Below are 132,008 nucleotides of genomic sequence, written 5' to 3' on the forward strand. Positions count from 1 at the left end.
CAAAACCAAATGTACCAGAAAAGTTCATTAATCAAAAAAAGACTTTTGAATCGCATATACATGAGATCCCATTATGAAATGAGTCCGCCTGAATGTAAATGAACAGTGAACCCCTCAGAGAGAAAGTCCCATAAAAGTACGCTGGTTGGACAACACAGAAGCCTCCCCCGAACACCCAAATATGTGGCAGCTTACCAGAATGTGTAGATCCCCATAACAGAGATCCACACCAGCTCCAATGATAATAAGCCCCAGGCGTAATAATCAACAGCGTGGATGGTATCCTTTCTCCTTAAACCAGCTTCCTCTCTAGGTATGTCAAATAAATAGATCCTCCTAAGTTTCCACACTTCCCGAGGTGTACCAGTACCGTCCCTCATAAGTTGTCACACTAGGGCAGATACCACTTAGCCAACGGCGGTGTCAACAAAAAAAAAAAGGGAAACCTCTCATGGTGAAGTATGCAAACACTGCTAAATTTATTACAATAGATACTTTCACTCACATGTAAAATGCAGCAATGATAACATGACATGCGTCCTGCAGAGGTGTCCCTTTATAATGATGTACGAGCTGTGGATAGCCAGTATTCCAACCTAAGCCAAAGCAAAAGATGATGGCATCTTGTGAGTCTCCCCAATTTGCTTTGGCTTAGGTTGGAATACTGGCTATCCACAGCCCCACACCATAATCCCCCTCCACCAAATGATTTGGACTAGTGCACAAATAAAGGTTTATGAAGACATGGATTAGCGAGTTTGGGGTGGAGGAACTTGACTGGCCTGAACAGAGTCCTGGCCTCAACTCGACAGAATACCTTTGGGATGAATAAAAGTAAAGACTGCGAGCCACACCTTCTAGTCCACATCAGTGCCTGACTTCATAAATGCACTTCTGGAAAAATGGTCAAACATTCCCATAGACACACTCCTAAACCTTGTGGACAGCTTTCCTAGAAGAGATGAAGCTGTTATAGCTTCAAAGGGTGGGTCAACTCAATACTGAACCCTATGGACTAAGACTGGGATGCCATTAAAGCTCATGTGCGTAAAAAAGCAGGCATCCCAATACTTTTGGTAATATAGTGTGGTTATGGTGATATGTACACAGTTACTAGCACGTTCAAAATTACAAAACTGTGTTCATGCCTTAAAGATTTGTTTTACCTTCATCATGAATGGCTTAACCACTTAAGCCCCGGAAGATTTTACCCCCATTCCGACCAGGGGGTATTTTGCGATTCGGCACTGCGTGACTTTAACGGACAATTGCGCGGTCGTGCGACGCTGTACCTAAACGAATTTGGCGTCCTTTTTTTCCCACAAACAGAGCTTTCTTTTGGTGGTATTTGATCACCTGTGCGATTTTTTGATCACGCGCTATAAACAAAAAAAGAGCGTCAATTTTGCAAAAATAAATGGATTTTTGTAAGAACTTACCGTAAAATCCTTTTCTCTTAAGCTCATTGACAGACGTAGTCTTCTTGATTCTCAAGAGCTGGGTTATGTTGTCTCCGCAGGAGTAGGACTAGGCAGAATGACAAAACGTTCTGGCTCCACCCTAGGGGCAGTCCCTGAGGGTATATCCTCCCTCTCTCTGCTACAGGGAATCAGTTCTGTTTAAAGCAGTACAGAGAATTTAACCCAACCCAACTCAATGATAGAGGGGCGGGTACTACGTCTGTCAATGAGCTTAAGAGAAAAGGATTTTACGGTAAGTTCTTACAAAAATCCATTTTTCTCTATCGCTCATTGACAGACGTAGTCTTCTTGATTCTCAAGAGCTGGGACATCCAGAAGCAGTGCCACAAATGAGGGGTGGGATTGACAAAATCAAATCCAATCTAGAAGGCCCAACCGGTGCCAAACTAGAAGTTTTAAAGGCTCATTATAAACAAAGAATGAGGCTAAAGAAAAATTTTTCCAACGGAAAAAAACCCTCGAGGTAGACCACTGGTCTCCTCAAATTGCGGCCTGCAAAACCTTGCGGCCAAATGAGGCATCAGACGATGCCATTACATCAACTTTATAATGTTTAGAGAAGGTATGCACCGACGACCAGGTAGCCGCCTTGCACACCTGGACCACTGACGCCTGATGGCGAAAGGCCCATGGCGCACTAAGTGCCCGAGTGGAGTGCGCCTTAACAGGGAACGGGGGCTCCCGACCCTTAATAGAATAAGCCTGCACTACCGTCTGTCTGATCCATCTGGAAATGGTCGCGGCAGATGCAGGCAACCCCTTTTTGGGTCCATCTGGGATCACAAAAAGTGAATCCGTCTTGCGAAACGAGTCTGTCGTTTTCAAGTATACCCTAATCGCCCGGACCACATCCAAGGAGTGCAAAGCAAATTCCCGAGGATGACTGGGCTTAGGACACAGGGAAGGTAATACAATTTCTTCATTCAGATGAAATTCTGAAACCACTTTTGGTAGGAAGGATGGATTCGGACGAAGAACCACCTTATCTCTATGAACCACCAGATCTGGTGAACGACAAGATAATGCGGCCAGTTCTGACACCCTGCGTGCAGAAGTAATAGCCACCAAGAAGGCCACCTTCTGGGACAACGTGGGTAGAGGAATCTCCCTAATATCTTCAAAGGGAGGTTTCTGAAGAACCGACAACACTAGATTAAGATCCCAGGGGGGTAACGGCGCGTGCACTGGCGGAGCCAGATGTCGCACCCCCTGGATGAAATTCCGCACCAAGGAATGAGTAGCCAAAGGCTTCTGAAAGAAGATGGCTAATGCTGAGACCTGACCCTTGATAGTACTCAAGGCCAGTTTCTGCTCAACCCCTTGTTGCAGAAAAGCCAATATTCGACTAATCGAATAAGACCGAGGACGGAACCCCAAAGGTTCACACCATGCAATGTAGGACTTCCATGTGCGATGATAAATCTTTCTGGAAGTCGCTTTCCTTGCTTCAACTAGAGTAGGAATAACTGAAGCTGACAAACCTTTGTCCTTCAGCACCTGGGTCTCAATAGCCAGGCCGTTAAAGCCAGCGATCGTAAAGCAGGATGGAAGATCGGTCCCTGAGACAGTAGATCCTCCCTGAGAGGAAGTCTCCATGGGACGTCCGCCACCAGTCTGACCATGTCGGCGTACCAAGCTCGACGAGGCCAGTCCGGAGCTACCAGGATTACTGGGATTCCTTCCTCCTCTACCCTGCGAAGAAGTCTTGGCAGTAACGGAGGAGGGAAGGCATATATTAGCTGGTATTGCCCCCACGGGGCGATCAGTGCGTCTGCGGTTTCTGCTAGAGGATCGCGGGAGCGAGCCACGAATCTCTGAACTTTCCTGTTGAATCGTGATGCCAACAGCTCCACATCCGGGGTGCCCCACCGTAGGCACAACTGGTGGAAAACGTCTGGATGGAGGGACCATTCCCCCTGATCCAGGGTCTGACGGCTGAGATAATCTGCCTGCCAATTCTCCACCCCCGGAATGAACACCGCAGAGATTGTTGGAACAAATCGTTCCGCCCAGCGAAGAATGCAAGCCACTTCTTTGGCCGCTCGGACACTCTTGGTGCCCCCCTGATGATTGACATAAGCCACGGCCGTGGCATTGTCCGACTGGATCCGAACCGGGCTGCCCTGGAGCTGCTCGGTCCAGTGAATCAGACAAAGTCTGATCGCTCTCAGTTCCAATACATTTATCGGTAACCTGGATTCTTCCGGGGACCAAAGTCCCTGGACAGATAACTGACCAAGAATTCCTCCCCATCCGGATAGACTGGCATCCGTGGTCACTATCGTCCAATATATTGGCAGAAATGACTTTCCCTGGCTGAGCATTGGAGACCGAAGCCACCAAACCAGAGACTCTCTGGTCTGTTTGCTCAATCGTATCTGATTTTCCAGGGATTCCGGATTCCGATTCCATCTGAGAAGAATCTCTTGCTGAAGAATTCGGGTATGGGACTGGGCAAATGGGACTGCTTCGAATGAAGCCACCATCAACCCCAGAACCCTCATGCACGTCCGAAGGGAAGACCAGCTGTTGGACAGTAACAACTGGACTGCTGATTGAATCTTTCGAAGTTTCCCTACCGGAAGGAAAACTCTCGTCCTGACTGTGTCTAGAATTAGACCCAGATATTCGAGCCTCTGAGTGGGAACCAGAAATGACTTTTGCTGGTTCACCAGCCACCCGAATTCCTGTAAAGAAATCATAGTAATTTCTATGTTTTGTAGCAAGGTCTGAGGAGACTCTGCATGAAGCAGAAGATCGTCTAGGTAACCTAGAATCGATATACCTCTTTGGCGCAGAAGTGCCAACATTGGGGCCAACACCTTTGTGAAGACCCGCGGAGCCGTGGCGAGACCGAAAGGTAACGCCACAAACTGATAGTGGTTCTCCTCTACGGAAAAGCGTAGAAAACGCTGATGTCCTGCGAAAATGGGAATGTGAAGATAGGCGTCCTTGATGTCTATGGACGCTAGGACATCCCCTGGATGCAGGAAGGCTGCTACCGTGCGAATGGACTCCATTCTGAATCTTCTTATGTTGACGAAAGAATTGAGTGCTCTTAAGTCCAGAATTGGACGCACTTTGCCCTCTTTCCTGGGTATTGTAAACAGGTTTGAATAAAACCCTTGAAACCGTTCTGTCCAAGGAACGTGGACTACCACTCCTTGTTGTAGTAAATCTGTGACTGCTCTCCTCAGATCTTCTAAACGATCTGCGGATAGACGGATATTGGAAGGGAAGAATCGCGCCGGTGGGAGAGATCGAAACTCGATCTTGTACCCTGACCTTATGACTTCGCAAACCCATTTGTCCGGGATTCTGGAAAGCCATGGATCCGGGAACCGGCGAAGACGTCCCCCCACCCCAGTTATGGGTGGGGGCGCACCTTCAGGCTTTGGATGGTTTATCTTCAGGTCTGGAGGGGGTGGGCTTTTGCTTGCCCGACCAACGACCCCTGACGCCTCCTGTAGGAACTTTGGAGGACTTCGTTTTTTCACCCGCTGGACGAAAAAAACCTCTTGTGAGCAGAAAAAGAAGGCCCTCGTCTTTGACGAGTTCCTCTACCTTTAAAATTTTGCGGTAAAAAGGTGCTTTTTCCACCGGTGAGATCCTTAATGATCTCATCTAAGTTGGCTCCAAATAGACGCTCTCCTGAAAAGGGGATATTAGCCAATGCTTTTTTGGAACCTTGGTCGGCTAACCAACCTTTTAGCCACAGTGTACGCCTGAGAACCACTGCTGAGACTGATGCTCGCGCCATTAATGGAGTGGCGTCTAACGCCGCATCACATACAAACTGTAACCCCTGTATCATTTGTTCCAACAAATCTGATACCGCCTGAGGGACTTCTTCTAAGTCCCGGCGTAACCACTTGGTCCATTCAGTTACAGCCTGCGAAACCAGACCAATAGCAATTATTGGTCTGAAAGCTGATCCAATCAAGGAAAACATGGTGCGAGACATAGCTTCTATCTTGCGATCCACTGGATCTTTAAAAGACGGAGCGTCTTCTAAAGGAATAACCGTGGCTTTATTCAATCTAGCAATAGGTGAATCCACCACAGGTGGTTCTGTCCATTTCTTAATAAGGGTTTCCTCAAACGGATAACGCCTGTCAATGCGTTTAGAAATATTAAAAGTGCGTTTTGGCAGACGCCATTCTTCTTCGATTGGATTGCCAAAACATTTGGGCAATGGAAAAACCTTCGCCACTTTGATGCGCTTTTTAGTCCCAAAAGGGATCTCAGTTTCAGCTATTTCCGATGGAGTACCCTGTAACCTTAAAGTCTCTTGAACAGATACAATGAGTGCGTTTACCAACGCTTCCTCTCAGGCTATGGCGGATGCCGAAACATCCTCCTCACTGTCTGAAGAGACAGGACCCGAGACACCAATACCAGATGAAGTACCTGCAACTGCAGAAATAGGCTCAGAGTCTGAATCCGAAGTTTCAGATAATAAGGGGTTAGGCGGGGGTCGCTTTCTTGCGCCCTGTCCCTGACAAGCCACTTCCACCCGGGACACAAAAGTTTCCATAATAGCTGACAAAGATTCAATTGTCAATGGGGTGCTGGAGGATCCCGCAGACCCCTCGAGGGGATCCGGAGGAGATACATGAGTGGCAGGGTCCATGTTAATACAGGACACCTTTGCCAGCAAAAACAAAAAACTTTTTCTTTTTTTTTTTTTTTTGTGTGTCTCCCCCTAGCGCAATAGCGCCCCTCAGAGTACCTGCTTCTCGATCCCAGAGAGAGAGAGAGGGACCCCCAAGGCTCACCAACCGATGCAGTGCAGTTTCCAACAAACTGCAGTCAGCGTCTGTCTTACACAGACTGGAAGGAGCTGTTTGCTTTTTCCCGGGCAGAAGGCGTGGCTCCGCCCCCTGTGTACGCCTTCCGGCGTTCCCAGCCCTCCACGAGGTAGCTGGGCTCACAAAACATGGCCGCCCCCATAGAAGAGACATAAGACTCCAAAAACATGGCGGCCGGCGTGACCTGAGGACATACATGCATTCGGTCTACGGCAAAATGGCGGCGGACCGCCGATATCGTCTTCCCAGCACATCCACCTGCACTCTGCTAAGAGGTGACATATGGATCTACAGAGATACACTGCACATAAGGTAGGATTATACCTCCTATGTCTGCTGTAATGTTACAGTCTGCTGGGTAGAGTGTTAGCTCTTGAACCAAGTCCACTTCCCACAAACACATGCTGTATTACAAGGGGGACTTGTAAGTATCAGATATATACTGACCATATATGGAGGGGCCCATAATATATACTGCCTCATAATGAGGAAAAAAGGGAACGTTTACTCACCATACCGAACCGACAGGCACCCTCTCTTCACAATACCCTCTCCACCGGGGTGGGGGTTTGTGGACGCCTCGACTCTCTGGTACCTGGCGTCCAAGCGAGCTTTTAACTCGCAAAGTCAGTCCCTTTGCTGGGACTCCGTCGCGGCCGACTCAGCGCACTGGTCTGCACGCGCTCTTAGGCAGAAACCGGGGTGACCACTGGATCTCAACATCCAACCCGTCGCCCGGCCCCGCATACTTACTTGAATATGTCGCGGCCGACCAAGCGCAATGCCATGGTCTGCGCGCGCTCGTAGGCCGGCTGGGGTGACCACAAGTGTCGCCCAGTCCGGCATTTTTGCTTGAAGATCTCACAGGAAAAAAACACTGGAGAAAACTACCTAAAAAATGTCTTTTTCTAAAAGAAAAAAAGTCTTGCCAGGACCAAAAGATCCCAGCAAGGAACTTAGGTCCTTACTCCTGACTAGACAGAAAAAAACTGATTCCCTGTAGCAGAGAGAGGGAGGATATACCCTCAGGGACTGCCCCTAGGGTGGAGCCAGAACGTTTTGTCATTCTGCCTAGTCCTACTCCTGCGGAGACAACATAACCCAGCTCTTGAGAATCAAGAAGACTACGTCTGTCAATGAGCGATAGAGAAAGCAATATTTTTCACATTTTTTTATATGAAATTCCCCAAAAAAAAAATTTAAAAATTTAAATTTTTTTACTTTTTCGGCCAATTTGTTTTATGCTACCTATGTTTGGTAAAAAAAATCGCAAAAAGCGTATTTTGATTGGTTTGCGCAAAAGTTATCGCGTTTACTAACAAAGGGAAAGATTTCTGTCATTTTTGTTGTTTTTTTTTTTAACGTGTAATGGCAGCGATCTGCGATTTTTTTTGCGGTACTGCGACATTGGGGCGGACAGATCGGACCCTTGACTGACATTTTTGACACTTTTGGGGTTACCAGTGACATTTCTACAGTAATCAGTGCTATATATATGCACTGTTACTGTAAAAATACACTGGTAGTGAAGGGGTTAACTTTATTTGGGAGGGAGGGGCTGTGTGTATCCCTAGGGGCGTGCTTTCTACTGTGATTGGCTGGGGCTTGAGCTGTATGGACACTGATCAACGGATCTACATACTAGATCCGAGTGATCAGTATCCTAACAGCAAGGAGAATGACAGGTCGCTTGTTTACACAAGCTGCCTGACATTCTCCCTCTCCCCCGCCGATCGCCGAGTGACCGGCGGACATCGGGTCCGCCGGTCACACGCGCGGGGGGGTCCGTGACCACGCAGGAGCGGGAGCGCGCCTCCGGGGGCGCGCGCTCGCTCCCTAGACCCTCACAAGCTAGTGACGTAGCCCTACGTCACTTTGCCTGTGAGGGGCTGACTGCCGACGTAGATCGGCGTTAGGCAGTCGGCAAGTGGTTAAAGTGGTTGTAAAGACACAAGGTTCTTTTACCTATATGTATTCTATGCATGAAGGTAAAAAAAACCTTCTGTTTGCAGCAGCCCTCCCAGCCCCTCTAATACTTACCTGAGCCCCATCTCAATCCAGCAATGTCCAGGAGAGCCTTGCCTCTCCGGGGACTCACACACCTGATTGGCTTTTGACAGCAGTGTGAGCCATTGAGCCAATCAACAGACAGAGGGGGTAGGGCCAAGCCATGGCTTTGTGTGTGAATGGACACACAGAGCAGCGGCTCAGCTCGGGTGCCCCTGTGGTAAGCTGCTTGCTGTGGGGGCGCCCGGGCAGGATGGAGGAGCCAGAAAGGGCCGACGTGGGACCTGAGAAGAAGAGGATCCAGGCTGCTCTGTACAAAACCATTGCACAGAGCAAGTAAGTATAACATGTTTGATTTTTTTTTTTTTTAAATAAGAAACAAGACTTTAATATCACTTTACACATGGCATGCATAAGTCTTAGAATAAGAATTTGTATGTCTATTTAGTAATCCAGCAAAAAGGAGACTGTCAGGAAGTCATATCATGTATACATGGTCAACTACAATTTATTGTGGATAGCCATTCACCAACCCATTGCATTAGTATGTAGATGGATGTGGTCTCAGCCAGCGTTGCTCCACCCACATCCCCCCTGACATGTTTCGCCCCGTTCACTGGGGCTTGGTCACCAGAGCCAATTCATCTACGTACTAATGCACTTGATTGGTAAGTGGCTCCCTTTCTTCTCTTTGATAATGCTTTTACAACTCTTAATGGTGCACTGACACCAGCTCTCTTAAGTGCATCCGACGGGGAGATCTCTGTCTTAGCTTAGAGTGGCACTGCAAGTTTCACTTAGATTAATGTGGATAGCCAGCTATAAAAAAGCAATATAGTCAGGGTAAGAATTATACGGGGTTTATATTGTGCTTGTACAACATTTTGCAAGATAAAGTTGCATACTGTGGAGTTGTATGTTTTTTTTTTTTCATGTAAAAAAGGTTAAAAATTTAAGTGGTTGTAAAACCACCTTTATAACTTGTACCTATAGGTAAGCCTATAATACTGTAAATATCTCCTAAACTTGCACCGTTTAGGAGATATTTACATTGGATGCAGCCGATGACGTCATCGGCGCATGCGCTCTGAAGAAACGGCTGCCTGTGCCGTTTCTTTAGAGCCCTGTGCTGTGACCGGCGGCTCCTGAGTGCATGAAGAAAAAAACCCGGAAGACTTTACTTCCTCTTTAATGTAAGGCCCCTTTCACACATACGGTCCGTTCAGTTCTTCAGTTCAGTCACGTCAAAATGTATCAGTTTTCCATCCGTTTTTCATCCATTTTTCATCCGTTTTTCATCCGTTTTTCATCAGTTGTCATCTGTTTTTCGTCAGTTGTTATCCGTTTTTCATCCGTTTTTCGTCAGTTGTTATCCGTCTTTCATCCGTTTTTCGTCAGTTGTTATCTGTTTTTCATCCGTTGTCATCCGTTTTTCATCCGTTGTCGTCCGTTTTTCATCCGTTGTCATCCGTTTTCATCCGTTGTCATCCGTTTTTCGTCCGATCCGTTTTTTTGATGAAAAATAGGGCATTCATCCGTTCAAAAAAACGGACATTGACGGAAGCGGATGAAAACGGATGTTAACTGATGATCATCCGTTGTCATCAGTTTTTACATAGAGATACATTGATGTCCGTTTTTCATCCGTCAACTGATGGATGAAAAACGGACAAACGGACAGCATATGTGAAAGGGGCCTTAAGGTTATAAAAATGTTTTTCCAGCTCAGCAAATTTTGGAGGATGTGCACTGTATATGGAAGAGTGTAGAAGGTCCCTTCTGGATGGAGTTTAGAAACATAAAATACATAAAAACATAGAATTTCATAGTATTTAAAGGCTATGTTGTCCAGAACACACAAAAGCAGGTTGTATCATTCAAGGCTCGTACACACTGAATGAAAATCAGACGAAATATCGTCTGATTTTTGTAGCTCTTGCTCAGCATAAGGTTGCACGAAATTTCTCATCCGATCTCTTTTTTTAAAAAAATTTTGGGACGTATGATCGTAGAATGTGATGTAAGTATGTATACGTGTGACCCAGAGGCCACGCCTTTGAGCTCCATCACTGTATGTGTGGATAGAGATAGATAGAGAGAGAGAGTGAGAGCTCCATTCATATTAGTGCAACGAATATAGACATGTATTATCCATTTGTGTTTTTTATTGATAAACTTCCAGGTCGTCAGCAACTTCCGATCATGCGCGGTCTTTTGTATCCGATTTTTCATAGAGGTATTGTATACACATTAAACGAAAATTGGTAGTGCTGAGGACGGACGATGAAAATTTTGGAGTTTGTCCCTCATTTTTTTTTTTTTTCGTTAAGAATACTGAATCGGAATCGGCTGCTGAAAGTTGTGTACACACTAGCAGAAAATCGTACGATCTTTCCTCGGACTAAGTTTTTCGGCCGATTTTCTTATAGTGTGTTACCCCACTTAAGCATCATTAAGCAGCCTTTACTTCCTGCTGCAGGCCCAAAACTGCAAAGATGTCTTTCTTCTAGGCAGTGTATCTAAGAAAAAAGCAACAGACACAGGTATATATCTTTCATTTGACATTTTTATTACCAGACTTTATGTTTTGCCTCTTTTAAATAGGAACTAAAAAAATATATAAAAATACACTTTAGTTCACTTACACATAATCATGCCTATTTCCATTCAAACAGTGTTATCTGAATTTACTCTTTAGTGATATGTTACACACCAGCTACTGGCCGAATGAAGCTTGAGATAGGAGGGGCCCCGGCATAGAGAATGTAGAGTTACAGGGTTAGTTGACGAAACAAAAATTGTATATTTTAATCAGCACAATTAAATAAATAAAATAATAAATAATAAAATAAAGTTAAAATTCATAAAATGAATCCTGCCAGTACTCAACAAGTGTTTTCACCTCATTCACAACAATATAAATATAGAATTAGTACAGCGCTATCATCTCTTTCAAAATAGTGATCTAAGTGCAAAAAAATAGCTACACATGTGAAAGCATATGTAAAAACATAGATAAACTGTGTCAAAATATAGCTAAATCACAACACACTCCAAGTGAAATCAAAAGAAAAAAAAAGTTCCACCCCCCACTGAAGAAGTCTATTGAAGACGAAACGTGTCTGGAGGCAGGAACTGACATCTGAATCTCACCCATGTCCATTACTACACTGACGGTTGCAAACTTTTTTTTTTTTATTTCACTTGGAGTGTGTTGTGATTTAGCTATATTTTGACACAGTTTATCTATGTTTATACATATGCTTTCACATGTGTAGCTGAATATCTGAATCTCACCCACGTCCATTACTATACTGACGGCTGCGAGCCGGAGGATTGTATTTCATGCTGTTCACAGCTGGAACGACTCACAGTGCTACTCAATGTGAATGAGTCTATTTATTGTGTGGTATAATAAATTTGTTTTTACAGAGAGCACTAGATACTTTGCTTTTGTTTTATATGGCCGATTATCATGCAAGCACCTGAGTAAAGAAAGAGTGGGATCCTGATAGATCCAGGGACATTCCTCCATCCATCCACACTGAGATCGATTATCCCCAAAGGGGAACAGCGCACTTCGACTCCCTGGTAAAACAGGAGTCAAAGCTGGAGGTGAGCTGCTAGTGAATACTGGTGGTGGATTATTTTGAGCACCTGTTTTTTTGATTATCACACACAGAGGTGGCAAGATTATTCGTTTGTCTGGGACTGATCAATTGTTACTGGAGAATTTATTGTCTTTTTGAACTTTTTTTGTGATGCTCGTTTATTTTTCGATAGACACATTGTATATAAGAGAAACATTTTATATAAGAGAAGCATTTTTTTTTTTCCTGCCTCCAGATGCGTTTCGTCTTCAATAGACTTCTTCAGTGGGGGTGGAACTTTTTTTTCTTTTGATTTCACTTGGGGTGTGTTGTGATTTAACTATATTTTGACACTGTTTATACTGTATATGTTTATACATATGCTTTCACATGTGTAGCTAATTTTGTGCACTTAGATCACTATTTTGAAAGAAAGGATAGCACTGTACTAGTTCTATATTTAAAGGGTTAGTTCACCTTTTGAGTAAAAGTAATGAACTAACACCGTACACCCTCCCAGTCCCCGCTGTACTTACCTCCATGGGTTAGTGTTCACACAACTGATGCAGCGGTCTGGGGATTTGAAATTCCTGCTCTTCTTTCTCTTCTTACAGCAGAGCAGAGAGATGCTCTGTGTCGGGATTGACCAATTAGAGTCATCCTGAGCAAAAAGAAAAGAAAGAAGAGCGGGGATTTTAAATCCCCAGAATGCTGCATTGACACTGAGCTCATCCCCCATTGGGGGGGGGGGGGAGTACAGCAAGGAATAGTGATGCCAACCTCCTGAAGTATTTTTCATTGACAAAATATAGAAAATTTACTGACGGATACTTTTTTTACTGACACCTGAAAAATGACAGAACTCCTAATAAAAAAACTAAGACAACTGATATTTCAACAGTATAAACACGATATGGAAACACTGACAATAATTTTCCTGGTTTTCACTAAATAGTCAACACAGCATGACAAATTATCAGCCCCTGATAGTTACAAACAGTTGTAAAAAACTGTTCGTAAATTTACTAATGGTTGACAACCCTGGTGGGGATCAGAGAAGGTGTGCGGTGTTCGTTATTCATTAGTTCATTATTCAGGAGTTCATTTCAGATTTTATTTTTTTAATGAAGAACCTACCAATTGTTGTGTATTATCGAACATGTTATACAGCCAAACAGCACAGTGGGTGTGTGCGTACCATAAGAATATGTACATGGCTTTACACATCTTTGGGGTCAAATAGAAGAACCCAAATACAGCCCCCCCCCCCGCGCTCTCTACCAAGGGACACAGCGGATCCACCTTAGGGAAATTCCAGGAGACAACCCTTGATGTACTGTTCCAAACAGAGGGACCCCTGAGAGTTGACCCACAGAGACCCCTTACCTACGCTAGACCCCAAGGGGTCATCTGGTAAGTGGGTAGTTCATACGGTGGAGGATATTCACTTTTCAGATACCCACTGAAGTCTACACTTGTTTACAAAGCACGAATTAGCACTTAATTTGGAATATACTTGAAAAGTGCCACTTTTGGAAGCACAATCACTTTATCAAACTTTATATTGAACATTGCTGCTTGCACAAGGACTGTTATTTATATGTATTGCACAAATCAATATTTATTCACTTTGTGCACAGTCACTTTATATATATATATATATATATATATATATATATATTCAGTGTTGGGGTAGTTACTCAAAAAATGTAACTAGTTACTAGTTACTTCTGTAAATTGTAACAAGATTACTTTTACTAGTTACTGCATTTGAAAAGTAACTTCACTACTTATTACTTTACTTTCCTCTTTCTTAATTGACCGTGTAGAAGAAGATACATGACACTCTTTCTGCATAGAGTTTACTGTATAAACACAGGCTTTGGGAAACATGAGAACAAAACCTGAAAAAAACAGAATGAAACATAAAGTGCAACAAAAAGTCATAAACTTCATTCATCTCTATTCTTCGAAATAACGATTGTATCGCACGGCTTGGGTAACGCAGGAAAGCGCATTCCTATAGCCTAGTAAAGTAGTGTAGTTACCTCCTATAGCCTAGTAAAGTAGTGTAGTTACCAATATTAGTATTGTAACTAGTTACATTACGTAGTTATCAGAAAAAGTAATGTAGTTACTGTAATCCGTTACTTTGTAACTAGTTACCCCCAACACTGTATATATTCAATATTATTTATGAGCACTATTGGTGGTGAATATTTATATATTTATTCATCTATTCATGTGAATAGAGCACCATTTGATTTTACTTATACACCAATAATTTATTTATTTATTCTAAAGGGATATTTGATATAAATTTGTGAGCGCTGTTTACCATTTTTTTGTATTGCTTCAACTATCTGTTTTCTAACTAGCAGCTCACTAACATTTACAAAAATTCACGTTTTATTTATTTTAAGTTTTTCCCCCACATTTATTTAAGTGATCTAAGGTAAATCCTGAACGCAACCACCTGAGTATCCATCACTCAATTTATTTCCAAAAAAATCACTGATTTTTACAAATTGTTCGTAAATTTACTAATGGTTGACAACCCTGGCGGGGACCAGAGAAGGTGTACGGTGTTCATTAGTTCATTATTCAGGATTTAATTTCATTTTTTTTTAAAGAAGAACCTACACTTTAAATTGTTGTGTATTATCGAACATGTTATACAACCACATAGCACAGTGGGCGTGCGTGCACCATAAGAATATGTACATGGCTTTACACATCTTTTGGCAGGTAAAGTAATTCCTTTATTTGTTCTTAAAGGGGAAGTCCACCCTAACACTAAAATTGCTACATCTACAGACATCTACGATCTAACCCTGTAAAGAAGAAATCAGTATACATACCTTTTTTGAAGCCGATCCGGTCTCCAGCAGGGAAGCTCTGCAGAGGCCACAGTTGACAATGGCTGTGAAATGGCTGGGGAGTGACGTAATCCATAGACTTACTATGGAGCTTCCTAGAATGTAGAGCAGAATCCTTCCACAAACTCTAAAGTCGAACCCAGTTGGAGTTTACACAGGGTGGATATATTGGATCCCTATACCACTTCTCTTTACTTTTGGCTGCATGTAGGGTGGTGAAGGTGCAAAGAGAAAGTAAGAAAAATATGCTGCAGGGGCCGGGGTTAAAGTGCGTGGCTTGCTTTAAATTGCCTGAAGTAATTCAGACTGCTGAATGGCCCTAATGTCCTTTCCGATATTCATCTTGTGCACCTAACAGCCCAGCAATTCCAGTATCCTTTTTTTCTGAATAGCCATGAATCTAAGCAAATGAAAATGCAGGCCAGTGTGTTCATTGGTTTCAAACACTACCCATTCTCTGAGCCCACTGCTGTCTAACAGGTAAGTTACACTGCAAAAAAAAAAACATCTCGAAAGGGAACTGTAGTGCAACCCAGAAGCACCATGAAAAGCCTGCTGAAATTGACTAAGGTGGAAAAGATAAATCTTCTGACTTTAGCACAACTGAAGTGTTTTTTGGTTTTTTCCTAGTAGCGCACTACTAACTACACTTTTTCCTAGATTTTTTAGTACCTTTGATCCAAAGATAAAATGTTATTTATATGTCTTTCCTGTTACCATTTATAAATTCTCAAAACTATGAGCAGATTAAAAAAAAGTTACTTTCATAGAAAACTCTCAGTAATCTTTGTGCGTCAGTGAACAAAACATTAAAAAAAAATTAAATCTCTATTTCTTGCAGAGATATAGCAGCTTTAGCAAGTGCAATAATAAATAAATGCATTAAAGTGGAACTCCAGCCAGATTTTTTTCTTCTTTTTGGTCAAAGTGGGAAAGGATTGGAAGCTTAGTTAGGTTTTTACACACATATATCAGTCTGTTCTGCAGACTATATAAGGGTGCTTTACAGCCCCACCGCTGTCTTGGTACCTTGATAAAGGAGGCCTGTGTGCCACCAAAACATTGGTTTATATAGTACTTTAGTAAACTTTTTGCTTTCCTGCATTTTGGAGTGCTGGCTATTCTCTGACTTTAGATTTTAATCACTCTCTGGGGTTGATTTACTAAAGGCAAATAGACTGTGCATTTTGCAAAGTGCAGTTGCTCCAGAATGAGCAGAAGCTCTGCTGACTTCCATCATCCAATCATGTGCAAACAAAAATGCTGTTTTTTTTTTTATTTTCCTTGAACATGATTGGGTATTCTTTGCAAAGTTTAGCTTTACCTCATTTACTAAGCTCTGGAGCAATTGCACTTGCAAAGTCGCAATCTAGTTTCCTTTAGTAAATCAAACCTTCTGTGTCTCCATTGGGGAGATTTTCTTAGACTTTTGTGGATATTAGGGCAGAAATAAAGGGAAAATCTCCCCAGTGGGGACACAGCAGTAAATATCTGACAGAGAGAATTTAGTACTGTCTTTGCCCCAATTAGAGAGATTTTCCACATACTTCCTGTCTACCTTACCCTATTTTCCCATACTTCCTGTCTACCTTACCCTATTTTCTCATACTTCCTGTCTACCTTACCCTATTTTCTTATACTTCCTGTCTACCTTACCCTATTTTCTCATACTTCCTGTCTACCTTACCCTATTTCCACATACTTCCTGTCTACCTTACCCTACTAGAAATGAGATGAAATCTCTCTAATGAGGACACAACCCAACAGAAGATCTAATCCTTATCCATTCAATCAAAAAAATGTTTTGGCCAAAATTCCACATAAAATGTGTCTCATTTCTTCAGGACTTTATTATTTCCAAATCTATTCACATGCAAGTTTGCTGTCAAAGCTGGACAAACAGATAGCGAAAGCCTGGAGAGCACAGAGAGGATAGCGGAAATCCATGGTGAAAACATCCTCTGCTACTCGGCCAAACTGCATGACGATGTATTCAGCTGCAAGGGGAAAGAGAAATTCAATGTAGCCACCCCAACATGGACCTGTATTGGTACTAATGAAAACATTGATCCATTAACATTTATTTATAGCTAAAGATCCATTTTTTGGTAGAGTAGGGAATGGAATTGTTATATCTGTGTTCTATTGAGAAGATTTCTTATCACTTCCTGTCCCAAAGACAAACAGAAAGTCCCCAAGTTAAATGCAAATCCTTAAACAGCAACATTTTGTATCTTCCACTACAGCCGCTGGGACCACCCTTATGTGAAAGAGGACCGCTGGCAGTTTAAAAAAATACCGGAGTTATGGCAGCTATTGGCTGCCATAACCCCAGTATTTAACGTCAAAGTACTGACGTAAAACTTCAGAAGTGGTTAAAAAAGGGCTATACAATATAAATACCCTTTAGATAGTTTCAGATTTTAACCCCTTGAAGACTAAGCTTTTTTCTGACACTTGTTGCTTACAAGTTTTGCTGGAAAATTGCTTAGAACCCCCAAACATTATTATATATATTGTTTAGCAGAGACCCTAGAGGTCTGTGCTAGAAATATTGCTCTTGCTCTAACGATCACGACGATACCTCACATGCGTGGTTTGAACACTGTTTACATTTGCGGGCGTGACGTATGCGTTTGCTTCTGGGTTGGGGAGCTTTAACATAATTTTTTTTCATATTTTTTTTATTTTATTTTTTTTTTTTTTTTACACTGTACCTTAATTTTTTTTTTTTTATCACTTTTATTGCTGTCACAAGGAATGTAAACATCCCTTGTGACAGTATTAGTCCCGTGTAAGATATTTGTTTGGAGGGATCTGGCGTCTTTAAGACCCCCAGATCCCTACTTTGCTCTTAAAAGCATTCAAAACTCCAAGTTTGGCTGTTTTGAATACTGACATTTGTTTTTAAAATCTGGCACCTTTAAGGTTCGAGTAAACCGGAAGTGATGTCATGACATCCCTTCTGAGTTACTAGATCTGAGACCCGATTAAAGCCGATTCCAGATTTGTTTGAGTCGGACGTGGCACGGGAGAGCCCGGGCGAGCTGCAGAAGGTGGTGGGAGGGGGGATGTTCCTTCGCGCTGATTGTAATAACAGCCGAGTGACTGATTAGCCACATCGGTTGTTATTACAAGAAAGTCGACCGTCAGCTCTAAAAAATGGTACCGGGGGTAATGCCTGCTGCTGCTGCTGCAGGCATCACCCCAATACAATCACTTGAAACAGATGGCCGCATATACGCATTACGTCAGCGTGAAGGTGTTAAGGAGGGTGAGAGAGTGCTACTGCTGCAGCAGTAGAAGTCAGACCGCAATACAGGAGAAACATTGTTGAGACCATTAGGAAGAAAATAAACTTCAGGAGGCTCTAAGGCACACTTGTCAAACACAAGGCCCACGGACCGAATCCGGCCCTCCAGGCCATTTCATGTGGCCCTCAAACCTCTCCTAGAGGTTCAGTAGAGCTCTAGCCCTTCTTTGGGCCTCCCCCAGACCCTTCACTTTCTGCTTCCTAGCTCTGCTCCCAGCTTCTTCCCAGCAGCAACACAAGGTAAGGGGGTGCACTTTAAAGAAAGGGGTGGGGGTGGTGGGGAACTCTTGACATCTGATGTAAGTGGGTTGAGATACAACCGGCCCTTTGAGGGCAATCATAATGCTGATGTGGCCCTCGATGAAGTTGAGTTTGACACCCCTGCTCTAAGGAATAAAAAAAAGAGGCAAGTCAGTCAGTTATCAAGTATCTACTTACAAACTGAAATATCAGTTTTGACTAGACTGACCATTAATATTGAGGTTTATTTAACCCCTGCCTAGCACTTAAAGTGTTACTAAACTCACAACAGTACAATCAGTCTGTTCATGCAGTAAACCATACTTGTTATACTCACTGTGGAACCTAAAGGGTCATTCTCTGCATTGTGAAAAAAGGCTGTTTGATCCTGTCTTCTCTGATTCCCCCCTCCTTCCAAAGTCCCTAATTCCTCTCCTGATAGCACAGAGCCTTGGGGATACTCTGCACATGCCCAGTTTGGTGTGTATTGCTAGAGAGTATTTTTTTCCGGAAGAGTGCATGTAATCAGCACAGGGCCAATCAGCACTGTCCAGACAGAGGGTCAGGGGTCATGCAGCCTCATTGGACAGTCAGAGGAGAATGAAAACTCCTACAAGCTCTGCTGGACACTGATAAAAGTCACAAGACTGCTATATACTGCTGATGAGAAAAGCTATTTAGCAGTTTAAATTTACTAAAGCTATTGCATTTCCATGTTCTGTGTACTGTGGGGGACCAGATATAGTGACTGCAGGTTCTGGGTTTAGTAACATTTTAACTAAAATTTTGGGTGAAATACACATCCACCTATAGTGCACCATATTCTCCCATGTAATGTAATAACTTACGGTCCTCAGCATTTATGATCTGAAAATTCTTCACAGAGGCCTGAGTTACTCGGCCATGAAAGTTTAAGACGTACGACTGAGTCTCTTCGTTCCACGATGGTGCCTTGTTGTGAAGAGCGAGAATATTCTCCATGTTGCCATTCTGGTAACGAGTCTGGAGTGTCTCATGTTCCTGTAATGATAAAAGAAATAGTAGTGGTACTGAAATAATTAGATAATAGGGCATAGCAAAGCTGTACCAGGCCTGTAACTAAAAGTTTTGTTTCCAGCACAAATTCTAATTAGAGCTATGCTATACATAGCTCCCAACTTTTGAACTTGAGGGACATTTTAGGGAGATAGGAAGGATCACTAGGGCACATGGAAGGCAGAAAGGATCACTATGATACCTGCAAGGCAGAAAGGATCACTATGGCACATTAAAGGCAGTAAGGAAGAAGTACTATGGCACTTGGAAGGTGAGAAGGATCACTATGGCATATGGAAGGCAGGAAGGAAGGATCCTCATAGCACATGAAAGACATGAAGGAAGGATCACTATTGCACATGGAAAGCAGGAAGGAAGGATTGCTATGGCATATGGAAGGCAGGAAGGAAGGATCACTATGGCACATGGATGGCAGGAAGGAAGGATCTCTATGGTACATGGAAGGCAAGAAGGAAGGATCGCTATGGCACATAGAAGGCAGGTACACTATGGCACATGGAAGGAAGAGGAAAGTTCACACACCCGAGGTTTCAGGCAGACAGGAGCACTGCTTTAACATCTCCTGCCCACACAACCCCATCCAAGCCACAGTATTGGCTGCACGCTGGGAGTTGTGGGCAGGCAGAATGGGACACAAGAAGGAGGTGGAGCAGACTTAGCCTCCCTTCTCCTCCCACCTCGTATGGGATGTGCAGTAGGTGGGCAAGCCGGCGGGCGGGTGCGGGTGAGCGGGTGGGAGAGGTGGGCGGACTGAGCTGCTGAGCAGTAAGCAAACCTCAGTCTTACAGCTGAAGAACAGTGTGGCACACAGGTGACAGGTGGATTAGTGGAGTCCAGTGGCAATTAGTGGAGTCCAGTGCCAAAACTTGTTCCACAACTGGGCTCCCAGATTCGTGGGACACTGGGATTTACTTGAAATCTCAGAACGGTCCGGCAAATCCAGGACAGTTGGGAGGTATGCTATATACTCTTTTTAGTAATAAATGTTTCCCTGGGTTCTTACCCTGGCATCAATATGAAGGAACAGTAGGCCAGCACCAGTAAGAGAGTAAAGTCACATTTTTGACATTCCAATGAAATCTTGTACAGTACGTGACACAAGCCCCACACATGCGTGAATCGGCTCCATTGAAAGCAGATCCAATTCACATGTTATGTGAATTGGATGCGGTTAAAATGCATCCAAGTCGCAAATATGTGAACTGAGCCTTAGAGTACACTCCATTGTGAATTGCTGTCAGCTGAAGATGGAGGCATACTGTAAAACCCATGAGCTTGATCAAGAAAACCAATTCCCTGTACTGTACGACTGGGAAAGTCTATAAAGGATACAGAACTCCAGATCTTTAGTCCTTAAAGGCTAAGTTCCCCCCTTCAAAATCAAACAAATGCAGATGTTGTTGCAGGTAAAATAATGTGCATTTATTATTTTTTTCTCTTATGAGCCTGCAAAGCATTGCACCCGTAATCAGCAGATCATGGGTGCAATGTCAGGCTCCAGCAGACAGTGCCTACAGCTTTCTGCCAATACCTCTGTACGGGCTTTCTGTTTGAAAGCTGTAGGAAGTGTCAATGAGCTATGAGAGTGCTCACCAGAACCATAGTAGTTCAACTGCTATCAGCCACTGTGGCAGATGGAACTTTCAAGTCATAAATTCACAGATTCACTGCTTTTAAATTGTGAAAATACTTGCGAGGAGAAAAAACCCCGCCCGCTGTCATTGGGGGGTATCAGGTGGTGCAGGAACTGGTGCACAGTAACATGCTAGATTTTCTATCACTATTGGTGATAACAGTATACAGGGCAAATAGTATCCTCCCTTGGTTGATGCTTTGAGGTATACATGTTCTGCCGAAAATGTTTTCCAGACTTAGAGCTGGAGCCCAGAGAGGGATGAAAGTAACTTTTTCTAGTCTCAGGAGTAGAAGGTCTACCTGCAGGATCAAATGCCTTCTTTTTCTGTGGGAGGAGAATACTCTTACCCCCTGTCATCTCCTTGATGTGTCCAAGGAGGAAGCAAAAAGGGCTCTCTCTCTAAAGGTGGTGGCTTACGTTCTGCAAACCAGCATTTGAGTCACGGGATCCTCTATATAGGTACAGAGAGAAGGCTTTTTCTGGAAACCTGGTGAAAACTATCTGCCAATCTGCTCGGGCAGTAGCGTAAGGACACCAATTGAACTAGGGTCCTGGGCCATGTGTTTAATTCAAACAGCTAAGGTCTTGAAAATGGCAGTGGAGGCAACGGTAGGTTAGTGGGGCCCACCAAAGAGGGAAGGGCCCTAAATAGGTCTTTGAACACAGAATCATTCGCCAAAGGGACCCATAGAATCTTGATAAGATAAGGTTGGGTCCAATACAGGGACTGTTCCTTTCTACAGTAAACCATTCTTAATAGACTATTTCTGAGCAAAGGGTTTAAAAGGAACAAATCATTTTTCAGGATGAGGCCAGTCAGTGAATAAGACTCTAAAAATCGAGTAGACTGGTTAGCAGGTTTGGGCAATTGTATGGAACCCATATTGGATAACCTAGGGTGAGGTCACTCTGGCTGCCCTAAGGCTAAACAATGTAAAGCATTCTCTGACTGGACAAGGTGGAGAGCCTGATGTCACTAAGAAAATGCAAAGAATTCTCTGGATGGCACCAGTGCAGAGCAGCCAACAACTTGTGTTCAATACATCAGGGCAGCCGCTCAGCACTGAACCTGGAAGCTAGATAAAATCACTGGAGTAGCAGTGGTTACTATAGTGATTTCCAGCATCTACAGCAATCCCACAGGTATACTATAGGTACAGTGCCTTAAAAGTCTTCATACCTGTTGAATTTTTTCACATTTTGTCATGTTACAAATAAAAATCTCAATGTATTTTTTGGGATTTTACAGTATGTGATAGACCAATACAAAGTGGCACATAATTGTGAAGTGGAAGGAAAATTATAAATGGTTTTCAAAATAGTTTACAAATAAATATCTGAAAAGTGTAGCGTGCATTTGTATTCAGCGCCCCTGAGTCAATACAGTATTACCTTGGTTTGCGAGTAACGTGGTATACGAGCGTTTTGCAAGACGAGCAACATTTTTTAAAAAAATTCTAACTATATGTGAGTGCTGTCTTGCAAGATGAGCAGTAGAAGGATAACAGTTTTAATGTAAAAACAAAGTAGAATTACACTCACAGTGTATATCCCGCATTTGGGAGTCTGGTGCTCATCCATGTAAAGCCACTGGTGTATATACATGTATGTGGCCAGAGGTCTGTGGGCGCTGGTGGCTCCAAGCGCTTCCTGGAGAACTCGGAGACACACAAAGACACTCCCAGCTGGGTGGGGTGGGCATAACGCGCGTTCGCAGCACACAGAATTGTCAACAGTTCCTAAATGTCTCCGAGTTCTCCAGGAAGAGCTGGGAGCCACCAGCACCCCTGAACCTCTGGACACATACAGTAATGTATACACCAGCAGCTTTACTGTATACACCAGTGGCTTTGCGTGGATGAGCACCAGACTCCTTAACGTGGTATATTGTTTTTAACATTGTGAGTGTAATTCCACTTTTTTTTTTTTACATTAAAACTGTGATCCTTCTACTGCTCGTATTGCCCCTGGACTTCTGGCCATGTATTGTATACACCAGGGGTCTCCAAACTATGGCCCTCCAGTTGTTCAGGAATTACAATTACCATCATGCCTGGTCATATCTGTGAATGTCAGAGATTTACAATGCCTCATAGGAGGTGTAGTTCTGCAACAGCTGGAGGACCGTAGGTTGAAGATCCCTGGTATACACCATACCCTTTATACTGTACTGTATTTTGTAGTGCCGTAATTATTTTTATATGAATAAATGATTGTGGAACGAATCATCTAAGGTTTCCATTATTTCTTATGGGGAATCTTTCTTTGATATACGAGTGTTTTGGATTATAAGCATGTTTCTGGAATGAATGATGCTCGCAATCCAAAGTATTACTGTACTTTGTAGAATCACCTTTCACTGAAATGATAGCTGCAAGTCTTTTTGGGGATGTCTCTACCAGCTTTGCACAACTACGGAGTGAGATTTTTGCCCATTCTTCTTTGCAAAATAGCTCAAGCTCTGTCAGATTGGATGGCGAGCATCTGTGAACAGCAATTTTAAAATCTTGCCACATATTGGATTTATGCCTGGACTTTGACTGGGCCATTCTAACTCATGAATATGCTTTGATCTAAACCATACCATTGTAGCTCTGGCTGTATGTTTAGGGCCGTTGTACTGCTGGAAGAGAGTTTGGAAGAAATTGGAGGTCTAGACAGACTTCTTTCTGGAAGGGCCCCAAGAGCAATCCGTCTGGGGACAGGGACACATCTAAGTCCTTTTGAGATTGGGCCTGCTCAGGCAGGACAGGTGGGAGGTCGTCTCTTCCACTTCCGGCATGTCTGGGCGGCCTCAATCTGGGACTTTTGGGTCATCAGCACAGTCTCTGTAGGACATTCCTGGACCTTCATCAGTGTTCCCGGAAACAGGTTTGTTCCTACCTCCCTTCCTCGGTCAGGAGAAAAAAGAGAGATTCTGCTATCATACGTCAACTCTCTAGTCACTCAAGGGGCAGCTGTTCCAGTACCGGAGTCCGAAAAAAGGCTCGGTGTGTACTCACCTCTTTTCATGGTGCGCAAGAAGAGCAGCGCCTGGAGGCCAGTGATAGACCTGACGCACTTAAATCACTTTATCAAAGGGGAAAAGTTCAAGATGGAAACCTTGTTCTCCATTCAGCAGGCTGTTCAACCGGGGGATTGGATGGTCTCCATAGACCTCAAGGACGCATATTTCCATGTTCCAGTGGCAGCGGAGTTCCAGCAGTTCCTAAGGTTTTCAGTTGGCCAGGTTCATCTGCAGTTTGTTTGTCTCCCCTTCGGGCTTTCCACATCGCCTCGTACATTTTCGAAGGTCTTACTGGCGGTGGTAGCTCTGATGAGGTTGAGAGGAGTCCGTCTTTATCACTATCTAGACGACCTGCTTCTGCTTGGTCAAGACAAGTCTGTGATTTTGGATCACCTGTCTCTGGTAATTTCGTCTCTGGAGGAGTCCGGTTGATTCGTGAACAGGGAAAAGAGTCACCTAATCCCTGCACAGTCCCTGGTCTTTCTGGGTGCTCTGTTCGACACCAAGGACAGTACCATCTCTCTTCCAGAAGAAAAGATCCCGATAATTCGGGACAGGGTGTCTCTGGCCCTGTCGGCCTCCCATCTCACTGCCAAACAATGCCTAAGGATAATTGGCACGATGGTGTCAACAGCCCCTATGGTAAAGTGGGCTCTCTGGAAAATGAGACCTTTTTAGAGGGGTTTTCTTCAACAATGGAAGGGAATCAGCAATTCTCAGCAGATAATCATAACTGCAGCCATGAAGAGCTGGCTTCCTTGGTGGTTACAGCAGAAGAATTTGCGCAATTGTCACTCCATAGCCCCCATATCCTGGGTGATAGTGACATCAGACGCCAGCAGCACTGGTTGGGGCGGTCACTGCAGAACAGAGATTGCCCAGGGAAGATGGGATTTTCAGTCTTGCCAGTTAGTTTACAACATCCTGGAACTTTGGGCGGCTTTTCAGGTGTTACTAGCCTTCAGTCACCTTGTTCAAGGCACATCAGTTATGCTGAGGCTAGACAACACGACCGCAGTAGCCTATGTGAGGAGACAAGGCGGAACCCGCAGTGCATCTCTGCTTCGGGAGGTCGAGCCAATCATGACCTGGGCTCAGAGGAACCTGGTCAATCTGTCAGCAGTATACATACCAGGGGCTCAGAACACACAAGCGGATTTCCTCTCCAGAACACAGCTCAACAACAACGAGTGGTCTCTCCACAAGGATGTGTTCAAATTGATCCTGTCCCTGGGGTTCATCCCAGAGTTGGACCTCTTTGCCTCCTTCCACAACAGGAAACTGGAAAAGTATTACTCAAGGGACAGGGATCCCAGAGCGTTCGGGGTGGATGCGCTTACAGATCATTGGAAATTCCACAAAGCCTATGCCTTTCCCCCAGTTCAAGTCATCTTCCAATTCTTACGAAGAGTCAAGGTGGAATCGGTGAGGGTGGTTGCAGTTATCCCCTTCTGGCCCAACAGGCCGTGGTTTCCTCTGCTGTTTTCGCTCAGCTATCGTGACCCAGTACCTCTTCCTCTCAGACCGGATCTGCTGTCCCAGGGCTCCATACTTCATCCGTGCCCAGCTCGTCTGCACCTTCAGGTCTGGTTTTTGAGAGGGGAAGGCTGGAAGCGTTAGGATGTCCTGAAGTAGCCATGCCAACTCTCTTGAGTGCTAGGAGACAGAGCATGAATAAGACCTATGAGAGAATCTGGTCCAAGTTTACTTCTTTCCTAGAATCCAACGAAAAGTCTTGGTCAACACCTTTTGTGCAGGACATCCTGTCTTTCCTACAGTCAGGATTGGAGTAACCCCTTTCAGTGAGCGCCCTGCGAGTGCAGGTTTCAGCTATCTCCGCTTTCACGGGTGTTTCATGGGATGTCCATCCTCTGATCCGGCAGTTCTTCAAGGAGGCAGTAAGGCTGAGGCAACAGAAGAAGTTGAGGTTCCCCAAGGGGGACCTCCCCTTGATCCTTGACTTCCTTTCTTCAGTTGGCACAAATCCCGGGGAACCCATCTCGGTTAAACATCTCACCCTCAAGGTGGTCTTCCTGGTAGCTGTTACATCTGCGAAAAGAGTTTCAGAGATTCAAAGTCTCGGAAGCAAGGAACCTTCCCTGACCTTTTTCCTAGATAGGGTAGTCCTTATCCCGATGCTCGGGTCAAGACCTAAAGTCACCTTGGTCTTTCACGAAAACCAGGAAATCGTCCTTCCTACCTTCAACTCATCTTCCGAGTCTCTGGAGGTTCATCCGCTGGATGTGGGCAACATGCTCAAACAATATCTGGAAGTTACAGCTCCTTTCCGGAAGACGGATTTACCCTTTTTTCAGGGAAGAACAAGGGTATGCGTGCCTCTTCAAGATCAATTGCCTCCTGGATAGTAGAGGCCATCCAGTGGGCTTATAGAGAGAAGGGCTTGGCTCCTCCTAAAGTGGTGACTGCGCATTCGACTCGTGGTGTCGCTACTTCATGGGCGGTTTCAAGGCATGTCGCTCCGGAAGTGGTCTGCAGAGCAGCGTCTTGGTCGTCAATTCACACGTTTATGTCTCATTATTGTGTTGAGCTAGCGGCTCTATCCTCTGTTAATTTTGGTACTCAAGTTTTGTCGGTTGCAGGTGTTAATTACATTTTTTTTTGTTCAGCATCTGCACACCCTGTTGTGTTTTGCGAGTTATTTCCCAAACGTATGCTGCCATGGAGTCTGTCAGGAAAACGGAAAATTGTTATCAAATACTTACCGTAATTTTCCTTTCCTGATGGACTCCATGGCAGCAGGAGTCCCCTCCCAGTTCCTGAGTAGGCTAGTTACAGAACACTGATGCTGAAAGGGAGCAAGGATTTATGGGAGTGGGGTCCTATGGGGTAGGAGTGGAGGTGGGGCTACCCAAACGTATGCTGCCATGGAGTCCAACAGGAAAGGAAAATTACGGTAAGTATTTGATAACAATTTTCCGTTTTCCAGACTTAGCTTGCAGCTCTCTGTCAAGTGACATGTTCGTCATATTGCCAAAAGCAGGAAGTGGGATTATAAAACCTCCCCAAACTTCTGCACAGGCATTGCACTGATCACAGATCTGGTCTTTTACTGACAATGGGCACTGACATGAGCGTTCGGGCACCTGGTGCCGCGACATAGGCTGGATTGTGATACCCAGAGATTTAGTTCAAAGCCTAAGACAGTCCCAAAGAAACTGGGACAGTAGGGAGGTATGCTTATGTGAACTTGCTAGGCTTCTTGTGTTTAATAATAAAGGACAAAGCAAAAATGCTTAGGAGAAGGGACCTGACCACAGGATGGAAGCAGGTACAGTATCTCACAAAAGTGAGTACACCCCTCACATTTTTATAAACATTTGATTATATCTTTTCATGTGGCAACACTGAAGAAATGATACTTTGCTACAATGTAAAGTAGTGAGTGTACAGCTTGTATAACAATGTAAATTTGCTGTCCCCTCAAAATAACTCAACACACAGCCATTAATGTCTAAACCGCTGGCAACAAAAGCGAGTACACCCCTAATTGGGCCCCAAAGTGTCAATATTTTGTGTAGCCATCATTATTTTCCAGCACTGCCTTAACCCTCTTGGGCATGGAGTTCACCAGAGCTTCACAGGTTGCCAATGGAGTCCTCTTCCACTCCTCCATGAGGATATCACGGAGCTGGTGGATGTTAGAGACCTTGTGCTCCTCCACCTTCTGTTTGAGTATGCCCCACAGATGCCCAGTAGGGTTTAGGCCTGGACACATGCTTGGCAAGTCCATCACCTTTACCCTCAGTTTCTTTAGCAAGGTAGTGGTCATCTTGGAGGTGTGTTTGGGGTCGTTATCATGTTGGAATACTGCCCCGTGGCCCAGTCTCCGAAGGGAGGGGATCATGCTCTGCTTCAGTATGTCACAGCACATGTTGGCATTCATGGTTCCCTCAATGAACTGTAGCTCCCCAATGCCGGCAGCACTCATGCAGCCCCAGACCATGACACTATCACCACCATGCTTGACTGTAGGCAAGACACACTTGTCTTTGTACTTCTCACCTGGTTGCCACCACACACGATTGAAACCATCTGAACCAAATAAGTTTATCTTACTCTGATCAGACCACAAGACATGGTTCCAGTAATCCATGTCCTTAGTCTGCTTGTCTTCAGTAAACTGTTTGTGGGCTTTCTTGTGCATCATCTTTAGAAGAGGCTTCCTTCTGGGATGACGGAAGTGTGCGGAATATGGTTTGAGCACTGACAGGCTGACCCCCCACCCCTGCAACCTCTGCAGCAATGCTGGCAGCACTCATACGTTCTATTTCCCAAAGACAACCTCTGGATATGACGCTGAGCACGTGCACTCAACCTCTTTGGTGGACTATGGCGAAGCCTGTTCTGAGTGGAACCTGTCCTGTTAAACCGCTGTATAGTCTTGGCCCCCATGCTACAGCTCAGTTTCAGGGTCTTGGCAATTTTCTTATAGCCTAGGCCATCTTTATGTGGAGCAACAATTTTTTTTCAGATCCTCAGAGGGTTCTTTGCCATGAGGTGCCATGTTGAACTTCCAGTGACCAGTATAAGAGAGTGGGAGCGATAACATCAAATTTAACACACCTGCTCCCCATTCACACCTGAGATCTTGTAACACTAACGAGTCAAATGACACTGGGGAGGGAAAATGACTAAATGTTGCCAGCAGTTAAGACATCAATGGCTGTGTGTTGAGTTATTTTAAGGGGACAGCAAGTTTACACTGTTATACAAGCTCACTACTTCACATTGTAGCAAAGTGTCATTTTTTCAGTGTTGTTACATGAAAAGATATAATAAAGTATTTACAAAAATGTGAGGTGTGTACTCACTTTTGTGAGATACTGTATGTATTTTGGAGGGGGGTATACTTCAGTTCTGGGGCAGGGGCACTTTGCTTACCTGGATATCCTTAGCTTTGAAAAAGCATGTTGTTAATTTGACTGTTTAGAGAACTCAATAGCTCAAGCTGAAATTTACACACACACATCTAAAAGAGTCAGAGTAGTGACTTGCCCCTCTTCACCTTCCTTTCTTCCTGCCTGCCATGTTCAGAAATAGTCGTATAGAGTAGAGTTTGGGTGTACCCAGCTTTAAATGTGTATCTGTGAAACAAAGATTCTATATACTGTACATAGTAAAAAAAACACCAGTTTAAAAAGTTAACCAAAATAAAATTTACCCAGCACCATTATAGTTTTTATTCAAACCCAACTCTTCTCCATACTGTGAAAGAACAGATATAAACAACCTGTTACACTGGGGTTAATTTACTAAAATGGAAAGTGCAAAATTTGGTGTAGCTCTGCATAGAAACCAATCAGCTTCCAAGTTTTTCTGACAAAGTGATTGTAAATGATCACCTTGTAAAACAACCCTTTCAGTTTAAGACCCGGTCCACACTAGTGCGACTTGTCAGGCGACTTGTCAGCCTGACAAGTCGCGCTCCCTCGCGGTCCATTGACTGCTACAGGACCCGTTCTAATAGGAGCGACACAAGTCGCTCCGACTTAGAAAAAGGATCCTGTACTACTTCGGGGCGACCTTGGAGCGACTTGCATAGACTTCCATTATGTGAAGTCCCTGCAAGTCGCTCCGAAGTCGTGGTGCATGGTAATGCACAAGTCGCCCCCGAAGTAGTAAGGAGTCGTGTTGCCTTAGTGTGAACCGACTCTAAAACTAAAAAGGCAAACATTTGTGTATAGATATACAAAAAAATTATAAATACCCTTTTCCCCCTTTTTTTTTTAATAAGTGATCTCATTCCCTCTGTTCCCTCTATCCCCAGCTGCATACTGAGCTTCCAAGTGAGAGGCTATGCAGAGGGGGCATGTCAGGACAGGTCTGATCATTGGAGGAGAACAGGCTGCAGCAGAGCTAGAGAACTGACCAAGGTGTGCTCTCCTGCTTAGTGTGATACATTTTTAAAGGAAAGCAAGGGGACTGGCAGGAACACCAGGGATTTCACATAAAGTAAGCAAAACAAAGAGAACACAAGACTTACATACAAGTACATTGTACAGCAGGCACATATCAGGAATATATAATGCAGGGGTAACAAAAACTTTAATTTAACAAGCTGAAGTTAGAAGCTAATTGACTACCGTGCACAGCTGCTCCAGATTTTGCACTCTCCAGTTTTAGTAAATCAAACCCACTGTGCCCAGGCATGCCATATTATCTATTATATTGGGTTTTATAAAACACACCTTCATTAAACGTTGCCAAGCCCAAAGACCAATTATTATGATGATTATACAGATAACTTACATTATGCGGCCGTATGGACACTCTCTCACAGTCCTGGTTCATCCCAGGAATAATAACAGTCATTTTTCGGGGACCTCTGAACCCCAGAACATTGGTTTCCTGTTAGATGGTAAAAACAGTAAAAATATAACTGACCCAGTCGGACTTGACAAACTGTATCTATCAATATATGATTACTGAAGTATAATGTTTTACCAGGCTAGTGTGGGATCAGCACTTTTTTAGTATGTTCTGCCTTTTCCTAAATTCAACCTTGGATATTAAACTGCAATCTTTGTTAGGCACAGAGTAAAGGGCAATGTACTGTAGGTTAGTTGAACAATGCTGACTGCTGTGTTAGGAATCTCTTAAAGTAGAACTATAGGCAAAACCTTTTTTTTTTTATTCTTCATTTTGGATAGAGCAAGTCAGGGTTAAAACCCCTGCCAGATTTTTTTTCGTCATCTGTATCTCATTGCGGAGATTTTTTCTTCACTTCCTGTCCTATAGCCAAACAGGAAGTGAGAGGAAATCCCTGCAAATTAGGGGAATTTATTGGGGACCCACAGGTCACAAGAACTAATTTCCCCTCTATTACTTTTCTGGGGACAACCCAAAATATGGGATATTCTTTTACTTTCAATAATAATGGTAAACAGGACAAATAGAGAGGGTGAATCTTCTTAACGGGGACACAGACAGCAATAACAACTGACGACTATTCTAATCCCTCTCTACTCTATCCTAAAGTAAAAAAAAAAGTTTTGCCTTTTGTTACGAACCTCAGCGTAAAAAGGAATGAAACCGCCGTTTAGTGGATGTACCACCTTTGCAGCAGGTACGAATTACCCCTGTAGCACACCAGCATACGAATAATCATCCAAAGAGAGCCCCAAACAACGGCTTTCTGTATAATAAACCCCCCTCCAAAAACGAGACAAAGCTCCGAGTTGAGGGTAAAACAGGAACAACATTTATTGGAAGAACACAGCACACTTTTATACAGAATTTGGAACATCCTTCCCCCAACAACCGCTTTCCCATTGGTCAATTGCACAGTACCTGCAGTTCCCCATAAGGTCCTCTCCAGCCATGCAAATAAGGGCTTGAAAATGAGTCAGCAGTGATTGGTCAGATAGCTTGACCAGAAGGACTGCCATGTGCAAGGAGACAGAAGCCCCCAGGGGGTAATCAATGTACACAATAGCCAGACACAGAACAATGGTTCCCTAACGAGCCCTCAATACACATTACTCTGAGTGTCAATACATCTCTTAGCAGACAGCAGGCAAGTTCATTAGCACACCCGACAATAGGTAAATGGAGAGCCACCTCAGACAGTCCGTCTCCTCATTGAACTTCCTGGAATGACCATATTAGGAGTGCACTTCCTGTGCCTTACAGTTTACAGGAATAAGGTTTAGCTTCCAGGATAGAGGCAAGACTCCATTAGCCACATGCTTAACCACTTAAGCCCCGGAAGATTTTACCCCCATTCCGACCAGGGGGTATTTTGCGATTCGGCACTGCGTGAATTTAACGCACAATTGCGCGGTCGTGCGACGCTGTACCTAAACGAATTTGACGTCCTTTTTTTCCCACAAACAGAGCTTTCTTTTGGTGGTATTTGATCACCTGTGCGATTTTTTGATCACGCGCTATAAACAAAAAAAGAGCGTCAATTTTGCAAAAATAGCAATATTTTTCACATTTTTTTATATGAAATTCCCCCAAAAAAAAATGTAAAAATCAAAATTTTTAAAAATTTTCGGCCAATTTATTTTATGCTACCTATGTTTGGTAAAAAAAATCGCAAAAAGCGTATTTTGATTGGTTTGCGCAAAAGTTATCGCGTTTACTAACAAAGGGAAAGATTTTTGTCATTTTTGTTGTTTTTTTTTTTAACGCGTAATGGCGGCGATCTGCGATTTTTTTTGCGGTACTGCGACATTGCGGCGGACAGATCGGACCCTTGACTGACATTTTTGACACTTTTGGGGTTACCAGTGACATTTCTACAGTAATCAGTGCTATACATATGCACTGTTACTGTAAAAATACACTGGTAGTGAAGGGGTTAACTTTATTTGGAAGGGAGGGGCTGTGTGTGTCCCTAGGGGCGTGGTTTCTACTGTGATTGGCTGTGGCTCTAGCTGTAAGGACACTGATCAACGGATCTACATACCAGATCCGTTTTATCAGTGTCTTTGCAGCGAGGAGAATGACAGGCAGTTTGTTTACACAAGCTGCCTGACATTCTCCCTCTCCCCCGCCGATCGCCGAGTGACCGGCGGACATCGGGTCCGCTGGTCACACGCGCGGGGGGGCCCGTGACCACGCGGGAGCGGGAGCGCGCCCCGGGGGGCGCGCGCTCGCTCCCTAGACCCTCACAAGCAAACAACGTAGCCCTACGTTAGTTTGCCTGTGAGGGGCTGACCGCCGACGTAGATAGTCGTGCGGCGGTCGGCAAGTGGTTAAAGAAACACAAAAAGACACAAAAATGCATAACTCCCAGTCTACTGAACAGAACCCCCACATTCAACCCATCCCCAGATAGCCTGGATCTGAGCGCTCAACATATCCAAACAGCGCTCAGATGCCACAAACACAGTCAAATCGCCATGGGGTTTACGTTTAGCATGGGCTGATGAGAGGGTCCATAGTCACATTGCAGGAGACGAGCAACCAGGCTTCTCCAATGCCCAGTGGCGAGATTGGTCTCGTCACACCTTTAGTTATACTTTAAGTGAGGAATATTGACGATGCTGCTGTCCTGTTATGAAAAATGTCTATTGCTGGTATATACAAGGTAATGTCAGGACAATAGAGGACATTTTGTAGACCACTTATGTTAAAGGAAACCTGCATTGAGATAAATATAATACAGTATATTAGTTGACCAGTATACATGGCTGATCTTTCTTTCTGAAAATGCTGTCTTTATGGCTGTCATCATGATTCAGTGACTTTAATACCTTCCTAGCTCCTGACCTGGAACAAGTAGAAGAAGAAGAAATTCTCTATTCTGAATTTATTGGCTGCATGCTTAGTCAATGATGACGTTTTTAAGCTAGAAACTGCCCTTGAATACGAGGGACTGGCCCTGATTTGGAACAAAGTCCTTCTGTCCTTCTTTCCTCCTAATTTTCCCTCATTTTGGCCTGATCTATATAGTTGTATATAAAATGCAGTATTTATCATTCAAAGTGTTTCGCAGTGCTATACCTCTCATTCAAATTCTAAATTGTTGCATTTATACATTTAAAAAGCCAGCATTAATGAATATTTGTGGTAAAAAAAAAAATACTTGTGAGTTTAACTAATATTTTTTTTGTTATTTAATTCTCCTTTAGGGGGTGTGGTGGTGGAGGTGTGTCCTATGCCTACATACTTTTGCTAATGGGTGTCCCTCGTCCCATCTCAAAAAGTTGGGAGGTGTGAGTAATAGCAGCCTGTATATGTTAGAATTATTTTACAAAAGACTTTACAGTTTACTAGATGTGGGTACATTGATTCACCCACATGCCTACCGTGTCCTTCATAGAAAAAAGATCTATGCACCCAGATTTCCAGGTTCACCTAAATGAGACATTACAAGATGGTCCCATGCTTCCTTTTGGTCTTTTTAATTGTATATTTTAATACAGAGAAGCAGGAGGAATTATTAAAGGAATAATCATTAATTAAGAGGAATACTTATGGCCGTTACCTTCTACATTTGTATAGTATTCCAAAGTCTGATCATCACCTTCTAATATAAGCATACATATTTGTAGCTACAAAGCAGTGGTTGTCAACTTATGACCTTTAGGGTGCCTCAGCTGCATCCCCTGACATCAGGAAAGGGCCACACTTAATGTTCAGTACATGCAGTGCTAGAAGGAATGTAGACATCCTGGAAGATACGAAGGTCAGGTCAGAGACTGTGGATATGTTATAGGTTTGGTGGTAGACTGGGGACATATTGCAGAAGATGGTAAGAGATTGAGGATATACTATACAGTATGTAGCTAGTAGCTAGTAGAGATCACTGCTGTTGCCCCTGACATGTTAATGCTCCGACACCAAGTACAGACTGCTGGGGTCCAAGTGCTGCTTCACAAGGATCAAAGGGTCAAAAGGGGTCCTTGGGGCTCAGGTTTGGCACCAGGGATATAAAGACAAGAGGGGAGAGAGCAGGAAAATATCACAAGTAGTGTTGGGTGAACAGTTTGAGACAAATAAAAGATCAGTTCGAACATTAGCTGTTTGCCACGAGGCAAACACCCAAATTGCAAGGCTGTTCGACCCTTTGTACAGCCCACCGAACGCCCCATAATGCACTGCATGTCGCTCAGTGCATTCTAAGCCCTGATTGGCTGAAGCAATGAAGGCTTTATGCAATCAGGGCACAGAGCACCGTCAGAGCCCTGATTAGAGAAAGTCATGATGACTGTGCCCAGTCGTGGCTCATTGCTCATAGACCGACCCCACACTATAAAATGTTCTTTCCCAGAAGAGCCATTTGCAGTGTGATGTTGGAGAGGAGATAGATAGAACAGAGCTCTGTTCATTGCTACAAACGAGTAAGTGTGCTATAGTGCTTTTGTGATTCTTTTGTGTAGAGTGTTAGTGTAGTGTATATATAGTGATAGTGCAGCGTCAGTGTAGTGCGACCTTCCTTTTTTACATTAGAACCCACATTAGTAGAGTGAGTCTGGGCAGTTTATATACATTATATTGTTGTGCATCATTGCACTTTTACTGAATTATATTGTAGTACCTCAGTGCGCTTTCACTGCGGTATATAAAGTGCGTCAGTGCAGTTTTACTGTAGTAGTTTGTAGTGTGTCAATGGGGTGTGTCCAAGTAGTGCAGTGTTTTGCACTGCATTTCATACCTTTTATTGCTGTATTCAGTGCTGTACACCCCCCTTTTTTTTTTTTCTTTGGTTGCTGCGTTAAAGTGCACCAAACACCACTTTCCATTGAAGTGCATCCAATTACACATTTCCCTGTCTCTATTCAATTTTGGTAATAAGCCCTCCCTCCCCATCATGTCTGGGAGGCCAACTAGGAGAGGCAGACATTCCCATGCCACTGTAAGGGGGCCAGCAGCGTCTGTGTCTACAGGCAAAGGTGGACGTGGTCTGTCCTCAGGCAGGGTTGTAAGCCCAATACCTGGCATATAAGCGTTCAAAATGGGCACTTTTGATTTTTCAAGTTTCAAGTTTCAGATTGCAGTTACCCATGAATATGAAAGGCCTGTTGTTTAAACAGTCCATGTCTAGGACAAACTTTGATGGATGTCTCTTTGGCACTATTTATAGGGGTGAACAGATCAATGCACTGTAAACGGTCCATTTGTTTAACTAATAAAACTGCCCACATTTAGAATCTCCAGCCTGTCTACATCCTTCTTGTAGATAAGGACCCAATGCTGTATTAAGCCTTCTAGATGTCGCCTTGCTAGGGAGTTATACAATGGCATAGCTCCTAACTGTCCCTGATTTCAAACGGACTGTCCCCAAAGAACAATGTCCCTCTGTCCCTCTTTCCTCCTAATTTGTCCCTCATTTTGGTCTGATCTATAAAGTTGTATATAAAATGCACTTTTTTTTATCTTTCAGAAAGTGTTTCCCCGGTGCTTTCATCCAATTTCTTGGATGCTGGATTGCTGCATTTGTAACTTTCAAAAAACAATAAAAAGAAATAGTAGTGGTAACAAAAAAAAAAAAAAAAAAAAACTTGTGCGTTTAACCAATCTTTTTTTTTTTTTTTATGATTCTCCTTTAGTCCCGGATCACATTTCTGCGATGTGGGAACGATGTGAATATACTGCGTGTTCCCGCATCGCATCTGTACCCCTGGCAGTTCACACTGCCATATGCGATACGCTGGGGGTGTCAAATAAAAGTTAACGACACCCCCAGATCAGATTGCATATCGCAGTGCGATCTGAAAGTTCGCACAGAATCGGATCGTACTTATGTGAACCACCATGTGATCTGATTCTGCTGCGGACCAAAAAAGGGTCCTGTGCATGTTGGGTGCGATTGCGGTGCAAATTCAGCCATACAAACTGTATGGCTGAATCTGCACCGCACAGAGATCACATTTAATTTTAGGAGCAGACAAATGTGAACCGGCACTTACACCCTTCCCGTCCAGGCCAATTTTCAGCTTTTAGCGCTGTCGCACTTTGAATGACAATTGCGCTGTCTTGCTACACTGTACCCATTTGAAATTTTTATCATTTCTTTCACACAAATAGAGCTTTCTTTTGGTGGCATTTAATCTCCACTGGGTTTTAGATTTTTTACTAAAGAAACAAAAAATACCGAAAAATTTGAAAAAAAATAAAAATATCATAGTCTGTTAAAAATTTTTACAGACAGGTAATCTTTCTCCTTCAATGACGTGCGCTGATGAGACTGCACTGATAGGCACTGATGAGGCAGCACTGATGAGGCTGCACTGATAGGTGGCACTGATGGGCACTGATAGGCAGCACTGATGGGCTCTAATAGGCAGCACTGATAGCGGCACTGATGGGTACTGATAGGCAGCACTGGCGGGCACTGATTGGCAGGATTAGTGGGCACTAATTAACAGCACTGAGGGGCACTGAATACAAGCACTGATGGGCACTGTTTAGCAGCACTGGTGGGCACTGATAGGTAGCACTGGTTGGCACTGATTAGCAGCACTGGTGGGCACTGTTGGGACCAATGTCCCTGTAACACAAGTCGGATACTGGCTTCTTTTCTCCTCACGCTGTCAGTGTGAGGAGAAAAAAAGCTGATAACCGGCTTTAGTTTACTTCCGTGATCAGCTGTCATTGGCTGACATCTGATCACGTAGTAAAGGACCGCTGTGATTTGCCCTTACCCTGTTTGGTGATCAGCAAAATACGAAGGACTCAACGATCACAGAGTGCACTGAGCAGTGTGATCACGGGAGGAGGTCTATTGACGCCCTCCCAACACTGGAAGCCCAAGGTGTAGCCATCTTTCGGCTAAAGCATGGGCGGAAGTGGTTAAGGAGGCGTGTCAGGGTGTGTGTTCTGTGCCTACATACTTTTGCCAATAGGTGTCGCTAATTCCCATCACAAAAAGTTGGAAGGTATGCAATGGTAAGACACTAAACCCTGGGTTGGATTTATGCATACCCAACGGCAACACAGACAGTGGCAACAAGGGGTGACACGAAACCTTTCACACATCATGTTGCAGACTGAGTTACACACTCCCATGTAAAATAAAAGGCTCAGACTACCACCCTGTCTACCAGAATGATGTGGCTGGGTCCTCCTGTTTCTGTCCCTGGAAAGATTCGTTTTTGGTGGAATAGCGTACTGTGTGCTCACCGTTTATGTACTGGACCTATACACCTAAAATCAAGCTGCTAGCAGAGTAGGGAGACAGCTTACTATACTCTTCTAATCATGGATTGACAGAGCCAGCATACTGTGTCTCCAATCCATCATGGTCAGACACAGCTTGCTAGTACTAAGTCTAGGCAGTTTACTTTGGCAGGAACCGGAAACACAAGAAAGTTGGAGTAGCATATCAGAAAGTATAAATTCAGCCTTGGTAAACCTATATTCATCATTATTCCTATAATTGGACATTTCTTTTCGACAGAATATAAAGGGGTAGTCACTTAGCACATTTATATACATTGACTTTATACTGACGCCTACAACTAAATAATTCACCAGGTTTATAACTTACATAACATATTGATGCCAGTTCTTGTCTGAGCGACTCCTTCTCCTGCACAAACGGCTTTGTCTCAGGGTTAAATCCATTGTCAAAAACTGTGAATCTGGTTCCCAGCATGTTTGATCTGGAATGACAGTGATTTATATATTTTTTTGCTGATTCTATATTCTGAAATCTTGTTTTACTCTTCTAATGAGACTGTTAGGCAGCGTTTCACATTATTCAACCAATGTACCTTTACACTATTAAGACTAAACATTTGTATGCGATTGGTCACTGCTCTTAAAGGTTTTTGCTATATTCTTAAAAATCAGAAGATGAATATGAAAGTGAACAAATAATTTCTAATACAGATTTAATTATGCGCGTACCATCACTGCTTTTGCTTTCTGTCATGTGATCGTGCATCTTTTTTTCCCGATAGTGGGGGGTGGGGTTACAGGACCCCGTGCAGACATACAGTGTGCAATACAGGCAGGTCTGCTTAGTCTGAGGAAAGATGCAGCCTGGGCTTGAGCAGGGGGTGTGTTCAAGAGGCAGGCTGTGATTGGTCAGGGAGTGTGGCGGCTGAACACACTACCCAATACAGGCATGCTGTGTGTCTGTACAGTGTCCTGTACCTCTGAAAGGCCAGCCAAACGATGTAAACTGTTCACACAAGAACAAAACAGCTTCTGTGCTTTGTGTGATCAGTTTAGAACAAGGAAGAACGGTGACAGGCAGGATCAACCAATAGGGTTGCCACCTGTCCAGAATTCACCCAGGCAGTCTGGGTTTTGAATCATGTATCCGGGTTTCAGTCTGCCTGATACCCGGACACATCATTCAGACAGGCCTGTGGCTTCCCAAGTAACGAAGATAGTCACATAGAAATCTGTTGCCATCCGGGAGTTGTGGGCGGCTGTCTGGGGGCAGGTTCAGCATCACTGGGGGGGGCGGAGTGATGATGTCAGCAAGAAAATTTGGCCACACGCAATGTTCACTTTAACGCACTACACGCGCAGCATTAATACTATCTATGGGCCACCCAAAGGTGTCCCAGGTCTTTTATAAAACTATAGTTTATACTACGAGAAAAAAAAAACTGCCCTGCACCGCTAAAGTGTTTCGGGTTTGGCTTGAAGAAAAAGTGGCAATGTAGTGGTGTGTCCCTTTATCCAGATGCAGCTGCAAGTCCCTTTAACTCAATTCCCCACAATCCTCTGGGCTCCCAGCATCCCCTGAGTTCCAGGACATGCCCAGGGAGTATAAATGCCAGCTCCGCCCAGCTTCCTGTGCTCAGAGAGATCCTGCCTGATGGGACAGCAGTGACTGGGCAAGTGAGCTGTCCCCAGGTGCTGGGTCATCAATCGATCAGTCTGGTGTGTGGGCCACCAGCAGTGAGCACAAGAGCACGCAGTATCTATCCAAGCCCCAGTCACTGGAGAGGACTCTGTTACAGTCCATGTGGAGAAGTTGTCCAAGCAGTGGGTTGGTCCTATCTATGGCCCCCAGAGCCTCCTGACCAAAGTCAGCATCAGCAGTGCCTGTGTGAAGTCTGTGCCAGCAGGAAATACCCTCAACTCCCAGTCTGCTGAATGAACGATCAATCTCTGGGAACACGTGAGAAATCTTCAGATCTTTATCCTATCTGTAAACTGAACTCAGAACACTCTGCTGCCATCTAGTGGCCATTACTAGAACTGCAATAGAATTGTTTTCACATGTTTTAGGAATGTTTCTCTCTTCCTCATATTGCTGTTTTGTACTGCAAACCCCTGTTCACATGATCTCCTGTGTAATCTACGTTCCACATTGTTAACCACTTAAGCCCCGGAGGATTTGACTGCTAAACGACCAGGGGGTATTTTGCGATTCGGCACTGTGTGACTTTAACGGACAATTGCGCGTTCGTGCGACGCTGTACCTAAACGAATTTGACGTCCTTTTTTTCCCACAAACAGAGCTTTCTTTTGGTGGTATTTGATCACCTATGCGCTTTTTACTTTTTGCGCTATAAACAAAAAAAGAGCGTAAATTTTGCAAAAATAACAATATTTTTCACATTTTTTTTATGAAATTCCCCCAAAAAAATGTAAAAATCAAAATTTTTTAACATTTTCGGCCAATATGTTTTATGCTACATATGTTTGGTAAAAAAAAATCGCAAAAAGCGTATTTTTATTGGTTTGCGCAAAAGTTATCGCGTTAACTAACAAAGGGAAAGATTTTTGTCATTTTTGTTGTTTTTTTTTTAACGCGTAATGGCGGCGATCTGCAATTTTTTTTGCGGTACTGCGACATTGTGGCGGACAGATCGGACCCTTGACTGACATTTTTGACACTTTTGGGGTTACCAGTGACATTTCTACAGTAATCAGTGCTATACATATGCACTGTTACTGTAAAAATACATTGGTAGTGAAGGGGTTAACTTTATTTGAGAGGGAGGGGCTGTGTGTGTCCCTAGGGGCGTGATTCTTACTGTGATTGGCTGTGGCTTGAGGTGTAAGGACACTGATCAGTGTTTTTACACCGAGGAGAATGACAGGTGGCTTTTTTACACAAGCCGCCTGACTTTCTCCCTCTCCCCCGATCGGCGGACATCGGGTCCGCCGGTCACACGCGCGGGGGGGTCCGTGACCGCGCGGGAGCGCGCCTCCGCGGGCGCGCGCTCGCTCCCCAGACCCTCCCAGGCTAGTGACGTTAATTAACGTCACTCTGCCTGGCCGGGCTGACCGCCGCAGTAAATTTACTTGCGGCGGTCGGCAAGCGGTTAAGTAAAGTAGAAATTGCACATCACCACTGGTCTGATCATTTGGCTGATACCGTTACATAACAGCAACTCTGTCAACCAGGTACTTCAGATGGAACATGTACATGAAAATGATAGAGACTATGGAGTTGATTTACTAAAACTGGAGAATGCAAAATCTTGTGTAGCTCTGCATAGAAATCAATCAGTTTCCAAGTTTTGTTGGTGAAAGCTTAATTGAACAAGCTAAAGTTGGAAGCTGATTGGCTACCATGCACAGCTGCACCAGATTTTGCACTCTACAATTTTGGTAAATATACCCTTATGATTTATAAAATACACATATGTAAACAAACCTAAAATATATATATATATTTAGGGTAACATACAAGTCATGTGCTATGGGTGCACACCTGCAGGCTTTCTCTGAAGAAAGACTGTGTACATCCACAGACACACACAGCGCAACTCAGCTCTGAGTCCGTCCCCCCCCCCCCACCCCCCACCACCACCACCACTCCCTTCTTGCAGGATTTGATTGAGCACTAGGAGCCAATGGCTCTTGCTGATGCTCTGTGTCCTGTAAAGAGAGGAACAGGCACCAGCGCCATTGCAGATGGGCGCAGCGATGGATCAAAGTGGTTACATATAGTTACATTGATAGTTACATAGTTAGTCTGGTTGAAAAAAAGACATAAGTCTATCTAGTTAAAACAATAAAAAGGGGGAAAAATATGCAATCCTATATACACAATGCCATACCCACAGTTGATCCAGAGGAAGGCAAAAAACCCCAGCAAAGCATGATCCAACTTACTCCAGCAGGGGAAAGAAATTCCTTCCTGATCCCCCGAGAGGCAATCAGATGTTCCCTGGATCAATTTTACCTCTAAATATTCATATCCAGTTCTATTATGTACATTTAGGAAAACATCCAGTCCTTTTTTAAATCAATCTTCTGAGCTGGCGAGAACCACCTCTTGAAGGAGTCTATTCCACATTTTCACAGCATTACTGTAAAGAAGCCTTTCCATATTTGGAGATTAAATCTCCCTTCCTCTAGACATGAAGAGTGCCCCCTTGTCCTCTGTGATGACCTTAAAGTGAATAACTCAACACCAGGTTCACTATATGGTTCGCTTATGACGTATTTACATGTTGATCATATCCTCCTTTAATCTCCTCTTCTGAAGAGAGAATAAATTCAGTTCCTCTAATCTTTTCTCATAGCTGAGCTCCTCCATGACTCTTATCAGTTTAGTTACCCTTCTCTGCACTTTCTCCAGTTCCCTGATATCCTTTTTGAGAACTGGTGCCCAAAACTGAACTGCAATTTCCAGATGAGGTCTTACTAATGATTTGTACAGGGGCAAAATGATATCTCTCTCTCTGGAGTCCATGCCTCTCAATACAAGAAAAGACTTTGCTTGCTTTGGAAACCACAGCTTGGCATTGCATGCTATTATTAGGCTTATGATCTACCAGACCACCCAGATCCTTCTCCATCATTGACTACCGCAGCTGTCTTCCCCCTAGTCTGTATGATGCACTCAGTGTCTATAGGAAGGGGAGGGAGCAATGCAACTACGGAAGCATGTTTTACTTTAATGCAGGGAATGTATTAAAGTATACCTAAAGGAAAAAACTTTTTTTTTTTGTTTTGGACAGAGTGGAGAGGATTAGATCATCTGTCAGGTTATTACTGCTGTCTGTATCCCCATTAGGGAGATTTACCCTCGCTATTTTTTGGTGTATACCATTTTCACTGAAAGTGAAATCCCAAATTTTGGGTTGTCCCCAGAAAAGTAATAGAGGGAAAATCTTCCAATGGGCACACTAGTTCTGGTGGCCTGGGGATCACCAAGGGATTCCCTTAATTTGCACGGTTTTGCCTATAGGACAGGAAGTGAAGGTAAAGCTCCCCAATGGGACACAGATGGCAAAAAAAAAAAAAACCCTGAGAAAGGGAGGGTTATAACCCTCCCTTACTCTATCCAGAACGAAACCAAAGTTTTGCTTACAGTTCTACTTTAAGGTAAAAAATGTCTAGCCTTTTGAACCACATTAACTTACCTGACTTTACCAATAAAGCTTTCTCCACCACGTGACAGGTCTGTGGGATCCACTGAGATCAGGTAATTAGAGGTCTTGCTTTTCTTTCTCTTTCGTCCAGCCATAAGGAAAAGCTGTTAAATATAAAAAGAAGATTTTTCTGTCAGCTGTCACATAGTGTACTAAAATAATAGGAAATATAGCAGTCATAATAATAATGAGTAGTATGTAGGGCTGAGCTGTGTAACATAAAGATGTCACCTTTTGAAGAACATGTCATGGCACACCACATAAGGGTCTCATTAAGGTTCAGGATTCTTTTCTCAAGGCAGAGTGGGAAAGAGATCCTGCTAGCTCCCGAAATATGGTGATGCCTGTAGCTACACTCACTGGTCACTTTATTAGGTACACCTGTTCAATTGCTTGGTAAGACAAATTGCAAATCAGCCAATCACATGGCAGCAACTGAATGCATTTAGGTGTGGTGAAGACGACTTGCTGAAGTTCAAACTGAGCATCAGAATGGGGAAGAAAGGGGATTTAAGTGACGTTGAATGTGGCATGGTTGTTGGTGCCAGACGGGCTGGTCTGAGTGTTTCAAAAACTGCTGATCTGCTGCGATTCTCACACACAACCATCTCTAGGGTTTACAGTGAATGATCCGAAAAAGAGAAAATGTACAGTGAGCAGTAGTTGTGTGGATGAAAATGCCTTGTTGATGTCAGAGGAGAATAGGCAGACTTGTTTAGGATGATTAAAGATAACAGTAACTCAAATAACCAGTACAATCAAGGTATGCAGAATACCATCTCTGAATGCACAACACATTGAACCTTGAAGCAGATGGGCTATAGCAGCAGAAGACTACACCGGGTGCCACTCCTGTCACCTAATAATAGGAAACTGAGGCTCCAATTCACACAGGCTCACCCATTAGACAATAGAAAATTGGAAAAACGTTGCCTGGTCTGAGGAGCCTCAATTTCACCTGTGACATTCAGATGGAAGGGTCAGAAATTGGCATAAACAATCTGAAAGCATGGACCCATCCTGCCTTGTATCAATGGTTTAGGCTGGTGGTGTAATGGTGTGGGGGTTATTTTCTTGGCACACTTTGGGCACCTTAGTACCAATTTAGCATTGTTTAAATGCCACAGCCTATCTGAGTATTGTTGCTGACAATGTCCATCCCTTTATGACTACAGTGTACCCATCTTCTGATGGCTCCTTTCAGCAAAATAAAGCACCATGTCACAAAGCTCAAATCATCTCTCCACTGGTTTCTTGAACATGACAATGAGGTTACTGTACTCCAATGGCCTCCACAGTCACCAGATCTCAATCCAATAGAGCACCTTTGGGAAATGGTGGAACGGGAGATTCCCATCATGGATGTGCAGCCGACAAATCTGCAGCAACTGTGTGATGCTATCATGTAATTATGGACCAAAATCTCTGAGGAATGTTTCCAACAGCTTGTTGTATATATGCCATTAAGAATGAAGGCAGTTCTGAAGGCAAAAGGGGTCCAACCCGGGAATAGCAAGGTGTACCTAATAAAGTGGCTGGTAAGTGTATGTAAATAAAGGACAAGATTACCACTATACCAAAGTGTGCCAATGAAGATTTATTTTTCCTTATGATTGTATAGTGGTGCCATTCACTACAGAAGCCTCCATGAACTATCTATGAGTCTGTGTATGTCAGATACCACAAAGCCTTCTGCAAATAAAAACAGACATATTGTCCAACCTTGTTATCAGATCTGTTGCTTATTGGGCTGCTAGCTGTCATGATGTAAAACTGACACCTGTTCATACGTGCCAGATTAAATGTAATCTATTGTATTTTTTACACTGCATTGAATATAGTACCATATAGTATACGGGCAGACATATTTCATAGTTGCCAACATTTGAAAAAAATTTCCAGGGACACTTTGCAGCGCAGCTATCAATTACTTACCACACCCACTTCCCTGAAGCTCCGCCCACTCTGCATAATTAATCTCCGCCTACTTATCAGATTATAGGGTCTACTTCATAAAGAGAGAATTACAGGAAATTGAAAAGGGAATTGAAAACTTGAGGCCAAAGTAGCAGAGTTGGAATAATTCTCCCATTCAGCTGCACTACTTCTTCTCATCACAATTCCCTGCAATTCTAAAGTGTGAAATGTGCTCAGCTGTGACCATACAAAAAATGTAATATGGAAATATAAATAAAGTGCAAGGTGTAAATAAGTACGATTATACTATCTGGTATAATTAGGTTTTATCATACTTATTTACACCTTGCAGTTGATTTATATTTCCATATTACATTTTTTGTATGGTCACACCTGAGCACATTTCACACTTTATTCACTTTTCTTTGAATTCAGCCCTCTGTAGGGTGATAATTTTCATTTAAATAAAACAATGTGGCATCCTTTCCTTCCTAACACATTACCCAGTCCATACCAGTATAGATCCTAACACACTACCCAGTCCATATCAGTATAGATCCTAACACATTACCCAATCCATACCATCCTACACATTACCCAGTCCATACCAGTATAGATCCTAACACATTACCCAGTCCATACCATCCTACACATTACCCAGTCCATACCAGTATAGATCCTAACACATTACCCAGTTCACACCAGTATAGATCCTAACACATTACCCAGTCCATACCATCCTAACACATTACAGAGTCCATACCAGTATAGTCCATACCAGTATAGATCCTAACACATTACCCAGTCCATATTATCCTAACCCATACCAAGTCCATACCAGTATAGATATCCAGCATGAGATTTTTCACATTGACGATTAAGGTCTGTTTTCATTTTTTTGAGCAATATATATATATATATATATATGTATATATATATATATATATATATATATATATATATATATATATATATATATGCACACACATACACGGATATGTACACACATTTATCTAGAGCTAGAAAACTATATATATGTATCAATTAACAGGTGTAAAAATTATATCTATAAAAAAACATTATTAATAGTAGTAATTAATGGAGTGTGAGGCCTCCAGCTTGTCGGAAGGTGCTCTGCCTCCCTCTGCTGGCGGATTTTGGAAAGTGCACCATGCTGACACCCTGCCTCCGGTGACACGTTAAATTTGCGACAGACGGGAAGAGTGAGTGGGCACAGAGAGAGAGACAACCTGCTGCCAGAACTACAACACCTAGCTGGGGTGAGAGCGACACTGTGTGGCACAAAATAAAATTAATAATAATTTTTTTTAATGATTTACATTGTCCCTGATTAACAGGGACAATGTAAATTACCCGGGACAGGCTCCTATTTGCCGGGATTGTCCCGGGAAAAACGGGACAGTTGGCAGGTATGATATTTGCATGTTACACATCTAGCGGTACAGCACAAATATTGTACTCATTATTCCTCTAGTTTCACTGCAAGACCAAGTTTCCCCGGATAAACTGAAAAACTCTGGGTGGCCTATTACTATCTTTTATTATTAAGCACTGTATTATTTAGTACTGAGCATTGCGAATTACAGACTCCTAAGACATGTATAAAAACCTTACACAAGTGTCACAGAGAGCCTTGTCTAAACAAGTGTGTCCAGCAATTGGATTAATCTTGTTGATCATTTGATTGAAACTACAACAGGGGCATGCATGGGCGGCACAGTGGTGTAGCGGTTAGCACTTTTGCCTAGCAGCAAAAGGGTCACTGGTTTGGATGCCAACCACTAAACTACCTGCATGGAGTTTGCATGTTCTCCCTGTGCCTGCATGGGTTTCCTCCCACGCTCCAAAGACATGCTGGTAAGTAAATTGGCCCTGGTATGTGTATGTAAGGCCCCTTTCACACATACGGTCCGTTCAGTTCATCAGTTCAGTCACATCAAAACGTATCAGTTTTTCATCCGTTTTTCGTCCGTTTTTTGTCCGTTTTCATCCGTTCTTCATCCATTCTTCCATCTGTTTTTTTTACATCCACTACCAATGCAAAAACGGATGAAAAACGGACCGTTTGTCCGTTTACATACGTTTTTCGTCCTATCCGTTTTTTTGACGGATGAAAAATAGGGCATTCATCCGTTCCAAAAAACAGACATTGACGGAAGCGGATGAAAACGGATGTTAACGGATGATCATCCGTTGTCATCTGTTTTTACATAGAAATGCATTGATGTCCGTTTTTCATCCGTCAACAGATGGATGAAAAACGGACAAAAACGGACCGTATGTGTGAAAGGGGCCTATGAATGTGAGTTAGGGACCTTAGATTGTAGCTCCTTGAGGGCAGGGACTGATGTGAATGTACAATGTATGTGTAAAGCACTGCGTAAATTGACAGCACTATATAAGTACCATAAAAATAAATAAGTGTATCAACGTCTGTGTCCGCTAATATACTGCAGTTTGCCAGTCTGTTGTTGAATGTGACAGTTTTATAAAACGTGGTATTTCAGTATTATAGAATGTGTCATATCACTTTGCACCTCTAATTTTGTCATATTATGCGAAAGTGTGGCAGATTTGGCACAATTTATACAACTTTGTCGCAATTTGCCAAAGGCCCCTTTCACGCGGGCTTTCCGATCCGGTCTGCCTGTCAGTTTTTGCTCCATGTACCTCTATGAAGCAGCAGATGTCAGCTGTGACATGTCCGCTGACACCCGCTGCTCTCCGATCCGATCCGGTACGTGAAATCCAACCGGATAGAAACCCTATTTTCCATCTGTCTGGAGGATCCGTTTGGATGAAAACGGACAGGCAGTCCGTTTTCACCTGATCTCCCATAGAGTAGAGCGGGGATCTGACAGCTCCGTCTCTGCAAAGTAAGCAGAGACAGAGTTGTCATCCGCCTGCTCAGCGGGATCGGCGGATCTATCCCCGCTGAGAAAAAAAAAGTCCGCCAAGCACAACACTCGTGTGCAAGGACCCTAAGGGCTCTTTCACACAGTCCATCCGTCAGACGGACTCCGTTTATCTCAGTGGGGGATCGATCCGACAGGAGGATGACAGCTGTTCTCCGTGCTGTGTGCGGAGACACAGCTGTCAGGTCCCCATGCATCTCTATGGGGGAATCGGATGGGAACGGACTGTCTGTCCGTTCTCATCCGATCCCATCTGATCCGATCCGCTGGACGGATGGAAAATAGGTTTTCCATCCGTCCAGATTTGACGGATCGGATGTCAGCGGACATGTCTCCGCTGACATCCGATGCCCCATAGACATGCATGGGGTGACCGTTCAGATCCGCCAAAAAAACGGACATGCGGATCTGAACGGTCCGCCTGTATGAAAGGGCCCTAAAAGATAAAAAGACAGCAGGAAGGCAATTAAGAAGCTAATTTAAAACAAATGAATCTTTTTAAAAAATGGTTCACATCACTTATTAAATAACCAATAGATCTGCCTCAATCTTGTTTCTAACACTTGTGGTAAATGTACAAAAACAAGATGACTTTCACAGATTGATCACAGGCATTTGGAAAATTGGATATGACAGAGCACTCACAAACATTCAGCTGCAAATGATAAAATAAGAACTGGGAATAATTTGCACACATTCATATAGTGCGACATTTGGAAATACAACTGTGTCCATGAATGTGCTTCAGTGTTTTTTGTGAATACACATTTTGAGCTATTATTGTAAACATTTTATGTGATTTGTGTGCATGTAGTAAAAACATTCAGCTGCTTCCTCCTGTACATGTTATTTAAAATAAAATGGAAGATTATATAAATATTCAGCTGAAATCCAAGGACAGGCCACAGAGGCAGGCACACCTTAATCTGCGGGCTGCAATTTGACAGGTATATTTTTGGTACAGTTATGCAGTAATTACATAATAAACAGTACATTTTGTTTGACACTTATGGGATTACTGCAGCTCTTGCTTATCCTGGAAGACTCTAACACTATTAGTTCTTTACTGTTGAATGAAGAAAAAAACTGTCAGCTCCGGTTGGAGCCACTATACTAACTATGCAAAGTTAGTACAGCGATCTCCCCGTTGAGCTATTGTGTTCTGTCAGGGGGACACCCCCCTGCCCGAACACTCTGATCAGCGCTCTCTGCCATTGGCTGACAGCGCTGATTGGGAGTCGGTCGGCTGCTGGTTTTCCAGTATGCACGTCCAATATACACACGAGCCGAATGCCAGTTGTTTTTTTTTTTTAACCGTCAAATGTCTCCCAACATTCAGCCCATGTGTACCCGGCTTAAGTTTATATATAATCTTATATTTCACTTTGACAGAATCCATGTTAGAATAAAAAACTAATCATTATAGAATAAGAGAATAGCTTCAGGAATTTAAGGATAGTGTAGTCCAGGAGTTCCCAAACTGTGGGTCGGGACACACTGGTGGGTCGCGAGCTGCGTTTGAGTGGGTCGCACTGAGCCGGAAAGCCCGCGCAAATTAGAGAGTCAGAGCAGTCAAATCGCGATGGATTCAGGACCCCGCCCATGCAGTTTATGGAGGCTGGTCTGCATTTCCCACGAGGAGGATACTTGCATCAGTGAGTATGTATGTGGGCTGTTATGTAGAATATGTTCATTGGGTGCAGAGCCAGCTCCTCGGTCCTGCTGGCGGCAGCGGTGGTGGCTAGACTGGCGCCGGGATTCTCTCAGCTATAGCGGGCAGAGACGGCAGCCTCAGTGTCATAGGAGGACCAGGTGGCCTGGCGGTGGCAGGAGTTCATGGCAGCTTCTGTGTCCCCAGTAGAGGATCTGAAGGAGAGGAGCCAGGACACCAAGACCAGCATAGAGCTCCTCATCATGGAGACTCTGTGGGTGAGGTGTGCTGGGCCCTGGAGAGGGCAAACAGGGGCTTCACCTTCACTGTGGACCGCTGAGAGAGGAAAGAGGGTGAGTGCCATGTAGCCTGCTGATCCCTGTCCTGGGGTGGTTGATTTCTGTCCTCTGCCTGCCTTATACTGTCTATGAGGGTGCTGATTACTTACAACTCCGCTTATATGCCACACATGCCACAGGTTTCTGACCCCTCACTTAGAACATCTGGCAAGGGTATTCAATAATAAATTGAAAAGTAGTAAATTCATATTTTAAATTTAACATGCCCCTCCCTTTAAAATATGCATTATTATTATTATTTTCATTTATATAGTGCCAACAAATTGTGTAGCGCTTTACAATATTCAATTACAAGCAAGTGGGTCCCGAAAAATAACTGTATTAAGAAGTGGGTCTTAGCCCAAAAAAGTTTGGGAAGCTCTGGTGTAGTCTATTAAACCACCTTCTGCATTCTGAGCAAAATTGACTGCTGTTCATGTCCACCATATTCAGACAGCCCTGCATTCGCATACTGCCACCCACCACCTTCACACAAGCTCTGTATAGACCTATATGTTTTGCTTAGCTTTAGGGCAGCATTTACTGTGCCTATCCACCACCTGGGAGACATTGCTTTGCCTCTAACTCTCTTTGCCCTGAGCCATGGCCTCTATTTTGCTCCTGCCCACCTGCCACCACCACCTTCTCTGCAAATGCGTTTCCTTGTCAGTCCAACTTCAGTGGGCAGAATAGGCAATCAGCAAGCCATAAAGAAGGTGGTCTACTGGTTTATATATACTTTCCATGCAGCCAGTAAAGTCAAAGTGAGCTCAGAATTCCTAATCCTCATATATGTTCATGATTAGCTTTTATTAAAGCCCAAGTACCAGAATGACAACATGGCAACTATCTGGCACCATGACAGTGTTGCACTTTGTCATGGTGCCAGAAGGGTTAGATGTCACCCAGAATTTTCAGTTATATAGGCTAAGGGGCTCTGGGATGTCTGTTGGAGACATCCCAGAGTGGAATTGCAATTTTTCCCAGGATTGGTAACTCTGGATTGCATTCACATTTGGCAGGAAACCAGCATCCAGATTCAGCAGGTGTGCACAACCCTTTTAGTCAAGGGGATCTCTGCCATTCAGGGCTGCTTCCCCTGGAGGCAAGCTGCTGCACAAGCAGTGTATGTGAATAGGCACTGGAAGAGTGTCTTTTTGGGACCCAAGTAGAGGCAATCTGACTAGGCCATAACTTGATAAAGGTATTAAGAGAATATATGTAATTTGCAGGAGCCAATGTTGCCCAAGTGGGGCAGTCTTTTTGCCTTAAGGCTGAAGGAGATAACATGGTGAGTCTGTGCGGAGACAGACTCAGGAGCTATGGAGACCAGATAGCCAGGAGGCTGGAAATGTTCTGTTTATCTGTAGTGACACTGAAAACCCCTGCTAGGGTAACCTTTCATGTATTTATGAACTTTACTTTTGAGTAAAAGTGGGCGGAAGACCCTGAAATATGTTTTCTCCATTTTTTTTCAATGTATATTTCTATATCACTAATGCTATAATTGTTCACTTTTTTAGAATAATATGTGGTGATAAAAACTTTCTACAGCCGAAACGCGTCGGAAACCGTCTGTTTCACTCACATCCACTCCGGATGTCTACACAGTTTAAACAACGGAATCACCCAATAGACTAAAGTATAAGAAAATTAGCGGCATCTACCGCCACAGTAATCTTTATTGTTTTCACTTGATGTATGTAAAATTGTATAATAAATATAATCCTTTTAAAAGTTATGTTTTTGCCTACACAATCCCATTTTTCTTGGCTTGAGGAACCAACACAACACTGCTCATGTACTTCACTGGCGGGACTGAAATTTTATGAAAGGTGCCACACATGAGTGAACCTCCCCCCACCCCCACGGTCGATATGCTGATAAAAATCAACTACATGCCTCAAATAAAAGTAAGGGGCCAAGAAAAGTATATGCTAACACATAAAAAAAACAATTCCCTGAACTGCTGGGCCCTGTATAGTACTATTGTCCCACATACAGTAGCTTTTATTTTTAATGCTAAACAGCTTATCTTTACAAACCAAAGATAACAGGTCAGGAAATTAGGAAACTTCTAGTGAAACGGTTAGCACTTTCATAAGACTATGGGAAGTTTTATGAAATTTTGACAAAGGGACAAGCATTTAAAGGCCTAAACAAGCATCTGCAGCTCTTCTCTCATCTGTTTCTCATCAGCCTCATGCAATAGTGTAAAGCTCTACTCACACCTTTCTGTTCTGGTGCTTTTTGAACAAGTGTCCAATAACTTGAAAACTTGAAAGGGCCAAACAAAAAAAAAACCCTGCTCAGACGCAGCACACTACAGCGCAGTGCAGGTGCATTGCATTAGTATGTTGGGGTGCCTTGCTTTGATAATGAGTGGCATGACATTGTTCTAACACATGTAGTGTGTAACATGTGTTACGGGAAGACATGTGTAAAGGGGCCATAAAGCTAGTTATACACAGAGGCATCTCATCATTCAAAATAAATAATTCAGCACATATATTGCACTCTAAACGCCTGCAATTATGTATTTCATCCTCTGATTTTTTTTTCATCCCTACTACCTATAAAGTTAATTAAACAAATTATGTAAAGAAACATTTTATAGACTAGTAAACTTAAGAAATAAATAAATAAAATTGAAGTAAAGCCTTTATCTCTTTTTATTAAAAAAAAACCCCATCACAAAAACATAATTCACCGAAATTTAGAAGACAAGTGCAGTTTTAACAGGAACACAACATTTCTTTAGTTACCCTTTTGCCATCATCCCTCTCTAGATGCAAGTAATAGGTAGGGTAGATGCCTTTATCAACTCCTTTCTTGTCTCTGGTGATACGGCACTGCAGAGTCATGTTATGTGGAGCTGGACGGAATGCAAAGCCCTCAAGGTCATCTGTTTCTAGAGGTGGGACTATTTCGGAATCTTCTTCCTGTATAATTATACAGTGATATTGTAAAGAAGTACTGTCATCATATTAAGAACAAAAAAAAAGATAATATGGCTCAGAGAATATTATAGTCATTTTCCTTTGTGTGCTACTCCAATGATATTGACATACTGGTATTTTCTAAAAGTAGGCAGCGACGTACAGGTAAAGTCACTTTGTTTACACTGTCCACCGCTCGTCTGCAGTATATTGTGGGCGGGCGGGTAGGAAGTAGTTAAAGATACTTGATCACACAAAAGGGACCTGGAACTCCCAAAACCCCCAGGTGGACAGAAACAAAGTTTGGAATTGTAGCAGAGAGGTCTAACTGTTGGAGTATCCAAAAGGCCACAAGCTGGCTCAACTTCCTAGGCTCCACCAATAACTAAAATATTGCTCTTGGAGGAATGGGCGAGAGCATGGCATGAACTTGAATGATAAATTTGATAACACTTGAATTGGCAAAGGAATTCTTATTTTAGGAAATCATGTAAGAAATTGTGTATTTTTTTTTTCATTTTTTCACCTTACTAGAGGCAGACAATGGCCTTGTATATACAACACTGCTGAGGATATCCAAATCTTCATCAAAATCATCTTCCAGACCCTCTGCATCTGCTGCTTCATAAGAGGGGTTTCTTTTTTTGGATCTTGCTATATAACAAAAAAAAAAAGGAACAGTACTTTCATTATACCAACATAATAAGAAGGAATAGAAGGGAGGACACCGATTTTTGGGCCATATTCTGTGGCAATTCCACTGCCATATTACATAGTAGACATGTGCAATTCTCTTTGGTCCAAATCTAAATTCGGACGAATAACTATAGTAGTTAAAAAATGTACCAACTGATCCGAATTCTGTGTGAAGAAAAGCTGGTTGTTAAGGAGCGGGCCAGCCATTGCATCCTTAACAACCGACGACTCATCCCCACTGACAGTTGAATGAAAACAAAAGAATTCCAGCAAATTTTAGAATAAAACAGCGTGGGCCCCCCCCCCCCCCATCCATACCAGGCCCTTTGTGGAGCCCCACGCCACAATTTTAAAGAAAAATGGCGTGGAGTCGCCCCCTAAAATCCATACCAGACCTTTATCCGAGCATGCAGCCCACCAGGTCAGGAAAGATGGGAGGGAGCATGCACATGCCCTCAACATGGGGGGGGGGGGGTGCTCAAAGCACCTTGTCCCCATTTTAATGAGAACAAGGGCCTCTTCCCCAAAACCCTGGTTGGTGGTTGTGGGGGTCTGCGGCAGGGGGGCTTATCAGAAACTGGAAGCCCCCTCTAACAAGGGGGCCCCCAGATATTGCCCCCCCCCCCATTCACCAAAAAAAAAAGGGTCAAAACTGAATAAAAACACAGAGACAGTTTTTGACAATTCTTTTATTAAAAAAAAAAAACAATGTCCCCGAGAGTAAATCCAGCGACAATTACGATAAATGCCACTGCTGCTGATCCAAAAAAAAAAAGAACAAAAAAAAAACCACCCAACAAAGACTCCCGGTGTCTGTCAGCTCTACCATTTGACAGTTCTTTAAAAAATGAAATGGTAGGGGCACACCTAATGATGTGGCCGGGTGACCCAGCATGCCCCAGTCGATGTCATAAGGGAGTGGGGTCACCCAGCAATGTCTTTAGGTGTGGCCCTGCCCCTTAGTTATTTAAGAACTGTCAGACAGTGAAGACTTTGTCAGAGGCGGACCTCTTTTTTTGGGTTGGCAGTGGTGTTTGAAATATATATTTGGCATTTATCATGGCTGACACTCGATTTACCTTGTGGGACATTAACCTGCAGGATCTGGGGGCCCATCTTGTTGGAGGGGGCTTCCAGATTCCTATAAGCCCCTTGCTCACAGACCTCCACAACCACCGGCCAGGGTTGTGGGGAAGAGGCCCTTGTCCCTATTTACATAGGGAAATGATAATTTGGGGGGGGGGTGTTTGGGGGTCGCCCTATCCCAAAGCCCCCCCCCCTCATGTTGTGAGCATGTGGTATGGTCCAGGACCAGCCTGGCCCACCGGGCTGCATGCTTGGATAAGGGTCTGGTATGGATTTCGGGGGGGATCCCATGCTGTTTTTTTCCTTTATGTTTTAATTGCTGGTATTCTTTTTTTTACATTCAGCTGTCAGTGGAAAAACCCGCTGACAGCTGATGAGTCATTGGTTGTTAAGGATGCAGTGGCTAGCTTCCTGGACTGCTGCTTAACAACAAGCTATTCCATAAAAAGTCCACATCCAAGAAGAAAGTCAGAGTAATTTATAAATCTAAGTGCAGCTGAATAAATGCGCAGAGGCCACCACCAACACCCAATCACACAGCCTCTTACCATCCACTTTTGACCCTCATTACAAAGGTCTAGATATGCAGTGAACAGCAATCCAATGGGCCCTTTAATAGCAGCAACCTCCTTTCCATCTCACTCAATTGATCTCCTCCAGGGCTTGTATGTCTCAAAAGAAAACAGAGGAAACACTTCTCATAGTTTAAGGGTCTGATACCGCAGCAGCTCTCCTACATCCATTTCTACCGATGCAGCACAGCGCTGTAAAGCAACGAAGCCTCTACCGTACACTGCGCCATCATGAATCAGGCATGTCCTTTCTCATGCTGGATGCTAAGTTGGGGTAATTTAAATCAACTGATAAGACTTTGTGTTGTAATAGGAAAATGAGAAACCTCTTTGAAAGACAATCACACAAAGAGGAATTACTATGGTATGATTTCAACAAAAGCAAGGTCCTGAAGAAAAAGTTGTTAATTTTGTATTTGCTACCACCTTCCCATAAATAGTGATGTACTAAAATCTTGCCTTTATTTGGGGTCTATTATCAGATGTACAATGTCTTGAAAAAGTATTCATACCCCTTGAAGTTTTCCACATTTTGTCATGTTACAACCAAAAAAATAAATGTTTGTTATTGGGATTTTTTTGTTATAGACCCAACACAAAGTGGCACATAATTGTGAAGTAGAAGGAAAATGATAATGTGTGTGGTGTCTGTCGGGCCCTCCGGCCCCCTCTGCGGGGATCCCTTTTTTTTGGGCGGCACTGACAGACACAGTGCATCCTGGGGGTCCATAATTGTATTTGCTGTTTGGCCGATATTGGCACACGCTTTCACAATGACTGATTAATTGACCCCTATGGACTTGTTTTTGTTTCACTAATGATGTCCGGACTGAACATAATGCCGATTGTGCCTTTTCTGTATTTTTTTTTTCTTCCTACATGCATTTATGCACTTCTTTGCTATTTTGTATTTCTGTATGTTGTTTTGAATTTGTTAAATAAAGATTATTTAAAAAAAAAAAAGAAGGAAAATGATAAATGGTTTTCAAAAGTTTTTACAAATAAATATCTGAAAAGTGTGGCGTGCATTTGTATTCAGCCCCCTTTCCTTTTATACCCCTAACTAAAATCTGGTAGAACCAATTTCCTTCAGAAGTCACATATGTTGTCAGAGTCCACCTGTGTGTAATTTAATCTCAGTATAAATACAGCTGTTCTGTCAAGCCCTCAGAGGTTTGTTAGAGAACCTTAATGAACAAAGAGCATCATGAAGGCCAAGGAACACACCATACAGGTCAGGGATACATTTGTGGAGAAGTTTAAAGCATGGTTGGGTTATAAAAAAATATCCCAAGCTTTGAACATCTCAGGGAGCACTGTTCAATCCATCATCCGAAAATGGAAAGAGTATGGCACAACTGCAAACCTACCAAGACCTGGCTGTCCACCTAAACTGACAGCTGGGCAAGGAGAACATGGTAACTCTGGAAAAGCTGCAGAGATCCACAGCTCAGGTGGGAGTATCTGTCCACAGGACAACTATTAATCCTGCACTCCACAAATCCGGGCTTTATGAAAGAGTGGCATAAAGAAAATCATTGTTGAAAGCAAGCCATAAGGCAAAGTTTCAGAGAAGCCACGTGGGGGAAACAGCAAACATATGGAAGAAGGTGCTCTGGTCGGATGAGACCAAAATTGAACTTTTTGGCCTAAAAGCAAAACGCTATGTGTGGCATAAAACTAAAACTGCACATCACCCTGAACACACCATTCCCACCATGACACCATGAAACATGGTGTTAGCAGCATCATGTCGTGGGGATGCTTTTCTTGAGGGACAGGGAAGCTGGTCATAGCTGATGGGAAGATGGATGGAGGAGCCAAATACAAGGCACTCCTAGAAGAAAACCTGTTAGAGTCTGCATAAGACTTGAGACTGGGGCATAGGTTCACTTTCCAGCAGGACAACTACCCTAAACATACAGCCAGAGCTACAATGGAATTGTTTAGATCAAAGCATATTCATGTGTTAGAATTTCCCAGTCAAAGTCCAGACCTAAATCCAATTGAGAAACTGTGGCAAGACTTAAAATGTGCTTTTTACAGACACTCCTCATCCATTCTGACAGAGCTTGAGCTATTTTGCAAAGAAGAATGGGCAAAAATGTAATTCTCTAAATGTGTAAAGCTGGTAGAGACATCCCCAACAAAAACTTGCAGCTGTAATTGCAGCAAAAGGTGGTTCTACAAAGTATTGACTGAATACAAATGCACACCACACTTTTCAGATATTTGTAAAAATTTGGAAAAACATTTATTATTTTCCTTCCATTTCATAATTATGTCAATTATGTGCCGCTTTGTGTTGGTCTATCTCATAAAATCCCAATAAAATGAATTTATGTTTTTGGTTGTAACATGACAAAATTTGGAAAATTTCCAGGTGTATGAATGCTTTTCAAGGCACTGTAAATATTGGTGAAATCTGTGTTTTGGATCCCTCACTACCAAAGCTGCTGCATCTACAGTATATCACAAAGATATGTCAGAAATAAAATTTCACAACTGTACAGCTTACTAATTTAAGATATAAATGATTAAAAAATGAATTGTGTTTTCAAATAAACAGATTTAAAAAATCCAGGTTAATTAATAAACATTTATATCCCCCAATTATATAAACACAATAATCAGCGTTTACTAATTCTCTTTACAAAATTCCCATAGCCTGTGCTCCTTCAAATTTTCTTGTCAATTTGAGCCAACTAATGATTGAAAAAAATGAAACAAACATTCTGAAAACTAATATTCTCCAACAAAATTCTACTAGTGTATGGTCAGCCTAACTTAAAGCAGAGTTCTGCCCACAAATACTGTAGCTGCTGACTTTTAATATTAGGACACCTACCTGTCCAGGGATCCCGCGATGATGGCACCTCAGCCGATTTTCGAATAGGCTCTCAGGTGCTGCTGCCGCCATTCGTGGTAAAGGAAACTGGCAGCACAGCATTTTGGCTTTACAGTCGGTTCCCTACTGCTCAAAGCGCGCTGCACTAACTGGCTTGGTGGTGGAGGAAGGAGGAGGGGGGCCGAACTACCTAGGGACCTCGCCGCCGTGGAGTCTCGCGATAGTAGGGAGGGATAACTGTCAAAAACAGGTACCCATTCCCCCTCCCCCGTGAAAGGTGCCAAATGTGGCACCGGAGGGGGGGAGGAAGCAGATAATTTGAGCCTTCACTTTTGGGTGGAACTCCGCTTTAACTGCAGCAGAGAGGAACCAAGCTAGGTTTGCATTTCTGCAGAGTAACATGCTATATTTTAGCAGACTGCATGGATGCCATTAATTCCTAATGGCACCCAAAGCTTTGGCAACCGCAGCGTACTTTTGCTTGCCAATTCAGTGTAGTGAGATTTAAAAAAAGGGTTGGGGACTTCTTTCCTTGCATTTGAAATGAACGGGTTACCCTACCAGCGTCGTACATGTGCAAATGCGCTCATACAAGTCTGAACCGAGCCTCAAGTGATCTATCGTACCAGACAGAGCTGTGTTTTGTAGCAGAGTTATGTTACCCTCATAACTGAAGGGACAGAAATACAAATCCTTTGCGTACAAAACCACTATATGCCTGGAGTTTCACTTTAAGATTTACAGGACTTGATAGCTTGTTAGGGAAGTAGTAAGAACAACTTTTATTATAACGTGAGGAGAATGTTTGTTTGAGTTTTGTAATCATTAGTGGGCTCAAATTAATGAGAAAATTAGAATTCCAGCATTTTCTGTTCTCCCCATTTTTAATTGACTTACCTGGCTTTTGCGGCTTTTTTTTATTCCGCTGTTTAACTGGTGCTGGGGGGACTTGCCTGTCCCCTACAGACACTGAATTCTCCTCATCACTGGAGTTGTCAGCTACAACCATCATGTCTGCCTTCAGTTCTTGTATTACATCTTGTGCTGCGCCTGGGCCATTGCCAGCACCTGTAAGAAAATCTCATTAGGGAGGAAACAAAATACAATGCGTTTCTACAGACAATCTGACATCCCAACCTTTTATCTGAAGAGTATTTTCTTTCTCTTTGTCTTGAGTCTCCTGTATGGATGATCTCCGGTTCTTCACTTTGGGTGATGATGACGTTTTGGCCTTTGATTCCTTCATATCATATTTTGCTATTTAGCAATACAATGAAAACAGGGCGTATTTACTATGCACTGCATATTACAGATATTTATATTTTTTCTATTTAATTTCTTTATTGAAAATTTAAAAGTGACCAAACAAATAACAAGACAAGTACTCGTAATGTCAACAGCATGTATAACAAGATAGCTCAGTGATCAGAGTAATGAAATTCAATTCAATACAATATGTATAATGCTTGGAGAAGCTTGAGTTGTGTTACTTACAGGAGAGCTATTGCTATAGACCCTAGGGGTCTATATTAACCCCTTCCATACCGCTGAACATCATATGATGTCCTGACAACACTGAAGAAATGACACTTTGCTGCAATGTAAAGTAGTGAGTGTACAGCTTGTATAACAGTGTAAATTTGCTGTCCCCTCAAAACAACTCAACACACAGCCACACCCCTAAGTGAAAATGTCTAAATTGGGCCCAATTAGCCATTTTCCCTCCCCGGTGTCATGTGACTCGTTAGTGTTACAAGGTCTCAGGTGTGAATGGGGAGCAGGTGTGTTAAATTTGGTGTTATCGCTTTCACTCTCTCATACTGGTCACTGGAAGTTCAACATGGCACCTCATGGCAAAGAACTCTCTGAGGATCTGAAAAAAAAAAAAGAATTGTTGCCCTACATAAAGATGGCCTAGGCTATAAGAAGATTGCTAAGACCCTGTGCTGCCAGCATTGCTTCAGAGGTTGAAGGGGTGGGTGGTCAGCCTGTCAGTGCTCAGACCATATGCCACACACTGCATCAAATTGGTCTGCATGGCTGTCGTCCCAGAAGGAAGCCTCTTCTAAAGATGATGCACAAAAAAGCCCGCAAACAGTTTGCTGAACACAAGCAGACTAAGGACATGGATTACTGGAACCATGTCCTGTGGCAGGTGAGAACAAAAGATAAACTTATTTGGTTCAGATGGTGTCAAGCGTGTGTGGCGGCAACCAGGAGTACAAACACAAGTGGGTCTTGCCTACAGTCAAGCATGCTAGTGGGAGTGTAATGGTCTGAGGCTGCATGAGTGCTGCTGGCACTGGGAGCTACAGTTCACTGAGGGAACCATGAATGCCAACATGTACTGTGACATACTGAAGTAGAGCATGATCCTGTCCCTTCGGAGACTGGGCCGCAGGTCAGTATTCCAACATAACGACCCCAAACACACCTCCAAGATGACCACTGCCTTGCTAAAGAAGCTGAGGGTAAAGCTAATGGACTGACCAAGCATGTCTCCAGACCAAAACTCTATTGAGCATCTGTGGAGCATCCTCAAATGGAAGGTGGAGGAGCGCAAGGACTCTAACATCCACCAGCTCAGTGATGTCATCATGGGGGAGTGGAAGAGGACTCCAGTGGCAACCTGCGAAGCTCTGGTGAACTCCATGCCCAAGAGGGTTAAGGCAGTGCTGCAGAATAATGGTGGCCACACAAAATATTGACAATTTGTGCCCAATTTAGACATTTTAACTTAGGGGTGTACTCCCTTTTGTTGCCAGCTGTTTAGACATTAATGGCTGTGTGTTAAATTATATTGAGGGGACAGCAAATTTACACTGTTTTACAAGCTGTACACTCACTACTTTACATTGTAGCAAAGTGTCCTTTCTACAGTGTTGTCACATGAAAAGATATAAAAAAATATTTACAAAAATGTGAGGGGTGTATTCACTTTTGTGAGATACTGTATAATGTTTGGGGGTTCTGAGTAATTTTCTTGCATAAAAAAATTATGATTTTTATATGTAGGAGAGAAATGCCAGAATTGTCCTGATATGGAAGTGGTTAATATAGGTTTAAAGAATATTGTGCCTTCCCCAGCCAATATCTCGCTTGTCTCTCCTGCTGCCGTCCGTATCTTCGCTACCATTCGTTATTGACACTTGGCTTGTTCCTCGACTACGCTTCTGCCTAATCCCAACCTGCAACTACTCGTACCGACCTTGGGCTACTCCTAGAGTACGCTTCTGCTTAATCCCAACCTGCTATATATATATATATATATATATATATATATATATATATATATATATATGCTACTGGACCCTGGCTTGCTCACCTCCTGGTGGGGCGATCCTGAGGACCGCGACCTGGTACTAACACGCAGCAAAATCCATCTCCACCATCAGGACCGCTGGTGAAAACTGGTTAGTACTTAGATTCCGCACCTCAGGTGAACCTGCGTCACCTGCCGGAATGACCTGCCTGTGTTCTTATCTAGCTGGTTCCTATGTGAGCTGCTATAGTTACTGGTCTTCGAGCCTGACCCCAGATCATGACAAGGCCATTGCTCAATGCCTACACCCAGAAGGGCCAGTTTAGGATCAGGATGTACAAGCAATAAGGGTAAGTGAGGTTATAAGATTGAATACATCAGACCAAAAATGCGTTAATTGTGGACAATGCGCTATTGATATTTTTTTATCAGTCCCATGCATTGTATGGTATATGTAACATACTGAATGTCATGCAGTTTTACCCTGTTACCAAATAGATAATGGCAGTTCTTCCAATAATTTTAGTAAAAATGAGTCTGTGATCTCTCACATACATCTAATAAATCACTGGTAAGTGACTTTAACATCAAATACTGTACATTCCAGGGTTAAAGTTCTGGCACCTTTTGTATTTTTTAAAACTTGATATTAACTTTTAGCCACTGCTGGTCCTCTGATGGGCCCTGGGTCCCTGACTGTAAACAGCCTTCTATAACATGTTTTAAAGGGCTATATAAATATTTTTTTTTTGGGGGGGGGGGGGAGGGTTGCCTCCATTTTCAGATTCCCATGACAAATGTATTTTTGATTTACAGCTTTGTGCAGTTTCAAGTAAGGTACTAAGGGTTGATGACTAATATTATCCTAGCAGCATTCCGAATAGAGCTTCTGGGCAGCTCTGAGACTAACATACCTATGAACTATGCACCTTTCTTCAGTTTAATGCTGCACAACCTTGCTAAGTCTGTGCAGCACAGTTTAAACATACCTCCCAATTTATTAGCAAAATAATGTAGGCATAGGACACACACTCCTGCCACACCCCCTAAAGGAGAATTATCCAAAAAATGCCTAACCAAACCCACAAGTGTTTTTTTTTTTTCTACCAGTACCACTCCTTTATATTGGATTTTAAAATGTACAAATGCAGCAATTTAGAAACTGGGTGAAAGGTTTAGCACTGGAAAACATAAAGATAAAAAGTGAAATTTTTAAATAACTCTATAGATCATATAGATCAGACCAAAATGAGGGACAAATAAAGAGGTAAGAGGGACATAGGGGCTTTTTTCCAAATCAGGGACAGTCCCTAGAAATCTGGGACAGTTGGGACCTATGGTTTACATAGTTACATAGTTAGTCAGGTTGCTAAGTATCTAGTTCAACCAAAAGGGGAAAAATAAATTCCTTCTTGGTCCCCCAGAAGATAACTGGATATTCCCTGGATTACCAATTACTGGTCTCATTACCTAAAAATGTTACTATCTAGTTATATTTTGTGCATTTAAAGAGAGGTGTGGGATTTAAAAAAATTAAACGTTAAAACTCACCTAGGTGGATGCAGCATTGATGTGATGCTGCATCTGTCCCCTGTGGCTTCTACACCTGAGAATTGAGTGATTAAAGACTGCTGAGCATGCTGATCGCTCAGTTCTCAGGTCCAATCAGAGCAAAGAGAGGCACACTGAGAGACTGAGCCATCTGCCACTCAGTAATGTTGGCAGATCTGGACATTATTTTTGGGATCCCTGCAGAGCTTGGGATGGCTCTGTGACATAAATGCAGCGGGCTTTAGAGATTTTGCCCTACTTATCCTTTAGAAATGTATCCAGCTCTTCTTTAATACAATCTACTGAGCTGGCCAGAATAAGTTCTTGCAAGCCTCCTACCCACTGATTATGGCCCATGGAGAGAGCAGATCATTCTCTAATGATGGACAACCACATGATGAATGCTGAGAGCGAGGCTTGGATTAATTCCCTGAAAATGACAATAAAGCTTCCTTTCCTGGAGTGAATGGAAGGGTGTAATATTAATTCTGTACAGGTTAATGGTCAAAGGGAATATGGCAGCCCTCCTGCAGACTGGGTTGAAGAGGCTCCTCCACTTGGGACAGAAATATTTATCAACAATATCTCTCAAGAAATCTATGAAGATAAATTAACTCCACCTTTTCAGACTGCTGGAACATTGTATGAGCTTTTTCATATAGACTGTTGCAGACTGATACCAAACAGTCTGAGATGAGGTGGGATCCCTGATTAATTAAAGAATGGTCTGGGCGCCTAGATTTGTTTAAGTGACTAGTTGTTAATTAGTTCATGGTAATTCGATCACTGTCAGTTATTAGCTGCCAGATATGGAGTAGCATTATGCTTATGTTGGCTGTTCCTTAGCTATGGTAATTATATTCCTGTTTACAGTTTGCATTGTTAGGGTAATCTGATCAGGCTCTATTTGATCTTATGTGCTATATACAGTATTCTATATGAATTTTCAATAAGGAATTGCAGTTCTAGTATGCACATAAGATACAATATTCAGCTATAAAACCTGGTTCCTGGTTCCAGACTGGAGGAAGCTATATCTTGATGGAGGCACCCTAGTTGGGTGCTGGACAGTTTTATCACAGTGCTGGTGAGCACTCTTGTAGACCCCCTGGAACTGCATTTTTTAATCTATAAAATAGCAAGCTTTTAAGCTGAGGTCAGACAGGTAACTCTACTGCTAGTGTTCCTGCTGCTGGTAATTTGTTGCAATCACCAGTGGCAAGATTACTAAGAGGCTGCCTCTTTGTCCCTCTGGAATGGCTCCCATCCCTAGCAACTGAGATTTAGCAATGTTCGAACCAGCTACTGAGAAACATCCCACTATGTCTGCAGACACAAGGACAGATGGGCAGCCTTTAAGCTGTCCTGACTCTGGTAGTAGATTTTTGACAGAATTGCTCATTTGACTTCGGCCTTAAACCTGTTGTAAATGTTTTTATTATTTTTTGCAATTTCATTAACCAAGTTTGGAGGAGGATTTGCTTTGGAATTTTCCCATCACAGGAGTGTGGTTTTTGAAGGGTGCAGGAGGTGTGGCATTACCTATTTTGTTACCAACCGCAAGTTTAAACATATAAACCAATATAGGTGCTTCTACACTGACGATTTTCTTAGTCCTCTTGCAAAGTCCCACAGATACCTGGTAATCCTGCCAGTTAAGCTGACCTAATAAAGCTTCCTGTGATGTTGCAACAATGCTGCACTGTTCCTGAAATCAGAGCAGAGACATCTCCCCTGGTGTCACCACACTAATAGCTCAAGACTCCCGATGTCACCACACTAATAGGTTATCACCCCCGATGTCATTACACTGATAGGACAGAACAACTGGTTTTACCATACTAATAGGACATCACTCCTGGTGTCACCACACTGAGAGGACAACACCTCCGGTCTCACCACATTGACAGGACAACACCCCCGGTGTCACCACACTGATAGGACATCCCTCCCGGTGTCACCACACTGACTGGACAACACCCACAGTGTCACTACACTTATAGGACATCACCCCCAGTGTCACCACACTGATAGAACCCCTGGTGTTAACACACTGAACAGACATCCCTCACTGTGTCACCACACTGATAGGACATCACCCCGGTGTCACCATACTCATGGGACGTCATTCCCAGTGTAACCACACTGACAGGACAATACCCCTGGTGTCACCACACTGATAGAATATCACCCCCGATGTCACCACATTGATAGGATGCCTGGTGTTAACACACCGAACACACATCCCTCACGGTGTCACCAAACTGATAGGACATCAGCCCGGTGTCACCACACTGAAAGGACATCACCCCTGGTGTCACCACACTGATAGCACAAAACCCCAGGGTTACCACACTGATAGGACAGAACAACCGTTGTCACTACAATAATAGGATATCACCCCTGGTGTCACCATACTCATAGGAAATCACTCCTGGTGTAACCACACTGACAGGACAACACCCCCAGTGTCACCACACTGATAGGACATCTCCCCCGGTTTCAACACACTGAAAATTCATCACCCACTGTGTCCCCACACTGATAGGACAACACCCCCAGTGTCACCACACTCACCAGTAGCAAGACCCAGCTACCCAAAGCCTGGATTGATGATTTTAAAGAATTCTCTTCATCTGTAATAACATTTCAAGGGAACACGCCTTTCTTCAGGCTGGGTTCACACTTATACAAATTGAATGCAGGTTTCCTTGCATCCAATTTACATGACAGGGGACTGGGACTGGCTCTCAATGGAGCTGGTTCATACAGCTTCGGGGCGGCCGTGGTCCACACTGCAAAAGGGTCCTGTGTGTCTCTGGCTCTATTTCAGGCCTGAATTCAGGCAAAAATTCAGACCTTATTTGCACCTGAAATGGAGAACAGGGATGCACCTGACTCCCTGCTGTGAGCCGCAGCCGCAGTTAGTGTGAAGCCAGCCTAAAACTTACCCAAACCTTACAGGGTGTATTCACCCTATGATTCCAATGAGGTTATAAGTAAGGGTACCACAGAAGTACTAACGCAAAAATACCATGTAAACCCTTTAAAATAGTTTTAAAAAAAAGTGTATACAAATAAAATGAGTAGATTCCATTGTCTTTATGATATTTTATATAAACATTTTAACATATCCATAAATGCCTAGTGGAGCTGATTCAGCTCTCCAGACTCTGCTCATAACAGAAATCTAATTTTTGGGTGCCCTTACCCTTTAGATAAACCTCAAGGACTATTTTTCCCCATGGCTTTCCTGTATACTGATGTTACAGCAATGTTAGTATGATATAGTGTTATGTTAGAAAAGGAACTGTGCCGAAATAATACAAACCATCTGTAGTATGACTATTTTAGCTGTGAATGCAACTATTTGGATTGAGTTCTGCCTTAATGATTTACCTAACACCTGTGAAAGGGCAGCATTACAACTTGGTCCAACGTTTTAGAAACGAAACATTTTTTATTGGTAATAGTTCTGCTAAACATTAAGAAAAGCATTAGTTAATGTACATCCTACATCTTGTATTAGGTTAAATTTTTATCGTAGTGGTTAAAGAGTTACTTGAGATCACATACCTGCTCTTGCCTTGCTCTTCTGCTTTGCTCTGGCTGGGCCTGGTTCTTTCTTGCTGGTAAGAGGCAGGGTGTCTTCAAGAATGGTCTCCTCTAAATCTTCATCTGAAACATCAACTTATTGAAGATAAACACAATTGTCACATTTAAGTTGTTTAATCATAGGCATCTATTATATTAGACAAAAGCTGTATGTCCACAGATCAAAAGATAATTTTGGCAGTACAAAAATGTCAGTATACAGTCATACTTACCTAGCAACATGTCTAAAATCCAAAACAGAAAAAAATAACTGTTGGCAGCACACCGTAAAGTCCTTGGAAAATGTTATACTTCCTAAACTTTTTATTTTTACCAGGACAACTGCAAAAAGCCCTGCTTGGTACCTCCTCCCAATCTCACGTGTTTCACCCACACTGGACTTTATCATAACAATTCTAGGATTAAACCCAGTGAGGGTGAAACGCGTCAGTAGTCCTAAGTGGGGCTTTTTGCAGTTGTCTTTGACTAATAACATTTTTACTAGTGTTGGACCTTGGGCAGCTGGGTTTTTTTCCTAGATGTGTTGACAGTTGAGGGAGAGTATGAACCCTTGCTTGGCATTTGTACCCTGTCAGCCGAGGGAGTGATCCACTATAGAGGACTTAAGAACAACAGAAATCATCATTAATTTGTCTGAAATAATGGTTTACAGTAAAACTGCATCCCAGTGCTGTTCAAGTAGAATTCCTTAAAAAAGAAGAAAGTATTACAACTAAAAAAGGGGATACCTGCAGAATTTAGTAGGCCCTCCGCTTAAAGCGGCTCTTGCTGCTGTCAATCACAGTTAGTGAGAAGGGAACCAGGGGCAGGTCTGAGCCTCGTTCTATGTTCCTTGTGGAAACACATAGCAGGGCATGGGAGCAAGCATGCACTAGTGCAAGCTGCTTGCTATGGGGGCGCTCGGTAGGGGGGAGGGGGGAAGCAGAGCGCTGGCGTGGACCCGAAAAGAGGAGAACAGAGCCGATCTGTGCAAAAACCATTGCACAGAGCAGGAAAATATAACGTTTGTTATTTTTTTAAACATAAAACTTGTGCCTTTAATATAATTTTAAATTCTGCTTGACACCTAACTGAGCAAAGCCTGGTCATTCACACCTACCTTATGTACAATAACAGACAGGTCTTAGCTACATAGTTATTCAGGTTTAAAAAAGGCACAAGTCCATCTTGTTCAACCTATAGAAAAAATAATCAAATAGAAAACCACCATATTAGGAGCCCTTTATTCACAGTTGATCCAGGGGAAGGTGAAAAAAACCTAAAAACCATGGTCCACTTTGCTCCAGTGGGTAGAAAAAAAAAAAAGCCATTTCCGACCCCATGACGGCAATCAGATATTCCTTAGATCAACAATCTTTGGTGCTATTACCTATCAATATTAATATCTAGTTATAGTTTGTTTATTTATGAATGCATCTTTTTTTTTTATCAAACAATCTACTAAGTTGGTCAGAACTAGTTTTAGAGGGAGCCTATTACACATTTTCATGGCTCCTCCTGTGAAGAAGTCTTTCTGTACCTAGAAGTTAAATCTCTTTTTCTCCACATGTAAAGAATGCCCCCTTTTCTTCTGTAAGGATACGAAAGTGAATAACTCTACACCAAGATCACTATATGAACCACTTATGTATTTACAGTGGGTAGTGGGTATAGAAAAGAATCAACCCCCCACCCACCGCCTTTAAAATAATTAAATTTTGTTGCTTTGCAGCCTGAAATGAAGACAGACAGTTTTTGTTTTATCCAGCTGTATAGTGAAAGATATAATACTAACATAAGTAATAAATTAAATTATAACAGCGCTAGCAAAAACCATTTATACCAATAAATAAGTAGTGAAATAAATAATATGATATACACTGTGTAAAACAATGAACACTTATAAAACTTATAAAACCTTTAAAAAATTTTTTAAAAAGTCCTTATTATAGTGATATAAAAGTGCTCAAGTGCAAATCCTTAATCCTTGGTGCAATAGATAAGGTGCTCGGGTGCAAATCCGTCCAAATAAGGTGCTCTCGTGAGTGACCCTCCAGGTCCCCTACTCACCACAATGGAGATATGTCAGCGCATATGGTATACAAGCTCCAGTACTGCTCCAAGGTTAGGAAAGGGCCTTTGGTAGGATCGCTCCAATAAGGTGGTTTTTCCAAATATGTGAAATAAAAAGAAGGGGCCAATAGTGTAATAAGTTCTAATTATTTATTATCCCCAACAATTCAATATTGTACTTACTAGAAAGAAGGTAAAAATTTGCATAGATAAACAGTCCGGAACACCGCAATGGCGTGCGTTCCACCAAATCCAGGAAGCTTAACCGGAAGTGACGATGCGTGGTTCGTACGCCGGAAGTTACGTCAACGCGTTTCACCCTTCGTGTGGGCGTTTTCAAACTTATTACACTACTGGCCCCTTCTTTTTATTTCACATATTTGGATATACCACCTTATTGGAGCGATCCTACCAAAGGCCCTTTCCTAACCTTGGAGCAGTACTGGAGCTTGTATACCATATGCGCTGACATATCTCCATTGTGGTGAGTAGGGGACCTGGAGGGTCACTCACAAGAGCACCTTATTTGGACGGATTTGCACCCGAGCACCTTATCTATTGCACCAAGGATTTGCACTTGAGCACTTTTATATCACTATAATAAGGACTTTTTTAAAAGTTTTTTAAAGGTTTTATAAGTTTTATAAGTGTTCATTGTTTTACACAGTGTATATCATATTATTTATTTCACTACTTATTTATTGGTATAAATGGTTTTTGCTTGCGCTGTTATAATTTAATTTATTACTTACGTTTTCCAAAGATTTTTTTGGATGCACAGCAGCTGCATACTTCATCACATATTTAAAGATACTATTGCAACACCAGGTGTTAAGCGCTGTTATAATTTTGTTTTTCACATAATACTAACATGTCAGAAAAACAATAAAATTCAAAAACAGAATCACTAACTTGGAAAAAGGATCACCCCCTTGTAAACTCAGTCTGGTGTACAGTAGCTAATCCCTTTCTCAATGGCACACAAAGCCATTTGACTTTCTTACTGTGATCAGCTGTGGTCATTTTGATTAGCTCAGCATGAAAAGAGCCTTTCTTGAGCATTTCAGTTCCTGGTAGTTCACCTAAAGCAGACAATTAACTATGGGTGGCAAGGCACTGTCAAAGATCTCCGGGATAAAGTTGTAGACCGGCAAAAGTCAGGAGATGGATGCAAAAAACATTCAAAGGCTTTATGCCAGTAGGCCAATGCCTAGAAACACAATGAAGTCTATTATTAGGAAATGGAAGGTATTTGGTGCAACACAGACCCTCCCAGGATCAGGATGTCGCTCAAAACTGGATGAGTGAGCAAGGAGGAAACTGGTCAGAGAGGCTACCAAAAGGCCTATAGCATGTGACAACAATACCACAAATTCTCCAAAAATGTGACTTGTATGGGAGGGTTGCAAGAAATAAGCCACTCCTCAAGAAAGGTCACATGCAGTCACGGCTGAGCTTTGCCAAATCACACCTTGAAGATTTTGAGGCCACATGAAAAAAGATGTTATGGTCAGATGAGAAAAAAATGGAATTATTTGGCCTCAACAATATGTCTGGTTGAAATCCGATACAGCTCACCATCCAAATAACACCATTCCTTCAGCAAAGCATGGAGGTGGTGATATCCTGGTATGGGGGTGTTTTTCTACAACAGGGACTGGAGCACTTGTTAGGATAGAAGGAACAATGGATGGGGCAAAATACCATCAAATTCTTGAAGAAAATCTGTTGCCCTCTGCCAGAAAGTTGTCAATAGGAAGAAGGTTTACCTTTCCAACATGACAATGTCCCAAAGCACACAGCAAAATGTATCCACACAGTGTTTGAAGGAGAAATGAGTAAGTGTCCTTGCATGGCCTAGTCAGAGCCCAAACTTAAACCAAAATAACAATCTGTGGAATGACTTGAAGACTGCAGTCCACAAACGGTCACCATCAAATGTAACTGAACTTGAGCAGTTCTGCAAAGAAGAGTGGGCAAATATTGCAAAGTCTACATGTGCAAAGTTAGTAGAGACATATCCCAACAGACTAAAAGCTGTAATTAAATTCAACAAAATACTGACATAAGGAGGTGATCCATTTTCCAACTCAGTGATTCTATTTTTGAATTATTTTCTGACATGTTGTTATATCTTTCACTTGGATGTTATAAGTTGCACTTATAACTAGTAAATACAACTGGATAAAACAAAAGCTGTGTCTGTCTTCATTGCGGCTCCGTTCACATGTAGGCGTTTTGGGGCGTTTTGGGGGCGTTTTTCTGCTCTAGGATCAGCTCTCAAAACGCCCAACAAGACAAATCCTATTCATTTCAATGGCCCCCGTTCACATCTGAGCGTTTTGACGCCGTGAGCAAAATACCCAACGCTCAAAAAAGTACATGAGCTTCTTTTTGGGCAGATTACAGGCGTTTTCCATTGGTCTCTATTCAATCTAAAAACGCCTGCACAAAAAAACGCCAGTAAAAACGCCTGTAAAACGCCTGCAAAAACGCCCATAAAAACCCCTGTAATAGCAACGCCAAGATGTGAACGGAGCCTAAGGCTCCGTTCACATTATAGCGTATGGATCACGGGCAGAACCGCCGTCGCGGGACGCCTGTGCGCGGGACGCCTGTGCGTTGCCCGTTGATTTGCAATAGACCCCCAAACGTGGGACGCAATACGACCAAAAAAGTACAAGAGCTTCTTTGGATCGTATTGCGTCCCGCAATTTTTTTTGCGCGATGTTACCGCAATTCGGCAGGCGGAAATCTCGGCAACATTGCTCAGCTTTTGGGGGTCTATTGCAAATCAACGGGCAACGCACAGGCGTCCCGCGATTTGCAATAATCTCCTGATCGCGGGCGGAACCGCGGCGGTTCTGCCCGTGATCCATATGCTATAATGTGAACGGAGCCTTAAGGTCTTCAAAGCAAAAAAATTTAATTATTTTAAAGGGGGTGATTCTCTTCTATACCCACTGTATTGTGGCCTCTTTATTGTGTTTTTTTTTATAATTTAACATGTTTTATCTCAGCAGCATTGTTCTCACAAAAGGAAGTGTTAACATTTTCAAATCATTATGCCATCCAAATATTACGAATTGACTGCCTTCTGGTTTCAAGAATATGCCTGTGAATGAAATTAGTTTAAAGGGAAACAATCATTAAAGTTGTGAACGTGTTGTCTGAGACACCATGCATAAACTGCAGGCAGTATCATTTTTACACTTGACAAGAACAGGATTTTTGACTAACCAGTAAAATTGGTTTATTGGAGTACAGGACACAGAATCTCAAGTCTTCAAAGAAGTAATACCAGTTTTTTAAAAAAAAAAATTCAGTTCCTGTGGGACAAAGTACATGTAGTACATTTTTCCCATCCCCCTAGGTGCCCTGTAACACTAACTGTGATGTCTGACAGGGTGCCCCTTGACTTTGTAGCTAGCAAGGAGATGGCTTATGTCTGAAGCACCTGTTTCTATCCCCTGGCCCTTGCCTGAGGCAAGCACTAGCAAGTGGAATGCAGAGGGATTGGGGACTTGCCTCACTTTCCTCTGCAAGTTGGGTGGCCATGCTCTGGCATTGAGAAAACGTTTTCCCTAACTCCATCACCAAGTTGGAAAACCACCACCCCAGGATGGGTCTGGACTTGCGGGTCGATTGCATGAGGCAGTTCAATGTTTCTTACGCTGCCAGTATGTTGTAGTGGTCTGAAGTAAAACTGGGTGTATGGTACTGCCTCGAAAGGAGACTACCATCAGGCTCAAGAACCTAATGCAGGAACAAGTGAAAGGTTGACCCTGGAACTCTATGGTCCGGGCACATGAGTGGAGAAACAAAAGTTTGTCCTGGGGCAGGAAGATCCTGAACAGTGCCATATCCAATAACATGACAGCTTAAACAATAAGTCAGTTCCAGGGAAGACTTGCAAAGTTTGAGGATCCAACCGATCGCAGCAGAGCCTGCATTGTCCGCTGGACTTTGGCTGACAAGATTAGGGAGGAATGGTCCTTTAACAGGAGATTGTCAAGGTATCTCAAAACATATATTCTCTGTGAATAGAGCAAAGGTAGAGGCAAAATATGGAAAAAAAAAGTGCAGCGCTAATAAACAATTGCAATATAAACGTGTATAAACATGAACCAAGAAAGGTAAAAACTAATAAATTGCAACATAAATTAAATTGAACATGAAATCAACAGTCCCATGTGTAAGGGAGATAAACCAGTCCACAACGGTGATAATTGAAGTGCTCACTGGGTCCCAACACCAATAAGGTATAGAGATATAATGTGCTCACCAGAACGATAGAACTCAAAGTGCCATATAGCATATGAGTCAAATCAGCTTGTTGTACAATGGATGGATGATCCGAAGGGATGACCAGGATCACGGATGTTGAGGTAAAGATGTAATAGCAGATTTAAAACGTCACACCAGAAAGGCTCACACTCCGTCAGATGGCCATAAGTAAACCAGAAAACAAGGGAGCATAAAATAGTGTTACACTGCTAAAAATGTTATTAAATAAAAATACACCAAATTGCACTTACAAACATCTCGTGTGAAAGAGAGTATACAGATGCAAAGGTAGGCTGTCAGCAGCGTGGCCTTGACGAGTTTCAGCATAAATGCTTTTTTCAAAAGGTAGTGCTCCCTTCGGATCATCAAGCCATTGTACAACAAGCTGATTTGACTCATATGCTATATGGCATTTTGAGTTCTATCGTTCTGGTGAGCACTATATATCTCTATATCTTGTTGATGTTGGGACCCAGTGAGCACTGCAATTATCACCGTTGTGGACTGGTTTATCACCTCACACATGGGACTGTTGATTTCATGTTCACTTTAATTTATGTTGCAATTTATTTTACCTTTCTTGGTTCATGTTTATACACGTTTATATTGAAATTGTTTATTAGCGCTGTACTTTTTTTTCCCATATTTTGCTATTCACAATTTCCTTGTCAGTTGTTTGGTGTAGCAGCTCCTTCATGGTTAGCGCAATAATTTTTTGCTTTTCACTTAAAGGTAGAGGCAAGCACCATGAAGAAAACCCAGGGGATGTGGGAAGAACAAAGGGAGGGGCAACAAATTGATAATGCTAAGGGCCCCACAGCAAAATGCAGATAGCATTGGTGAGGAGCTAAAATGAAAACGAGTCAGTAAGCATGCCTGATGTCCTCAGAGGCTACAAAAATTCCCAAGGATTAGGGTGGCAATGACTAATCTAACCGGTTCAATGCAAACATTTTGAACCCACAGGAACAAGTTGAGAATTTTCAGATTCAAAATCATCCATAATCCTCAATTTGCCTTAGGAACTCTGAAAAGGTTCAAGTAGAAACCCTGAAAGCATTCTTCATTCAGGACAGGGGCAATGATTCCCTGGAAGGGGAGCTGTTAAACAGCAGCAAGTAGATCTGCCTATCTTTGCCGGGAAGGAGGTACATTTAAGAACATGAAGTGGGGAAGAAGCAGAGTATAAAACTCCAGTTTTTAGCCCCTGGACTTAACCCTCTGGATTCAAACATTGGAGATTTCTTGAGACCAATAGGACAAAAAGGATGACAGACATCCCCCTACTCTAACAAGTGCGGGTACCCCTTAACTGAGAAGGGGGCTATAAGCCAGACTTGGCTGGCTAAAATGTCTGTGTCTTCCGATGAATGTGTGTTCCAGACTTAGACTTCGAGCTGAAGTCCTGAAAGGGATAAAAGGAAATTCCTATTCTCAGAAGTAGGTTTTTTCTTGGGGGGGCAGGGAGCATATTTTTACCCTCCAATGATTTCCTTTATGTGCTTTTCTAAGGAAGGATCAAACAGGCATCCTCACTTGAAAGGCGGCTGCTTGAGGAGCTTCTTGCACAGAAGTTCTTCCAATTATCAGCTGAGTCAAAAGATCCTTTGCATATGAATGGGAAGCGGGTAATTCTGAAAATCTGGTTAGGAGTATCTGGCAAAAGCTCAATTTTGTTAACAGAGGGATCTGTTACGATAAGCTAGGGTCTTAGAACATGCATTTAGTCTAGGCAGCTAAGGTCTTACAGACAGCCATGAAGGTAAACAGAGACTATCAAGAAAAATAAAGCCTTAAACAGGGCCTCATACCTCTTGTCCGCTGGGTCCTTGAACACAGGATTGTTTTCCATTAGTGTCTTGTTAAGACAAGAAATGACTGGGTCCACTACAGAGACCATCATTTTCCCCAGGGAAACCTCCTCAATAGGATATTGCTGAGCAAAATGTTTAGGAGGAGCAAAGAACTTTTCAGGGTGAGTAGAGTCATTGTATGAGACAGCCTCTAAGAGTGAATGGACTGGGAAGGTCTTAGTAGGTTTGGGCAACTTTAGGGAACCCATAATGGAGTCCCTAAGATGAGCAGACTTAAGCTTCTCTAATGCTAAACATGTGCTTACCATATCACTAAGGGTATCAATGATACCCTTAAAGTTTGATGAGATCCCCTTGTCTACCTTGTCTTCGGGCAGCCTATCAGTCCCAAGAGCTTAATTGCAAGAGAACAACCCAGTAGGGGAGACTGAAGGGGTGGCAGAAAACTCCTCTTTAAATAGGTAGGAGGAAGGGTGTACAGCTGAAGAGGGTGAGGAAGGTTGGGATTCAGAATGGGGCACTTGTCAAAACAGAGGGTACTAGGGCCTTGTGTAGAGAGACTAATTACCACTAATCACCAACACCACTTAGCTCTCTTTTGCTGGCCTCCTAAACATGATTATTGTCACTATAGGTTATCAGTAGTTGTCCATTTGTAAAGTCACTGGGGATCTCTTTGTTAGCCATGCAGAATTCCAATTTTGCTAAGTTTTAAATTTGTTTCAGTGTAACTACAAACAGTTTAATAATTTTATTGTTTAGAACTGTCTTTTTTAAGCACCTTATAGAAAAAAGACAAGCAACGCACACGTCACCAGTATTGCTATATTAGTGTTTTGGAAAGAGTCACATTTCCAGCCACAAGTTAAATGGAGGGCTACATCAAAAATAGCTCCTTGCTATAACCTGTCCAGGCTCTTTAAAGCCTCATGGCAGTGCTGGGACTTGGTCCTTTAGTAGGTGAGAATGGCAAAGGGTTTTTTAATTCAGCTCCACAAAAATTAACAAAAGTACTTTTTTAAAGTTAAATGTAAACAAGAAAAAGCTATAGAAAATAAATGAAGGAGGTAATAAAAAGTAATTTGGGTTTACTGAAATTGTAACTGCAAATGCTGGGGTTTAAAAAAAAAAAATGAATATAGGCTAAAAACAAATTTTATTCTGAAATTTTCTCTTTTAATAGGTCTCTTTTACACAAGGACCTCTCCTTCGGGATTGTTTGTTCAGATTGCCTCCTAACCACCTGAGTTAACTCCTTAAACTCCACAGCATCATGCCACAACAAAAAATTTCCCCTGCTGTTGTGTTTAGCAGGCAGCTGCCGAATAAAACCCATTTAACTGAATGGGGGTGCCCAGCAACCTATGCAAAGCATTTCTTTGTCATTCCTGTTGATCTGTGGCTCTCCCTGTGTAATCCTTAGGACTGAGCTGTTAGTTTGACAGCCTGATCCTGCACATACGAGGTCCATCTCTGCCTCACAGCTTTCAAAGGAAGGTTCCACCTGCTGTAAAACCTTGGGCTATATGCTCTTTGCAGCTGACCTTTACCCATTATTGATTTACTATAGCTTGTTCTGCACTTTGTCTGGGTGCGGGAAGCCATTTTGGTAAAGACAGTACTTTGATCACTCATGTCAGAGCTACCCCATGATAACTGGTGATCTGATGACTGGTAGAGTAATATTTAAAAAGCAGTAAAGAGATGTTCAGAAATCACAGACCTACAGAGGCAGGTAGATCCTTGCATTGCAGGTCCTCGGGTACGGCTTCCTCTAGAAAAATGAAAACAGTGAGCAGCACAGTAGTGACATCTCCACGTGTCTTTCCATGATCATCTTAGATGATCTGGCATTGATGATATAGTATACAGTTATGAAGCTGGGACAAATTAGGTACAAGAGGTTCACTGCTATATTTCTGGAGAAAATCAAAACAAAATGTAAATCTTTCAGGATAGTGCTTAGCAGTAGCGTACCTAGGATATGGAATCGATGGCTTGTGCCATGGGTGCCACTTGTGGGGGATACTGGCAGTGCCAGTACAAGGTCATCTAGAGCTCATGGCAAACATACCAAATTGCATCCCCTCTGCCCCCAAATTGTATGAGCATTATGTGTCAGAAAAAAAAAACCCTCCCTAAAAAAATTGAGCATTAATCTACATAAATCCCCCCTCCCCCCTGCAAGCTCAAATCTTTACACCCCCCCCCCCCCCACTACACCTCCAAGCTCAAATCCCCTCTCTCTCCAAATACCCCAGCACAAATCCCCCACATTGGTCACATTGGTGGCAAGCAGTGGGATAGTGCTTCCTTCCTTCCTTCCTGTGAACACGTCCAAACCACCACCAGGATCCAAGATTGGGATAGCAGACTTCGGTCACCCTGGCGGAGATATGGACCTGGCTTTAGAGTTGCAGGGGCTGCTGTGGATTGCCCTTTCAGCAATCCCCCGGACTGTGTCTGCGGATCAATACCTTGCGATCAGGCAGCTGATTTGGGTGGGGGTCTGGATTGGAGCCCCCGGGTTACTGATACACAGCAGGGCAAGTGCTTTTGAACCCCAGGGCAATGGGCTAGTGACCAATGGGAGTTGTAGATGCCATTCCTAGTAGAGCAGCCCCAGGAGCAATGGGTGTCCGAGTTGGAAAGGCTGGTCCAGCAGGAGATAGAGCTGGACAATCGATATTGGGCTCTGCAATGGCATGCAGAGCAGTAATATTTAGGGAAGACAACAGAATGCTCCCTGGAGGGATATGACTTTAGCGGCCCTGGATTGCGGTGGAAGAGCCTTACAGATGGTTTTGTGTTTGGCGATGAAGGGGAACCTACCCTTGAGGAGCTGCAAGAATACAGAGAGGCTATGCTCGGTCTTGTAGAGGTCTCAGAGCTTAGACCTGATCTGGAATACTTGCTAAGGAAATAACAGCATCTGGAAAGGGCATACAGGGAACTGCTAGAAAGCGTTCAGCAGCATGACCCAGAATCAGCAGTGGAAACTCCGGAGATTGCCATCCCCAAAGCTGAAGTGCTGACAACAGGGCAGGGCTCTGCTAACCTCTGCCCAGCACCGATAACATCTTTTGGGTTCCAGACACCAGTCTGGGTTCCCAGACACCAGTTCCAGAGACTGGGGATTTAATAGACTTTTCTGCCGAGAAAGAAAAACCTGGTGAGCCTCCAGCAGAAGACCTGGCATCAGGGCCAAACATCACTGAGCTCTGCCCAGCACCAACAGCAGCTTCAGCCTTCTTGAGAGAAAAGGCAGCCAGCCTTTGTCCCACAACACTGAGAGGGACATGGGATTTCCTGCCAGCAGCATCTGTGGAGTTACAAGAAACTTCTCCAGCTGAAGCATTGACAACCAGACAAAGGGTCCAAGGCCTTTGCCCTACACTTGCAGCAGTTCCGGAGGCTCAGTGTAAAAAAGGAGGCGGTCACTCCCCAGCAGCAGATCAGGACCCAGGGGGAGAAGTTAGAGGAGGTGTTTGTCCTCCTTCCCCAACAGTCAGCCAGGGTGGAGGAAACTGTCTTTCCTCCTCAGCAATGATCCGTGCACCTGGGAAACAGAACCAGAGACAGGTCATCCCAGCAGCCAGATGAGGGTAAGGGAGATGGAGCAGCCGGCTCCTTTTCCCAGCAGCAGATGGCACCCCAGAATGATGCCACCAACCCAGCGGAAATCTGGCAACAGAGCAGCGTGCTGCTGTCCTCTGCCGTCAACTAACAAATAATGGATTTTTTTGTGGTAGTGGATGGGACTGCGGTCTCCACCTGTATATCCCAGGGATGCTGAGCAGTCGGCCCAGATCCCCAACAGCATGATGGAGTGAGCCCGATCCCTGTTTCCCCCCAGTGGTGGGTTCTACGAGAGAAGCAGTGGTTGGCTGGGTGAGTAATGCTCTGTTCAGGTCCACTTTAAATATAAGGGGATCAGCAGAGAAACATGTTATAATTCTTACTGCAAATAGGTTTTATTTTGGGTCAAATCTCAAACAAGGCACCAGTTCTGACTCAAACATACTATCCCAGGCAAAAATATAGTTATGTTCCATAATTTACCTCCACAGAGGTAAGATGTTTCTTGTAGTTGGCCTGCTTCCCTCTTTTCAACTTCAACATCAGTCTTGGTGGTCCGCGAGAAGCTATCTGAGCAGATAGCAGAATAGAGGTGGGGGCTTGCAGGAGTTCCTTCTGTTATGGCAGGATTGGATACACCTGAAAAATGTGCATTTTTAGGATCAGATAGTTATCTCAGCATATTGGCCTTCATTTTCAATGTTTGTAGCAAATAACTGACACAAATATTCATTGTCTTAAAACTTACAGGAAAAAATGGAACTGGCATAATAAATTCTTCATCACAGGTAGATATGATCAGGTAGAAACTGATCACAAATATTTTAGGAATAAAATCAAGTTTACTGTGAAACAATAAAAGCCATGTATAAAACTTCTCTTTAAAGTCCAATTATAGTCTCGCCCCCAATCTTTCTAAAGCCCTGTACCACTTTATGTTAGACTCTGTGACTTATTTTTTTTTTCTTATAAAAACGCTGCTTCCCACCCAGTGCTCCATGCTGGCATAGCTCAGTAACAGTTATAGATAGTGGGTCCCAGCAATAAAGCTATTTGCTTGAGGACGTATATCTTTTATAAGGGCTTTTTTCTCTCATAAAATAGGTGCAGAAACTCAACCGCAATTACCCCCCCCCCCCCCAAACACCCCCTCCAATTTGCATCAAATAGTGGGTGTGGTCAAATTTCACTACCAGTGGGAGAGTTTGGGGCGGGGGGGGGGGGTGGTTACACACAAAGTGCAGAGTTCAGTGTTGTGCTATGTGCAGAGTTTGGGAGTGTGCTTTGTACAGGGGTGCGCTTCATACACAGTGCATAATTCAGGGGTGTGCTACACACAGAGTTCAGCCTTCTTCCACAGCTCCTTACCTCTGCATCCCTCATCCACATCTCACTTTCACCCCTCTTCTTTTCTAGTACATTCCCACACACTGTAGGTGGCTTCACCAATATCACTTGCAGGGGGATCATCCAGTGGGGGTGCATCCTGGGCACCTGCATCTAAGTTGTCCCCATCCTGCATTCAGTGGGAGCCAGTCAGGAGATCTGTAGGAGCCGTCGGGAGACAAGCTGTCACTTGTAAACAAAGAAGCCAGACTTTTGTGTTTACAAGTGATAATGGTGAGCAAGGAGGAGAAGGTCTGAGCCAGAGGTGGTGGAATTGAGTTCCACCAAGTTTCATCTGCCTTTCATACACTAAAGAGGTCTTGCTCCACAGTGTTTAAATCTTTTAGCTATCAGTACCCATGCCAAGTTCTTTGGTAGTAGCGGAATTCCTCCCGATAAAAAGGATCTTTGGCAGCACCCTATTGATCAGACCTGCATACCAGAGAGAGCTGATGACTTCTAGAGTCAAAAATTCCCCCAGATGTGTTATTCTTTTTCTTCAACATCACGGGACTGATAAAGCAATGTAAGAACATTTAGGGATTTATTCCACATGAGTGGTATTTGCTCTGTTTTAGAAATATGTGTGACCCAGTCACCTAGTTAGGTAAGCCGTTTCCATATTCTTGAAGGGAATATCAGATCATGTATATTTGTCCCTCTACATTTTTGTGATTTTAAATAATATATGTAACTTCTATTCACTAATATTGAGGACTTTTGCATTTTTGCTATATACGATTTTATAATTATTATCCAGCATTTCGAAATGGTGAAGATATCTCATTACCCTATCTTATCATCCATTATTGCTAATGAGATACAGTGGGCAAAATAATTATTTGATTCCCTGCAGATTTTGTAAGTTTGCCCTCTTACAAAGAAATGAAGGGTCTATTATTTTTATCATAGGTGTACTTTAAATGATAGAGAGTATCAAAATCCAGAAAATCCAGAAAAAACACATGATACAAATTTTATAAGTTGAGTTGCAGTTAAGTAAGTATTTGATAAAACATGACTTAGTACTTGATGGAAAAACCCTTGTTGGCAAGCGTTAAGATGTTTCTTGTAGTTGGTGACCGGGTTTGCACACATCTTAGGAGGGAGGGATTTTGGTCCACTCTTTTTTACAGATCTTCTCTAAATCCTTAAGGTTTTTTGGCTGTCGCTTGGCAACTCAAAGTTTCAGCTCACTCCATAAATTTTCTTTAGGATTAAGGTCTGGAGACTGGCTAGGCCATGACCTTAATATGCTTCTATTTGAGCCACTCCTTTGTTGCCTTGGCAGTATGTTTTGGGTCATTGTCATACTGAAAGACCCATCCATGACCCATCTTAACCACTTGCCGACCGCCGCAAGTACATATACTGCGGCGGTCAGCCCCGTGCAGGCAAAGTGACGTATGGGTATGTCACTCGCCTGCGAGCCAATAGGGGGCGAGCGCGTGCCGCCGAAGGCGTGCTCCCGCCCCCGCTCGTTCACCGTGATCCCCGCGCGTGTGACTGGCGGACTCAATGTCCGCCGGTCTCTCGCGATCGTCCGGTACAGAGGGAGAAAGGCAGGCGGCTAATGTAAACAAAGCCGCCTGTCATTCTCCCTTGTGTAAGTGCAGAGATCATACGGTCCTGCTATGTAGGATCTTAGATCTCTGTAGTTAAACAAACAGTCACATCCCATAACAGTTAGAAGCCCCTAGGGAAACATTTAACCCCTCCTTCTCCAATAAAGTTAACCCCTTCCCTGCCAGTGTCATTTTTACAGTAACAGTGCATATGTATAGCAGTGATTTCTGTAGTAATGTCACTGGTACCCCCAAAAGTGTCAAAAATGTCAGTCAAGGGTTCGATCTGTCCGCCGCAATGTCGCAGTCCCCACAAAAAAATCGCAGATCGCCGCCATTACTCGTTAAAAAAAAAACCAATAAAAATGACAAAAATCTTTCCCTTAGTTAGTAAACGCAATAACTTTTGCGCAAACCAATCAAAATACGCTTATTGCGATTTTTTTTTACCAAACATATGTAGCAGAAAACAAATTGGCCTAAAATGTTAAAAAATTTTGAATTTTACATTTTTTTTTTGGGAATTTCATATAAACAAAAAGGTGAAAAATATTGTTATTTTTGCAAAATTGTCGCTCTTTTTTTGTTTATAGATCAAAAAATCGCACAGGTGATCGAATACCACCAAAAGAAAGCTCTGTTTGTGGGAAAAAAAGGATGTCAAATTTGTTTAGGTACAGCGTCGCACGACCGCGCAATTGTCCGTTAAAGTCACGCAGTGCCGAATCGCAAAATAGGGCCTGGTCAGGAAGGGGGTAAAATCTTCCGGGGCTTAAGTGGTTAAGGTTTCTGGCTGAGGGAAGAAGGTTCTCATCCAAAATTTTACAATACATGGTTCCTGTCCATTGGCCATTCAATGCAGCCAAGTCGGTCTGTACCTTTAGCAGAGAAACAGCCCCAAAATATAATGTTTCCACCTCAGTCCTTGACTGTAGGAATGGTGTTCTTAGGATCATAGTCAGCATTATTTTCTCCACTGTATATAATCATGTAGTATTCTAATTGTTTTTAATATGGTAAGCATTCATCACCTTAACATATTGCCTAGCTTTATCTAATAACATTGAAAGCAATTGTTTTTGTTTAATATTAATTTCATTAATACATGTAGAAATATGTGCTGGGAAGTCAGTTATATATGTCAGTTGAAAATCTGCATGTCATACCCATGTAGATGCTGGAAACAGTACAAGACTCCACCAGTACTGCCTGGTCCTCAGGCTTTCGGGATCTACGAGGTTTGAGTTTGGCATCAGGGTTAGATTGGATCATAAGTGGCTCCTGCCTCTTTCTTCTCTGTTTCTTCTCAAATAGTTTGCGCTATCCAGCAGTAAAGTGAAATAAAACAATATGGCAGATTATGGTATAAGTATATCTATTTTGTTTAGCCAATTTCTTTGTCAGATATTCCTTATTAAGTAAGTGCACCTTTGAGATGTTTTCAAGAAAAGAATAAACTTTCAGCTGTTCAGCGATTTACCTCCCTTAGCTCGTTTAAGTCTAGTACACACGGGCTGAATGTTAGGTTCAAAAGAAACCGGCTGACATTCGGCCCAAGTATACTGCAGTTGGTCCGACAGAAGGGGCATGACCAAAAAAGGTCTTTCAGCCAGGTCCAGAGTTTTCTGGTGGGGAAAAAGGGGGGGGGGGGAGGCTGTTAGAACACTTTAGAACAGCAGGGGAGATCGCTGTACTAATACGGGATAGTTAGTACAGCAGCTCCTCCTGACTTTTTTTCCGTTTAGCCCTGCTGGGTTGAAGAAAAAAGAAAACTGCTAGTATATACTAAGTTTAATCTGTTTATATTCTGTCATTCCTGGTTCCTACTTTCCCCTCTTAATCAACGAGCCAATAAAAAGTTTGAACAAAACATTTAATTTTCCTTGCATATCTTATTTTAGGCCCAGTGATGTCATATCTAGGTCTCTGTGCTTCGCTATGTAATGCAGGCAGATCCTGACTGGCAGGGTGCTGTACATAGCTTCCTGAAAAAATCACGGCATGCTGTACTCCTCCCATGAGCCCTTATCCTAGATGCAAGCAGCGGCTGTTTCTTGGGAGGAGTTATGCAAATATCAAAATGGCAAAAACAAAGGAAGCCATGCTGGAGGTCTAAAAATAAATATCACACTCAATACCACACTAAAAATATCACACTAAATATCAAAATGGCTTAATAAATGTATGTCAGTCTGCAGGAATAGGCGTTCCTAGGCAAGCTGTAACTGCATGCAGATTGCTCTATGGAATGCCCACATGTGATGTTAAGCCTCCATGACGGTCAGAACTATAATTCAATAAATGAAAGGGGCAGGCCAAGGACAATGAAGCTTGGGTGGAAAAGGTTAGATGATGCTTGACATCCTCCAGCCAGGAAATAAGTCTGTCTCTTATAGAATTGCTGCAGTTTCTAATGCACAATGTGAGAAATGCACAGTGTGTAGCATACTCAAGGATAAGGTGCCTGTACATCTATATAAGACTTAAGGTAAAGATTGAGTTGATCGTTAAAGAGGAAATTAACTCACTACACTACAACAACATTGTCTTATTTTGTTCCTCCCCCTCCGTCTTATACAAACAAAAAAAAAAAAAATATTTTTTAAGGTTGCTTTTGAACTTTCCCCCTGCTAATTTGCAGACATGATCCCAAATTCATGATCCTAGTTTCATATTGAAAATACAGCCCTCCTGAACCTCATTCACAATGTATTTAAAGGTTTCAGTCATGTTTCACCTTTCCCTTCTATACTCATGATTATGCATATTATGTTCCTGCAGTTTCCACTGATATGTTCTATCACTCAGACCCTTCACTGTTTTTGTTGCTTGTCCCTGGACTCATTCGGTCTTATTAATTTCTTTGTAAAGCCAGCCATAGAAGGATCCAAATTCATCCAGTTCAGTAGGAACTGGCTGAATTTTCAATCCATCCATGGGCAGGCTGGTTGTCCAGGCCGAATTTTCCATTAGACACTGTAGGCATGTGCCTACAGGCACCGTTCTTAGAGGGGCATGCATATGTACATGGCAGGATCTAGGGGGGTGCTGGGGGGGATGCCCCCCCATTCCAGTTGTGTCCTCTCCCAGGCCGACCCCTGCATTAAAATTGTATCCACACCCGCTGTAGACCCAGACAGGAGAAATTTCCGCAAGAATTTCCGCAAGAAGACCACTGGGAGGAGGTGCAGGCTTTCTGTGCTCTCCCTGCTCCTGTCAGTGGAGCGCTCCCCCATACATTACATGGGTCCTCTTAGATCGCACAGTACACAGCTTTATTACCCGCACCCTACCCATATTTCCAGGAGATGAGCAGTCCCTGGAGGAATTAGGGGATAGGTAATCAAGCCATGTACCATCTGATCTAAAAAGGATCCTGTGTTGTTATTTGCTGAATGGAGGAGTGTTGTTATCCCAGCTCTCTCCCCGCTGACACGTCTCCTGTCTAGACTTGCAGCATGCGTTGGTACAATGTTAATGGGGGGCCAGCCTGGGGGGGGGGGGGGCACAGAGAGCCTGCACCTCCTCACTATTTATCTAGGATTGGAGAGGTGGGTATTTATGCTGGGAAGTGAATGGTCATTTTTGCTAGAAGGAGAAATGGGGGAGGGGGGGGGAACGTATGTGTTAGGGGGCAGAATTGGGGAAGATTTGTGCTAGGAGGGAACAACTGGGGGGGGGGGGGTAGGGATTTTTACTGGAAAGAGTAATTTAGAGGGGGTTGTGCTAAGAGGACAGATTAGAGGGGATTTGTGCTAGGTGGGGGGATTTGTACTAGGGAATCATTTGGGGGGGTTTTACCCTAGAAGTGGGAATTTTGAGGGAAGAACTTATACTAGGAGGTAGAGCTGCACGATTAATCGTAACAGAATCGAGATCGCGATTCACTCCCCCTGACGATCTTAACATGACACTTGCTCGGTTCTTTACATAGCTGTGAGGGAGCAGCTGTCAAAAAAAAAAGCCTATCAGCATTAGTCTCCCACTGAACTGTAAACACAAATGATTACATTGTATCTTTTCTTTCCCTCTGCCGGAGGAAGGAAGTTTAACCTCTTAACCACTTTACCACCGGAGGATTTTGCTGTCTTACGTCCAGGCCACTTTTTGCGATTCGGCGCTGTGCAACTTTAACTGACAATTGCGCGGTCGTGTGACGCCGTACCCAAACGAAATTTACGTCCTTTTTTCCCACAAACAGAGCTTTCTTTTGGTGGTATTTGATCACCTGTGCGATTTTTACTTTTTGCGCTATAAACAAAAAAAGCGTTTATTTTGAAAAAATAACAATATTTTTAACATTTTTTTATATGAAATTCCTCCCAAAAAATATGTAAAAATCTATTTTTTCTTTAATTTTTGGCCAATTTGTTTTCTGCTACCTATGTTTGGTAAAAAAAATCACAAAAAGCATATTTTGATTGGTTTGCGCAAAAGTTATTGCGTTTACTAACTAAGGGAAAGATTTCTGTCATTTTTGGTGTTTTTTTTTAACGCGTAATGGCGGCGATCTGCGATTTTTTTTGCGGGACTGCGACATTGCGGCGGACAGATCGGACCCTTGACTGACATTTTTGACACTTTTGGGGGTACCAGTGACATTACTGCAGTAATCAGTGCTATACATATGCACTGTTACTGTAAAAATGACACTGGCAGGGAAGGGGTTAACTTTATTGGAGAGGGAGGGGTTAATGTATGCCTGGTGCTTACTAACGTGTGGGGGGGGGGGGTGACTGAGTGAGCCAGGGACAGATCGGATGTTCAGCTATGCGAACACTCCGATCTGTCACTCCCTGTCACTGAGGAGATCCGCCTGCTCTGTTTACACAGGCGGGCGGATCTCCAAACTAGATTCCCCGACGATCGGGGAAGAGCGGCTCCTCCCCTGGCCCGACTCCCTGTAGCGCCGCCTACAGGGGGAGGAGTCCAGCGACGTAGGTCTACGTAGCTGGACGATAACGAGCCACTGTGCCGCAGTAGCAGCACAGTGGCCGGAGCTAAAGTGGTTAAAGACTAAACCTTTTTCCTACACTTGTTGCTTGGAAGTTAAATCAGTTTATTTTTCCTAGAAAAGTAGTTAGAGCCCCCAAACAATTATATATATATTTTTTTTTAGCAGAGACCCTGCAGAATAAAATGGTGATTGTTGTAAATTTTTATGTCACACTGTATTTGCGCAGCAGTCTTTCAAACGCAATTAGTACACTTTAATGAATAAAAAAATAAAACAAAACCGTAAAGTTATCCCAATTTTTTTATAATGTAAAAGATGTTACACAGAGAATCGTGAGAGAATCGTGATCTTTATTCCAAGCAAAAAAATCGTGATTCTCATTTTGGTCAGAATCGTGCAGCTCTACTAGGAGGCGGGATTTGTGCTGGGAGTGGAGATTTGTGGGAGAGGAATTGTGCTAGGAGGGGGGATTTGGGGGTTGAATTAATGCTAGAAGGGGGGATTTGGAAGGAAAGAGGATATGTCCTAGGTGGGGTGATTTGTAGGGGATTGGGGGGCACAGATATGTGCTGGGAGAGGGATTTGGACTGTGATGGGGAATTTTTCCATTTATGTTTAGGGACAATATTAACTTGCAGAAAGAATTTATGCTAAGGGGAAAAATGTGTGTTGATTAGTGCTGTAACCTAGCTGTTTTACCTGTAATTCCAGTTTCTGTTGACGCACATCATGCAGATCATCCTCTTTCCTGCAGTGGCATAAAACAAAGGCAATCGTTTAGACTGTTTCTGTCTTCCTAAATATATAATTTACACTATTGCTGTCTGTACAGTAAACCTTCTCTATAATCCTCATCTCTATGATTGACGGTGGACTTGAAATTGATTAACAATACTGTACATATAATGTACTGTAGTTTTGCAGATATGCTTGATACGATCTCTGAAAAAGATGTTGCTATCATCTAGAGTTCAAATTGAACAGATAAATATGGCAGCACCTCCTCTAACAACTAGTTGATCTCAACACGACCTATTTTAGATAAGGGATCTGTTTTTGTTTTTTGTACTTTTATTGCATTTTTAATGTTATAATTCTTACAACATATCACCACTAGTATTCCTGTGGTTACAAAATTCCAAAGTAAATTCATCATTAAAGCGGTAATAAACCCAAAGGCAATCATTTATTATTTTCCCCGCTTATCAATTCTTATATGTTGTGGCTGTATTTGTTTTCTTTTTTAGGCATGTGAATGGCCCCAAATTTATTCTGCAGCAGGACAACTACCCCAAACATACAGCCAATGTCATTAAGAACTATCTTCAGTGTAAAGAAGAACAAGCAGTCCTGGAAGTGATGGTTTTGCCCCCACAGAGCCCTGATCTCAACATCATCAAGTCTGTCTGGGATTACATGGAAAATAAAGAAAGGTCTGAGGCAGCCTACATCCACAGAGGATCTGTGGTTAGTTCTCCAAAATGTTTGGAACAACCTACCTGCTGAGTTCCTTCAAAAACTTTGTGAAAGTGTACCTAGAAGAATTGATGCTGTTTTGTGGGCAAAGGGTGGTCCCACGTACATATTGGTTTGCTTTCGAATTCTGTTTTGTTCATTTACTTTCCATTTTGTTAATTGATAAAAATAAACTAACACCTCTATTTCTGAAAACATTCTTAATTTACACCATTTTTACACACCTCCCTAAAATGTATGCACACTACTGTATGTGTAGTGCTTACTCCCCACAGGAGCAACTTTGTACATTGGGTTCTCTGTTCTTTTGCCTCGACTCTGTGAATAAACTCGGCCCCTCTGACACAGCAAGTTAGGCAAATGAATACTGCAGTACTATTGGAAGCACAAATATAAATACCCTACTTGAAATTATGTTTCAGTATCATAAAGCAAACACTAGATTGGTTAGTGTTAAAGAAACTCATTAAATTGTCATGATTTAATGTAAATGGCAGGATATGCATTAATGAGCAAAGAGAGAATTAGTTCAATCACTGCTCACTAGACAATGTCATCACAATGTTATACATTGTAGAGGCTTAGGGTAAAGCTCTGTACCACTAAATTAAAGTAAGCCTAGTAACCCACAAAATCAGCAATAAGCAATAGCTTTGGTAAAAAGCAATAGTCAGTGATCAATATTACTATAATTCCTTTGTAACCAGCAGGCTTTAACCGCTTTATAGTGCACTTTATTTAAATAGCTAAAAGGCTCCGTAAAGAGGTACCTCTTACTATAGACAATGGGCAAAGTTCTTGTGAAGCAGCTATATGGGTGAGCAGTCCTTAGTGCTAGTTGTTCAGCTGGCTAGTGTTGGGGCACAATCTTTACAGTGGTGCACATAAGTGTGGTCCCAAGAAAGTCTGCGTGCAGCGAATAAAGCCATTAGTTAGATGGCCAGTCTCTATGTACCCAGTCTCTGCTAGCAGCAAAAAATCAATGGCAGCAATGCCCTCTCATCAGTCTCAGCAATATATCAACTTTGGTCCCACTGTCCAGATGTCAGCTCACTTCTGAATCTCCCTGGAGAGATTTAGGTCCTCAGCACACAGGTTAACAGCACTCTGATTTCAGTCTCGGGACACAGGCTTGTAGTAGGATAGTGTGCACTCCGGTCCCCTTGCAGCAACAAGGATTTGTCCCTCTAAGCCCTGGGGAAAAAATGCTCTTTTTCCCTCCTGTGTATATCTGGGAGTTGCAGTCCATCACTCCATCTGCTCTTATGCAAGATCCTCCTCCCAGACTGCATTTCCCAAAATTCAGTGCGGCCTGCATTAAAGTCTCTCAAGTTCTTCATGCCCGCTGGCTCCCTCTGCTGGATGGATGCTGAATGACACTGAAAGCCGGCATAAAAGTTTTCTTTTGGTACACAAAGCGGCTGCAGTACAGTCTCTTTATAGTGGCTCCTTCTGTAGCCAAGCACCTAGCTATACATGACATGGAATACATTGTATACTAAAAGTTATTTACCTTTCATGATTTGTTAAACATCATTGGAATTAACTTGATATAAACTGTCATGGCTGAGTAGCTAAAGCCGTTACATCTGATTTCACCATTAATTAGATGTCATATTTGTCTTCTGGATTCAATTAATGTGGAAAGCACTGAAACAGTGTATCGATTTCCTCTAGGAGCAGGCAATTTATGTACCCAGCTGTTCCTCCGTCTAATATAGTGACGAAGATATTACCATTAATTTCACCTTAATGCAGTTCTGTCAATATTTACTACTGCAGAACTTGCCCAGTAAGAGCGGATTAAGATAGACAGCTAAGCTTATTATTGATGAACTGACGACAGCTGCGCAAGTAGATTTAGCAAGCAGAACCTTTTAAACTGTATATTATACTGCAGCAACGTAGAAGAACGCTGACCACAAATGTCACACCTGAGGTTAAGGGGAAGTTAGACTTTTTTTTTTTTTTTCATATACTTGTACATGTAAAAGTATTCCTACCAATGGGTGTTTATACAGTAAACTGTTGTTTCTGTTGGGCAACTATGTATGCACAGGGTGGTGGCTATTTGATTAGATTTTCAGGCTGGGCTACCTGTTAAAAGCATTGGAAAATGGTTGTGCCTCAGGCCACATTCACACCTATGCGTGTGCATTGTCAATAGTGCATAATGATATACAGTGACTTGAAAAAGTATTCATACCCCTTCAGATTTTCCACATTTTGTCATGTTACAACCAACAACATAAATGTATTTTATTTGGATTTTATGTGATAGACCAACACAAAGTGGCACAAAATTGTGAAGTGGAAGGAAAATGATAAATGGTTTTCAAAACTTTTTACAAGTAAATATGTGAAAAGTGTGGCGTACATTTGTATTCAGCCCCCTTTACTCTGATACCCCTAACTAAAATCCATTTGCCTTAAGAAGTCACCTAATTAGTAAGTAGAGTCCACCTGTGTGTAATTTAATCTCAGTATAAATACAGCTGTTCTGGGAAGCCCTCAGAGGTTTGTTAGTTAACCTTAGTGAACACACAGCATCATGAAGGCCAAGGAACACACCAGGCAGGTCAGGGTTAAAATTGTGGAGAAGTTTAAAACAGGGTTAGGTTATAAAAAATATCCCAAACTTTGAACATCTCACAGAGCATTGTTCAATCCATTATCCAAAAATGGAAAGAGTATGGCACAACTGCAAACCTACCAAGACATGGCTATCCATCTAAACTAACAGGCTGGGCAAGGAGAGCATTAATCAGAGAAACAGCCAAGAGGCCCATGGTAACTCTGGAAAAGCTCCAGAGATCCACAGTTCAGGTGCGAGAATCTGTCACAGGACAACCATTAGTCTTGCGCTCCACAAATCTGGGCTTTTATGGAAGAGTGGCAAGAAGAAAGCCATTGCTGAAAGAAAACCATAAAAAAGTCTTGTTTGCAGTTTGCGAGAAACCATGTGGGGGACACAGCAAACATGTGGAAGAGGGTGCTCTGGTAAGATGAGACCAAAATTGAACTTTTAAGCATAAAAGCAAAACACTATGGTGTACGTTTAGTAAACTGAGAAGTTTTCTCTCAGTTCACTTCTCGGCAGTTCTCAGAGAAAAATTATCTCCTCTGGCACCCAGTTTAGGTGGCCGAGAACTTCAATTCTCAAAGGGTGATCAGAGGAGAAGTTTTTTATCTGAAAACGGCCGTGATCCCTGGTGGACTGCCTTTAATCTCACGAGATTTTGTGAGATTACAGTGCCGCCAAGTGTAAAAAGTGAAACCAAAGTTTAAGAGCACTCGTAATGACATGTTCTGACACATGAAAACTAACTGAATATCTATCTATCTGTACACACACACACACACACATATATATATACAGTATATATACATATATACATACAGTGTATATACATATGTACATACAGTATATATATACACCAGTACATATATATATATATATACACACACCAATACATACAGTGTATATATATATATATACACCAGTACATACAGTATATATATATATATATATATATATATATATATATATATATATATATTTATATATATATATACATACAGTGGGTACGGAAAGTATTCAGACCCCCTTACATTTTTCACTCTTTGTTATATTGCAGCCATTTGCTAAAATCATTTAAGTTCATTCTTCTTCCTCATGAATGTACACATAGCACCCCGTACTGACAGAACAATAGAGAACCCCTGAGGATTGGGACTTTCAACGGCAAGAACGGGACTTGAGTATGAAAATATATAAATTTTATTACAAGTATTACAAAAATAGAACATACAAAAACACAAATAAAATATATGATAAAAACATGGTCATAGATACGTCTTGGAACCAAGAGGGTCTGAGGTGTCTGGATCGGACTAGACGCGTTTCGGTCCAATTGCCTTTCTCGATAGTCCAGAAAACACCAGAGCTCAGACAGATATGTAAGACCTCTGTGGAATCCAGGATGAAAGACCAAATGGATGGGCCTTGGTGGATGGAAAAAAAAAAAGCCTTCCAATGTCTATGGCGCCATTATTCAAATACACAGGGCTGTACAGGGATCCAGTGCTGGATACGTCCCAGCACTATATATTTATCGGGAGACATCTCTACCCTCGTGGGAATTTTTGATCGGGGGGCTCTTTTTCATTGTTACCTGCAAAGCCACTGTTTATTTTTTGGCTTATAACCATTCAAATTCCCTCTGGAAGCCCATTTAAATACATAAATTGTTTTGGGCCTATCCTGCACAGACCCAGCCAAGTTGGCATATACTACTTGCGGCCATAGACATTGGAAGGCTTTTTTTTTTTTCCATCTACCAAGGCCCATCCATTTGGTCTTTCGTCCTGGATTCCACAGAGGTCTTACATATCTGTCTGAGCTCTGGTGTTTTCTGGACTATCGAGAAAGGCAATTGGACCGAAACGCGTCTAGTCCGATCCAGACACCTCAGACCCTCTTGGTTCCAAGACGTATCTATGACCATGTTTTTATCATATATTTTATTTGTGTTTTTGTATGTTCTATTTTTGTAATACTTGTAATAAAATTTATATATTTTCATACTCAAGTCCCGGTTCTTGCCGTTGAAAGTCCCAATCCTCAGGGGTTCTCTATTGTTCCATATTTACCAGGGATGTTGGCAAGATTCCAGGTTTAAAACACAGACTCCGAATTTATCTTTTCCGTACTGACAGAAAAACACAGAATTGTTGACATTGTTGCAGATTTATTAAAAAAGAAAAACTGAAATATCACATGGTCCTAAGTATTCAGACCCTTTGCTCAGTATTTAGTAGAAGCCCCCTTTTGATCTAATACAGCCAGGAGTCTTTTTGGGAAAGATGCAACAAGTCTTTCACACCTGGATTTGGGGATCCTCTGCCATTCCTCCTTGCAGATCCTCTCCAGTTCTGTCAGGTTGGATGGTAAACGTTGGTGGACAGCCATTTTTAGGTCTCTCCAGAGATGCTCAATTGGGTTTAAGTCAGGGCTCTGGCTGGGCCATTCAAGAACAGTCACAGAGTTGTTGTGAAGCCACTCCTTCGTTATTTTAGCTGTGTGCTTAGGGTCATTGTCTTGTTGGAAGGTAAACCTTCGGCCCATGTCTGAGGTCCAGAGCACTCTGGAGAAGGTTTTTGTCCAGGATATCCCTGTACTTGGCCGCATTCATCTTTCCCTCGATTGCAACCAGTCGTCCTGTCCCTGCAGCTGAAAAACACCCCCACAGCATGATGCTGCCACCACCATGCTTCACTGTTGGGACTGTATTGGACAGGTGATGAGCAGTGCCTGGTTTTCTCCACACATACCGCTTAGAATTAAGGCCAAAAAGTTATATTTTGGTCTCATCAGACCAGAGAATCTTATTTCTCACCATCTTGGAGTCCTTCAGGTGTTTATTAGCAAACTCCATGCGGGCTTTCATGTGTCTTACACTGAGGAGAGGCTTCCGTCGGGCCACTCTGCCATAAAGCCCCGACTGGTGGAGGGCTGCAGTGATGGTTGACTTTCTACAACTTTCTCCCATCTCCTGACTGCATCTCCGGAGCTCAGCCACAGTAATCTTTGGGTTCTTCTTTACCTCTCTCACCAAGGCTCTTCTCCCCCGATAGCTCAGTTTGGCCGGACGGCCAGCTCTAGGAAGGGTTCTGGTCGTCCCAAACGTCTTCCATTTGAGGATTATGGAGGCCACTGTGCTCTTAGGAACCTTAAGTGCAGCAGAAATCTTTTTGTAACCTTGGCCAGATCTGTGCCTTGCCACAATTCTGTCTCTGAGCTCTTCAGGCAATTCCTTTGACCTCATGATTCTCATTTGCTCTGACATGCATTGTGATCTGGAAGGTCTTATATAGACAGGTGTGTGGCTTTCCTTATCAAGTCCAATCAGTATAATCAAACACAGCTGGACTCAAATGAAGGTGTAGAACCATCTCAAGGATGATCAGAAGAAATGGAAAGCACCTGAGTTAAATATATGAGTGTCACAGCAAAGGGTCTGAATACTTAGGACCATGTGATATTTCAGTTTTTCTTTTTTAATAAATCTGCAACAATGTCAACAATTCTGTGTTTTTCTGTCAGTATGGGGTGCTATGTGTACATTCACGAGGAAGAAGAATGAACTTAAATGATTTTAGCAAATGGCTGCAATATAACAAAGAGTGAAAAATTTAAGGGGGTCTGAATACTTTCCGTACCCACTGTATACCCACACACATACATACATACATACATACATACATACATACCATATATACATATATATATTTTTTTTAATTTTGAACCCACTGGTGCTGATATATCGGAAGAAAGTAGTCTTCTTCCTCTAACATCACCAGCTTCTCCCCCTGATTCTCCACCTCTGAGCTGTAGAATCTGGAATGGAGATATTTCAGAATAACGGCTATGAGATCTAAACTGGCCGTTTGTGACAGAACGGTCATGTACTGTGATGAGAAGGTGAAGAACATGTTCTCTGCTCTTCACCTCAGCTACCTAAACCGTAACTCATCATAGATCAGTCGTGATCCTGAGGATCACGGTTTTTCTCTGTTTATTAAAAGTACACCTATGTGTGTCGGAAAACGAACACTGCACATCACCCTGAACACACCACCCCCACCGTGAAACATGGTGGTGGCAGCATCATGTGATGGAGATGCTTTTCTTCAGGACAGGACAGGAAAGCTGGAAAGAGTTGATGGAATATGGATGGAGTCAAATACAGGGCAATCTTAGAAGAAAACCTGTTAGAGTCTGCAAAAGACTTGAGACTGGGGTGGAGGTTCACCTTCCAGCAAGACAACAACCCTATAACATACAGCCAGAGCTACAATGGAATGGTTTAGATCAAAGCATATTCATGTGTTAGAATGGCCCAGTCAAAGTCCAGACCTAAATCCAATTGAGAATCTGTTGCAGGACTTGAACATTTCTGTTCACAGACTCTCTCCATCCAATCTGACAGAGCTTGAGCTTTTTTGCAAAGAAGAATGGGCAAAAATTTCACTCTCTAGATGTGCAAAGCTAGTAGAGATTTAAAAGACCCAAAAAGATGTCAGCTGTAATTGCAGTGAAAGGTGGTTCCACAAAGTATTGACTCAGGGGAGCTGAATACAAGTGCACGCCACACTTTTCAGATATTTATTTGTAAATTTTGAAAACCATTTATCATTTTCCTTCTACTTCACAATTATGTGCCACTTTGTGTTGCTCTATCACATAAAATCCCAATAAAATACATTTTTTTTTTTTTGGTTATAATTTGACAAAATGTGGAAAATAATTTTTCAAGGCACTGGCTCATAGAAGCACATGCATCATGCTTTCTTATGTGCATCTATCAATTCAGATAGGCCCTTGGCGGATATAAGTGGTTGTCAAATAACATGTTAAACATCAAATTGCAGTGCAATGCAGTGATATGTCTGTAAAGGCAAGACAGAAACCATACAGTAACTTTTTTAAAACCTGTGCTTAGTAAAATATGGCACGTGCAGCACCTAATTAAGTCTGAATACAGGACCCAAATTCAAATTATACAAAAAAGGTGCGCATTTCCCTTTAAGATAAAAATGCAAATGAATATATAAATATTACACAAGTGAATGTATCCTTTAAGCAATAAAAATAAATCCGTAAACAAAGCCCAATCTGAACTAATATACAGTGGAGATCAAAAGTTTGGGCACCCCAGGTAAAAATTTGTATTAATGTGCATAAAGAAGCCAAGGAAAGATGTAAAAATCTCCAAAAGGCATCAAATTACAGATTAGACATTCTTATAATATGTCAACAAAAGTTAGATTTTATTTCCATCATTGACACTTTCAAAATTACAGAAAACAAAAAAATGGTGTCTGCAAAAGTTTGGGCACCCTGCAGAGTTAATATCTTGTACTGCCCCCTTTGGCAAGTATGACAGCTTGTAAATGCTTTTTGTAGCCAGCCAAGAGTCTTTCAATTCTTGTTTGAGGTATATTTGCCGATTCTTACTTACAAAAGTCTTCCAGTTCTTTGAGGTTTCTGGGCTGTCTGTCACGCACTGCTCTTTTAAGGTCTATCCATAGATTTTCAATTATGTTGAGGTCAGGAGATTGTGAAGGCCATGGCAAAACCTTCAGTTTACGCCTCTTGATGTAATCCCCCGTGGATTTCGAGGTGTGTTTAGGATCATTATCCATTTGTAGAAGCCATCCTCTCTAACTTCAGCTTTTTCACAGATGGCATCAAGTTACCATCCAAAATTTGCTGAAATTTTATTGAATCCATTTTTCATTCTACTCGTGAGATGTTCCCAGTGCCACTGGCTGCAATACAACCCCAAAGCATGATTGATCCACCCCCATGCTTAACAGTTGGACAGAGGTTCTTTTCATTAAATTCTGTGTCCCTCCTTCTCCAAACATACCTTTGCTCATTCCAGCCAAAAGTTAAATTTTAACCTCATCGGTCCACGGAACTTGTTTCCAAAATGCATCAGGCTTGTCTATATATGTTCATTTGCAAAGTTCAAACGCTGATTTTTGTGGTGAGGACGTAGAAGAGGTTTTCTTCTGATGTGCAGTCAAACGTGGGTTTTGAATTGTTTTTCTAACAATCCTGCGAGCTGTTCTGTCTGATATTTTTCTTGGTCTTCCAGATCTTGCTTTAACTTCCACTGTTCCTGATGACTGCCATTTCTTAATTACATTCCGAACAGAGGATATTGACATCTGAAAACGCTTTGCTATCTTCTTATAGCCTTCTCCAGCTTTGTGAGCGTCAACTATTTTCAGCTTCAGTTTTCTAGACAACTGCTTAGAAGATCCCATGGTGCTGATTGTTGGGGCAAGGTCAGATGAGTCTGGGCATTTAAAACCTTTGAGATTGACATCACCTGGTCTTCCCAGACGATGATTGAGAACAATCCATGACACTGGCAGGTCTCAGCCTTGCAAAGGGGGCAGTGCATGCTGTAATTATGCTATAAATTCTGCAGGGTGCCCAAACTTTTGCAGACACCATTTTTTTGTTTTCTGTAATTTTGAAAGTGTCAATGATGGAAATAAAATCTAACTTTTGTTGACATATTATAAGAATGTCTAATCTGTAATTTGATGCATTTTGGAGATTTTTCCATCTTTCCTTGGCTTCTTTATGCACATTAATACAAATTTTTACCTGGGGTGCCCAAACTTTCAATCCCCACTGTATATTCAAAATTGTCATATGTCAATAACCATAAAGAATCCAATACAAAAGTGCATATCCTTTTAAATGTAATGTGCAAATTAGTCAAGTGTCTGAAAAAGTTCAGGTTATAAAGTGCAGCCAAAAATCTACATGCAAAGCTGCTTACCTAATATAAAGATACCAATAAGGGATCATGTGTGCCTTATCTGGGGCAAAACAGGCAACTCAAATCACTGGCTGATCCCCAGTAAGGCGAATCCACTATCTGGCTCTACAGCTCACACCACCATGCATTTATTTAGGACCAAGCACCTTGCCTTTAACCCATTCTCAGCAGGGGCATTAAAACAAGAAGAGCAACTGAAGCCTCATCATGTAATATTTTCCTGATGATGCCGTATAGAGGAAACGTGTTGGGTGGAGCTGTTCCTGTGATGCCATTATGCACACTGGTGAGTAGGGTTGAGCGGACACCTAGATGTCCGTGTTCGACGGGTTCGGCCGAACTTTAAAAAAAAGTCCGGGTCCGTGTCCCGGACTTTTACCGAACTTTTCCCGGACACCGAACCCCATTGAAGTCAATGGGGACCCGAACTTTAAGGCACTAAAATGGCTCTAAAACACCAAAGGAAAGGGCTAGAGTGCTGCAAATGGCAGCAAAACGTAATTAAGAGCATGGCAAGTGCTCTGCAAACAAATGTGGATAGGGAAATAACTTAAAACAACAAAAAAAAACAGAAAAATAAAACAATGTTCTTCTTCATCTCTGAAGGACGAGGCCCATATGGAGTAGGAGGGAGGTTGAGGTGGTGGTGGATGTGGCGGTGACATAGGCGTGCGCACAGGGTGTGCTGGGTGTGCCTGGGCACACCCTAATCACCTAGGGCACATAGCATTGCCAGTGAGGAGATGGGAAAGATCTCCCTGGGACCTGCTCTGCTCTATTTCTCCTTGCCTACAGGTACATGGCCCCGATACATTACTCTCCCTGCTGGCAAACACATGCATGTGTATTTCAACTTTGGGGTGCACACCTTAATGCAATAGGCTGCGCACACCTATGGGCGGTGTAGGTGGAAGCGGCGGTGGAGGAGGACCAGGGCCGGATTAACAGCATCATGGGCTTGGTGCTGAGGATTTTGAAGGGCCTTAAGGGCCGTGCCTTGCCATGCACCCAGAGGAGGAAGGGTGCAGCCATGCATGCCTAATTCAACATTGCCACTATGGCTAACAGAGGGGGAAATCAGGGAAAGACTGGATAAACTTAACACAAACAAATCACCAGGCCCGGATGGCGTACATCCGAGAGTGCTCAAGGAACTCAGTATGGTTATATCTAGACCACTGTTCCTGATCTTTGCTGACAGTATTAGGACAGGAGATGTACCAGGGGATTGGAGGAAGGCTAACGTGATTCCGATATTCAAAAAGGGCCAGAGACATATCCCGGGAAATTATAGGCCTGTCAGTCTGACATCAATAATATGTAAACTTTTGGAGGGGATGATAAGGGACTATATCGTAGAGTATGCTAAAGACAACAACATCATCAGTAGTAACCAGCACGGGTTTACAAATGGGCGATCTTGTCAAACCAATCTCTTAGCATTCTACGAGGAAGTGAGCTGTGAGCTAGATAGGGGGAGACCAGTGGATGTGGTGTACTTGGATTTCGCTAAGGCGTTTGATACAGTTCCCCACAAGCGCTTAATTTATAAAATAAGGTCTGCAGGTATCGACAGCAGGGTTTGCTCTTGGATACGGAATTGGCTAAAAGGCCGTGTCCAAAGGGTAGTAATAAACAGCGCATACTCAGACTGGTCTGAGGTAGTAAGCGGGGTGCCCCAGGGCTCAGTCCTGGGACCAACCTTGTTCAATTTATTCATAAACAGCATTGAGGAAGGGATCAGTAGTTCGTTATCAGTTTTTGCAGATGACACAAAATTGGCCAGGGCAATAACTGCACAGCATGAAGCAGATATCCTACAGAATGACCTGGACAAAATTACGGAGTGGGCAACGACATGGCAAATGAGGTTTAATGTGGAGAAGTGTAAGGTTTTGCACTTGGGGACCAAAAACATAAAAACACAATACACGTTAGGAGGGGAACCCTTGGGGGAATCAAAAATGGAGAAAGATTTGGGAGTCTTAGTTGATGATAGATTAGGCAACAGCATGCAATGCCAAGCGGCAGCTTCCAAAGCCAACAGAATATTAGCATGCATAAAGAAAGGGATGTATTCCAGAGATAAGACTATAATCCTTCCACTTTATAAAACTCTGGTCCGACCGCATCTGGAGTATTCTGTCCAGTTCTGGTCGCCAGTCCTCAGGAGGGATGTGTTGGAGCTGGAGAAAGTCCAGAGAAGGGCAACTAAACTGATTAGGGGGTTGGAGGACCTTACCTATGAAGAGCGGCTGCAATCGCTCGATTTATTTTCCCTGGAGAAAAGACGTCTGAGAGGGGACATGATAGCAATTTATAAATATCTTAATGGGGATCTCAGCTTAGAAGAAAAGCTGTTCATTCGAAGGAATTGCATGAGGACTCGAGGACATACAATGCGATTAGAGGAGAAGCGTTTTAACCTCAGGCAACGTGGGGGGTTCTTTACTGTTAGGGCTACAAGATTGTGGAATTGTCTACCACAAGAGGTGGTTTCTGCGGGTAGTATGGTGACTTTCAAAAGACTCTTAGACTTACATCTCAAGGATCAGGAGATTGAGGGCTATGTTAGATGATTACAGTCACACACACCTACACAGGTTGAACTGGATGGACTATTGTCTTTATTCAACCTCGCCTACTATGTAACTATGTAACTATGTAACATGGGATGCTGTCTCTGAAGCCCATAAACACATCCATGCATCGCCAACTGTCCCTCCTTGTCCGGCCTTCACGCTGTGTGGGGAGGTTCTGAGGGTGCTGCCTGGGGAAGCGAGCATAGAAGCCAGACTTCTGTGTTTACAAGTGACAGAAGAGCGGTAACAGTGAATATGGCCAACCCGGGGCCTATATAAAAGGTAGGGGCCTGGAGCTGCAGCTCCAATAGCCCCTACATTAATCTGGCCCTGAGGAGGAGGACGAGGTAGCCAACACTGCTTCTTTTCAAAAATTTTAAATGAGGGTACACCCCAAAAGAGTGAGAAAGAGCAAAAATGGAACAATGGGTGGGTAAGGTCGGTATCCATTGCTATTCTGCATAAGGTACGGAAAAGTCCCGTGGGATCCATGCCTGGTTCATTTTAATGAACGTGAGCTTGTCCACATTGTCTCTGGACAGGCGGCTGCGCTTGTCTGTTATAACGCCCCCAGCCGTGCTAAATACCCGTTCAGATAATACACTGGCTGCAGGGCACGCCAGCACCTCCAAGGCGTAAAGGGCAAGCTCAGGCCATGTGCCCAATTTGGAGACCCAGAAGTTGAAGGGGGCAGACCCGTCATTCACTACATGTAGGCGTGTGCACACATACTGCTCCACCATGTTGGTAAAATGCTGCCTCCTGCTAAGACGTTCCATCTGAGCTGCTGGTGCTGCTGTTTGTTGTGGCGTGCTGACAAAGCTTTTCCACATTTCGGCCATGCTAACCCTGCCTTCTGAGGTGCTGGCGGTGCCCTGGTTGCGTTGGCGACCTCCTCCTCCTCCTCCTCTGCCTTGTGCTTCCACTGTGGCCCCGCTGTCAGATGGGAATGCCAGCAGCATGGCGTCTACCAGCGTGCGCTTGTACTCGCGCATCTTGCGATCGCGCTCCAGTGAGTGAATTAAGGACGGTACGTTGTCCTTGTAACGGGGATCCAGCAGCGTGGCCACCCAGTAATCAGCACAAGTTAGAATGTGGGCAACTCGGCGGTCGTTGTGGAGACACTGCAGCATGTAATCGCTCATGTGTGCCAGGCTGCCCAGAGGCAACGAAAGGCTGTCCTCTGTGGGAGGTGTATCGTCCGTGTCCTCTGTATCCCCCCAGCCACGCACCAGTGATGGCCATGAGCTGGCCTGGGTGCCACCCTGCTGTGAACATGGTTCCATCTCCTCCTCCAGCTCCTCCTCCTCCTCATCCTCCTCATCCTCCAGAACTGTGCCCCTGCTGGACAATTGCGTCCCTGGCGTTTGCGTGTGCAGGAACCCACCCTCGGAGCCCCTTGCGAATGACTGCCCTGAAAGCCTTGGAAATGTTACCTCTTCATCCTCCTCCTCCTCCTCATCCTGTGCCACATCCTCTTCCATCATCGCCCGAATTGTTTTTTCAAGGAGGCATAGAAGTGGGATAGTTAAGCTGAGAACGGCGTCATTGCCACTGGCCATGTTGGTGGAGTACTCAAAACAGCGCAACAAGGCACACAGGTCTCGCATGGAGGCCCAGTTAAATTAAATAGCGGAATAGAAAATATGATCCAAAAAAAGTGTATGTATATCACACGTACACAACCACACTGGGCCCCAATTACTATTGTTTGTACCCCTAAAAGGCTAGATGAGGAGTAGGGGGAGTATGGAACAGGCAGCACCCTCAAACCTTCAGAAGTATGAGATGAACCCCAACAACTTGGAAAGGTGGATCTCTCTCACACGTACCAACACAGACTATCCCCCAATTTAACTGATCCCCAAAGGTTTTTGATTAAATAGCGGAATAGAAAATATGATCCAAAAAAAGTGTATGTATATCACACGTACACAACCACACTAGGCCCCAATTACTATTGTTTGTACCCCTAAAAGGCTAGATGAGGAGTAGGGGGGGTATGGAACAGGCAGCACCCTCAAACCTTCAGAAGTATGAGATGAACCCCAACAACTTGGAAAGGTGGATCTCTCTCACACGTACCAACACAGACTATCCCCCAATTTAACTGATCCCCAAAGGTTTTTGATTAAATAGCGGAATAGAAAATATGATCCAAAAAAAGTGTATGTATATCACACGTACACAACCACACTAGGCCCCAATTACTATTGTTTGTACCCCTAAAAGGCTAGATGAGGAGTAGGGGGGGTATGGAACAGGCAGCACCCTCAAACCTTCAGAAGTATGAGATGAACCCCAACAACTTGGAAAGGTGGATCTCTCTCACACGTACCAACACAGACTATCCCCCAATTTAACTGATCCCCAAAGGTTTTTGATTAAATAGCGGAATAGAAAATATGATCCAAAAAAAGTGTATGTATATCACACGTACACAACCACACTGGGCCCCAATTACTATTGTTTGTACCCCTAAAAGGCTAGATGAGGAGTAGGGGGAGTATGGAACAGGCAGCACCCTCAAACCTTCAGAAGTATGAGATGAACCCCAACAACTTGGAAAGGTGGATCTCTCTCACACGTACCAACACAGACTATCCCCCAATTTAACTGATCCCCAAAGGTTTTTGATTAAATAGCGGAATAGAAAATATGATCCAAAAAAAGTGTATGTATATCACACGTACACAACCACACTAGGCCCCAATTACTATTGTTTGTACCCCTAAAAGGCTAGATGAGGAGTAGGGGGGGTATGGAACAGGCAGCACCCTCAAACCTTCAGAAGTATGAGATGAACCCCAACAACTTGGAAAGGTGGATCTCTCTCACACGTACCAACACAGACTATCCCCCAATTTAACTGATCCCCAAAGGTTTTTGATTAAATAGCGGAATAGAAAATATGATCCAAAAAAAGTGTATGTATATCACACGTACACAACCACACTGGGCCCCAATTACTATTGTTTGTACCCCTAAAAGGCTAGATGAGGAGTAGGGGGAGTATGGAACAGGCAGCACCCTCAAACCTTCAGAAGTATGAGATGAACCCCAACAACTTGGAAAGGTGGATCTCTCTCACACGTACCAACACAGACTATCCCCCAATTTAACTGATCCCCAAAGGTTTTTGATTAAATAGCGGAATAGAAAATATGATCCAAAAAAAGTGTATGTATATCACACGTACACAACCACACTAGGCCCCAATTACTATTGTTTGTACCCCTAAAAGGCTAGATGAGGAGTAGGGGGGGTATGGAACAGGCAGCACCCTCAAACCTTCAGAAGTATGAGATGAACCCCAACAACTTGGAAAGGTGGATCTCTCTCACACGTACCAACACAGACTATCCCCCAATTTAACTGATCCCCAAAGGTTTTTGATTAAATAGCGGAATAGAAAATATGATCCAAAAAAAGTGTATGTATATCACACGTACACAACCACACTAGGCCCCAATTACTATTGTTTGTACCCCTAAAAGGCTAGGAGTAGGGGGAGTATGGAACAGGCAGCACCCTCAAACCTTCAGAAGTATGAGATGAACCCCAACAACTTGGAAAGGTGGATCTCTCTCACACGTACCAACACAGACTATCCCCCAATTTAACTGATCCCCAAAGGTTTTTGATTAAATAGCGGAATAGAAAATATGATCCAAAAAAAGTGTATGTATATCACACGTACACAACCACACTAGGCCCCAATTACTATTGTTTGTACCCCTAAAAGGCTAGATGAGGAGTAGGGGGGGTATGGAACAGGCAGCACCCTCAAATCTTCAGAAGTATGAGATGAACCCCAAAAACTTGGAAAGGTGGATCTCTCTCACACGTACCAACACAGACTATCCCCCAATTTAACTGATCCCCAAAGGTTTTTGATTAAATAGCGGAATAGAAAATATGATCCAAAAAAAGTGTATGTATATCACACGTACACAACCACACTAGGCCCCAATTACTATTGTTTGTACCCCTAAAAGGCTAGATGAGGAGTAGGGGGGGTATGGAACAGGCAGCACCCTCAAACCTTCAGAAGTATGAGATGAACCCCAACAACTTGGAAAGGTGGATCTCTCTCACACGTACCAACACAGACTATCCCCCAATTTAACTGATCCCCAAAGGTTTTTGATTAAATAGCGGAATAGAAAATATGATCCAAAAAAAGTGTATGTATATCACACGTACACAACCACACTAGGCCCCAATTACTATTGTTTGTACCCCTAAAAGGCTAGATGAGGAGTAGGGGGAGTATGGAACAGGCAGCACCCTCAAATCTTCAGAAGTATGAGATTGTGTTCACTGTACCCCACAAAGATTGAGTTCACTGCACCCCACAATGATTGTGTTCACTGCACCCCACAAAGATTGTGTTCACTGCACCTCACAAAGATTGTGTTCACTGTACCCCCCAAAGATTGTGTTCACTGCACCCCACAAAGATTCTGTTCACTGTACCCCACAAAGATTGTGTTCACTGCACCCTAAAAGGATGTTGTTCACTGCACCCCACAAAGATTGTGTTCACTGCACCCTAAAAGGATGTTGTTCACTGCACCCCAAAAAGATTGTGTTCACTGTACCCCCCCAAAGATTGTGTTCACTGCACCCCACAAAGATTGTGTTCACTGCACCCCAAAAAGATTGTGTTCACTGTACCCCCCAAAGATTGTGTTCACTGCACCCCAAAAAGATTGTGTTCACTGTACCCCCCAAAGATTGTGTTCACTGCACCCCACAAAGATTCTGTTCACTGTACCCCACAAAGATTGTGTTCACTGCACCCCAAAAAGATTGTGTTCACTGTACCCCCCCAAAGATTGTGTTCACTGCACCCCACAAAGATTCTGTGCACTGCACCCCACAAAGGATTTTGTTCACTGCACCCCAAAAAGATTGTGTTCACTGCACCCCAAAAAGGATTTTGATCACTGCACCCCAAAAAGGATGTTGTTCACTGCACCCCAAAAATGATTTTGTTCACTCCACCCCAAAAAGATTGTGTTCACTGCACCCCACAAAGATTGTGTTCACTGCACCCCAAAAAGATTGTGTTCACTGTACCCCCCAAAGATTGTGTTCACTGCACCCCACAAAGATTCTGTTCACTGTACCCCACAAAGATTGTGTTCACTGCACCCCAAAAATATTGTGTTCACTGCACCCCAAAAAGGATGTTGTTCACTGCACCCCAAAAAGGATGTTGTTCACTCCACCCCAAAAAGATTGTGTTCACTGCACCCCACAAAGATTGTGTTCACTGCACCCCAAAAAGATTGTGTTCACTGCACCCCAAAAATGATTTTGTTCACTGCACCCCAAAAATGATTTTGTTCACTGCACCCCAAAAAGGATGTTCACTCCACCCCAAAAAGATTGTGTTCACTGCACCCCAAAAAGATTGTGTTCACTGCACCCCACAAAGGATTTTGTTCACTGCACCCCAAAAAGATTGTGTTCACTGCACCCCAAAAAGGATGTTGTTCACTGCACCCCAAAAAGGATTTTGTTCACTGCACCCCAAAAAGATTGTGTTCACTGCACCCCACAAAGGATTTTGTTCACTGCACCCCACAAAGATTGTGTTCACTGCACACCAAAAAGGATTGTGTTCACTGCACCCCAAAAAGATTTTGTTCACTGCACCCCAAAAAGATTGTGTTCACTGCAGCCCAAAAAGATTGTGTTCACTGCAGCCCAAAAAGATTGTGTTCACTGCAGCCCAAAAAGATTGTGTTCACTGCAGCTCACACACAGAAAAATGGATGTGGATCACTGACACCTGCCTATCTCCAATCCCACACCACACAGCAATATCGATTGTAGTTTGTAGAACACAGTTTCCCTAAAATTCAGCAGACTCTGTCCCTAACAGGATTGAGAAGAGATCGTAGATCAGGATTGAGTGCAGACCCCACCCCCCACACAGCAATATCGATTGTAGTTTGTAGAACACAGTTTCCCTAAAATTCAGCAGACTCTGTCCCTAACAGGATTGAGAAGAGATCGTAGATCAGGATTGAGTGCAGATTCACCCCACCCCCCACACAGCAATATCGATTGTAGTTTGTAGAAGACACTGACCCTATAATTCAGCAGACTCTATCCCTAAAATGCCTACAACTCGCCCTGCCTAAACACTCCGACCTGTCCCTCAATTCTATCCGGACACAAATGGTTTTTTCCTGCCTATCTTTCCCTAATCAGCAGCCAGCACATTGATGTGTGCTCTGTCCCTTAGCTAAGCAGCAGAATGACGCTGCTGCGGCGGCTGCCTCGAACTTATAAAGACTTGGTCACATGCTTCAGACGGCCAATCACAGCTACTAAGACATTTGCAGGCATGGCTGGGATGGCTTAAGGCACACCAGTTAAACGATTGTTGATTGGCTGTTGAAAGCCCGCCATGAAAAGAGCGCCAAAGCATGCAAAACCCGGAAATAAAACGACCGAACACAGATTTTTACCCGAACATACAGTAAAGTGTCCGTGTCCGTGTTCGGGTAAAAAAAATCCAATTATTCGGTACGAACACGAATAATACAGTCCGTGTTCGCTCAACACTACTGGTGAGTCCTGCAGCTTTTCAGATAGCTTTTGACAGGCAGTGAGGCGGCATTGTATCACCTCCTGATTACCTGTTTTAATGCCTTAAACTGCGCACTAGTGTATCACTACTGGGTTTTTGTCACTCTTGCAACCTTTACCAGAGTTTTCTGAGGAAGACGGCCAATACTTGCATTACCCGACCATTTACTCCCTGTAAGGACATCTTTGATGAGGAAAACCTTATCTTCACTTTCAACATGTCAACAGACATCACTTCAGTTGGGACTTGAGTAATGGACCTTTCAAAAGAAGACATTGTAATATACAACACCAACTTTTTAAATATCTTGAACTTTTTTCATTATTGTAATTGATTATTCACTGATTAGGGTGATAAGTCTTTCAAGGACATAGTTTATTTTATAGATGTTTAGACCACTTAACAGAATTTTATATTTTGTGAATTTTTCTTATTTTTTTTTTCCTGTTTATTTTAATTGTGCTTTATAATAAGTGTTTAGCCTGTTACTGCTAGTCTGGTTTGAGAAGCTTCTGGGTCTCTATAGATTTTATTTAATTTGAGTTTGCTAAGAATTATTCTCCCCGACCAGTCTTTATCAATCTTGAAAATCCTATGTCCAGGTCAAGTAGAGGAAGAGGTGGTTCTCCTCAAAACATGTTCTGACCATTGCTAGCAAGAAAAGCAATGTTCACTTACAACTTTCCTGTCAGGACTGAGAACGGCGGATAGGATCGATTGTATACACAGCTTTAGACAAGCAGCCCCTTTCAAAGCCAGAGGTACCTTCTGAAGGTGGCCATACATGGATTGAAATTTGTCCGGTTCAGCAGGGACCGGCTCGATTTCGATCCATGAATGGGCAGGCTGATTGTATTCAAGTGGATCCATCGGTCAACTTGGGTACAACCAGCCTAACGCATTTCTTACATGCGATTACTGCCAGCGGCTATGGCCACTAGCATTATTCATTGTGTTCTGCCAGCTGGGAGAGCTTCCGAGGTTGATTTGTTTCAAATCTTTTTATGTATGTGATTGCTTTTAATTTCGTAGACATATTTTTGGATAGATTTGCTGATCCATCCCTGTGTGTTTTTTTTTTATCTTAAATCCTACTGATTTAAATTTTCTACCACCAGAGTGCTGAGCGCCTGGAAACCATTCTTTCTCTGCGTTTATTATGTAATGTAAGGAGCTGTGTGGACATTCACTGAGCCTATAATACAATATACCTCAGAGACAATGCCATTGCTTTCTTGGGATCTCAGGACCCTGGTCCCTAAAAAATCCCTTTATATACTGTACTTGTGAAAGTAGACATGGCCCTTTGCCCTTTATCCCACCTAAACGCTTACAATAAGGGGTTTATATACTAAAGCTAGAGTGCAAATTTAGTCACAATTCTGCAGGGAAACCAATCAGCTTCTAACCTCAGCTTGTTTAATTAGGCTTTAGCAATAAAATCTGGAAGCTGATTGGTTTCTCTAAATAATTGTGACTAATTTTGCCCTTTAGCTTTAGTAAATAAACCCCTAATTGACACTGGTACTTCATTTAAAAATGCCTTTTTTAAATCCTTGCTAAAATACAATGACCCTGACTTTTGGCCATGATCTTTGTCCCTGACCTAGATCAAACCCTGATCTTCTGTAGCTATTTTCATTTTTTTCACACTTTTTTGCTTACAACTTTCTCCACTAGCAAGGAGAAAAAGATACAATGTATGTTTTTCCCCATTCAAGAGGAGAAAAAAAATATAGTGGCGGGGTGTACAGTGACTGATCAGATCCTAATCTGGAGCTACAGTGAGCAGGGGATTAGGAACCAGACCTCCCAATTCCCGATTGTTAGTACCAGACCGGGAACTGATACTGACAGCTCCTCTGTGCTGGGAGCGCACTGTGCAGCGACTCTTAACCCAAACTCGGCGATGACACACTTCTATGGGTATGCATATATGCTCATCAGGAAGGGTTTAGAAGGATTACATGGTTGTTTAATTTTTTTTTTTTAATAGATTATTATATATCTTATTTACCTATATATAGCTTTTTTATCTGTAGCAGTCCATATAGTGATGTAGTGATGATTGAATATTTGGTTTTGCAATATTCAAAGTGGTTATAAACCCTTACATATACAGAGCTGTGAAAAAGTATTTCCCCCTTCCTGATTTTTATTTTCTTTTGCATATTTGTCACTCTTTAATGATTTAGATCAGGGGTCTCCAAACTATGGCCCTCCAGTTGTTCAGGAACTACAATTCCCATCATGCCTAGTCATGTCTGTGACTGTCAGAGTTATACAATGCCTCATGGGACATGTAGTTCCGCAACAGCTGGAGGGCCGTAGTTTGGAGATCCCCAATTTAGATCATCAAACAAATTGTAATATTACACAAAGATATCTCGAGTAACAACAAAATGCAGTTATAAAATTATTTTAATTATCAAGGGAAAAAACCTGGCCAAACCTACCTGGCCATATGAGAAAAAGTAATTGCCCCCCCCCCCCCCCACTTGTTAAATCACAAATTAACTGTGATTAACCACATTTTTGGAAAGTCAAGTTAAATTTCACTTGCCACACCCAGAAGTGATTACAGCCAGACCTGTTGAATCAATACATCACTTAAATAGAAGTTGTCTAACAGAGTGAAGCATGCTAAAAGATCGAATAAAGCAACACATTGTGCCGTGATCTAAGGAAATTCAAGAATAGATGAGAAACAATTGACATGCATCGGTCTGGAAAGGGTTACAAAGCCATTTCTAAGGCTTTGGGACTCTAGTGAACCAGGGTGAGAGCCATTATTCATACCTGGAGAAAACTTGAAACAGTGGTGAGCCTTCCCAGGAGTGACCGGTCTACCAAAACTACTCAAAGAACATATTGACAACTCATTTGGCAGGTCATATAAGAACCCAAAGCAAAATCTAAAGAACTGCAGGCCTCACTTGCCTCAGTTAATAAGGTCAGTGTTCATGATTCAACAATAAGGGACTGGGCAAAATGGCCTCCATGAGAGAGGTAAAAGTAATCGTTGACGAAAAAGAACACAAGGGCTCGTCTCACATTTGCCAAAAAACATCTTGATTATCCCCAAGATTTTTGGGAAAATATTCTGAGGACTGATAAGACAAAAGTTGAACTTTTTGGAAGTTACATCAGCTGTAAAACTAACACAGCATTTCATAAAAAGAACATTAATACCAACAGTCACACATGGTAGTGGTAGTGTGATGGTCTGGGGCTGCTTTGCAGCTTCGGAACCTGGACGACTTGCTGTAAATGATGGAAACATGAGTTCTGCTCTCTCTCTACCAGAAAATCTTGAAGGAGAACGTCCGGCCATCAGTTTGTGACCCCAAGCTCAAGCACACTTGGGTTATGCAGCAGAGGTTTAGGAGGCAATTACTTTTTCACATAGGGCCAGGCAGGTTTGAACATCATTTAAAAAATGCATTTTGTATTTACATTTTATCTTTGTGTAATATTAAAATTTGTTTAATGATCTAAATCATTTAAGTGTGACAAATATGAAAAAAAAAGTCAGGAAGGGGGCAAATACTTTCAACAGCACTGTACCCAGTGGAGGGACTATCCTCAGGTGATACACAGAGATTAAACAAATCCTCCTACCTACGTTGTATCTGCCTATCTGCAGTCTTCTATTCTCTATATCTGTTCAAAGTGCAAAGTGCTGAATTTATAAGCTTGTTTGAGTGTTGAGAAAAACAGGGGCAGAGAGCTCTGAAGTTACACTCAGCAGAACTCAGTGAGGAGAGCTCTGAGAGGTAGATGGAGGAAAGAGACACACCCCTCTTACACAGCACACAGGAACAGAGCTGAGGCTGTCAATCAGCTAGAGCTCCCTCCCTTGTCACACTTTTTCTCTTGGTGTCAGGAAAGATTGTCAGAAGTGATTCCTGCTGATAGCAGAGGAACGAAGCAGCAGACAGAAATTACACTTAGTGCTCCTAATTGACACAATTATACACTATAGGGGATATGCTTTTTCCATATTTTATGTCTGAGGTTTACAACCACTTTAACCACTTTACCACCGGAGGATTTTGCTGTCTTACGTCCAGGCCACTTTTTGCGATTCGACACTGTGCGACTTTAAGGGATAATTGCGCGGTCGTGCGATGCTGTACCCAAACAAAATTCACGTCCTTTTTTTCCCACAAACAGAGCTTTCTTTTGGTGGTATTTGATTACCTGTGCGATTTTTACTTTTTGCGCTATAAACAAAAAAAGAGCGTAAATTTTGAAACAATAACAATATTTTTCAAATTTTTTTTATATGAAATTCCCCCCAAAAAAATGTAAAAATCTAAATTTTTTTACATTTTTGGCCAATTTGTTTTCTGCTACCTATGTTTGGTAAAAAAAATCACAATAAGCGTATTTTGATTGGTTTGCGCAAAAGTTTTTGCGTTTACTAACTAAGGGAAAGATTTCTGTCATTTTTGGTGGGGTTTTTTTTAACGAGTAATGGCGGCGATCTGCGATTTTTTTGCGGGACTGCGACATTGCGGCGGACAGATCGGAACCTTGACTGACATTTTTTACACTTTTGGGGGTACCAGTGACATTACTACAGTAATCAGTGCTATAAATATGCACTGTTACTGTAAAAATGACACTGGCAGGGAAGGGGTTAATTTTATTGGAGAGGGAGGGGTTATTGTATGCCTGGTGCTTACTGACATGTGTGGGGGGAGGTGACTGAGTGACACAGGCACAGATCGCAGGTTCAGCTATGCTGAACCCTGCAATCTGTCACTGTCTGTCACTTAGGAGATCCGCCCGCTTTGTTTACACAAGCGGGCGGATCTCCAAACTCGATTCCCCAACGATTGGGGAAGAGCGGCGGTGATCACCGCCGCTCCTCCCCTGGCCCGACTCCCGCTGTGACTGAATACAGCGGGAGCGAGCCTCCGGCGGCGCACGTGCGCCGCCCACAAGGGGAGGAGTCCAGCGACGACGGGAACTAACCACTTTGCCGCAGTAGAGCTTGAATGAGCGGTCGGCAAGTGGTTAAATTACAACTGCCTCTGGCCAAGTAAATGGTTTGTTAGGCCCTTAAATTTGGGGTGTGTCAGAAAGTGCTGAAGTCGGTTAATCTGCATGGTGACTCTTCTTCAAAATTCTTCCATTCCAACTCCAGTACTCTCACACATGCAGGAATAGTATTGTTTGAACTTTCCATAAAGAAGCAGAACCTCACTGTGAGAAGTTTGAAGAGGCTGTAGGGCACCAATCATTCCACATAGCAAAAATCTTAGTAGAATGGGTTGGGTATAGGTAAATATGAGTTTTGGCAGGCAAGCTGGGGAAAGCATTGGGACCAAATAGGGGTAAGTGTACTAAAAACACACTCAATATTTTCATATTAAAGTGGACCCTTGTGGCATTTTTAAGAAAACATTCCTTACGTGAATGTAAAGCAACAGTGTCATTTTTTTTAATAAAGCCCCACCTTTTAACATAAAAACCCATTCTTGGGCTCCAGTCCAGTGACTTTGCCTAGGCTGAGATAATGTCATCAGTTTGCTGCAGGCAGAAGGACACATTTCCTTAGTATGTTCTACCCAGTGATCAGCCTGCAACATTGCTGGGGGTGGGGGGGGGGGGGGGGGTTGCTGTTGGTTTACTGTGAGAAACTTGGATGTGTTACTTTTACCTGGCATGTATGTACTGTACATACCATGAAAAATATATATCTAATGTCAGCACATCCTAAAGACACTCCATTGTTATTTATAAAACATTCACCACCCTAAATTCAGACATTCTTTCAACCTGAATACATAACAGTTAAGCATGGAGATATTAACCCCCAAATTAGGGAGTACCACCATCCCTCCAAATTAAACTAGATACAAATACATACAGTATAAAGACTGTGGAACTTTCTGGGTACAATAATAATCAAAACAAAATATCTCGCTAAGATCTATACACTTTATTCATACTCCACTAAAATCATGTAAATGAGTAAAAGGTTGACACATATTACCATTTCATCATTTTAAAGCCCCCATCCCCCAGATTCCCATCATTGAAACACAATGTATGCATCCATTTGTTCCATATACAGTAGTCATGAATTCTTGATATGGCTCAAACGATGGGCTGCTACTCAATACTCAACATGTTTTGTGAATAATATAGTAGTCCACATCTTCAGGAGAGATTGGAGGTTAGAGGGGTTGTAAAAGTTTGGATTTTTTTAAATAAAAATAACAAATATGTTATACTTACCTGCTCTGTGCAAGGGCATTGCACAGAGCAGCCCCGATCCTCCTCTTCTGGGGTGCCCCGTCGGCGCTCCTGGCTCCTCCTCTTCATCAGGTGCCCCCACGGAAAGTCGCTTTCCCAGTATCGCTAGTATGCGATGCATACTAGCATAATATGCCTTTACTTTGCAGGGCTTTTTTTTAAAAAAAAAAGAAAAATTGGCATGGTTTACTTCCACTTTAACCCCTTGTCTACTAACATACAAGATGTACAAGGGAATAAAGCAAGCTCATGGCTTTCTATACATTTTTTTTAAAGCTGGCAAAGGGCTTTCAGGTAAAAGTCCCCAGAGCTTCTGGAATCTGTTTAACATGTCTTTGCTCCCTGACCCTCAGATGGCTCTTTTGAATCACTACGAACCGGGACTGACCAAAAATCTATTTAAACTGTTGTTTTACGTAACCACGGCTGCCAAACCAACAACAGCCAGGTAATGGAAGACCCCGAATCTCTGTGTCCTGGTTACCAAACATAGGTGACTCAAGCAATGATACACGCCAATATTGGGGCAAATTTGCACAACAAGGGGAGGTTGTCAGCTGGGGGGGGGGGGGATACCTCTGCTGCCCCCCCCTGTTGATCAGAGTTTGCACCATCGATCACTATTTTTCTTATTTTCTTTCCTCTGTGTTTCTCTTCTTTCTTCTCTTTTCTCTTTTTTCTTCCTTTTTGTCCAGTTGCATATTCCATATGTGATGGGGCCAGTTTTAACGATGCTCTGCTGGTCATGGATCCGATTGGGGGCACTGATGCGTGCACTGGTATGTTCTCCTTGAACCTAGGGGGATCCCCGATTCAGGGGTGTATTCTACTTTATGCATTTGTGTTTTCTCTGAGGTTGGGACAATTTGTCTGTAAATTGAACCAGTGTCAATTATTACTGTTTACTGTTATGTGTTATTAATACCCAGCAGGGGAGCACTGTACTGGATGTGACTCCTTTTTTCTTCTTTTTGTTTTTTTCTGTTGTGTGTAATGTAAAAGTTTTTCTAATAAAAATTATTGATTAAAAAAAAAAAATTTGCACAACAAAGTACGCACTTATCTAAAAGTTTGGCAGCCATGGGCTGATATTTTTCTGTCACCTGACTTTGACGAAACTTTATTGGAGACTTGCCCTCTGTATTAATTAAAGTTGAATATACTGTAAGATCCTGTTCTAAGGACCTCTTCTTACCCTTTCCTCCCTCCACCTTGTTTCTGGTATTTCCCAGGAGCCATTTGTCTATCCACAACCCCAAGCTATAGCTGAGAATGGACAACTGGCACCCACCTTTCCGAGCCTTACAATCTCTTTGTTTTGAATTATTGACACATATGTGCTAATTTGCTGAACTCACTTGCACATTGGGAGTATATTGCTTTGTATTTCAGTCCTTGTATTTTCTGCTTTTGCTATCTACTCAATGTATGATGTTGCTTCCTTGCAAGGAGTAGTTTGTTACTGTCTGTGAAGTTCGTCTATTTTGCTTTTCAATAAAATATTTGGACAAGAAAAGAAAAGTCTCTAGAGCCACCTGGTCAATTTCCTTGGGGCTCCCTTTATCCGTTCCCCGATCCCTCCCCACTTCCCCTCGTGGGGGAACCCAGGAGTGACATGTATTACATCACCTTCGGGTTCACAGCTGTACAGTTCCCTGGCTACTGTAGCCTGGGCATGCAGCTAATACAGTATGATCTGTGCTTGATTAGCTAGAGTGGAGAGCAGGGGAGACATTGGGGATCTAAAAGAATTCTGAAGTCTCCATAAAGAGAACCTGTCACCTGCCAAATGCTATCACATAGGGGGCTTGATAGTCTTTTGACTAAAATGCCATTTTATTTTAGTTATATACAGTATTAGTAATCTGGAACCTGAAGGTTAGTATCGGTGGTGGCCGAAGTTAACCGGGGCGCTCTGGGCGTAACTGGAGGACCGGAGTAGGCCAAACCAGAGAAAGCCAGATGGTTCCAATGCCTTGAATGGGTCCGCCCCTGTCAGTTTGAAGGGAGCGGGAAAGCCGGTTTCGCCAATTTTCCGGTTAGTACTGCTCCTGGATGTGATTGGTAAGGAATGGCGGATGGTGGTGGGGGAACCTTTCCTCCTGGGTTGAATCTGGCCTTGCAAAAGGCTTGTCCCCAGTTGAAGGCAGGTTCACCCTAAGCTGTCTAAAATTCTGATGCCTCCTGATGGGATAGGGCTACACTCGGTCTGGCCTTTGGGCCGGGATAGAAAAAGCCCGTAGTGTATGTGCCCCTGGGGTGGCAGCTCAGGGGTGCCTTAATTTCTCACTGGGAAGGGGCAGCTCGCCTGAGTTATTTTGGCACCTTGGTCACTGCACTATGCACACCTTTTTCGCACCTGCCTCTTGGGACAGGCCTTTTGGCTTGCACCAGAGGAATTTTTTATTCCGGCTGGAAGGCCTGCCTTGGTTCCTCACAGGGCACCATAGCACTTTCCCCACTTCCCCTCCCCCACTCTTTGTTTTGTTTGTCTCTTTTTTTTTTGTAGTTTGTCACCTGCACTGTCACCTTTGTTTTCTTTTTTTGCACGACTTGTAGGGTGTGGGTCCTCGGGCCCTGCCTTGTGTCTTGGGAGGGGGTGGATATGGCCTTTTGGCTTAGTTCGCCCTCTCCCATGGGGTCTCCCTTCGGGGGAGCCCCACTTAGTACATGGTGGGGGCTGTTTCGGCAGTCCCCCTGAAGAACGGGGTCGGTCTGGTTTCGGCCAGACAGACCATGAGTACCTTAAATCCCTGTCAGGAGTCTTGCGCCCCGGGGGATCGAGGTTCGGGTCCTACCTCTTCGGAGGGAAGACCTTTTGTTTCGCACACCCTGTGCACTTTTTGTGTTCCTCACGTTTGTGTGTGTGCACTTTTTTATGCACCGGGTGGAGTCTTTTGAGTGTGTTTCACACGCTACGGGCTTTAAAAAAAAAAAAAAAATTAGTAATCTAAATTGTTTTTGTTTTAGTTGTATTTTAGTCGACTAAAATTGAATGGGTTTAGGTAAATTGTAGTGCATTATTTAACCACTTTATGACCGCCTGACGCAGATTTACTTGCGGAAGGCAGCCGCTCATGGGCAAACCGAAGTAGCTCTACGTCGGTTGCGTGCAGGCAGCTAGGGGGCGAGCGCGCGCCACCACTATCGCGCTTCTGCCCCCGCTGGCGCATGTGTCAGGCAGCTCAGATTGCCGCCTGACACCGGCGATCTCTCCCCGCTGACAGAGAAGGACGGTTGGCTGATGTAAACACAGCCATCTGTCCTTCTCCCTGCAATGATCACAGAGACCATGTGATCCTGCTATATAGGATCGCATGTCTCTGTGATCATTTCACAAGCCCAACCCCCACATAGTTAGAATCACTCCCCTAGGCTTACATTTAACCTTCCCTGCCAATGGCATTATTACAGTAACAGTGCATATTGTTAGCACTGATTACTGTAGTAATGTCACTGGTAACCCCAAAAGTGTCAAAAATGTCAGTTAGGGGTCCAATCTATCCGCCGCAATGTCGCAGTCCCGCAAAAAAATTGCAGATTGCCGCTATTACTAGTAAGAAAAACAAAAACAATAAAAATGACATAAATCTTTCCTGTAGTTAGTAGACGCAATAACTTTTGCACAAACCAATCAAAATACGCTTATTGTGATTTTTTTTTTTACCAAAAATATGTAGCAGAAAACTAATTGGCCTAAAATGTTAAAAAAATTTAGATTTTTAAATTTTTTTTTTTTTGGGAATGTTATATGGCAGAATGTGAAAAATATTGTTTTTTTTTTTTCAAAATTGTCACTCTACTTTTTGTTTATAGCGCAAAAAATAAAAACCGCACAGGTGATCAAATACCACTAAAAGAAAGCTCTATTTGTGGGAAAAAAAGGACGTAAATGTTGTTTGGGTACAGCATCGCACGACCGCGCAATTATCCATTAAAGTAACGCAGTGCCGAATCGCAAAATAGGGCATGGTCATTAAGGAGGCAAATCTTCCGGTCTTAAAGTGGTTAAGCATTTCTCTAGAACTCATATACTCCTGGAGTAAAAATCTAATAATATGTTATTATTTATAATACAAGTAAAATGCAGCAATTAATAAAGTCCACAGTGAGATATAAGTCCACACTTAGACAGTATGTGAAGAATCCAAAATCACAAAGGACACCTTGACACGTGAAGATGTAACAACGGTAGTTGTTACAGGATGGGATTGGAACAATCAGCACCTCCACCACACAGAAAAAACGACTGGCCTCTTACCAGATCCTAATGATCACTGCTCACACAGTGATCATAAGTGCCTTGAGATCTTAATAGAGATCAGCCTTGAGCAACTTGAGTTGAATCCAGGATCATCCAGAGCAAGGTGGTATAAAATAGCAACTTTGCAGTCAGGTGTGTCCAGGCACCGTCTTCCCTAATTCCCCAATATCCAGCGCCCTCTCCAGCCGGTGTTAGAACCGTTGTTACATCTTCACGTGTCAAGGTGTCCTTTGTGATTTTGGATTCTTCACATACTATCTAAGTGTGGACTTATATCTCACTGTGGACTTTATTAAGCGATGCATTTTACTTGTATTATCTTTTATCATTTCTGTGATTAATGCTGGCTGCTATTTATTTTGGGAAGCGCGGATACTCTTCTTTTTTCATGTTATTATTTATGGTATTAAGGTTTGAACATGCACTACAGACACTATAGGGTACAGATAAAATCAAATCAAAATTTTAAACAAACAAAAGTTGTGCTTTTTGACAAACAGAAGCGCAAAATATTTTAAAAAATTTAAAAAAACTGTAAACGCTATTTGCTGTAATGTCATTGCACGTATTACCTGAATATATTACCAACATTAAATATTAAGAAAAAAAAATGTTTTTTTTTCTTTTTTTTTCTTTTAGCAGCTTAGTAGATGCCCCCTACTTTTAAGTATGTGGTAGTGCAATACATGTTTAAACTTTAATGTGCTATTATTATAGGCTGCATGGAAGTGTGTTGCTGATTTAGAAAAGGCCAATAGAGGATGCCAAAGAGATAGTGTGAATGAGTGTAATGTGTGGAACTGCATAGAAAAGGGAAAGGATTGATGGGAGCCCGTGTCTCTCAGCCAATACAGCTTGCTGATAGAGTCAGGGCGCTGGGGCTTTAACAGACAGGGGGAGCTCTGAAGAAAGCAGAAGTTCAGGTGGGTAAAAGTCCCTTCCTTTTTGTTCCTTTTTTGTTCTTTGATGAAAATTGGAACTGATTTTTGTTATAGTTTTCATCAATTGACTTAATTCAAATTTTATTTTCGTTTTTGTTACTGAAAACATGCAGCTGACGTAAACGAAATTAACACTGCAATAAAATTAAACAAAGAAAAAAAAAAAAGTGTAAAAATTATAAAATAAAATAATTAAAAAAAAAAAGCTAAAGCAACCTGTCACCCTTGTGCACACTCAAATTAAAATACGCATAATAGGGCAAGCACATACAGTATATTTAAGTATAAATTGTGCTGCACATGTACGGTATTGCCAAGAACATTGGAGTGAGAGTTGTAAAGTTAGTACCATATTTCACTGTTAAAGTGATTGTAAAGGCCCCAATGCTTTTATCTAAAATAAAAAAACAAATTTATACTTGCCTGTTCTGTACACTGATATTGCACAAAGCAGCTCCAAACTTCCTCTCCTGGGGTACCCCACCCTGGTGCTCTCGGCTTCTCTTCTACTGTATCTTCCCCCATAGCAAGCCACTTGCTATGGGGGCAGACATGTGAGCTCATTCCCGAGCCACACAGCCAGCATCCATAGATACACACATCCCAGCTTGGTCCCGTCCCTGCTCCCTCCTCACTAGATTTGGTTGACAGCAGCATGAGCCATTGGCTGCCACTACTGGCAAGCTATCCTGTGAGACCAAGCAGAAAGCATGGTTGGATCTAGGGCAGTTCTGGGGTTAGCTGACCCCCCAGAATTCAGTCCCCCCCCCCCCATTGTACCTTACCTGTTGAGCTCCTTCCACCATTCCCTCACTCAGGGTCGGGACAAGGCAGTGGGCAGCCTGGTGCAGTGAACCAAAGTGAAAAACTTCAGACTGAAGTAACGGCAGCAGAGAAGAGAGAACCAGGAGGTGTGAGCTGTGCATGCAAAAATGCATGCAAAATGCATCATACTTGCATTTTCATGCAATATCTAAAATATCATAAACAAATGGCAACCACCCCAACCTATAACTGGCCTTTGCAGCAAGGAGCACATAGAAGGGGAACACATGTCAAAAAACAACAAAGAAAAATTCCCAGTTCACTTACCAAACCAGCCTGTAACAAACCAAATTCTCCTGTCTAACAGTTCATGTTAAAACAAGGGGTTTAGTTTGAACACATCTGCAAATATATGCGTAAGCTGCAGAGGCCACATCATGGCACCCTAGTGTACTGCAGTCCAAAATATTAATTTTGAGGCCTCCTCCCCCTGTAAAAATCACTGCCATATTCACAACTGTGCGATACTACCTGTGTTGGCCGACGTGTGACAATGCACAACAAGAGGTTCATCATCTTTTTTTTTGGGGGGGGGGGGGGCGTGTTCACACCAGTGCGTTTCTATTTTGTGTTTCTTTGAAAAATTTACAGGTGCTTTTTTGGTGTGACGATATGCGTTTTTGATCAGAGAACCCTTTCACGCTATGGTGGTATCGTTTTAAATAACTAGATAAAGTAACCCTGAGTGCCAACTGCAGCTGTATATGTAAAACAAACCCTCAAGCATAGAAATATTAAATACAGCGCTGAAGTTCTGTACATATGCAAATGTCAAATCTCTTCAACATTCATCACAAATAACCCCCCACAGTGTGATATCCAATAATATAAGGAGAAAAGTCCAGTCCAATCCAATCGATGGTTAGAGGGAATTTTTAGATAATTCACCACTGAAATCTGTCCTTATATTATTGCACATCACAATGCGGGGGGGTTATTTGTGAAAAATGTAGGGTTTACTTTATGTTGGAGAGCTTTGACATTTGCGCATGCACTGACCTTCACGGCTGTATTTATTTATTTAGTATGATATGCATATTTTGCCCCATAGACTGTAACAGGAGTACATAAAAAGTTACATCAGAAAATGCATGAAAATTTGGAGTACTCTATGAACTTAGGTTTTATTCACAATATATCACTGCGGTAATGGAATGGTTACCACACACTTTGCAGCAACACGTTGGTGTGGTGCCATACCATTCATTGTGAATGGAACCCCAATGCATCTTACTGAAGGATTTGTGTTGCAGCACAGTGAAATGCATGGCAACACATTTGTGCATTGCTGTGCAACATTAAAGAGGGCACATTAATCATTTTTTGGAAGCACGGCAACACACGTCCAGCGACAAGATGTGTTAGGGTGCCATTCATAATGAATGACAGAGCATTGCTCAACACATGTATTATGCACTGCTGCGAATTGTCGTAAACCAGACAGTAACGCCTGCACTACCACAACACACTAATATCCTGGAGCTGGGCTTTAAGGAACACCAACAATTTTGTGTAGGGAGATAATATATATTTTTTTCTTTTTCAATTGGCCATTGGTACATGTTGTCCTCCATGGCAGTGTTTGTCTTCCCTTGCCTTTTGTTTGACAATAGGTAGCTTAATATGAATTGAATACCAAGATTCACCTACCTCCCCACAGACTTCAGTGGAGTTTGCAGTAAAATTCATGAATGCTGAAATCCAAGAAAGACTAGTAAAACTGTTGTAAACCAAACCCAGGCTGATTCACTCACCCCAAGTGACAAGGCCAGTGTTAATGTCGCAGATGAAAACCGTTTCGTCATAATTTTCGTCCGCGGCATATTTCCAGTTACGAAAACGAAACAAAAAATACCCCACATTTTCGTCAATTGATGAAAATGAAACGAAAATGGGAGGGATGTTTCCTTGGACCATCCAGAGCACTATGTACATTACAGGCATCCTCAGACCTCCATCCATAGCACTATGTGCATTACAGGCTTCCTCAGGCCACCATCCAGAGCACTGTGCAGCATTACAGGCCTCCTCAGACCACCGTCCAGAGCACTGTGTGCATTACAGGCCTCCTCAGACCATCCAGACTACAGTGTGCAACTGCAATGCTTACACAGGACTCCTCCTCAGGCCATCCAGAGCACTGTGTGCAACTGCAATGCATTACAGGCCTCCTCCTCAGACCACCATCCAGAGTACTATGTGCATTGCAGGCCTCCTCAGACCACCATCCAGAGCAATTTGTGCATTACAGCCCTCCTCAGACCACTGTCCAGAGCACTATGCAACATTACAGTCCTCCTCAGAGCACAGTCCAGAGCACTGTGTGCATTACAGGCCTCCTCAGACTGTCCAGAGAACTGTACAGTGATTACAGGCTTCCTCAGACCACCATCCAGAGCACTGTGTGCATTACGAGCCTCTCCCCAGACCATCCAGAGCACTGAGTAGCATTACAGGCCTCCTCAGACCATCCAGAGCACTGTGCAGCATTTAGCAGCATTTACAGGCCTCCTCAGAGTGAACACTGTCCAGAACAATGGGCAGCATTTACAGGCCCCCTCAGAGTGACCACTGTCCAGAGCACTGTGCAGCATCACAGGCATCCTCAGAGTTATCACTGTCCAGAACACTGTACAGTATTACAGGCCTCCTCAGACCACCATCCAGAGCACTGTGCAGCATTACAGGCTTCCTCAGACCACTGTGCAGGGCACTGTGTGCGTTACAGGCCTCCTCCTCAAACCATCCAGAGCCCATTGTAGCATTACAGGCCTCCTCAGACCGTCCAGAGCACTGTGCAGCATTTACAGGCCCACTCAGAGTGACAACTGTCCAGAACATTGAGAAGCATTGCAGGCCTCCTCAGATCACCGTCCAGAGCACTGTGCAGCACTACAGGGCTCCTCAGACCGTCCAGAGTGTGTAGTTTGTTCAAACCTTAATACCATAAATAACATGATGTTAGATTTGTTTTACTCCAGGAGTATATAATAAGTTTGGAAATTTTAGAAAAATGCTTAAACAATGCATTACAGTTTAACTAAGCCCATTGGATTTTAGTCAACTAAAATAACTGCAGATGACTAAAATACGACTAAATCTAAAATGGCATTTTAATCAAAAGACTATCACTAAAACTAAATTGAAATTTGACTCAAAAATGAACATGGACGAGGCCCAGATTTAATAAGCAGACCTTGTTTTTTTTGCAAGGTCTGCTTCAAAGCTGGACTCTAGATGGATGTGAAATATTGTAATTTCTTCCACATATGCATTAATAAAAAAATTATCTTGAGAATTGGGCTACTCAGTATACCCCGAATCTTACTGGAAGTAGAATGACAAATCGATAAAAACCGAGTATACTTATTTATAACTACCTTCCTGAGGATGGACTATAGCCCAACACACTGGTGCAAGCAGGATGGGGAGAGCCCAAGTTGAGAAGAAGAGAAAGGACCACAATTCTGTGCGGGAAGAGCAGGGTCGCCTGATTCAAGGTAGAGAGAACATGCCGCCGTAGCCCAATGGCAAAATCTGATTGGATGCAGCAGTTGTTCGGCCAACAATTTTCCCCCTAACCAGCCTAAATTTGAACAATGTGTGGTCAGCTTTAGAGCAAAGCTTGCTATCTCAGGTACTATAGAATATCTTGTGTATTCTAATAACATACATTATAAAGCTGCACAACAGCGCTTTTTCTGCTGTTTGGAAGAGTTGCAAATACAGCAATAATAGGGCCTCTTCTCTTACAAAGATGTGCTCACCCCCAGGCTTGCTCTGCCTCCCAGCTCTCACCCCATTCCTAAACAATTACAGCCACACTATAACCCAATTACAGTGACAAGGGGGACTCCAATGGGGAAACTGATGTAAGGGAGGATTGTGATGTGGATGCCTGAGAGATGAGGAAGTGGGAGCGGGTACCTGTCAAAAAAAGTACCTGCTTTACATAAAGGAAAAAAAAATTAAAAAGTGTTAGGGGTGGGATTGGTAATTGGCCACTCCGGTGCATTGTCTTTTAGACCCCTGATGTTTTACCTTCCCTCCATAGAAACGAATGGAGTGCAGATCGTGCCTATTCCCTGGCTAAAACGACCAAGGAAAATGACACCTGAAACTGGAAGTGACATTATCCACATTGTTTTTGGGTTCTTTGCAGTCAGGGGTAATCAGTAAATGGATGTTCGCTGGTCTTCCTCCCCCCACCCAGTAGCACCCACCATGAGTCTCCTAGGTTTGCAAGTTGGACAGCGAAACTGGGGAAGCATGGCGGGTAGCACAAAGAAAGGATTGGGTGGCTGTACAGCCACCATAAATCTTTATTTAGAAAGCTGACAGTCAGCTTGTGGAGTGTACACACTCTCGCAGCTGCTGCACTGCGCATCCATAGATGTCCAAACATCAACTTATAAATTATAGTAAAACCTAGAAAAGGTAGGAGCCACTCTGCAAACCTGAGACATAGATGCCCTATGCCTTAAAACCCAAGATGCACTAACAGCCCTGGTGGAATTCGCTGTGACAGGAAAGGGAGGAGTCCAACCCTTAACGGCATAGGCCTGGGCAATAGACTGTCTTATCCATTGCGAAAGGTGGCAGAAGAAGCTGTCAAAACCTTACGTGAACCATCGCGATCACAAGGAGGCCATAGTTGACAGATACACACTTATAGCCCAAACCACAGCCAAAGCAAAGTATGAAGCATAACTTCCTTAAGATGTGAAGGACTTGGACACAGGAATGGAAGAACAATGTCTTCATTCAGATGACTATCAGACACCACCTTCGGCAAGAAGGAGGAATGTAGACAGAGAACCACCTATCCCTGTGTAAGACTAAATAAGGAGAATTACAAGACAAGGCCACCAGCACTGACACGTGGCACACTGGAGGAGATAGCAACCAAAAAGTGCTTCCCACTGAGAGAGAGTCACTAAGGGGGAGATCCCTAATATTCTCAAAGGGAGGCTTTTGAAGGACTGAAAGAACCAAGTTCAGGTCCCACAGTGGCAACGGAGGTCACCCTGGAGGAACTACATGCAGCAACCCTTGAATAAGGTATGAATCAAGGAGTGCGTGGCCAGAGGTCATTGAAAGAAAATGCCATGGCAGAAACCTGGCCCTGAACTCAAGGCAAGCTGCTGATCAACTCCCCATTGGAGAAGGGTCAAAATCCAAAAACACCAAAAAAGTATGCAAATAAAAATCCTCGACCTTGCACAATGAAATGTAAGCTGTCCAAGTACGAAGGTAAATCTGCTGAGAGGTGGATGGTTCAAGATGGTGGAAATGACAGTGGCCAATAGCCCCTGTCCCTGAGAACCTGGCCTACATAAGCCAGACTGTCAAGTCCAGCAAAAGTAAAGAAGGGTGGAGGATCGGTCCTTGGGACAGAAGATCCTCTTGCTGAAGGAGCTGCCAGGAGGCCACATTAGCTTGCCAGGGTCGATGAGGCCAACCTGGAGCTGCCAGAAGACCAGAATTCTTTCAGCCTCTACTGTAGACATATCTGGTGGGAAGTTTACAGCTGGGCCAGAGGTAATCCACTAGCCAGTTTTCACACCTGGAATGGACAGCAGAGAGGTGTAGGTGAAGTTCCACCCACCAAAGATTGTGTGAGACTTCCAGTGCCCCCGCTGACCTCTTCGGTCCGCTGTGGTGATTGACACAGGCCAACGCCATGGTGTTGTCTAACTGGGTCCTGACCAGGCACCCCCGAAGATGTTCCATCTAGTGAGCAAGACACAGACCGATTGCATGTAGCTTGAGTGCACGTTCAATGGAGAGGGAGAAACAAACTCTTAACAGAAGAGATGGAGAATGAAACCTCCAGAGGAGGGAGGATATGACCAATCATCCCACGCTGATCTGTCGGTCCAAGGACGAATAGGACCTGTTCCATTTGGATAGGATTTCCATCTGTAGAACTCTTGTGGGTAACTAACTGTGCAAAATGGACTGCCTCAAAAGTGAACACCATAAGACCTTGGAACTGCACACAGAACTACAGAAAAGACCACCTGTGGGACAGAAGCAACCAAACAGCAGTCTGTAGGTTATGAAATTTGTCTGGTGGCAGAAACACCTTGGACCATGGCAAATCTAGAAGCAGGTCCAGGTGTACCAGTTGTCTGGTCAAGTTTAGAGTGGATATCTGGCGTTAAGAATCCAGCTCAACTTCTGGAGGTTACGAATAGTGATTACCACATTGTCTAGAAGAGTGGGAATACATCCAAAGAAGAAGCTTGTCCAGATAGAATACGCCGTAAAAGCCCTTATTGTCTCAGTAACATCAGGACCAGTTCCAGCCCCTTGGTGAACACCTGGGATTAGAGGCTAGACCAAAGGGGAGAGCCACAAGGTAGTAATGCGTGCCCCCAACCATAAAGCACAGGAATCGCTGTTACCTAGCACCGATGTCTAAGGAGGCCAGGAAATCCCCCAGATAGAGAGAGGCCACCATAGAATGAATAGATTCAAACCTGAGCTTGTTTATCCTAACAAAACAATTTAGGGCCTTAAGGCCCAGGATCGGCAAGACCCCTTCCTTCCTTGGAAGAATAAACAGTTTGAAGTAAAAACCCCTGGAACCTCTCCAGGCCTGGGACTAGTAGAATCATGTCTTGAAGAAGCAGGGACTGCACAACCATGGAAAGATTTTGTAAACAAGACAGGGAGAGAAAAAGAGTGGAAGGAAGATCCAGCCTGGTGAATTGGAAAGAAACTGTTTTGTGGCCCAATTGTATCAGTTCAAAAACCCAATTGTCAGAAAGTAGGGAAATCTACGGGTTCGTAAAACAAGGAAGACCACCCGCACCTTGGTGTAAATAGGTGGGGGTAAACCTTCATTCCATGGAAGGCATGTCCATGGGCTCATTAGATCGGTGAGATAATTTACATTTTCAGTACTCCTGAGGGGCCTGAAAGGGCTTGGAGCCCTTGTCAGAGGAGCCTAGAGAATGAAAAAATATGGATTATGCATAGAGAAGGAAGGACCCTGCTTGGGCCACTGCTCCACGCCTTTCCTAGTTTGCGGGAGAAGGGAACTTTCCTTTTCGTAAGAATTTGATAATGTCATCCCGCGTGGCACCAAGGAGCTGCTTGCCCCAGAAGGGAAACTCTGCCAGCATCTTCTTAGAAGTCTGGTCCACAGACCAACACTTAAGCCAAAGGAATCAGCGCAGGACCATGGCCCACAACGTATAGTCTAGAAAGCAATAGAACCGCATCCAAGGATGCCGAACACACGTGCTTGTTGCCCTGTGTGAGTTGATCCACCAGCTCCACCATGCAGAACCTCGAGCAACCCCCCAAGGACCACCCACACCCGGCGTACATGCCAAAAACTGCAGATCAAGGTAAAGAAGTCAGCCCATGCAATCACCGGACAGGGAAACATAGGGGGAATGGAGCACAGAACAAAAGCGTGGCTGGGCGAAGGGGGGGGGGAGAAGACCCCACCAGGCCGGCCACCCACAGTCCACCACACAACTGCTAGATAAGGAGGGGGGGTGAATACTTACAACCTAGATGAGGGGGTTGTTGGTTAGGGGAAGACTGTAACATGAACAGCAGTAGCTCAGTCATATACGCCCGCAGACAGGAATAACTCGCCAGTTGCCCCGACCCTGGATGTGGCTGCCGTAGCCGACCCCTACGTATCTAGGGGTCTGCATGTGCTCGTTGGCCAATCTGAGGTGACTACTGGATCTAGATTATTCAGCCTGTCACCCAGCTTGGCTGTTGATTGATGATCTTCACAGGAAAAATCAAAAAGGAAAAAAAAAGGGGGAAGAAAAGGTGCTATAAGTCCCAGCAAGGAACTAGGTCCTTACTCCTACACTAGGCAAAAAATAAAACTGAGCTGCCTATCACAGTTGACTTTGACTGAGGTTTAAATACCAGCTAGGACTGCCCATAGGCGGCGCTGTGTCCTACTCCTGAAGGTGGGGCTTTAACCCTATGGTCAAGAATGAGTCAGAATTGTGTACTTCAATGAACATAAAAGAAAACAACAGACTCACTAGCAGGATCAACAGGTAATTATAAAACTGTTACAGAGGAGACTGCTCTGTTTATGTTAGCGACAGACTGAATCATATATGTCAAATTTTATTTTGCCCATTTTAAGACTCCACTGCAAATCTAAACCAACTAAAGAAAGAATCTAATTGGCTGCTATGCACAACACAAAAAGTTCTTGCTGCAGTCATGTTTAACTAATATGCTCAAATATGGTCCAAATGGAGATAGGAGAGTTGCCCAATGTTTGCTTTCACTACACAATGAAAGCTGTCATATGATTGACAGCAATGGGATATACATGTTTGCAGTATTTTGTCTAAGCACAGAACACTGGAGACTAACTAACCTGAGTTGTCAAAGATGAGGTTAATGCTAAGTAATCTCAGATGATAAAAGAATAGTACTTACGCTTCTTTTCTCCAGACAGTGTGAGGATCTTCAGTATCCAAAGCCATCTACAAGATACAAACAGATTCACATGAATGAAACTGATCTTCGTCTACAATACATTTCACAGTGCTCCTGTGAAAATTCTGATCAGTCCATAGAAAGGCTTCTGGATGCCATACCTGGAGGCAGAGCAGAATCAGCAGGCTTGGAAGCAATGTAATGCTCAGAATAAGCCTTTCTCAGGACAGGCATAAATCTGTACAGAGGGAGGGCACAGTGTGCATGTAATCCCATAGACATCAGTAAATTGGGATCCTCCTAATCAGCTTTCTTAACATGGCTTATAAACCTGGTCACAAACCCTACTTGTATGACACGGCAAAAATATACTTCCCAATGATGACACACAACTGGAAACTCAGGGGTTAACTGTACTTTACACTCGTTAAAAAATACAGTAAATACAGGATTCTTCCATGTGCCTAATTGAGAGTGGTTCTCTTTAAAGACAGAATGGGAAAGATATATGAGGTTTGCATGGTAGAACAATTTGCAGGATTCAACCCTTGAAGCTGCATTCACAATATTGCGTTTCATAAACGCATGAAAAATCCGGCGATTTTTGCACATGTTTACAAAATGCGCGGTAAATGTGTGCCATTCATTGCAGCCCAAAAACAGATGTGCCACAAACCATGTGGAAAAAAAGCACGCAAATCTCGACACTCAAACAGGTACGAGTTACTTTGCCACACTCTGAGCAGCCCACTGAAACGAAAGGGCTGCCCTATGTATGTGGTGCAACAACGTACATAGTTACTTTATTCATTCATGAATAATAGTCACATCTAGTCTGAACATCATACACTATTTTATTTAAAAGCAAACATACTTAGAGTGGAACACCAGTTAAAAATCTCTGCACATCTGCTGCACCATACCCATGATGCCCCTGGATCTTTTTATTTAATAATGAAGGGGATTTTCCAAGACTGGAGCAGCCAAAATCTGGACCAGTTGTGCGTAGAAGCTTATAAATTCACCTTTACAGAAAATCTGTAAGGTGACCTTACACTGGAACCCCTCCCTATTCCACCCGATCCCGCTGTCAGACACCAGGACACCGCTTCACTGTGGCTTAACGACCTATTCATACCTCTCATCTAGTATGAAAAGGAGGCATTCTGGTTGGTTAGCATTGTTACATGGAGGACGCTGACCAACCAGAATCTGTCTAGCCTGTCCTGTCAGTGATGTGAAGAGAGGAGAGCACCTGCAGGGATTTCAAAGTCCTGGACCGGTGATCCAGGGGGGGATGGGATCCAGTGTAAGGTCACCTTACAGATTTTCTATAAAGGTGAACATAGATTTCTAACATTACAAGCTGAAGGTAAACTGATTGGCTGCTACAGATTACGTCTGCTGCAGTTTCGGCAAATTCCCCATAATATGTGTAGGCCTCTTTTGGAGGGAGGAAGTTGATATGAGAAATGTCCCTCTCCAAACAGGATATTGCACTAAACATGGGTAAATGAGAGGAACAGAACCTTCACAAGCTGAAGAGGGTCGCCGATAAGGGGTTACCACCCCGCCAACCCTCCTGTACAGGGCCCAGGTACCTTCAGTTCAACAGGGGGGCCTAGGCAGTTGACAAGCAGGTGGGAGGGGATCGTGGACAGGCCGGGTGATTGGTGCAGTGGGAGGGGATCAATTACTGGAACTGATACCCCCTGCAGCAGCTGAAAGCTGGATTCTCCTCCCTCCTGCCGGCTTTCAGCTACTACAGGGGGAGCTACAGGGGGATTAGTTCCAGTGTTATATATACTCCACCACCTCGCACTGCTTATCCTCCCTATCCACGATCCCCATGCTGCCCTTGGCCCCCTATGTTCACCTTTCTCCCAACTTTCCCTCCTCTCCCTCCTGCCTAAGACATTGGGAGTCTGTTTAGAGTGACCCCCTCCCCCACACTTATATTTGCATTGTGAGAAAAAAATTGTAAAAACATTTAAATAAAATTTTTTAAAAAATGTAATGAAATAATTAAATTAAATATTTAAAAAAGAAATTAAGACCTCATTCACACGGGTTTGGCGCTGCATACTCTATATCAGGGGTAATTAATTAGAATTCAAGGAGGTCCGGTCGCTAAAATTTTCTTTGGGCCGAGGTCCGAATCTGAAGTCTGTGCTATGACTCAGAAAGATGGGCAAAACAAAACGTGTCCATCAGCGTTGCTCTTAACATAAAATATGCCCATTTGAGTGCCCCTTAACATAAAATGTGTCCATCAGCGTGACCCTTAGCATAAAATTTGCCCATCAGCGTGACCCTTAACATAAAATAAGGGGCACGCTGATGGGCACATTTTATGTTAGGGGGCACTCTGATGGGCACATTTTATGTTGGGGGGCACGCTGATGGGCACATTTTATGTTAGGGTGCACGCTGATGGGCACATTTTGTAAGGGGGCACACTGATGGGCAAAACAAAACGTGTCCATTAGTGTTGCTCTTAACATAAAATATGCCCATTAGAGTGCCCCTTAACATAAAATGTGCCCATCAGAGTGCCCCCTAGCATAAAATTTGCCCATCGGCGTGACCCTTAGCATAAAATTTGCCCATCAGCGTGCCCCCTAGCATAAAATGTGCCCATCGGCGTGACCCTTAGCATAAAATTTGCCCATCAGCATGCCCCCAGCATAAAATGTGCCCATCGGCGTGACCCTTAGCATAAAATTTGCCCATCAACGTGCCCCTTAACATAAAATATGCCCATCAGCGTGACCCTTAACATAAAATAAGGGGAACGCTGATTGTCACATTTTATGTTAGGGGGCACTCTGATGGCCACATTTTATGTTAGGGGGCACTTTGATGGGCACATTTTATGTTAGGGGGCATTCTGATGGGCACATTTTATGTTAGGGGGCATTCTAATGGGACCATTTTATGTTAAGGGGCACGCTGATGGGCAAAACAAAACGTGTCTATCAGTGTTGCTCTTAACATAAAATATGCCCATTAGAGTGCCCTTTAACATAAAATATGCCCATTAGAGTGCCCCTTAACATAAAATAAGGCGCAAGCTGATGGGTACATTTTATCTTAGGGGGCACTCTAATAGGCATATTTTATTTTATGGGGCACTCTAATGGACACAAATGTGTGCCCCTTAACAAAATATGCCCATCAGTCTGTATTTTATAAAACTGTGCCCCACATACCTTTGGGAGCGAAAAATGTGGGAGCCAGGAGCAGCGAACATCAGGGGGGCAGGGCGTGCATGTGATGTCCCGCGGCTAGGCTGAGTGTGAGAGTCAGGAGCCGCAGTTAGGAGCAGGGGGGCGGGGCACGCACGTGACGTCACGCCCAAACTCGCGGCTGGCTGGGAGGGAGCCGAAGAAAGAAGCAGGGGGCGGGGCGCACACCCGGAATGTCACTGGTTGCTGGGACACCCGCGGTCCCAGCAAACCAATGATTACTTACGGTGGCGGCCTGACGGGTCCGGGCGGAAGCCTCGTGCGGGCCGCTCCTGGACCGCGGGCCGCCATTTAGTGACGGCTGCTCTATATGAACACAGCCGGAGGTCCTAATTTGATAGGTGTGTAGGTGCAGATGACTGGCCCAGAAATGCACATTCTGTGTTCAGGGCCAAACACCTACACCCACACACCTGTCAAAATAGGAACTGTGGCTGCGTTCCTATAGGGTAACATAGGTCGCCTGCACACAGCTCCAGCCACATAAAAAAAAAACGCTGTTTCACACTGTACAAGCCAAAGCACCCATGTAAATAAGCCCCAAGACCTTATTCACAAACCAAACTTTATTTATTAACTTAATACAGTTAAAGTATAACTAAAGGCAAAACTTTTTTTTTTTTAGTTTTGGATAGAGTGGAGATGGATTAGAACAAATCAATTTTTATTGCTGTCTGTGCCCCCGTTTGAAGAGGAAGATTCATCCTCTCTATTTGTCCTGTTTACAATTATCATTGAAAGTGAAAGTAAAAGAAAAACCCAAATTTTGGGTTGTCCACAGAAAAGTGATAGGAGGGAAATCTTCCAATGGGGACACTAGTTCTGCTGACCTGGGGGGCCCCAAGTTGTAAAGGCAGGAAGGTTTTCTATCTTAATGCATTCTATGCATTAAGATAAAAAGCCTTCTGGGTGTAGCAGCCCCCCTTATACTTACCTGAGCCCCCCTCTCTGTCCAGAGATGCCCACGAGTCCCTCGGCCGTCCGGAACTCTCCCTTCTGATTGGCTGAGATACAGCCATGGCGCCATTGGTTCCTGCGGCTGTCAATCAAAGTCAGTGAGCCAATCAGGAGAGAGAGAGGACGGGGCCAAACATCATCTCCATGTCTGAATGGATACACAGAGCTGCAGCTCGGCTCGGGTGCCCCCATAGCAAGCTACTTGCTGTGGGGGCACTTGATAGGAGGGAGGGGCCAGGAGCATGAACGAGGGACCCGAGAAGAGGAGGATCTGGGCTGCTGTGTGCAAAACCAACTGCACAGAGGAGGTAAGTATAACGTTTGTTATTTTTTGTAAAAAAAAAAATGAGACTTTATAATTACTTTAACCACTTGCCGACCAGCTGCCGCAGCTATACGGTGGCAAGGCGGCAGGTTCCTGCGAATCACCGGGCCACTTTCCAGCGGGGAAGCTGATCCACGGGGACAGCGGTCACGTTTGCCACCGGGCACCTGCGATCGCTCCCCGTGAAGAGAGACCGGTGGTATGCTGTTTTAAAAAAAACAGCAGACCATTGTTCTCTCTGATATCAATGCAGAGCTCCTGTGTTCCTCCTATATAGGAACATAGGTCTCTGTATTGATTCCATAAGCCCATTTCCCCACAGTTAGAAAACACCCCTAGGCTCACACTTAACCCTTTGTTCGCCCTAGGGTTAACCCCCATCCCTGCCAGTGTAATTAGTACAGTAACAGTGCATATTTTTAGCACTGATTACTGTAGTAATGTCACTGGTCCCCCCAACAGTGTCAAAAATGTCAGTTAGGTGTTCTATTTGTCCGCTGCAATGTCGCAGTCCCGCTAAAAATCGCAGATCGCCGCCATTACTAGTAAAAAAATAAATAAATAAATAAAAATTACATCTTTCCCCTAGTTAGAAGATGTGATAACTTTTGCGCAAACGAATCAATATACACTTATTGGGATTTTTGCTACCAAAAATATGTAGCAGAATACAAATTGGCCTAAAATTATGAAAATATTTGTTTTTAATTTATTTTTTATTTTTTTGGGGGGGAATGTTATATAGCAGAAAGTGAAAAATATATTTTTTAGTTCAGAATTGTTGCCCTTTTTTTGTTTATAGCGCAAAAAATAATAATCGCACAAGTGATACCACCAAAAGAAAGCACTATTTGTGGGAAAAAAAGGA

General features: G+C 43.1%; 1 protein-coding gene across 1 annotated transcript; it reads right to left on the reverse strand.

Annotated features, from left to right (window-relative positions):
* Positions 1-16,473: 16,473 nt before the first annotated feature.
* On the reverse strand, positions 16,474-90,038 carry LOC309568892 (uncharacterized protein; the record flags this gene model as incomplete). Its single annotated transcript, XM_082274671.1, has 18 exons — positions 16,474-16,765; positions 19,170-19,341; positions 30,291-30,389; positions 37,984-38,098; positions 42,782-42,894; positions 52,398-52,574; positions 53,098-53,225; positions 58,671-58,841; positions 58,911-59,030; positions 66,163-66,276; positions 66,414-66,425; positions 67,320-67,377; positions 74,077-74,182; positions 74,352-74,748; positions 78,417-78,572; positions 82,051-82,204; positions 86,541-86,589; positions 90,031-90,038. 18 exons carry the CDS (start codon positions 90,036-90,038, stop codon positions 16,632-16,634), a joined length of 2,283 nt encoding a protein of 760 aa, XP_082130797.1. The 3' UTR covers positions 16,474-16,631.
* Between the last annotated feature and the right edge of the window lie 41,970 nt (positions 90,039-132,008).

The sequence above is a fragment of the Pelophylax lessonae genome (assembly GCF_965119305.1).
Source record: "Pelophylax lessonae genome assembly, chromosome: 12".
NCBI classification, from domain to species: domain Eukaryota; kingdom Metazoa; phylum Chordata; class Amphibia; order Anura; family Ranidae; genus Pelophylax; species Pelophylax lessonae.